General features: G+C 38.9%; 20 protein-coding genes, 2 long non-coding RNA genes, 2 other non-coding genes and 4 pseudogenes across 25 annotated transcripts; 24 read left to right on the top strand and 4 right to left on the bottom strand.

The window, feature by feature from the left end:
* The first annotated feature begins 11,231 nt into the window (after nt 1-11,231).
* LOC112086661 lies at nt 11,232-12,146 on the top strand. The gene has a single exon (XM_024155633.1). The coding sequence runs from the start codon at nt 11,232-11,234 to the stop codon at nt 12,144-12,146; it is 915 nt and encodes a 304-aa protein (XP_024011401.1).
* A 431-nt stretch (nt 12,147-12,577) lies between these two features.
* On the bottom strand, nt 12,578-17,007 carry LOC18016390 (exocyst complex component EXO84B). Of its 2 annotated transcripts, none has more exons than XM_024155839.1 (7): nt 16,629-17,007; nt 15,966-16,063; nt 14,714-15,734; nt 13,777-14,295; nt 13,369-13,557; nt 13,139-13,275; nt 12,578-13,055 (listed from the first exon to the last, which is right to left on the bottom strand). In XM_024155839.1, exons 1-7 carry the CDS (start codon nt 16,767-16,769, stop codon nt 12,899-12,901), a joined length of 2,262 nt encoding a protein of 753 aa, XP_024011607.1. In that variant the 5' UTR covers nt 16,770-17,007; the 3' UTR covers nt 12,578-12,898. The 2 variants fall into 2 exon arrangements, with proteins under 2 accessions (XP_024011607.1, XP_024011608.1); XM_024155840.1 differs by lacking the exon at nt 16,629-17,007 and adding an exon at nt 16,154-16,198.
* Nucleotides 17,008-37,288: 20,281 nt separating this feature from the next.
* LOC112086928 lies at nt 37,289-37,399 on the top strand. The gene has a single exon (XR_002899782.1). It is a non-coding gene; the product is annotated as a small nucleolar RNA R71 (small nucleolar RNA).
* An 11,941-nt stretch (nt 37,400-49,340) lies between these two features.
* On the bottom strand, nt 49,341-49,447 carry LOC112086923. The gene has a single exon (XR_002899777.1). It is a non-coding gene; the product is annotated as a small nucleolar RNA R71 (small nucleolar RNA).
* Nucleotides 49,448-63,586: 14,139 nt separating this feature from the next.
* LOC112086660 lies at nt 63,587-71,574 on the top strand. Its single transcript, XM_024155632.1, has 15 exons — nt 63,587-63,607; nt 63,712-63,838; nt 64,074-64,167; nt 64,249-64,373; nt 64,477-64,561; nt 64,637-64,772; nt 64,882-65,063; nt 65,140-65,263; nt 65,347-65,543; nt 67,378-67,909; nt 68,008-68,278; nt 68,414-68,969; nt 69,077-69,732; nt 69,813-70,787; nt 70,979-71,574. The coding sequence occupies exons 1-15, from the start codon at nt 63,587-63,589 to the stop codon at nt 71,572-71,574; spliced, it is 4,677 nt and encodes a 1,558-aa protein (XP_024011400.1).
* Nucleotides 71,575-72,256: 682 nt separating this feature from the next.
* On the top strand, nt 72,257-73,231 carry LOC18016389. The gene is made up of 3 exons (XR_002899699.1): nt 72,257-72,347; nt 72,698-72,891; nt 72,970-73,231. It is a non-coding gene; the product is annotated as an uncharacterized LOC18016389 (long non-coding RNA).
* Nucleotides 73,232-73,474: 243 nt separating this feature from the next.
* LOC112081426 (monodehydroascorbate reductase 2-like) lies at nt 73,475-74,251 on the top strand. Its single transcript, XM_024156905.1, has 2 exons — nt 73,475-73,599; nt 73,667-74,251. The coding sequence occupies exons 1-2, from the start codon at nt 73,525-73,527 to the stop codon at nt 73,988-73,990; spliced, it is 399 nt and encodes a 132-aa protein (XP_024012673.1). The 5' UTR covers nt 73,475-73,524; the 3' UTR covers nt 73,991-74,251.
* Nucleotides 74,252-74,795: 544 nt separating this feature from the next.
* On the top strand, nt 74,796-75,463 carry LOC112086659 (monodehydroascorbate reductase 2-like). The gene is made up of 3 exons (XM_024155631.1): nt 74,796-74,852; nt 75,073-75,213; nt 75,290-75,463. Exons 1-3 carry the CDS (start codon nt 74,796-74,798, stop codon nt 75,461-75,463), a joined length of 372 nt encoding a protein of 123 aa, XP_024011399.1.
* A 2,574-nt stretch (nt 75,464-78,037) lies between these two features.
* On the top strand, nt 78,038-78,893 carry LOC112086658 (monodehydroascorbate reductase 2-like). Its single transcript, XM_024155630.1, has 3 exons — nt 78,038-78,094; nt 78,315-78,455; nt 78,523-78,893. The coding sequence occupies exons 1-3, from the start codon at nt 78,038-78,040 to the stop codon at nt 78,844-78,846; spliced, it is 522 nt and encodes a 173-aa protein (XP_024011398.1). The 3' UTR covers nt 78,847-78,893.
* Nucleotides 78,894-79,659: 766 nt separating this feature from the next.
* LOC112086657 (monodehydroascorbate reductase 2-like) lies at nt 79,660-80,730 on the top strand. The gene is made up of 3 exons (XM_024155629.1): nt 79,660-79,716; nt 79,938-80,078; nt 80,146-80,730. Exons 1-3 carry the CDS (start codon nt 79,660-79,662, stop codon nt 80,467-80,469), a joined length of 522 nt encoding a protein of 173 aa, XP_024011397.1. The 3' UTR covers nt 80,470-80,730.
* A 552-nt stretch (nt 80,731-81,282) lies between these two features.
* On the top strand, nt 81,283-82,138 carry LOC112086656 (monodehydroascorbate reductase 2-like). Its single transcript, XM_024155628.1, has 3 exons — nt 81,283-81,339; nt 81,560-81,700; nt 81,768-82,138. Exons 1-3 carry the CDS (start codon nt 81,283-81,285, stop codon nt 82,089-82,091), a joined length of 522 nt encoding a protein of 173 aa, XP_024011396.1. The 3' UTR covers nt 82,092-82,138.
* Nucleotides 82,139-82,904: 766 nt separating this feature from the next.
* On the top strand, nt 82,905-83,760 carry LOC112086655 (monodehydroascorbate reductase 2-like). The gene is made up of 3 exons (XM_024155627.1): nt 82,905-82,961; nt 83,182-83,322; nt 83,390-83,760. Exons 1-3 carry the CDS (start codon nt 82,905-82,907, stop codon nt 83,711-83,713), a joined length of 522 nt encoding a protein of 173 aa, XP_024011395.1. The 3' UTR covers nt 83,714-83,760.
* Nucleotides 83,761-84,886: 1,126 nt separating this feature from the next.
* On the top strand, nt 84,887-85,381 carry LOC112086654 (monodehydroascorbate reductase 2-like). The gene is made up of 2 exons (XM_024155626.1): nt 84,887-84,943; nt 85,011-85,381. Exons 1-2 carry the CDS (start codon nt 84,887-84,889, stop codon nt 85,332-85,334), a joined length of 381 nt encoding a protein of 126 aa, XP_024011394.1. The 3' UTR covers nt 85,335-85,381.
* A 766-nt stretch (nt 85,382-86,147) lies between these two features.
* On the top strand, nt 86,148-87,113 carry LOC112086653 (monodehydroascorbate reductase 2-like). Its single transcript, XM_024155625.1, has 3 exons — nt 86,148-86,204; nt 86,425-86,565; nt 86,633-87,113. The coding sequence occupies exons 1-3, from the start codon at nt 86,148-86,150 to the stop codon at nt 86,954-86,956; spliced, it is 522 nt and encodes a 173-aa protein (XP_024011393.1). The 3' UTR covers nt 86,957-87,113.
* A 651-nt stretch (nt 87,114-87,764) lies between these two features.
* On the top strand, nt 87,765-88,620 carry LOC112086652 (annotated as a pseudogene).
* A 765-nt stretch (nt 88,621-89,385) lies between these two features.
* Nucleotides 89,386-90,241, top strand: LOC112086651 (monodehydroascorbate reductase 2-like). Its single transcript, XM_024155624.1, has 3 exons — nt 89,386-89,442; nt 89,663-89,803; nt 89,871-90,241. Exons 1-3 carry the CDS (start codon nt 89,386-89,388, stop codon nt 90,192-90,194), a joined length of 522 nt encoding a protein of 173 aa, XP_024011392.1. The 3' UTR covers nt 90,195-90,241.
* Nucleotides 90,242-91,368: 1,127 nt separating this feature from the next.
* Nucleotides 91,369-92,727, top strand: LOC18016388 (monodehydroascorbate reductase 2). The gene is made up of 3 exons (XM_024155623.1): nt 91,369-91,425; nt 91,493-91,775; nt 92,618-92,727. Exons 1-3 carry the CDS (start codon nt 91,369-91,371, stop codon nt 92,725-92,727), a joined length of 450 nt encoding a protein of 149 aa, XP_024011391.1.
* LOC112086816 lies at nt 92,628-93,623 on the top strand (annotated as a pseudogene).
* Nucleotides 93,624-94,244: 621 nt separating this feature from the next.
* Nucleotides 94,245-95,101, top strand: LOC112086650 (monodehydroascorbate reductase 2-like). Its single transcript, XM_024155622.1, has 3 exons — nt 94,245-94,301; nt 94,523-94,663; nt 94,731-95,101. Exons 1-3 carry the CDS (start codon nt 94,245-94,247, stop codon nt 95,052-95,054), a joined length of 522 nt encoding a protein of 173 aa, XP_024011390.1. The 3' UTR covers nt 95,055-95,101.
* A 764-nt stretch (nt 95,102-95,865) lies between these two features.
* LOC112086824 (monodehydroascorbate reductase 2-like) lies at nt 95,866-96,723 on the top strand. Its single transcript, XM_024156769.1, has 3 exons — nt 95,866-96,047; nt 96,145-96,285; nt 96,353-96,723. The coding sequence occupies exons 2-3, from the start codon at nt 96,211-96,213 to the stop codon at nt 96,674-96,676; spliced, it is 399 nt and encodes a 132-aa protein (XP_024012537.1). The 5' UTR covers nt 95,866-96,047; nt 96,145-96,210; the 3' UTR covers nt 96,677-96,723.
* A 765-nt stretch (nt 96,724-97,488) lies between these two features.
* LOC112086649 (monodehydroascorbate reductase 2-like) lies at nt 97,489-98,558 on the top strand. The gene is made up of 3 exons (XM_024155621.1): nt 97,489-97,545; nt 97,766-97,906; nt 97,974-98,558. The coding sequence occupies exons 1-3, from the start codon at nt 97,489-97,491 to the stop codon at nt 98,295-98,297; spliced, it is 522 nt and encodes a 173-aa protein (XP_024011389.1). The 3' UTR covers nt 98,298-98,558.
* A 913-nt stretch (nt 98,559-99,471) lies between these two features.
* On the top strand, nt 99,472-99,921 carry LOC18016387 (monodehydroascorbate reductase 2). The gene is made up of 2 exons (XM_024155620.1): nt 99,472-99,528; nt 99,596-99,921. The coding sequence occupies exons 1-2, from the start codon at nt 99,472-99,474 to the stop codon at nt 99,917-99,919; spliced, it is 381 nt and encodes a 126-aa protein (XP_024011388.1). The 3' UTR covers nt 99,920-99,921.
* An 807-nt stretch (nt 99,922-100,728) lies between these two features.
* LOC112086840 lies at nt 100,729-101,540 on the top strand (annotated as a pseudogene).
* Nucleotides 101,541-105,426: 3,886 nt separating this feature from the next.
* Nucleotides 105,427-106,012, top strand: LOC112086806. Its single transcript, XM_024156681.1, has one exon. It carries the CDS (start codon nt 105,446-105,448, stop codon nt 105,980-105,982), a length of 537 nt encoding a protein of 178 aa, XP_024012449.1. The 5' UTR covers nt 105,427-105,445; the 3' UTR covers nt 105,983-106,012.
* A 4,531-nt stretch (nt 106,013-110,543) lies between these two features.
* On the bottom strand, nt 110,544-112,419 carry LOC18016386 (protein BCCIP homolog). Its single transcript, XM_024156680.1, has 7 exons — nt 112,276-112,419; nt 111,974-112,121; nt 111,812-111,888; nt 111,488-111,712; nt 111,048-111,185; nt 110,855-110,941; nt 110,544-110,764 (listed from the first exon to the last, which is right to left on the bottom strand). Exons 2-5 carry the CDS (start codon nt 112,119-112,121, stop codon nt 111,048-111,050), a joined length of 588 nt encoding a protein of 195 aa, XP_024012448.1. The 5' UTR covers nt 112,276-112,419; the 3' UTR covers nt 110,544-110,764; nt 110,855-110,941.
* Nucleotides 112,420-113,926: 1,507 nt separating this feature from the next.
* LOC18016385 lies at nt 113,927-116,174 on the top strand. The gene is made up of 3 exons (XR_002899606.1): nt 113,927-114,316; nt 114,494-114,769; nt 115,915-116,174. It is a non-coding gene; the product is annotated as an uncharacterized LOC18016385 (long non-coding RNA).
* A 3,942-nt stretch (nt 116,175-120,116) lies between these two features.
* LOC18016384 (pentatricopeptide repeat-containing protein At5g03800) lies at nt 120,117-123,031 on the top strand. The gene is given in 2 exon segments (XM_024155682.1): nt 120,117-120,786; nt 120,788-123,031. Coding segments are annotated over 2 exon segments (2,688 nt in total). The 5' UTR covers nt 120,117-120,156; the 3' UTR covers nt 122,846-123,031.
* A 35-nt stretch (nt 123,032-123,066) lies between these two features.
* LOC18017953 lies at nt 123,067-129,496 on the bottom strand (annotated as a pseudogene).
* Between the last annotated feature and the right edge of the window lie 8,288 nt (nt 129,497-137,784).

Below are 137,784 nucleotides of genomic sequence, written 5' to 3'. Positions count from 1 at the left end.
ATAGGTAGGTTTCCACTCCTATGTTTGTTTTGCTCTCCCAAACTAGATCTGACACCGGATGAACACTTTCGTGTCACCAAGCATCTGGATCAGATTGTAGTTCATGACGCTACTCTCATGCAGTAAAAACGAATTCAGAAGAAAAAGTTCTAAGATTCGGCTCAAAAGCTCATGGAATCCTCACCGAACATATAAATCCCCATCGAAAATCCCTTAGACCCAACAATAAAACTACTCAGACATAATAAACGAAATCAAAAACATAGTATTAAAAAGTAGAATAGAAACCAAAATTGAAAAAGGAAGAACAAGGGTTCAAGAGACAGATCTCTCTCTCCCTAAAACCTAAAAACAAAGCTTAAAGTAAAATTTATGTAAAGTATTTCGTCTCTCTTCTTCTCTCCTTAAAAACGACCTAAATGACATGTATTTATAGTCTCCAATACTCTCTGGTGTCTAGGGTTCCGGAATTGAGGCTAGGAAAATGATACGGGCTTTATAAATAGGCTTTCAAAGTCGGAGTTAGCTGGCCGCGGTCGGGATGTGCGTGACCGCGGGGAATGGGTGGCTGGACGCGGTCGCGGTGGTTGTGACCGCGGGTGGAAACGCTTGCCGGTTGGTTTACGGGATATCTTGCTCTTCGCGTATCTTTTGATTGAACCGTTGGATTGCCAAGCTGTAAAGTGTGCTGGAAAGCTGGTACTTCCATCTTTAAGATCTCCAAATTTGAGCTGGATCAGGCAGTGAGAAGGCCTTCAATCGGGGGTGAACTTCTGACGGTTTGACTCTGAGCTGAAATCTGGTTTTCTATCCATTTTGTTAAGCTTTTCCCTAAGTTACCTGAAAAGAGTCTTGGAACTACAAATACTAGAAAAACGTAATAAAAGTACTTAAAAGCAATTAAAAACATAGAAACAGTAATTCAAAACGATCCATAAAAGTGGTCAAAATACGGTGTTATCACACGTCACTTACAGAACCACCTATTCCGGTGACTATCGCGGCTAATCCACCGCCTGAAACAGTTCCAATGCCATCGTTCGTAGCTCCTGACCTTGTTCAATCAACGATATCTCAGGGAAGCTTTGATCTAAATGGTATTCAGTATTCTCCATACTTCTTAACCAGTGGTGATAATCCCGGTACATCTCTTATCTCTAAGACTCTTGTTGAAACCAATTTCAACACCTGGAATCTAGCCATTACGATAGCTTTAGATGCTAAGAATAAACTAGCATTTGTTGATGGTTCTTTACCTCGTCCACCGGAATCTCATCCACACTATCAAATTTGGTCAAGATGCAACTCTATGGTCAAGTCTTAGATATTGAACTCGGTCACAAAATAGATATATGGAAGTATTCTCTGATTCAATTATGCTTCTGAAATCTGGAATGACTTAAAGACTCGATTTCATGTTACAAACTTACTGAAATCATATCAACTTACTCAACAAATTTGGTCTCTCCAACAAGCTTCAACAGATCTCTCTACGTATTACACTAAGTTAAAGACACTATGGGATGATCTAGATGGAGAAGACTGTGCAAAGACTTGCCAAAACTGTGACTAGGCAGTCAAATCAGAACATAAGAAGGTGATAAAGTTTCTTGCTGGTCTAAATGAATCTTACACTCACGCTTGCAGCCCAATCATCATGAAAAAATATGTTCCTGCTCTAACTGAAGCGTACAATCTCTTAGACCAAGAGTATAATCAAAGAAACATCAATCCTCTTCTGAATGCCTCTGCATTCAACATCTCAGCTTCTGAGTCTGTCTCGGTCAACGCAGCTCATTCAGCATATAATGGTCAAAAGACTAGACCTATATGCAGTCACTGTGGATACAATGGCCATACAGTGGATAAGTGCTACAAAATTCACGAATATCCTCCTGGTTTTAAGCACAAGCAGAAGAATGCAGCGGACAAGATTACTACTGTACAACCTAAACCAGTCGTAGCTCAAGTGGCTCTTAACTCTCCGCAATCTACAGAAGGCCTGATAAATAACCTCTCAAAGGATCAGATTCACGAAGTCATTGCGTATTTCAACTTGCAGCTTCAATCTCCTATTGATTGATGTGCAACTTCAACTTCTTGTTTGAATATTACGAGCTACTGGCAATGTTTTATCTCCTACTTCATGGATTGTGGATAGTGGTGCAACTCACCATTTTACACATGGAAAAGTTTGTTTCTGAGCCTCACTGAATCTGTGACTAGTTCGGTTACTCTTCTCACTGGATTAGACATTAAAATTGCAGGCATTGAAAGTATTCGACTGAATAGATACTTGATGTTGAACAATTTTCTCTACATTCCGGACTTCAGACTAAGTCTCTTAAGCATGAGCCAGTTAACAAAGGGCTTGAAGTGTCGTGTTATACTTGACAAAGCTACTTGTCTGATACAGGATCATATCAAGGGGTTGACGATTGGTCAGGGTGAACAGATTTCTAATCTCTACAATCTGGATACTGATTTCTTTGGTACATCTACCCTGCATCATCTTCCATTCTCTGCAAATATCATTGTGGATTCAAATTTATGGCACAATCGATTAAGACATTTGTCTGTATCGAGTGTTGAATTGATTACAGATGTAATGGGAATAAAGCAAAAAAATAAAGACTCATTTCATTGTTCCATATGTCCTCTTTCCAAACAAAAGCATCTTTCATACAATGCTCAAAACAACATGTGTGAAAATGCATTTGAACTGTTTATATTGACACATGGGGACTATTTTCTGTTCCTACGACTGAAAGATATACATATTTTCTCTCTATTGTTGATGATCACACCAGAGTAACTTGGGTTTATTTGTTGAGAACAAAATCTGAAGTCTTAACAGTTTTCTTAGAGTACTTGCAAATGGTGGAGACACAATACAAAACTGTGGTCAAGGGATTTCGGTATGATAATGCTCCTGAGTTGAAATTTGCTGAGTTATTCAAGGCCAAAGTTATTGTTTCTTATCACTCTTGCCCGGAAACACCAGAGCAAAACTCTGTTGCAGAACGTAAGCATCAGCACATTCTAAATGTTGCTAGATCTCCAATGTTTTAAGCAAAAATACCTTTAGAATACTTGGGAGACTGTGTTCTTACTGCAGTATTCTTAATCAACGGAATTCCTACACCACTCTTGAAGGATAAATCTCCATATCAGGTTTTAACCTCTAAAACTCCTGAATATAAAGGCTTACGTGTGTTTGGATGTCTAGCTTATAGTTCTACTTCTACCAAGAATAGAACTAAGTTCCAGCCACATGCAAAGGTTTGTGTCTTCCTTGGTTATCCTGCAGGATATAAAGGTTATAAACTCTTGGATTTGGAGACTAACATGATCCATGTATCTCGTAATGTGGTTTTCCATGAAGATATCTTTCCTTTTGCAATGGTGTCTTCAGGTCATGATCTAGATTGTTTCAACATTTCAACCGAATCAATAGAGTCTACCAGTAAAGAGAGTGAATGTATTGAGCGTACGGTGAGCTCAGATCTCAATCCTATAGACGACAACGTTCATCTCTCTTCTACTGCTAAAGACAATGTTTCTCAGTCTGCTAACAACAAAACACCTTCAAAGACTCCTGCATATCTTCAGGACTACTACTGCAACATTACTAAAATAAATATTTCATATACTATGGCAAATTATATGTCATACAATCAGCTATCTGATGCATATAAAGTGTACATGTGTTCAGTTACACTTCATTCAGAACCATCTACATTCCAAGAGGCCAAGAAATTTGATGAATGGTTACACGCTATGAATGAAGAACTTATAGCCCTTGAAAGATCTCAAACTCGGACTATTTGTTCTTTGCCACAAGGAAAACATGCTATTGGTTGCAAATGGGTGTATAAGGTGAAACTGAATGCAGATGAGAGCCTTGAACGCTACAAAGCAAGACTCGTAGTCAAAGGCTACACGCAGGAGGAAAGAGTAGATTTTGCAGATACTTTCTCTCCTGTTGCCAAAATGACAACGGTAAAAAGCTTGTTGTCAGTCGTTGCTGCAAAGAAATGGAGTCTGAATCAATTAGACATCTCAAATGCCTTTCTTAATGGTGACTTAGATGAGGAGATTTATATGACTCTTCCTCCGGGATGTACACCAAGGCAGGGGGCATGTTTTCCTCCGAATGCAGTCTGCAAACTGCAGAAATCTCTTTATGGCTTGAAACAATTTATGGCTTGAAACAAGCCTCCAGACAATGGTTTCTCAAATTCAGCTCGACTCTCTTAACATTGGGATTTAAAGTCTCATACTGATCATACATTGTTTATGAGGAATGTTTCAGGTCGATATACTGCAGTTCTTGTATATGTGGATGACATTATCATCGCCATCAACAATGACGATGATGTCTCTCAACTCAAAGTGGATCTTCAGTCTTACTTCAAGCTTCGAGACCTCAGTCCTCTGAAATACTTTCTCGGCCTTGAGATTGCAAGATCTGCATCAGGTATTTCTGTCTCTCATAGGAAATACACTCTGGAATTGCTAGAAGAAACTGATCTTCTTTTTTGTAAGCCGTCAACTATCCCTATGGAACCAAACATTAAACTCTGTTTGGATAATGATGAGCCTCTTCTAGCTAATCCTGAATCATACCGCCACTTAGTGGGCAAAATGATGTATCTTACTATCACCAGGCCAGACATTACTTATGCAGTGAATCGTCTGTACCAATATACTTCTGCTCCTAAGCAATCTCATCTCAAGGCAGTTCATAAGGTGTTGCATTACTTGAAAGGCACAGTTGGCCTTGGCTTATTCCATTCTGCTGATTCCGATCTGGTTTTGAAAGCTTTTACTGAAGCAGACTGGACATCCTACACTGATACGAGGCGATCAACATCAGGATATTGTATGTTTCTTGGACATTCCCTCATCTATTGGAAGACAAAGAAACAGCCAACAGCATCTCATTCTTCAACAGAATCGGAATACAGAGCCATGAACTTTTCCGATAGAGAGGTCCAATGATTGGTTAATCTCTTGACTGAATTGCAGGTTTCACAACTGAAACCAATTGCATTCTATTGTGCTTCAACATCGGCTATCAACATTGCCAATAATCTAGTATATTATGAGAGGACTAAATATGTCGAATTAGATTGTCATCAAGTCAGAGGTTGTATTGAACGGGGACTGATCAAGATTCTCCATGTTTGTTCTGATCTCCAGCTTGCAGACGTGTTTACAAAACCTCTGCATCCGGTTCAACAAATTCATTGGAAATATGTCAATTCTTTCTATATATGCACCATCTTGAGAGGCTTAATAGAATTATTGGTTTATGTAAACCGATTTATTTTGGTTCATTGTAAATCAGATTGTATCCTCTGATATGTAAGAGCATTCTTAATGGTGAATCCCTTATGGGGTTCATCCCAAATTTTTTTTTTTAATAAATTTTGAGAAGAGAGAAGGTCGAAGTAGAGAGAAAGTCGAAGAAGAGAAGAAGAGAAAAGAGAGAAAGAAAGAGAAAAGAAGAATATATGGAGAAAAAAGACCAACAAATAAAAAATGTCATTATAAACCCCATGAAAAAACGTCTCTAAAAATCTTTAAATTAGAACCAAATTGGACTTTATTCTTTTACTTTAAATGGAAAGACCCATGAACTCCACCTAAAAACCCTCTAAGAGCCACTACTAGCCACCATTATTGATGCTCTAAGGGCATCTCCAACCCTACCCCATTTCTTCCTCCAAATGCTATTTTGGAGGAAATTCTTCTCCAACCCTACCCTATTTTCACCTGCAAAATGGAGAAATGCCATTTTTTTCTCCAAATATAGAGTAACCCCATTTTCAATTCCATTTTGCAGGTGAACTTTTTTATTTACAAGATAATCCTTTACTTTTCATTAATTCTTAAAACTATATTTTTAAATTATAATTTAATCCTTTATATTATATATATTTAATTTAAAATTAAAGATAGATAGATTTTAAAATTTGAGAATAGAAAATAAAAAATATAAGAAAATTAACTGAAACTAGAAATAATATAAAATTAAAAATACATAAGAAGTACTGAAATTACAAATAACATAAAATAAATTTATTACAACAACTGATTAATAAAAATCTGGTAAACTGCTTCCAGATCCACCAAGATCATTAAAATATTGTCCAAATGAACCAGATTGAGGCGGATTTTGCTGAGTTGATAACAGCTGATGTTCAACATTGATTTTTCTTTTCATTATAGATTTTTTTATGCCACTTGGTGATATTTAAATTAAAATGGTGATATTTAAATTAAAATGTACTTTGTTTTCTTATTTTAAATGGTGTGTAATGTTATTTTTATATTATAGTAGTTGAATTTAGAATAATATTATAATTTATGAAAGTTTTAAGAGAAAAAAAATAAATTGATTCATTTGTAGTTTTTATAAATAGAGTGCATTATTAGTAATTAACAATAAAATAAAAAGAAAGAATATACCCAGAATACTTTTTTGGAGTTGAAAATAGAGAAATACATTGAAGAGAAATCCAACTCCATTTTGCAATTTCCCCATTTTGAAGATAAAAATGGAGGAATACATTGGAGATGCTCTAAGGAAACCAATGTAATCATCACTTTCAAGTTTCAACCATCAATAACAGAATCATTTTTTCTCTCTCTTCTTCTCTCTTCTTCTCTCCTAACATAGTAGGTCTTTGACTTCGATTTCAGTATTTTTTAGAGTAAATATTTGTCATATAAGAATCTCCTTTATTTTCTCTCTCTTGTAAGGCGATTTAGGGTTTCCTTCCTAGCCGCCGCCGTCGGTCGGACTCACTCCGTCGGCGAGAACTTCTCACCTCCCCTCTTCTTCATCGTGGCTTCTTCGGTTTCTCCCTATTCTCTTCCTTCCCATGGGAAAGCATCGGCACCGTCTCCAGCCCCCCATCTCTGGATCTATGCGTCTCTCCCGCGTTGCAATTGCGGCGGCTGTTGCAGCTCAGAACAAATCTCTCGCGGCGGCTGGAAGCTCTCTTCCCACCGCTCCCTCTGCTCTGACTCCGCCTCCTTCTGAAGTTTCGGAGTCGGAGCCCCAGATCCCACCCTCTGTTCTTGTGTTGAGCGCAGATCCGTCATCTGTGGTTTCTCAACCAAGCGAGTCTCAGGTTCTCGATGCTCCACCGACTGTTGAGGTTCTCATCTCCGGTCCTGGTTCGATTACAACGGAAATTTCTGCAGGCTGTCTACCGGGTGAGACGCCTGTTGCTACGGTGGCGGCTCCACCTCGTAATTCGTCAGAGCTGTTTAAAGAGTCATCCTTATTAGACGAAATAGGAACCCCGAGCGAGCATGTATCTGGGGTGCCATTTGTTTTGATTCCGGATGAGAATGTGGAGTCTGCGAAGGAGGAGTTTAAGGATTTTATCTTTGCCAGATTCCACGGTGACGCTCCGGAAATGGGAAGGATAATCGGCGTTGTTAACGCTATTTGGGCTCGTTCAGGTCCTCGTATTTTCGTTCATAATATTGGGCAGGGTTCTTATCTCTTGAAGGTGATCAACCCTCGAGTGAAGGAAGTAGTGCTAAGCAGAAGTATGTGGCATATTGCTGGTTACCCCATGTTCGTTGCCCCATGGTCATCTGATTTTGATCCAGAACAGCCGCCGCTGACATCCGCCGTGGTGCCCGTTGAGTTCTGAGATGTCCCGTATTTACTCTTCAACAGACAAAGTTTAGCCAGGATTGCTACTGCGGTTGGAAAACCAGTCTCACTTGCACCGGAAACTGAGAGGAAGGATAATTTTCATGTGGCTAAGGTCTACGTGCGTGTTGATTTACGGAAGGAGCTACCAAAGAAGATCCTTTCTGGGTTCTCCAATGGCAAGGAGGTGGAGATAGCTGTGTCCTACCCTTGGCTTCCTTCAAAGTGTGCTTCGTGTGGAAAGCTTGGGCATGATAGAAATAAGTGCCGCTCAAGGTTTTCCCTTCCCACTACTGATCGCGAGAGTAACAGACGATCTCTCAGTTCTGCTCGTAGTAGTGTACAGCGGGAACGGCCACGAGTGAGGCGATCTAGACCTGGACGCTCTCGCAATAGACGCCTAAAGAAGCGCCTATTATCTGATCATTCCGCTTCGACAGATGGAAAGAGTGATAAAGAGGGCGGTGTGGAGAAGATGTACACATCCTCGGATGTTCTCACAAGTAAGATGAGTACGCCTGATCTGCCCTCCGATCAAGGATCAGATGGTGATACATTGCCAGCCAAGGGCATCTTGGAGGTGTCTCATTCGACACCAAATGGTCATGAGCAGGCACTACAAAAGACGAGTGAGCTATTAAGTTGTTCAGAGGTGGTGTCGACTACCATTTATAAGGATCAGTCTCATGTTTTGGAGGAGGTAGAAGCTCCGTTTCTTTTGGTCTCGCGCCGAAAGAGTGGCCGCAAGGCTACATCAAATCACTAGTATATAATCATCATGTTTTTTGTGTGGAACGTAAGAGGTCTGAACAGTGCAAGACGCCACAGTATGACTAAAGGCTGGATTAATATTCACAAGCTGCTTTTTGGAGCTTTTGCTGAAACTCATATACAACAAGCATATAGTAGTAGAATATCTCAAGCTATTCCTCGGGGGTGGAGGTTTTTTGGTAATTTTGATCATCACAGCACGGCAAGGATTGTAGTAGTATGGGATCCACGTGTTTCTGTGATGGTTTATCAGGCGTCGGCTCAAGCTGTCACCTGCGGTATTTTTATTGGGGACTTGGAGGTTAGTCTTACGGTCACCTTTATTTACTGTTTCAACCATGTGGACGAGAGGGTTTCTTTATGGGAGGAGCTTCATCAGATTGCTACTTCTACCCTTGTCTCATCGCATCCTTGGGCTGTCCTTGGAGATTTTAACCAAATCTTAAGAATCTCGCAGCATTCTAATCATTTGGACGTGGAAGTTGACACATCTGGGATCGATGACATGAACCTAGCTTTGCAAGATGCAGAGCTCTTTGAAGCCCAAACAAAAGGGTTATCTTTTACTTGGTGGAATAGTCAAGACGAGAATCCGACATCAAAGAAAATTGACCATGCCTTAATTAATCACCATTGGGCTATTCAGTACCCGGAAGCATATGCTGAGTTCCTAGAGCCTCAGCAATCTGATCACTCGCCATGTTTGTTTCATGTTCCGACATTGAGGAGGCATGTTCGCAAGTCTTTTAAGTTCTTCCATCATATTATTGATCACCCAGAGTATCACCCCTCGGTCAGCGAGGCTTGGAATTGTGGCAGCATTCAAGGAACTCTGCAGTTTAAGATTGTCAGATCCATGAAGCTTCTTAAAAAGGTCTTGCGTGGGATAAATAAGCGTCATTATAGTGGTATCTCCTTGCGAGTGAGGGAACAGGCAGAAATTGTCAAAGAGCTCCAACGAGCAGTCCTAACTAACCCCACAGTGGCGATTGCAAGAGAGGAGCATGCCCAGCGAGCACGATGGCAAACTCTGCTAACAGCAGAAGAAAAATTTTTCCGCCAGAAGTCTAGAGTTCAGTGGTTAAACGAGGGAGACAGAGGTACTGCTTTCTTTCACAGAACGGCTAACCAGAGGGCTACAAGGAATCATATTCACCTTCTAAAGGATACTTCGGGCAGAATCTTCAGCTCCATAGAGGATATAAAGGAGCATGCGGTCGAATACTTTCAGCAGATTCTTGGGAATACTGACCTCCAAACCTCTCCTTGTTCGGTGGAGGACCTGGAAAACCTACTACCATTTAGATGCTCCCAAGATCACAATGCGGCGTTGCAAAAGGAGGTTACCGATGAGGAAATCCGAGCAACCGTCTACTCGATGCCTCTGAATAAGAGCCCTGGTCCAGATGGATACTCAGTGGAGTTCCTCCGTGCTTCATGGGAAACAGTGGGCCTTGATATATGTGCTGCGGTGAAGGAGTTCTTCAGGAATGGGAGACTTCTGAAGGATCTCAACACCACCGCTATTGCCCTCATCCCGAAACATCCGGAAGCTTGTAGTCTTGGGGATTTCCGTCCAATAAGCTGCTGTAATGTGGTCTACAAGCTGATCTCCAAAATCATTGCCAACAGGCTTAAACCGGTGCTGCAGGAATGTATTAGTAAGAACCAAGCGGCTTTTCTTAAGGGGAGGAGTCTCGGAGAAAATGTGTTGCTCGCTTCTGAACTTATTAGGAATTATGAAAAAACATCATCTCCTAAGAGCTGTATGGTTAAGATTGACATCAGGAAAGCATTTGATACTATTTGTTGGGATTTTGTGCTTAAACTTCTGCAGGCTCAGGGCTTTCCTCCGATATTTATTACCTGGGTTAAGGAGTGCATCTCTTCTCCGCGGTTTTCTATTGCGGTGAACGGGGAACTTGCCGGTTTTTTTCCGGGTCGGAAGGGCCTTCGCCAAGGGGACTCAATTTCGCTTTATCTATTCATTATGGTGATGGAGTGTCTAACAAAGCTTTTGGACAAAAAGGTGGATCAGGATGGGATGCGGTTACACCCACAATGCGCGAATCCAAGGCTAACGCACTTGTTGTTCGCTGATGACCTGCTCGTCTTCTGTGATGGTTCTAGGCACTCTCTTTCTGGCCTCAAGGATGTCATGGGTGAATTCAAGAGGATCAGTGGGCTTGATATGAATGCCAGCAAATCAGAGATATTCTTTGGAGGCTATGATGATATTCAGAGAGCTGTGTTAGCGGGTATTTCGGGTTTTCAGCAGGGAAAATTTCCAACCAGATACTTGGGTCTTCCTCTAAATCCCCGCAGGATTAGTATGGCCACTCTCCAACCATTCATAGAGAGGATCACAAGTAAGTTGCACTCTTGGACTTCAAAGTTTCTTTCCTTCGCGGGTAAGATACGACTAATCTCCTCGGTCATCTATGGCATGGTAAACTTCTGGAGCACTGTGTTTGTCCTGCCTAAGACCTTTTACGCTAAGATTGACTCGTTATGTGCGGCGTTTTTGTGGAAAAACAAAGCATCTTCTTCCCGCGGTGCTCGGGTTGCTTGGGCGGATGTGTGTAAGCCCAAGTCAGAAGGAGGATTGGGTATTCGTCGGTTGGAGGATTTTGAGTTGGTTTTCAGGCTGAAGCAAATTTGGAATATGTTCTCCAATGCGGGCTCTTTATGGGTCGCGTGGCTTAATATGCATGTCTTCGGCAGGAAAAACTTCTGGCTTGCAGAAGATTCGAGTCGTTTCTCTCGTACTGTTCGGAGCATGCTACAGTTGAAGCCCAGGCTTGCAGAGTTCCTGCGATGTGAGGTTGGCGATGGTGAGACTGCCTCTTTTTGGTTTGATACTTGGATGGATCTGGGGCCTCTCATACATTTCATCGGGGAGAGAGGTCCTCGGGAGTTACGGATTCGTTTGGAAGCACGAGTTATCCACGCCACCAGAAATGGCGAGTGGAATTTGCCGGCAGCTAGATCGGAAGAAACAGAGTTACTTCAGATTGCCATCTCTGCAATCTCTCCTCCTATTCTCTCGCGGGGGAGTGATTGCTTTCTCTGGCGCAATTCTGCAGGTCTATTCGCGCCTCGGTTTTCATCTAAGGCGACATGGGAGCAAATTCGGGACCATTATCCGGCGGTCCCTTGGCATCGTGTTCTTTGGTTTAAAGAAAATGTTCCTCGATGGTCGTTCACCACTTGGTTGGCGTTCCTTGCAAGGTTACCGACCAAAGATAGACTCAGGCAATGGGGATTGAATGTTAGTGCTGAGTGTGTCCTCTGCTCTAGGGGTAATGAATCACATGGTCATCTCTTTTTTGACTGTCAGTTCTCGGCTACAGTTTGGAAGCGCTTCGTCGAACCTATCAGGATTAACCCTCCGTTGGATATCTCTTCTGCTGCTTCGTGGATCTCCAACCACCTTCACGGCAGCAACCGCTCTCACGCCACTCTTGTTAAAGTTATACTGCAGGCGCTTGTGTATTCAATCTGGAAAGAGCGCAACTCACGGATCTTCAAGTCGGTATTCTCCTCTCCGGCTGATTTCTGCTCCGCCCTCGACCGCCTAATTCGAGACAGGCTCTTCTCCTTCCCTGCCTCGAACGTTAACTCATCTTCCCTTCTCCAAGTTTATTTCAGTTTTATTGCTCCCCCTTTTAGCTTTTCTATTTGCTTGTTGTAATAAGCTTTTCAGCATATACAGTGTAAAATTCAGAAAATTGGAATAAATCTTAACATTTAGACAAAAAAAAAAAAATAGTAGGTCTTTGACTTTCAGATGCATCAGGTTGATCGTGGCTACAGGTGGAGATTTGAAGAAAAAGTGGCCAAGATAAGTTCGTCCGATAATTTGGCCAAGTCAGCCCTGAGGTTACTCAACTTAATACTTTATTACGAAATATCAAATTTGACCATCGTTACTTGTTACAAAATATCAAATTTGTTAACTTTGAAGTTTTTTCGTCAAGTTTGCGCAACTTCAAATATTTTCCTTTTATTCCGTCTAATTATCGATCTTATTTTATTTTCAATATTATTTGCAACTTTTCTTACTAACCACATCACTCGAACACTGCGATAACTCGGTATTTACGACCGCAAGAAAATGAGATATTTTCACAACAGAGCTGAGTACAGTCACTTGATTTGTTGAATCTACAGAGCTTACAACTTTGCTACATCAAATCCATTACCAAAAGAGAAAGAGTGTAACATAGAGAGTAAAGATCGATCAACATTCTCTTCACTTCTTAACCCAAAAAGAATGCATCAATAGAGATATAAGAGAACATATTCAACTCAACCACATTTACAAACCCCAGAATCATCATCCCATCAGTAATTGGAGACTCTACAAAAGAAATTCAGAGCTGAGTAGAGACGATCAAAAGTTATTACCACTCACCTTCTTTACAAATGCAAGACGCGGTTGGTTCAATAGCTGCCATGAGATCTCGCTGATGAAACAGATTGAGCTGAAACCGAAGCAGTCGGGCTGTGGACTTCCCCATTGTTGCCTTTTGCCTTACCGCTGAGTCTTTCCATCCCATCGATACATATTTCATTGAACCAGTCGTCTTCTGGCAGCTCACTGCACATTCGAAACCATGTTTATTCATTTATACTACAAGAAAAAGGTAGAACGTAGCAAGAAATCCCCCAAAACCGACATACCTATACGGATCCAGTCCTGTTGCAGCGAAAGCTGCTAAGGCTTTAGATATTATCTCATTAGTGCCCCTGTGCAAATTCCTTGATAGGTAGCGACCTTGGGATGCAAAGCATATGACAAACTTCATGTCTAAATACAGCTGTAACAGAATGCAGGTTTGTTAAAAAAGGTACATAACAGTTTCGATGCTCGCAAAATCTACTTATACAGAAGCGAGAACGAGTTTACAAACCTGCCGTAGGCCAAGAGGTCCCAAAGGTTTAGGACCTTCCTCAATGTCATCCCAAAAGCTCTGGTCTCCAGAAAGCCATAAGATCACAGTCTCTGTTAATCGCATCAGCAAAGAAGTGGCAAATCTTTCTCTTCCTATAAACATATCTGCTGCTAGACTTGCCATCCTGTTAAGTTTGGCAAAAAGTTCCTGTTTTCCAGCGATGCAACACCCTAAGTATAAGAATATGCTAAAAACAAAAATGGAAAAAAAAAGAGCATGTTCTTGAAGCGGTCAGATAGACCATGATAAATCATAGATTAACCTAGACAACACTGAAGCAGCCAATAAGAGTTCGCAAGTGACTACAACAACCTAGGCGCGTTTTATATAGGCTAACTGGACTGATGGATATAAAACCACAATCACCTGGAATATAAGAGATGGAAACCAATCCACATCATCGCCATTTCCATCCATGCTTATATACATATCTGCAGACAAATGACTATCTCCTTCCTCGGTAAAAATGAGATCCAAGGCATGCTGGCGACAAAACGCATCTTTTAACTTGTCAACAGTACTAAGTAAACGCCTCTTCCATTCTCGTTGTTCTGGATTACGATTCTGTCTGTCAGCAGGTCTCCTTAGGTCGTCTGTCCTGTGACTAGTCTGATCAAGAGGGGCGAGTTTCATGGCAGCACGTGGGAGTAACTCATCCGCTAGCAATGATGCATTTGCAAGTAATGCAAGTTGATTTGCCTCGGTCTCAGCCATTTGGACAATCTTATTACCAAAACCTTCAAAATTTGCCTCTTCTTCTTCTATCGAACCAGGAAGTGCTCTTATCAGCACATCTACATATGAGTTGAACACTCGAAACAGACCTTCCAGCGCTTTACTTCCCAACTGCATACTTAGAAGAGGTCCTACGTCCTCAAAGAAGTCCTGCACCAAAATACCAGTATCAAAAGGCTCTCCAAAATCCATTAAAATCGACTAGGCAGTGCATTGCCTATGAGTAGCTAAGACGGAATTAGTACTGCATAGAGTTCATAAATAATTTTCCAATGGGGATGCATATGCAGTTAAGCAACAGTTTCAGGCCTTGCCATACTCTAGAGCGAGTTCTAATCAATCGTCATCCACAAGGCTATTCAATTTCGCAGCTGCTTTGTAAACTCATATTATAAGCAATTTTCTTGGGATACTGGCATATCGAGGAGTGACAAACATGACGTCTATGAGTGAAAGATAATCCAACTTCTAGTATGTCTGTAATTTCTAAGAACTTTATTTTGTCTAACACAAGTTGAAAACAAAGGCTGAAATTTTCTGAGAAAAGCGTTTGACCAAGATTGCCTACCTGGACCATCAGATTAAAGCGGTGGGCACTGGATGAAAGCTTATTCTGAAATGCTGTACTAGCATGACGACTACCAGCAGGAGGATAAGTCAGCACCCAATCATCTGCAGCAGCCATAGCTGCAGTGTTTTCTTCAATTCGTTTGAGATTTGCCTCCAATGCCTGTTCCACAATAGGCTTAAAGTGCTTTAGAAGCACTGGGCAGAGGGACAAACCACGAGCTTCCAACAAAGAACAATGCCCAAGAGCTATCTGTGCACACTCTGCAGCGGCTCTTAGTCCTCCTGCTGCTGCAGAAGAAGCTAATGCATGCCTTTTAACAAGAAGGGAAAACGCCTCTGTTTGCTTAGTAGCCCAAGTCACAAGCTCAGAACTATATGCTGGCTCTTTCCCAAAAATTCCCAGCGAGTCACTCGAAGCTTGAGAGATAGCTGAGAACACAAGCTGAGAGAGTGCAGCAGTGTAAGCCCCTCCATATGAGGTGCTAGATGGACGAAGAGTTTGCATGTTGTACTGATATCTCTGGTAATGGGCATCAAGAAGAACGGTATGGGCTCGAGGACCATCGCCAAGCCTTTTGAGAGCTGCTATTGCTGACCGAAGTTCCCCGCCTCGAGTTGAAGGTTGACAAGCAGCTTTGGCAAGTTGGTCAGCCAATTTTTGCTTGCGTTCAGCGATAGAATACTGAAGAGATGAAAGTACAGAAGAGCTTAAAGTGTGCTTTTCGTTAGCCTGAGATATTAGAATTTCTCCCTCATCAAAAGCTGCCAGAGCTTCATCTACCCTTCTTTCAGCTAATAAAGCATCAAGCTGGTCAGGATATTCTGTAGCCCATTTCTCCAGATCAGAGAGGCCGTTCTCGTCAAAATTCAATGAACCATTTGCGAGAGACCCATCAGATACTTTATCGTCGTCAACGTTAACTCCATTTGCTAAGCCATGAATTAGAGTGGCTTGAGTGGAGAGAAGATTTCTGATAGATGATAGCTCCCCCTCCAAGTCCGATATCTCTTTCGATGTGCTGCACAGAACATAAGATTTTTCAATGCTCAAATTAACTCACCACTAAGAAAAGCCAATCAGGTATTGTCAGGAAAATAAGTTACATACAAAATTCACATTTATTCACCAAAACCCTTAAGAAACGAAATTACATTTGAAAAAGTAGAGCTCTTTAATCATATTAACTTAAAACAAAATTCATTAGGTAGTAATCAACCAACCACTTAAAATAGCCAGGATAATAACTAACCGTATAAAGGCTGGATAATTAGCATAAACACTTCGCCGCATTTCTTCAGCAGAAGCTCTCTTCAAATCCAATAGATAAGAGCATAACTGCTTTATATCCTGCAAACAGAACAGAGCTATGTCACCATCCCAACATAAGTCGGGAAGAAAAAAAACTCCAGCTTAGTAATCTAAAAATCTATGTTCAACCTTATGGAATACGACTCATTTGTAGTGAACTAGACACCATTCCCTCAGAACTGTAAAACCATCACAGAAAGAGACCTTAACATACGAGAAATCCTTTCTGTCCAATACTGTGATGAAATACTCTCTTTTCTGAAAAACAGTAAACGAGCACAACAGATTCTGTACTACACTGATCATCATTTGACAAGCTAAAATCTATCAGCATTTTTAGATAATCATAATTCGCAGACTGCCTTCAAATTCCCAACAGATCATAAGCAAATAGATACAAGCAAGAGTAGATTACGCTGATCATCATCTTCTCGAGCTAACACAATCTACTACAAATTATTTATTGTACTATTACGATTTCCTAAAATCACCTCCAAAACAAGAATCATGCGACATAATCCGAAATCTACAGAAATTCTCACTAGTGAATACAGAAAATTAACGGGGGAAAAACATGAAATGATTAAAGAACAAAAGAAAAAACCTTCTCGTTGATAGAACATTTGGATTGCACATAAGCATCAGCATCGAACTTATCAGACTTGAACAGACTCAAGCCTTCCTCGACTCTAACACCGTTTTCCTTCGTCGGTGTAGCTTTTGATCTGGCCGTCTTCGCCGCCATCGAAACCCTTCCTGTCCTCAGAGAAAAGAGAAAACCTAAAAATGAAAGAGTATTGGTTCAGATCACCAGCCCAGAAGGGCAGCTATGCGATTATGTTAGGGAGAATTAAGCATAGATCTGAGGTAGAGGCTAGAGATCGGAGTCTGAGAGAGCAGAGGATGATAAGATTAGTGGCGGTGGGTAGAAGATGATCGAGTTGGCAACCAGCAATTAAGCAAACGACGGCAGCTTAGCCTTTTCGTCTGCTATACAACGATTTTCTCTAAAAATAAAAAAATATATATATATATATTTAAGAGCTATTTTGAAAAATGAAGTTTATTTTATACACACTATTAGAGATAAGGATTAATCAAATGAATAACCAATTAATAACGAATAAAAAACATATTATTTTATGTATATTCGATAATTAAGTAATTAATATTGTCTATAATTTTTGGATGATTTTATCTTTAGTAGAAAAAATAAATAATTATTAATATTTATTCTGACACATATATTTTTAATCAAAATATTTTAATTTTTTGCATAACTCACATACCATTAACTGTTTCAACCATATATTGGTACAAAAAGATACTTATTTTATTTCATATCTAACATAACTTTAATTTTGAAAAACAAACCCAATTTTTTTTTTCATATGTCAATAATAACACTAATAACATAGAAAATCTATTTTTAATCAACATATAGCAGATTTATTTAAAAATATATAATCAACAAAGACATATTTAACCACTTACAACAATAGATTATCTATTTTTTATTGTTGCCAGTCTAGATACCTAGAACAGTTTGATAATCTAAAACGGTGGTACCGAATTTACATATATAACAACTTGGGATAAATCCATGCACTATACAAAATAGATTGTCTATACAAAACTGAATATTTGGACTCCACAAAACCAGTTGATCTATTTTTATGTATTTTGTATTACTCTTTTTCTCTCTATCACATCTTCAATGGTTCAAACTTCAAAGGAGAAAAAATTGTGTCGCAGATAGAACATGTGTAAGTTAATATAAACAATCTATGTGTTTTATATATAAACCGACTTTTTCAATACATTATATATCAAGATTTGAATTAAAAATTATAAATATTTACATTAATCACAATGAAAAAAATTCTAAAATAATATGGATTTGATAAGTATAATAGACTAGAAGAAGAGATGAATATAATAAGAGAGGAAGAGTAATATATATATAATATTTTTTATAGACATGAAAATTAATCACTAAATTAATTATTTTTAGAAGAAAATAAAACATTCTATTATACACATGAAAATTAGCAAATAGAAAATAACAAAGAATTTGCTCATCCATATATATAGACATTTTATACAAAAAATAGAATTATTAATTAATATACAGAATTTAATTTGACAGTTACAAATATTCACATAAATATGAATAACATTTTTGTAAAATAGTATAGACTACACTAACATTAAAAAATAGTCATATTACATCATTTAAACCAGTGTACAATCCATTATATATACAAATCATATAAACAAGAGTTTGAATATATCATAGCTCTAATTGGAGGCAATTAGATAGCCTCCATTTGAGTGTGTACGAAGCATTAAACGAGAGGCTCTATGAGATAAACAGCGGATAAGATCGACAGAGAAGGAAAAGATCACATGTGGCAGAAGAAAAGGTCAACCTTAATTTGGGTTCCAATGGCCTGAAGTCTTTTGGCTTTGTAAGAAGCTTCGTTGGCGGGAGAGCACTGATTAGCAATGGTGCATCAATGAAAGAAGTATTGGGTGTTTTAGTAGATTGGAGAGATTTGTGATGCGACAAATCCGGTCGATATCGCCTTAAAAAAAGAGATGGAAAAAAGTAAGCAGTTGAAGAGAAAGTGGTGGCCGAGAAACCAAAAAATAAAAAGAAGATATGAAAGAAAAGACAAAAAGAAAGAGAAAAATATTAATTAAAAAGATAAAAAGGTATTCATAAATATAATATAGAAAATATCAAGTTAAGTTTTTTATTTGTTATTAACTTGATTATAGATTGTTTGATGGTTACACACTGCAATTTTCTTGGAATAATTAGTTCAATAACCAATTTTCAATAAATTAAGAATAAAGCTATCGATTTCATGAAGTTAAACAAGTAACATTTGACATGTTATATGGATGTTTTTATCCTTAATAGGAAAAAATAGACAGTATATAGTATTTATTCTGACAAACATATGTTTACCCCAAAGATTATATTTTTGCATAATTCACATATTGTTAACTGTTTAAATCATATATTAGTAAAAATACTGAATTTATTTCACGTCTAACATAATTTTAATTTAAAAATTAAACTCAATTTTTTCCATACGTCAATAATGATACTAGTAACTTAGAAAGTCTATTTTTTATTAATATAGTAGGTCTATTTTTTTTTAAAAAAAAAAGATATAACAAATCTAGCAACTTATGGAGATAATCAGCTTAACAACCAAATTTCAATAAGTTGTAAACAAAATAGTTATGGATTGATGAAATTAAGCAAGTAACATTTGCCATATTTTTTGGATTATTTTAACCTAAGTAGGAAAAATATAGACAGTAGATAGTATTTATTATAAGGTATTAGTCTGGATACAGCAAAATATTTCTATTAGGTAACAAACATATGTTTACTCCAAAGATTTTATTTTTTCCATAACTCACAAACTGTTACCTGCTTAAATCATATAGATTTTATTTCACGTCTACCATGAATTTATTTTTAAAAAATAAACTCAATTTTTTCGTACGTCAATAATGACACTAATAACATAGAGAGATTATTTTTTATCAATAATATAGAAGATTTTTTTAAAAAATAAAAGACATAACAAATCTAGCAACTTAACAATATATAGATTGTCTTCAAAAAATATATATATACAGAAGCATTTGTGCACATTTCTCATCTATATATTAAATCATCTTTTACAATGTGTCTGTATATTCGTCTCCAACTGAGAAACATAGGCCTTACATACAAAAAAACAAAATGAAGCTCACTTGACACAAAAATCATATAAGTTAAGGATTCAAAGGAAATATAGACATTTCATACTAACGAAAAATAGATTCAGATCATCTCAAGAAAATAGCAAAATAGTGTCCCTTAAGTTCATGTAATAGTAAATAGCAATAGTCTCAATAATAAAGGAAAACATGTTCAAGAAAACTGAAAAAAATCTCTATACGTAGAAATTAGTCTCCAATATTGAAAAATAGATGTTCTATAAATAGACGTTCTACACAAATATACAAATAGACATTATACAAATAGAGAGTTTTTTATTTCCAGTTTAGCAAGGTTTGAATTTTGAAAAATATCATGACTTTATACTATAAACATGAATAATATTACCGATAACGAAACAAGACTATTTTTTTGTTTATAACAAAGAAAGACAATTTTGTAATAAAAAATATAGTAAATCTAGTTTGTCAATACTTTGTCGATGGAATATTTTCTCTCCAAAACCAGTTGATCTTCTTCTCTGTATTTTATATTACTCTTTTCTTTTTCTTTCATCATCTTTAGTGGTGCAAAATAGAGAGCATTTTGTTGCATAGAACATGCGTAAGTTAGTATAGACAATCTATGTATTATATATATATATATATATATATCAACTTTTTTAACTACTTTACATATCAAGATTTGAATTAAAAATTACAAATATTAACATTGATTACAATAAAAAAATTATAAATCATATAGAATTGATAAGTATGGTAGACTAGGAAAGGAGAGAAGTACAATAAGGGAGGAAAATGAATATAACTAGGAAATAACCTGGAGTAAATTTGTTTTTAATTTTTAAAAATTATTTTAAAATTTTAGTTAAATTAAAATTATTTGGCAATAGATAACTATGTATATATAAACATTAATTAATATCTTCTTATATAAAACTGAATCTTTCAATGTGGACTTGACACATAAAATAATTATAATTCACCATATCGTGAGATGTGTCATCAACTTTCATACATGTTAATATAATAATATAAATTTTCCTTATTTCTTTCACATAAGAATTTTTTTCAGAAAGAAAAACTGAATTATATTTATTTAAATGGACATTACAAAAATAGAAAAAAGTATGGTCACAGAACAAACATAAACTACAATATAATAAAAATATGCTGTTGAACCTTATCATTTATTTAGAGGAATTATTTATTAGATTTCTGAATAGTATGGATTAATTTCTATTATTTAATTGTGAATAATAAAATATTATGTTTGGATAACTTAACGAATCTTAATTTCGGGTCTTATAACGTTCATAGGTATACAAACTATTACTTTTAAAATCAGGATATTTTATTATTTTTTGTGTATAACCAATCTAGTGAAAAATTAGATGTTTATATAGATCACATAGGACCTCTATATATAGCTAAACCCCAATCAGAAAATAGAAAATATTCAAAGTAATTAATGATGTACTATATCAAAGCCAAGGATATCGCAACTGTACAAGTTTATTCGTACACAGTGACATGGATTATTACAGTTCATAGTTGAGTCAGCCATTATAGTATTCAGAACACATAGAAGAGAAAGGAAAAATAGTCTCAGATAGTTTTGATAAAATTACTAACCGTACATAGTGGCTTGCCTTTCGTTTGGACAGTTTCAAATTAATGTCTTGTTTGCATTCGTCTGGCTTCCCATTATGCAAAGAAAATCAGTGACAATATGCAAAGAAAAATGGGTGGCTCAGTTAGAGGTGAAACAGCACACCATGTTGAGCCTTTCCCAAACCAGTTTGGATCAACGATGATAGTTTAAATTTTTTTAATTTGGAAAACCTAAACCTAAACCTAAACCTAAACCTTTCAGACTCTGAGTTTAATAATAAGAGTAATCGACATTTTAAAACGTATATAGTAGACGCAAAACCTCAGCTGAAATTCTCATAAACCTTTCTCTCGTTGCTCCAAACTTACTATAGTTCTTCTTGAAGCCTCATACGATCATTCTCTCTTCTTCATTTCCCCCCCCCCCTCAACCTTTTTGCACACTTAAGTTTATAGTTAGTTCATAGTTATTTCAGATGAATCGATAACCTTAAGCGTCGTAGGCAAATTGTAATTGCTAAATGCAAAAGTGGATTTAAAATAGTTTAACGCAGAAAATCATTCGTACATAGAGAGAAACTACACAATCAAAACAACTCTGATCTCACCTTCGACGAAGAATTCAGCACAATGAACTGATTGCAAAAAGCCTAAACCATGTATGAGAGATCCGACGCCTTTTTCGATCTGTACAAGGTGGAAAATTTGGCGACCATGTATTTATTACAAGAAAAAGGAGATGCAAAGCTTAGAGAGAATATTACCATCAAAGACACTTATTTGTGTATTTATGTCCACAATAGACACTTGTGTATTTTGGAGCACTTATTTGTACTTTACTCTCATTTTTGACAATTCTACCCTTTATTTTAGTATTTTTTTATTTCATTTTTAAAAAGAAAAATATTAAAATACACAGAATCCACTTGATTTACTCATCGACTTCCACACACTAAATCGCACGAGACCCACCTTAACTCATCTGCTTCGATTTTCTCTTTCTCTCTCTCTTTTTCTATGCCTCTTACATAAAAAAATAAATAATATCTGCCTCTTACATTCTATGGAACTTATACAAGCCTTATTACAGATTATAGAGTGAATTGTTCAGCACAAAAAATTTTTGTGGATGGTTCACCACAAAGCCAAAAAAAAAAAACTCAAAACGTCTATCCATGTAAATATGTATGTGTATCCATATGGATATATTCATACATGCCAAATCTACGTGGATCCATATAGATATCCATATATATATGTGTTCATATATACGCTACTATATAGATACACATGTGTTCTATCACTAAACGACAAAACAATTTAGGTCAAAAAATATAAAATGGATATCAAAATTTGAGAAAAAAATTATATAATTTATAGTGTCAAAATAATTATTCGATTCTTTTTTAAATAACAGATAAATAACAACAAAAAATTATGAGGAACGTGTAATATTAATATAATATTAAATAAAAAGAGAATATAGATAAGTAATTGTATGTTAATGAGAGGGGTTTTTTAGTCATTTTCCTATCCAAACAGTGCCCAAATAGTAAAATAAGTGTGTCTACAAAAAAGTATCTTTTATGGATATTAATAACTCAAAAGTGCCCCAAATGGTAACACACTCAAAGCTTAGAATACACAATGATTTACTTGGAAAACATTACGATCAGTGCTCCACATCCGTTGGGTTTCTTAAAACTCGATATAGGTGATAACGGGAGAGATTAATACAGAAAGTTGACATAAATAATTATGAGATGCGAGAAAGAGAAGGGATGTGAAGGTGAAGCGTTTTGGTTTGTAAATTCTTAAGAATTATGCGTTGAGTTGTTTTTCTTTTCATGTTCATTTGTTGAGCAATAATAAGTTTGGTTTTTTTTTTAAGGTAGACAGGTGTTACTTTCTCTAATGCTGACGTGGAAAGCAGCTGGAGAGAGTTAGCCTTATTTTATAGTATAGATGTTTTTATTTTTTCCTTTTTCTTTAATTTTAGGATTTGAAATCGGTTATCAATTTTGTCTTTTTATTGTTAAAAAGACGGATCAATATCTAATTGAAAATTTATTAAACAAGTATCGAAATTGTTGGGGTCGGTTTTAACCCCAAAAGACAAAGTGTCAAAATTGGGTTTTGGAAAGCCCAATTCTGCGATTTACTGAAGGATCAAACCAGAACGCAACCAACACAGTAAACCAAGCCGAACCAAACACCATTCCGGACCGAGCCGAACCAACTGTTGGTTCGGCCAAACCAAGCCAAATTAAAGGCTCGGTTTGACCGAGCCGAACCAAGGAGGGTGAAGAACCGAACCGAGCCGGTCTCGGTTCGAGAGGTTTCTTGCGTACCTGAGCCAAGGAATCTCCCGTAAACGAGAAATGGATTGGGCCGAAGGAGAAAGAGAATGGGCCAAGCCGGAGGGTCGAAAGTGCTAATGGGCCGAACCGAATAGTCGCAAAGGTCCGATGAACGAGCCCAAGAGATTTTACCCTAAGAGAGATCGGAGTCGTTAGCCGCACAAAAGAAAAGGAAAATTTCCGAGAATCTCGGCTATGCAGTTTGTAGACTTAGTATAATTAGTCAATGTAATTCTTCCATTATGTAACTTTGACGTAATCACAGAAACCCTAAGTTATAAGACTACTTTTCGATCTCTGTCCTTATGATTTTCACTTAGAATCTTTGGATCCCTCTTTTTCCTTAACAAATTTTGATTGTGCGAGTTTCGACTCACACAATTTGGCGCCGTCTGTGGGAACATAAAGCTTTCTTACACCAAAAACTTTCTTTAACGAGATCCAAAAAGATGTCAGGAGACGAACGGAGAGACGACCAGATCAACAGCGGAGATCCTATCGGAAGCAAGGAGAATCCTCCTGCGACAGATGCGGGCGTGACAGCCGAGCCCTTGGACGAGGTGAAGAAGATGCTCGCAGCAATGATGAAAAAGTTTAACATGCAGGAAAAGTAGAACAGCTCTTTCGCGGAGAGACTCGAAGCGTTGACAATGGAGAACCAAATCAGGAACCGACGCCTCGGAGTGACGGGAACTTCCAGAGACGTCCTGCGAAAGTTTGGCCTGCGACCAACCACTCTCGACTTTGCGACTAACGCAAACAGGCTCGGAGGGGCGCAGCAAAATCCGTCCGGCTTGGTGACACCCGCGGTGAAGAAGTCCACACCGACCAAACAACCTCTGCTAGCTCGGAGAGGAAGAGTGAGCAGCGACAAGCATGACCAGCAGAATGATGGTAATGCCGCAGGAGATATCGCTAAGGAGACGATCACTGTCGATGATGAAGACGACCAGGAAGAGGAGCTTGCCCTTCAACCGAGCCGCGCTTCAGGACGTATCACCCGAGCCGAACTTGAAGAGGCGTTGGAAGGGGCAAGTATGAACGAAGAAGATGGTGCCGCGCTCCGAAATCAAAACCTGACGGAGGAAGAGGAAAATATGCTCTAGCTGGGTCGAGCAGATGGAAACTTGGTAGCTTGGCACGAAAAAGAAATCAACGCGGTAGTGTACGCCGAGCCGCTCTAAGCATTGGCAGTATCGAAGATGAAGTCGATGAGTCACGAAAGAACAACTAGATGAAGGAGATGAACAAGCTTCGGGCTACTATAGCTCGGACATCTGCCGAGATGAACGTGTCCGATCCCAAGTTCATCATGCAATCAGTTCGGCACCGGAGATAGATCGTATGTTAGAAGAAACGCAGCGAACGCCATTTACGGCGCGAATCACCGAAGCTAGGATCCCTGAACCAGGAAAGATAAGAATTCCTTTCTATGAAGGGCCAACCGACCCGAAGGCACACATCACAGCTTTTCGGATCGAAATGGGACGAGCCTTCTCGAGAAACACCCCCAATCTCAGCGAAGACGAAAGAGATGCCGGTTTCTGCCTCCTCTTTGTCGAACACCTGACGGGCGCGGTATAAGAATGGTTCTCGAGGCTCGAGCATAACTCTATCAATAATTTTCAGCAGCTGTCTGCCGTTTTTCTGAAACAGTACTCCATGTTCATGGACCGAGGAACCTCTGATGCCGATCTATGGATTTTGTCTCAAGGACCAAACGAGCCATTGAGAGCTTACATGGCTCGGTTTAAAGCGGTGGTGTCGAAGGTAGAAAGAGTGAGTGACAAGGCAGCTCTCGAAGCCCTAAAAAGATCATTGTGATATAAGTCCAAGTTTCGGAGGGAAATAGCGTTGAACACGCCCCTCACGATCCAAAATGCATCGCTCTACCGACTTTTTCGTCAATGAAGAAGAGATGAAGAATCTAGATGAGCAGTACTAGATGGCTAAAGTGGCAATCCAAAATTCTCTGACGACGCGTCAAAGGAATATGAGAAGCAATGACTATGTGCATCATGAAGGGCCGAAGCTACAAGGAGCCCACAACTATCAAGTGGAAGTAGGACGAGGCAAAGGACCATGGAAAACTTGGACTCGGAACCCCCGGACATACGACGAAAAAGCATTCTGCGAACACCACCAGTGCTACGAGCACTCAACAGCAAACTATCGGTTCTTGGCCGCCAGACTCGCTGCAAAGCGAACAGCAGGAGAGCCCGAAGAAACCACAGCCACCAAGGAACCCGAAGACGAGAAGCGAGAAGGTGATGAAGTCAACTCCCTGAACCGGGAGCAAAGAAACCGAGGCGAAGCCCAAAAGCGAGGAAGGAGGAATAACGAGGATCCGTGAGATAGTCCCAGAAGAAGGATCAATATGATAGTGGGTGGATCGCAATACTTTTTCGACACTGTATCGTCGATTAAAGTTTTCCAGCGGAGAGCCGATGCAAGTGTTAACTAGGCGGAGCCTCCGAGCTATCCCGCTACAACAATCTCGTTTTTGGAAGACGAAACATTGGGAATTGACACGCCACATAGTGATCCCCTCGTGATCGAGCTTACTATTAGGGATCACGATGTCGCCAGAATATTAATTGATATGGGAAGCTCTGTAGACGTTATCTTCCGCGAAACTCTTAGGAGGATGGAATTCGATTTGTATGAAGTAACATCCGTCTCGAAGCCATTAACGGGATTCTTAGGGGAAACAACGATGACAATCGGACAATCAGGCTTCCCGTGCAAGCAGGATGAGTAACAAAAGTTGTGGAGTTTTCCGTAGCTGATCATCCAGCAATTTACAACGTAATCATGTGAACGCTGTGGTTGAACTCGATGCGAGCCGTTCCGTCAACATATCATTTATGCGTCAAGTTTCCGACTCCTGCAGAATCAAGACGATATGGGGAAACCAAAAGGAGTCGCGTATGTGTTTTTTGGCCGAGCATAAGATGAAGAAGCCCGTGGTAGACTTGGTCGCAGACGAAAACAGGAAAAACCTAAAGACGAACCGAGAACCTGCAAACGAGCTCGCCAAGCTCTTATAGCAATTACAGATCGGCGAGGCGCGTGAGGAGAAGAGCGCGCCGAGCTATGATCTGGTGATCTCGGTATGCATAGACGAATTACATCCAGAGCGGTGCGTAGAGATCGGAGCGACACTTGATGAGGCAATTAAGGCGGAGCTCTTCGCTTTCTTAAAACAGAAAGTTGGAACGTTTGCATGGACTGCGGAAGACATACCATGAATTAGCATCGATGTGACGTGCCATGAGCTCAACGTAGACCTGACGTTCAAACCGGTGAAGCAAAAGAGAAGAAAGCTAGGTCTCGACCAAGCCAAGGCAGTGAACGACGAAGTATAACGACTCTTAAAGGTGGGTTCGATTGCCGAAGCTAAATACCTAGATTGGCTCGCCAATCCCGTAGTGGTGAAGAAGAAAAACAGTAAATGGCGTGTGTGCGTAGATTTTACCGACCTCAACAAGGCGTGCCCGAAGGATAGTTTCGCGCTACCTCATATCGATCGACTAGTCGAAGCCACAGCGGGGAATAAACTGCTCACATTCATGGACGCTTTTTCGAGGTACAACCAGATATTCATGAACCCCGACGATAGAGAAAAAACGGCATTCATAACAGATCGGGGAATTTACTGCCACAAGGTGATGCCTTTTGGACTCAAAAACGCTGGCGTAACTTACCAGAGGCTCGTCAACAAAATATTTGCAGAACAGCTCGGCAAGACGATGGAGGTTTATATAGATGACATGCTGGTAAAATCGCTCGAGGAGAAGGATCACATGAAGCATTTGCGAGACTGTTTCGAGCAGCTGAACCTGCATAACATGAAGCTGAACTCAGCGAAGTGTTGATTCGCGGTGATGTCTGGAAAATTCCTTGGGTACCTCGTAACCCATCGAGGGATCGAAGCAAATCCAAAGCAAATTAACGCTTTGATAGAAATGGCATCTCCGAGAACGAAACAAGAAGTCCAGATTGACGGGTCGCGTAGCAGCTCTCAACCGGTTTATTTCCAGGTCGACCGACAAATGTCTATCTTTCTATGATACCTTTAGGGGCAATAAGAAATTCAAATGGGACGACCGGTGCAAAAAGGCATTCCAAGATCTGAAAGTCTACTTAGCGAATCCTCTAGTCTTTGTGAAGCCACTAGAAGGAGAACCGCTGTTCCTGTATATCGCCGTAGCAGCAACTGCAGTAAGTGGAGTACTAGTCAGAGAAGAGCGGGGAGAGAAAAACCTGTCTTCTATGTGAGCTGCAGTTTAACCGAGGCGATAACACGTTATCTGCAAGTGGAGAAGATTGCCCTAGCTGTCGTAATTGATGTGCTCAGGTTTTAACCATAGTTTTCTGCCAGCGCACAGATGTACGTTGTAGTACTTAGGGGTCGATCCACTGAAGACCAGGTAACTGCAATACGAGTTTACTTGAGATGAGAACTGAGCTAAGATGAAAATATGGGTGTTTGTTTGGGAGTTGTGAACAGTGACGAAAATAGCAAATAATTAATTTAAAAACAAGTAAACAATAAGATCAAATCAATACGAGAAGGTGTTGGGCGTTAGAGAATTCTCCGGGAAATCATAGACTAGCTAACAAGAGAATTAAACATAGAGTTTTCTATAGATATGTTCCTGAAATCAAACCCAGACTAACCTACTCTCGTAGTATTAATCACAAATCAATTCACTCAGATTTACTAAACTCCCATTCAGTTCTCTAAGTGTCTAGACAAATTAGTTTGATAATTTTACAAAACTCTTTAGATCGACTCACGCCGTCTAAGAGAATTTGTTCATCTAAATAGGGTTAATCGATTAGACAACACTTTCGGTGAGTAAATCAACCTAATCGCAGTAGCTAGAAGGTCGATCCAAGCCACATAAACAAAACGCAAATTTAAACGAAGAAATCTAAAGATAAACCCTAATCTAACAAACCAGAAATCAATCCATCAATCCCTTTGAAAAATCCCTTAAAACCCAACAAGGGAATTACTCAATCATAGTATATAATAACATCACAGAAGTATTGTAGTTTGCTGAAAATTAAACATTTGTTTGTCCTCAAACAAAACATAGTTCAGGCTAGGAAAGAATCTTTAAAAACCTGCAGGAACTAAACAATATCTCAGTGACCGTCCTTCTAAACCATAACCTATCTTAAAACATCTATTTGGATCTAGTCTAGAAAATTCTCACCAAAAGACAAACATAACTAGTCCATTGATCCGTCATGCGAAAATCTACACACTTAGATCTAACTTCCAATAAACTAGCTCTTTACATTCATTAAGTGCATAGTGAATTCTCATTAAAGACATCATTTAGGGTAGACAGCGTTTGGCAATTAAGGGCTATTTAAGTGGTGGAGTTAAAGTGTTTTGGTAACCTGAAGATCTGGAGGATGCAAGATATTATGCAAAACCGCAAGAGAGAGTGGACCTGTTGATGTCCGCAATTTTCAGTCACTTCTCCTTGCCAAATGTTGCTGCATAGTCTTTCCTCCTTGGTTGTAAATAGTTGTTTCCCTAGACTTAGATCTTTTCCGGAAATCAGAAAAATAATTTCCAAAACTCCATATAATCGAACTCTAGCTTGCCTCAAGGTTAAAATCGATCCTCCTAGACTCATTTAAGGTTTTTATTTCATTTTCTTTCTTATTTTTTTTGTTTCCTTTAATTCTATTTTCGATTTTTTTTTTTGAAAGGGGAAACAACCTTTTATAGAGAGAAAGAGTCTAAGGGACGAAATTGTACCAAGATTTTGAAGTTTTTCCAAGGCAAACTGAGTTTTCTCCTTTTGTTGAATCATTCCAATGAAATCGCAGGTCTCTGTCTTTAGTGACTGAAAACCGCGTTGATCCTGTTTCTCTCCGATGCTTTTGCACATATCTGCATATAGGACAATGAAAAACAAGAGTGCATGTGGTTTGAAAGAGGCTGGGTTACGGTGGGAACTAGCTAAAGGTGAACTAGCCTTTCAGGATCAACAAAGAGTGGTAAAAGGGTAAAGGAGTCCTGAATGTATGATTCGTTTCCCTGATCTAATGCTTTAATGAGAAAGTTAAATCAAGATTAAGTCCAAATAAAATGAGCTAGTATATCCTGTCAGAAAGAATCTCCATGAATAGAAGTCCTCTGGTGGGAGTTCGTAGTGTAAGTACTCTAGCTACCGCATAATGTAGGCCTAAATCACAAAAAGAGCAAAAAACAAGGAAATAGCGTAGAAGCACACTGGTCTAAATCATCATAGTATTGTTTATTTATGTTCCTGGTTTGAAAACGTTCTGAAACATTTTTGAAAAATTTTCGAAAACTTTTTGAAATTTTTTTTTTATGCCCAAAACATACTCAAAACAAATCAAATTTCCTTAGTAACGGATGAACATCCTCCCCCAAACTTATTTCACACTGTCCTCATTGTGATAAAATCTAAGAAAGGATGGATAAGGAAATAGAAATTTGAAGTGTTTAGATGTACTTACCTTGCCGGAAGAATGAGTCGCGGTTGGAATGATGGCATCGCAAGTCGGAGTTTCAACAGGGTCGGATTGATTGCCGAATTCCGGTTAATAATTTCTTCTCGTCTTTTATTCGTTCTTCTTTGTAAAAACCTGAAATTAAATGAAACAAAAAACAAAGCAACAAAATAGAAAATAAAATATCAAAGGAAAATAAATAAAATACAGAGTGGGTTGCCTCCCACTAAGCGCTTGTTTTAAGTCGTTAGCTTGACTTGGTCGTCTTTTAGGCATTAGGTGCATCTGCTAATGAGATCGGATCTTCCTTTTCTTCTTGAATGTCTGCAATATATGGCTTAAGATGTTGTCCATTGACAGTGAAATTACCTCCTTGACGGTTCCATAGAACCACAGCACCATAAGGTAAAACTTCTTTGATCTTGAAAGGCCCAGACCATCGTGATCTAAGCTTCCCGGGAAATAGTTTTAACCGTGAGTTATAAAGTAGAACCTGGTCATTAGGTGAGAACGTCTTAGGAGCTATTTTCTTGTCATGAAACGCCTTCTTCTTCTTCTTATGAATCTTAGAATTCTCATAGGCGTTTTGGCGAATCTTGTCTAACTCATTTAACTGAATCAAACATTTTGCACCTGCTGTCTGGATGTCCTAATTCAGCTTTCTTATTGCCCATTCTGCCCTGAGCTCTAACTCCCATGGAAGATGACAAGGCTTACCATAAACAAGATGAAAAGGTGTAGTACCCAATGGGGTTTTGAACGCAGTTCTATATGCCTAAAGAGCATCATCCAGTTTTGCTGACCAATCTTTTTTTGTTGGTCCTATTATCTTTTCCAGAATTCTTTTGAGTTCTCTGTTTGATACCTCCAGTTGGCCACTCGTCTGTGGGTGATAAGGTGTAGCTACTTTATGTTTCACTCCATTTTTCTTCAAGAGATTCTCAAATACTTTGTTGATAAAGTGAGAACTACCATCACTGATGACAATTCGCGGAACACCAAATCCTGGAAATATGATCGACTTGAACATCTTCATTACCATCACTGATAAAATCGTCACTTGTGGGGCTGGCTATGGCTTCTACCCACTTAGACACGTAGTTAACAGAAACAAGGATGTATTTGTTTCCAAAAGACGAAGGAAAAGGACCCATAAAGTCGATTTCCCAAACATCAAAAACTTCGACTTCTTGAATGAAGTTTTGTGGCATCTCATGTCGTTTGCTGATGTTCCCTTGTCTTTGGCAAGCTTCACACTTAGATATGAATTTATGGGCGTCTTTAAACATGGTAGGCCACCAATAACCAGCTTGAAAACCTTCACTACAGTCTTGTCGGTAGCAAAGTGTCCAGCAAAGTTAGATCCATGACAATGAAAAAGGATTTCTGGAACTTCTTCGTCAGAGATGCACCTTCGAAACAAGATATCTGGACACTGCTTACAAAGATATGGTTCATCCCAAAAGTACCTTCACTACAAGAAAACAGAGATTTAGCGACTGCACATCACGACTAAAACAGCAGTTGCAAAATGTACCGACTGATTCACAACTGAACTGCAACTACGATACTACTAAACGCCTGATATCGTTTAACAGTCGTTTATTTGTGACCAATAAATAAAGTCGTTAATTTGTCGCGATTTAACGACTACTTTGCGACTGTTTTTGCTGGTCGGAGAAAAAAAAACATGTGTCCTACATATTCAGGTAGGTTTACTTTTTTTTGCGACTAATAAAGTGCCGTCGCATCGCATGTTGGTCGCTATGTAGTCGCATATATATATATATATATATATATATATATATATTCAGAGCTTGCAACTTTTTCCATTCATTCACATACATTATCAATTGAATATAAGATATTTTTGAAAGTGTTTTTTAGTTAAGAAACTAACATATGTGCATTTTAAAAAAATAACAAATGTACATTTTAAGTAAGTTACATAAAATCATTTAAAATAACTAAGTTACATACTAAGTTATTTACATAAACTTTTTAAAATTAGTAAGTTACATAAAGTTTATCCAAATAATTAACAATTTCTAAATAAATAAGTTATGATGTCTGAGAAAAGTATACTTATGTTGCTTGTTTAAAAAAAAAATTAAGTTACTTATGTTGTGACTGAATTGCGACAGAATACCTTCTACTAGTCCAAAAATTAAGCCGCCAATTAACCCTGCCATAAACCCAAAATCAGGCCCAATTATTTTCACAAGCCCGCTTAACAAACAGAGAAATTTGGCTAAGTGTTGATCGATCCCTAATTCCTAAATTTTAGAAACCCTAACTACGCCAAATCCTCTCTTCGATTCTGCATTGAATCGTGGATTCTTGCTTGAATCTTCGATCCCGGATGTTTCTAACCTCCCTTTCGATCCCAAATCCCAAATTCTCTCTTCGATTCTCACCCAAATCTAACCCAAATCTCTGTTCAAACCTCTATTTTGAACCCAAATCGTAAGCCGAGTTTCTGTAATTTCCAATGGCAGGCGGTGGAAGGAAGAAAGGACGAGGGGGAGCTTCGACGTCAAAGAAGAGGGCAGCCAACAGTTCAGCTTCTGAGGTCAGAACTCCATCGCCGCTACCGAGTAGGTATGATTTCATTCCGGCATCATCTCCACCACCGATTGTCTCCAATTTCTCACCGCCGTTGGACGTACGTGATTATCCACCTCCGATGGAGCTTTTCCAGAATTCGCAACAAGGAACCTTTGACTCTCAACCACCACCTCAACAACGAAGGTCAGAGCAGTCTCAACTTCGTTTCTCTGCTTCTCCTCACCAGCGTTTCTCAGACCAATCTCCTCGTCACTCTGCATCACCTCAACCACACTCTCAACCAGGGGCTTCTCCACGATCTCAGCAAGGAGCCTCTCCACACTCTCAGCGAGGAGCCTCTCCACAGTCTCAGCAACAAGCCTCTCCACATTCTCAGCGAGGATTCTTGCCACTCTCTCAAGAAGCTCGCAGTGATGGCGAAGAAGCTTCATCGGAGGATGATTCAGAAGGAGAAAACGGTATTCCCAATCTCGCAGAAGACCAGCTGCAAGTTCTTAATGCTTTGCTCACAAAGCCTGGGAGGGAAACTTACACCACAGTACTCTCCCCCATAGAGAAGCCGGGTACAACATGGTAAGAACTTAATTCTTAATTCCTAATGGTACATGTTTGTGTCTTAATGCTTAATTTTTGTGTCTTAATGCTTTGCTTAATGTTAGTGCTTTGCTTGATGTTTGTGTCTTAATGCTTTGCTTAATGTTAGTGCTTTCCTTGATGTTTGTGTCTTAATGCTTTGTTTGTCTCCAAATTGTTTAATGTTTGTAGGTTTGGTCGTGACAAGTCTGCACTGACCCAGAAAATTACCAAAGTCTTCACCAACAAATTTGATGGTCCCTTTTATAGCTGGAGACGAGTGCCTCGTGAAAGATAAGAGAGATACTTTGTTGAATTCACGGTAATGTTATAGTGTTTCATTTACAACAGTTTTTTGATGACTAATATCTTCTTCTCTCTAAGTATAGTGTTTTACTTACTAACATCATATCCTTCTCTATTGTTATTGTATAAAACTCACACCTGGGATCCATTAATTACCAGTGTAGTTCAGGCAAATTTTGAGAGAATATGTAAAAGCAGGATGAAAGATATGGTCAGCAGAGCAAGAACTTCACGCGAGCAACCACACTGGATTGGAGATACCCTGTGGAGAAAGATGGCTGCGTTTTGGGACACAGAGGAAGCAAAAGAAAAGAGTTCAACCACATCAGCAGCTCGGATGTCTGAACGTGGCGGTCTAGGTCCTCATGTTCACTATTCAGGTCAAAATTCCTATCTACAAATCCAACAGGAAATGGCATGTGTATCTTTTTCTCTTAGTACATAATTGTTTGCGTCTTGGGAAGAAGATTTTTGCTTATTCATTAACCTTTTTCTTATCATCAGGAAGATGAATTGGGAAGACCTGTGAGTCTTGGTGAAGTTTTCATCAAGACTCATACAAAAAAAGATGGTACTTATATTGATGGAAAGGCGCAGATAGTTGTTGAAACATATAAGAAGAACCTGCAAGAGAAGTTGTCTGCACTCGGGTCTTCAGAGCTATCCGTAGAAGAGGAGAATGACCTACTTCTTCAGGTATATTATGGTTTTTTTCTCTCCAATAAGTGTTTTTTTCTATGAGTTTTGGTGAAGTTTGAATGATGTGTTTGAATGATCTGTTTCTTTGCAGTCCACTATCATGAAAGAGGAGTTCCGTATGGAGTTGGAAGCCTCTCACAACCACATGTTAATGGAAAGCGGAAGTATCCGGGAAGCTCCTCAGCATACAACAGCCTTCACGAACAGCTACAACAATCTCAGCGAGAGATAGAAGTACAAGCGGCTGAAAATGCAAGACGTGAAGCAGAGTTTTTGGTTACACAAGCTGCACAACAAGCGAAGATCGATCAACTCACACTGGTTGAAAGGTATTTAACTCAAACTGATCCTAGGTTTGCAGACGTTTTGGCTACACAATCTGCATCGAATACACAAACTACTACTGCTGATCCAAACTCAAACTGATCCTAGGTTCCTCTCTTATCTCTTTTTAGTCTGTCGACTGATGTTGGTTGTAGACTGTTATCTTTTGTAGCCCTTTTTTGAATTTATCTCCAATGGTTGTATATGGTACCATTGGAGATTGTATGGGTTATATTATCTTTTGTTTACAAAGACAATGTATGGGTTATGTAATATAATTTAATTTGGTTTCATATGCTTTTACAATTTTTGAATATTGTTTTTACGTGTTTCTGAATTCAGATCAGTATTGTTTTAGGATAGGTCATATAAGCAATACCAAATTGTAATTCTGATGTTAACAATTGTCACAAAACAGTCGGTATTCAGTCGTTATTTAGTCGCAATGTAGTTACAATTCAGTCGTAAAATGGTAACAATTAACGACTGATTTACTACTACTCGGTGACAGACCATTACGACTAATATAAAGTCGCACAATAGTTGTAAATTCAGTCGTTAATCAGTCGTAACATTTACTGACTATTTTGCGACTGTTTCCCATCGACGACAGATTAGTCGGTCATCAGTCGCAAAATTGCGACGAAATTACGACTGCAGTAATTTGCGACGAAGAATTACCTACAAACAAATTCAGTCGCAAATTAGTCGCATATATAGGGTTAACGACTGATATGCAACTGTATTTGTTGTCGCTAAATCTATGTTTTCTTGTAGTGCTTCTAACGTCACGCAAGAACTTCTTTTTGTTGTAGCCGAAGAATCGTGGCGCTTCGACCTCTGCTGCTAGGTAATTCGCGATATGCATAAACCAAGGAAGCTCGGAAGGTTTTGCTTTTGGAGGTGGGGTTGGACATTTCTCTGGGGTGACTACTTTAGCATTACATTCCTTCTCCACGTCTCCAATAGGGTTTTGAGAAGTCAATGCCGAGCTTTCATCAGGTGAGATAGTTTTGCCCTTAGATTTCTTTGATTTGCGCTTAGATTTTCTCTCTTTGTGCTTTGATTTTCTCGATTCAACAACTCCCTTAGGCTCGACTGAAAGGGCTTGTATAGAAACGTGTTGACACCTTTCCTTGTTATCTCCAGGCTTTAAAATCAACTTGTCTTCCTTGTAGATGGTTATACAGTACGAGCTTCTACCACTACAGACTGCAGGATAGAAGATTCTCTTTTTGACTTTAGAAAAACAAACTCTTCGGTTGGAATAATCAACAACTGCCCCCACTGTCGCAAGGAATGAACTTCCAAATATTAACGTCCTGGGAGAGTTATTTTTCATCTCAAGAATGTGAAAATCAACAGGAACAAGACACCCTCCTACTTACACCATCAAATTCGTTACGAAACCGTATGGAATCGTACTTGAATTGTCTCCAAACTTAACAGAACCGTGAGGAGGTTTGATACCACACATCCCCAGCTCTGTTGCAATTGATTTAGACATCACATTCACATTTGCTCCTGTGTCACATAGAGAGTCAAAAAATTTCACATCTTCAATTATGCAGGGGAAGACAAACTTCACCGAATTATTTATCTTATGAAGCTTCTTTTGGTGTGGAACTTTGCCTATTGCATCATACTCTTCAGGACATCCTGGAGATTCAACTTCAGTGTCCTGATTGCTAGAAATAGGTGTGACTTCCCTCTCACCATTAGTGTCTATGACATTGCAACGCCACATTGGATTGTCTATGGTTTTTCCCGGAAGATGACCATCTTGTCTCTTCACACTTTCTCCAATTTGTCCGATTTGTTTCTCGAGCATCTTGACATGAGTAGAGAGGTTAGTGATCTTCTCAAATGACTCCCCATTGTTCTTGTTGAGGTAATCATACATGATGTCTAACTTGTACCTAAGATAATTCATGTTGTCTAACTTAAGCTTAAGGTTGTGGGTGTCTTGGGCGATTTTTTCATGTACCTCAGCGATTCGTCTCTTGATAACTTCGGTGTTTTTTGAACTATCTATGGTTTGTGATAGCTGCACGTCCATGCTATCACATGAGTGGAAAGAACTTCAAATTTACCATTAAGGTAATTGTATAAACAGTCCACTCTTATACCCACATCGTTTGCTAATCTTTGCAGCTTCATAAGAAGTGGTTGCACCATACGCTCGAGCTTGTTGTCTTGAGAGGTTGGGGATGATTTTGGAGCAGATTGGAGATTCATATGGGTGTGATCTTGTGCTTCAAGTCGATGATTAATCTCAGCTGCATTAGCTGCTTCACAGGAATTAACAGAACACTGCTGATTTTTGAGAAACATTTTCACCATGGCTTTAAGTTCATCAATCTCCTTATGATCATGGGAAGAAGAACGTGATGTTCTTCCTTGATCAGGAAAATTGTTTCTGCTGCTTGCAGCAAGATTATTAATCAAGATGTAAGCTTCTTCCACAGTCCTTGTCATGAAGTTTCCATCGCTTGCTACATTTAGAGGTGCCTTAGATGTCCATTCAAGACCTTCGTAGAAGGTGTTCAAGATGCATGTCTCTGTAAAACCGTGGTGAGGACATTCCCTCATGTAGCCTTTATAACGATCCCAAGCTTCATGAAAAGGTTCGCTTCCGTTTTGTTGGAACCTATAAATCTTGTCTCTAAAGAAGTTTGATCTAGAGGTGGTGTAGAAATGGTTAAGGAAGGCAGCTTTGCATTCGTCCCATGATCCGAGTGAACCAGGAGACAAAGACTTAAACCAAGCACGTGCCTTATCACAAAGAGAAAAGGAAACAACTTGCACTTTATGTAATCTGCAGGAACTTCGATCGATTGCTTGGTGCTGCAGATTTCTTCAAAATCTTCGAGATGGTCCATGGGGTTCTCCAATGCATTGCCATGGAACCGGTTCTGCTTGACCAATTTTATGAGCTTTGGACTTATCTCATAGTCTATGTTGATGGGTTGTAGACTAATGGAAGAATGGTTCTCATAGAAAGCATACGGAGTGTTATAAAATCTTAGAGTTAAGCGAGGAGCGTTTTGGAATCTAACATGCTCATCAACGTTTTGCTGGACGTGGTGGTTATCTCTAAGCCTATCTAAACCTTGCAAGTGTCTATTGTTATCGCCAATTTCTAATTTTTGTGTGTTTGTTTTTTTTTTAAAAAAAATTAATGAATTAATTAATTTATATATATATATATATATTTATATATTTTTCGTTTTTTAGTTTATATATATATATATAATTTTTTAATATTTTTCATGTTAATATATAGATATATTTTATATAATAATAAATATTTTTTTATTTAAATAAATATATAGATTTATATTTTTTTGTTTTTTTAATATTAATTTATATATGTATATATATATATATTTTTATATAAAATAATAAATATATTTTTTTTTCAAAAATGAACAAAAGAACGTATCTTAGACTCGACTCTGACCTGAAACTCGTAGGAAACATTAAAGGTTTCCGGCAACGGCTCCAAAAACTTGATGTGCTCAGGTTTTAACCCTAGTTTTCGCAAGCGCACAGATGTACGTTGTAGTACTTAGGGGTCGATCCACTGAAGACTAAGTAACCCTTGTTTGATGAGAACTGAGCTAAGATGAAAATATGGCTGTTTGTTTGGGGGTTGTGAACAGTGACAAAAATAGCAAATAATAAATTTAAAAACAAGTAAACAATAAGAACAAATAAATACGAGAAGGTGTTGGGTGTTGGGGTCGGTTTTCACCCCAAGCGGATAAAACCATCTCGAAATGACTAACTATGGAAGAAAGACAAATTAGTCGAGCTGCGCTCACCAAGACAAGTGGGAGAGCCGTGGAGAAAGACAAGTGGGAGAGCCGTGGAGAAAGGCAGATGGGCCGAGCCGTGGAGAAAGGCAGATGGGCCGAGCCGTGAATAAGAAAAGATGGGCCACGCCGTGCAAAGATGGGCCGAGCCATGAAGAGGAACAAGTAGGCCGAGCCGCGGGAAGGATGTCCAGTGGGCCGAGCTGTGCAAGAAAGCAGGTGGACCGAGCTGTATCGTGAGAAATGGGCCGAGCCGCATTTCAACATGCTTGGGCCGAGCCGCGCCTCGGTGAGGTGGACCAAATCACGTCGCGATTCGAATGGCAAGTGGGCCGAGCCGTGGAGAAGTTTTGATGGGCCGAACCTAGGCCTTGAAAGACGAAGCCCATAGAAACCCTAGGTGAAATACAAAGGCGGTGAGCCGCACGAGGCGATAAGGAAAATATTCCGAAAATCTCTCCCAAAATTCTCGGCTAGGCGGTTCAGAGAATTAGTATAAATAGACGATGTATACAATTCATTCTGTAACTTTTGCAACCCTAAGCAATAAGAGCTAAACACTTTTACAGCAAGAAAAACTTTCTTTCGATCTTACTGTTCTTGACGATAAACCCTAGAAATTTCTGATCCCTTAGTTTTCCTTAAACAAATTTCTGGTTGTGCGAGTTTTGGCTCACACAATTTGGCGCCGTCTGTGGGGAATCAAAACTTTCTGACTCTAAATCGACAAGACTTTAAGATCCGAAGAACATGGCAAGCAACATCCACGATGATAACAACAACAATGGTAACGGCGCGGAGAAGGACGCTCCGGCATCGGGCACAACGACGGCAAACTGAAACCCAAGAGGAGATGCGAAACATGATGGCTGCGTTGATGAAGAAAATCGACGAACAGGATTAAAGAAACGAGGCGATTACGGAGAGGCTCGACGCGATGGCAGCTGAGCGACTACACCCAACTTGGAGAGCAGGAATTCCCGACCCGATGGATGGAATCCAGAGACGCTTCGATTTCTCAACACCTCCAGAAGCCTCAGGGAGTGGCGCAAGAAACCCCTTGGCTCCTCCAATGTTTCGTCCCCTCGACGAACAGACTCCCGCGGCGACCTGAGTCAACATGACTGAGCCGCCCCCTCTCCGCCGGAACTCAAGGCGACGAGCCGGCAAAGAAGAGAACGATGCGATCGACGTGGACGCCCAGCAGAACGACGGAACCACGAATCCGCAACAAACCGGCTCGGCTCGGCGAATAAGTCAAGAAGAGCTCGCCTCGACACTAAACCGCGTTCGAATTGACGAAGTCTCCGATCCGACTCGCGACGACAACCCAACCGAGGAAGAAGAAAACCTCCAGTGGATCGGGTAGGCAGAGCGCGAAGACGAGCCGAGGAGAGAGGAGCGAGAGCGACCCCCCCCCCAATCAAAGGGAATGACTCACGCACAAACTCTCGAACTCAAAGAGCTGCGAGCCTCGATGGCTCGGACTGTAGCTGAAATACGCGTCATGCCATGGCCCAGACAACGCAACAAGCGCCGCGCCCGAAATCGACCGAATGCTTGAAGAAACTCAGAGAACTCCATTCACGGCAAGAATCACGGAGGCAAGGATTCCTGAGCCCGGGAAAGTGAGAATCCCGTTCTACGAAGGAACAACCGACCCGAAAGCACACATCACAGCGTTTCGGATAGCAATGGGACGGGCCTTCACAAAGAACGCCGCTAAACTGACCGAACGGGAAGTAGATGCCGGATACTGCCTGCTCTTCATGGAGCATCTTAAGGGCGCCACGCTCGAGTGGTTTTCAAGACAGGAACGCAATTCAATCGGCAGTTTTCAACAGCTCTCCGCCTTATTCCTTAAACAATACTCGATGTTTATGGACAGAGGAACATCCGATGCCGACCTGTGGACACTATCCCAAGGACCGAACGAACCTCTTCGGGATTACATGGCAAGATTCAAGGCAGTCGTATCCAAAATAGAAGGGATAAGCGACAAGGCTGCGCTCGAGGCTCTGAAACGATCTTTGTGGTACAAATCCGAGTTCCGAAGGGAGATGGTTCTCAACACGCCGCAAACAATTCAAGACGTTTTGCACCGATCATCAGACTTCGTCGTAAATGAGGAGGAAATGAAAAACTTGGACGAGCAGTACGAAGCAACGAAAGCAGCAATCTGAAGCTCAATTTTGCCGCGCCCCGCGAAGAAGGGCAACCCATCGAACAACACAACAACGCAGAGCTCGGATGAACCTAGAAGCGGAGGTGCCCATAACTATCAGGTAGGCAAAGGACGCGGAAAATGAGAACCCCGCAACAACACTTGGGTGAGAAAGTCCGCCAACTACGACGAGAAGGCTTTCTGTGAGTATCATCAGACCTACGGGCACTCAACGGCACAATGCCGAACTCTAGGAGCGAAACTCGCGGCTAAGATGGCAGCGGGAGAACTCCAAAACGCGGTAAATCTCAAAGACCTCGTCTCTAATGAACCACAAGAAAGAGCCGAGCCGAGCGGCACGGCGGAATCCGCGAATCCTCCCCGACGAGGCGATAACTCCAAGCGCGACAGGAGAAGCAAACCCGAAGAGCGACCCGAGCCGAGGCAAAGGATCAATATGATCATGGGTGGATCTCAATACTACCAAGATACCGTGTCCTCCATCAATGCCTATCAGCGCCGAGCCGAAGCAAAGGAGAATTTGACAGAACCGACCGACATCCCAAACACAGTGATCTCCTTCACCGAGGAGGAAACGGCAGGAATCGATCGACCTCACAACAATCCGTTGGTGATTGAGTTAACGATCAGGGATCATGACGTAGCAAGGGTGCTCATCGATACTGGAAGCTCAGTAAACGTCATCTTCAGGGAAACACTCAGAAGGATGGGAATCGACCTCTCCGAGGTGGAAGCAATCCCCAAACCTCTAACCAGATTTTCAGGAGAAACAACGATGACTATGGGAACGATCAGACTTCCTGTGGTAACTGGCGGAGTCACTAAGATCGTCGAATTCTGCGTCACTCATCACCCAACAATCTACAATGTGATCATGGGAACTCCATGGATCAACGGGATGAAGGCGTTACCCTCCACCTATCATCTCTGCCTCAAATTCCCAACTCCAGCGGGTGTCAAAACGATCTGGGGGAATCAGAAGGAGTCACGAATGTGCTGCCTGGCCGAACACAAGCTGAGGAACCCCGTCACCGACGCACGAGCAGACATAGACCGCAAAAAGATAAAGACAGACCGAGAGCCCGCGAACGAGCTCTCGAAACTCTTATAGCAATTACAGATCGCGGAGAGCCGCGAAACACGTGCTGAGCTGGTATGTGACGCAGCGATGCGTCGAAATTGGAATAAAACTAGAAGAGCCTCTGAGAAGCGAACTCCTTTCCCTCCTCAAGGAGAATATCAACACTTTTGCCTGAACAGCGGAAGATATGCCAGGCATAAGCATCGACGTAACCTGTCACGAGCTGAATGTGGATCCGTCCTTTAAGCCAGTCAAGCAGAAAAGAAGGAAGCTCGGCCCCGAACGAGCTAAAGCAGTTAACGACGAAGTCGAGAGGTTACTCAAAGTAGGATCAATCGCCGAGGCCAAATATCCGGACTGGCTCGCAAATCCGGTGGTCGTGAAGAAGAAGAACGGCAAGTGCCGGGTCTGTGTGGATTTCACTGACCTCAACAAGGCGTGCCCAAAACACAGCTTTCCCTTGCCGCACTTCGACCGGCTCGTCGAAGCCACTGCAGGAAATAGACTGTTAACATTTATGGACGCGTTCTCTGGCTACAATCAGATTCTGATGCACCCCGATGATCGCGGGATATACTGCTACAAAGTCATGCGATTTGGGCTCAAGAACGCAGGAGCAACGTATCAACGGCTCGTCAATAAAATGTTCGCGGCTCAGCTCGGAAAAACCATGGAAGTGTACATCGACGACATGTTAGTCAAATCACTTAAGGAGGAAGACCACGTCGCGCATCTACGGGAGTGCTTCGAGCAATTGAACAAGCACAACATGAAACTAAACCCGGCGAAGTGCAGATTTGCGGTCACCTCGGGAGAATTCCTCGGCTATCTGGTAACTCACCGAGGCATAGAAGCAAACCCCAAGCAGATCAAGGCATTAATTGAGATGCCCTCTCCAAGGACGAAGTGCGAAGTGCAAAGGCTCACAGGAAGAGTCGCCGCGCTAAACAGGTTTATTTCCCGCTCCACAGACAAGTGCCTGCCCTTCTACGACACCCTCCGAGGAAACAAGAAATTTGAGTGGGACGAGCGATGCGAAGCAGCTTTCCAGGAATTGAAGATTTATCTGGCGAGCCCACCGATCTTAGCAAAACCAGTCGAAGGAGAGCCGCTCTTCCTCTACATCGTAGTGTCTGCTACAGCTGTAAGCGGAGTGCTTATCAGAGAAAAACGATCCGAGCAAAAACCCATTTTCTACATCAGCCAGACACTGACCGACGCCGAGACCCGCTACCCCCAGATCGAGAAGGTCGCCCTAGCCGTCGTAGTCTAGGCTCGCAAACTGCGCCCGTATTTTCAATCACATTGGATTGTTGTGCTCGCTACACTTCCGCTGCGCTCGATCCTACACAGCCCGAGCCAATCCGGTCGGCTCGCCAAGTGGGCCATAGAGCTGAGCGAATACGACATCGAGTATTGGAACAGGTCGTCTGCAAAGTCACAGGTGCTCGCAGATTTTCTCATTGAACTTCCAGCCGAAGCAACAAACGAGCCGACTCTAGACGAAGTATGGACGCTGCACGTCGACGGCTCGTCGTCTAAACACGGCTCGGAATAGGAATCCGTCTCACCTCTCCCACCGGAGAAATATTGGAGCAGTCTTTTCGCCTGAACTTCCACGCCTCGAACAACGAAGCAGAATACGAAGCACTGATTGCCGGCATACGACTAGCGCAGGGAATCGGAATTCGAAAGATAAGAACCTTTTGCGATTCACAGCTTGTAGCATGTCAATTCAACGGAGAATACGAGGCAAAGGATGGACGAATGGGAGCCTACCTCAAGGTGGTCCGAGAGTTGGTACAAAAGTTCGACGAGTTCGAACTCACGCGAATTCCCCGAGGAGAAAACACCTCGGCCGACGCCTTGGCAGCACTCGCTTCGACCTCAGACCCGGACTTCCGACGGACGATCCCGGTTGAATTCATCGAACGTCCTAGCATCGAAGAGGTAGAAGGAGTTCGGCTGATAAATCCTCCTCAACAAGAACCAGAGGACGACGAAGCCATTCCTATGGATGAAGACGCCTTGCCAGCCGAGCCGGAGTACGGCTGCAACAAAGAATGGCTTGGAGCTATCCGAGTGTATATCGCCGATGGAGAGGTGCCAACCAACAAATGGGAAGCCCGCAAACTAAAAGCTCAGGCCGCACGGTATGTCCTCGTCGATGGCGAGGTGTTTAAATGGAGATTTTCAGGGCCTCTCATGACATGCGTCGAAGGACTGGAGGCAAGAAAGATCATGCACGAAGTGCACAGCGGCGCGTGTGGGAACCATTCTAGCGGAAGGTCGCTCGCTATCAAGATAAAACAGCACGGTTACTTCTGGCCTACAATGGTCAAGGACTGCGAACAAAATTAACGGCGAAGTGCGAGAAGTGTCAGCGGCACGCTCCAACAATTCATCAACCTACCGAGTTGCTCTCGTCAATTCCATCACCTTATCCGTTCATGAGATGGTCGATGGACATCGTCGGATCTCTACATCGCTCGAAGTAGAGGCGTTTTCTGCTCGTCCTCACGGATTACTTCTCCAAGTGGGTCGAAGCCGATTCCTACGCAAGCATAAAGGATGTTCAAGTCGAACACTTCGACTGGAAAAATATCATCTGCAGACACGGGGTCCCCTAAGAGATAGTCACCGACAATGGATCCCAGTTAATCTCAACACGCTTTGAAGCCTTCTGCGAGAAGTGGAAAATCCGTCTAAGTAAATCTACCCCAAGATACCCTCAAGGGAACGGGCAAGCCGAAGCAGCCAACAAGACGATCCTCGACGGTCTGAAAAAGAGGCTCGACGCCAAGAAAGGACGGTGGACAGACGAACTCAAAGGAGTCCTTTGGTCTCATCGGACAACTCCGCGCCGAGCCACCGGGGAAACTCCATTCGCCTTGGTCTACGAAACAGAGTGCATAATCCCCTCGGATGTGGATTTCCCAGGTATTCGACGAAGACTTCTACCAGGACAGGAGGGCTTGAACCACTTCATGATGCTAGATGAGCTCGATCTAATCAACGAAAAGCGCGACCAAGCCTTAATCCGAATCCAGAACTATCAACAAGCAACGGCGAGATACTACAACAAAAACGTTCGTAGTCGAAGATTCAAAGAAGGGGAGCTTGTCCTCCGAAAGGTCTTCCAAAACACTGCCGAGAAGAATGCAGGAAAGCTCAGGGAAAACTGGGAAGGCCCTTACAAGATTACAAAAGTTATTCGCCCAGGAGTCTACGAACTCGCGACGCTAGCTGACGAAGCGATTCCAAGATCATGGAACGCAATGCATCTAAAGAAATATTATCACTAAAGGCACAGCACGGTCAACATGAGCTACGGGACGGCTTGATCCCTGCAAAGGGTACGCAGGCAGCCCGTCCTCGGACGGGTTCAGCTGTCCCCCCTCCTAAAAAGAAATTAATTCGAATTAAATTTAGGGTTATTAATGCCTAGTATTCATTTGAAAATGACAATTGCGAGGCTTGTATACTTGGTAAACATTGCAAGTCTGTTTTTCCTAGATCATCTACAATTTATGAAAAATGCTTTGATTTAATTCATTCGGATGTTTGGACCTCTCCATGTCTGTCTAGAGAAAATCAGAAATATTTTGTTACTTTTATTGATGAGAAATCGAAATATACTTGGATCACTCTACTCCCTTCTAAGGATAGAGTTCTTGAGGCTTTCATTAACTTTCAAAGCTATGTAACTAACCATTATAATGTCAAGATTAAAATTTTAAGGTCAGATAATGGTGGTGAATACACAAGTCAAGTTTTCAAACAGTTCCTTACCAAGGAAGGCATTGTCCATCAAACGAGCTGCCCTTATACACCCCAACAAAATGGAGTAGCTGAACGGAAGAATCGACATCTTATGGAGGTGGCAAGATCCATGATGTTCCACACTAATGTGCCTAAACGTTTTAGGGGAGATGCCATGGTCACAGCATGTTACTTAATCAATCGGCTTCCAACTAAGATTCTTCATGATCTTTCACCCTTTGAGGTACTTAATAACTCTAAACCACCGATTGATTTTTACGTGTATTCGGCTGTGTTTGCTTTGTCTTGATACCAGGAGAACAAAGAAATAAGCTGGACGCTAAGAGCATCAAAGGCATGTTCATTGGCTACTCGATTAATCAAAAGGGGTACAAGTGCTATATCCCCGAGACAAGAAGGGTTATGGTCTCAAGAGACGTCAAGTTCATTGAGAGTAAGGGGTACTATGAAGAGAAGAACTGGGAAAGCCTTCGTGATCTCTCCCATTCCCCATCAGACCGTGCCGCTACATTACATATATTACTGGAAAATCTGAGAGGAGGAAATTCACAAGTTCCCGTAGCTCGTAATGAACCTCACGATCAAGGGGGAGCTGAGTCAGGGGACGGGGAAACTCTAGCTAATGCTCAAGAGACTGAGGCAGTCCAGGCAGAGCCTCACGCCACCACAGAAAGTCCAGCTGAAGCTCCTCCTGAGTCATCAACGACTACTGATCAACCAGCCCTTCGACGAAGTCAGAGGATCCGGAAAGATCCCTCAAACTGGATTAACACCAGAGTTTATTACAATAGTCAAGCTGTTGCACATCCAATCCAGGCCGTCTGTTCCTTCGCTCAGTTCCCAAGAGAACATCAAGTGTTCATCAGCTCACTGGATCAAGACGAGATTCCAAGGACATACGACGAAGCCATGCAGCATAAGGTTTGGAGAGATGCAGTGGACGCAGAAACTGATGCAATGGAGAAGAATCATACATGGGATGAAGCTGAGTTACCCAAGAAGAAGAAACCTGTTAGTTCTCGGTGGGTCTTCACTATTAAGCGCAACAGCAATGGCGAGATCGAGAGATATAAAGCTAGACTTGTAGCTCGAGGTTTCACTCAAACTCAGGGAGAAGACTATGATGATACTTTTGCTCTGGTGGCTAAACTTCATACTGTTCGCGTAGTCCTCTCCCTTGCTACCAACTTGGAGTGGGATCTTTGGCAAATGGATGTCAAAAATGCTTTTCTTCAAGGAGAACTCGAAGACGAGGTCTATATGACACCACCTCCAGGTCTTGAAACGTCTGTTGCTCCGGGAAAGGTTTTGCGACTGAGAAAAGCTATATATGGTCTTAAACAATCACCTAGAGCTTGGTATAGGAAACTCAGTGTTACTCTTCTTGATCGTGGGTTTCGCAGATCAGAAGCTGACCATACCTTATTTACCTTTCAGAGCCAAGCAGGTATTATAGTCATTCTCGTCTATGTAGATGATATTATCATCTCTGGGAATGACAAGGTAGGAATTCAGTCTACTAAATCATATCTGAAATCGGTATTTGATATTAAAGATCTCGGTGAACTAAAGTACTTCCTTGGGATCGAAGTATGTCGATCAAAAGAGGGTCTCTTCTTATCTCAAAGGAAGTACATTCTCGATCTCTTGACTGAAACAGGTACATTGGATGCTAAAGCAGCAAAGACACCTTTGGAAGAGGCATATAAGGTTCACCAACAGGGGGAGAATGTGACCACTGATGATCTGTTCGAGGACCCCAAGAAATATAGACGCCTGGTTGGTAAACTTATATACCTCACTATAACACGCCCTGACTTATGCTTTGCTGTGAATCAGGTGAGCCAGCATATGCAAGCTCCCAAGAAATCTCATTGGAAAATGGTGGATCGGATACTTAGATATCTCAAAGGAACTTCAGAACAAGGAATCTGGATGGGATGCAATGGCAACTCAGAGATTGTAGGTTACTGTGATGCAGATTGGGCTGGTGACCGAGAAGATAGAAGATCAACCACTGGCTATTGTACCTTCATTGGGGGAAATCTTGTCACCTGGAAGAGCAAGAAGCAAAAAGTTGTTTCATGTTCAAGCGCTGAAGCTGAATATAGGGCAATGAGAAGGCTTACTACTGAGTTAATGTGGCTCAAGATGCTACTCAAAGACTTGGGAATTGATACACCAGAACCTATTACTATGCATTGTGACAATCAATCAGCGATTCATATCGCTTCAAACTCGGTGTTTCATGAGAGGACAAAGCATATTGAGGTAGATTGTCACAAAGTAAGGGAACAGATGCAGCTAGGAGTGATTCTGCCATGTTATACGAAGAGATCGGATCAATTAGCTGATATCTTCACTAAGGCGGCGAGCTTGAAGACGTGTGAGTTCGTTCATGAGAAGTTGGGGGTTGTTAGTGTGGTGAGATCATAGTCCTCTAAGTGAAAGGACTCATACTCTTTTTCCCTGAGTATGTTTTATCCCATGAGGTTTTCATACTCAGGTTTTTAATGAGGTGAGTCTCGAAGCTTCCAAGCTAAACCTTCAGCTATCTTACGGTTTTGCTTGAGGGGGAGTGTGAAATAAATCGAGACTTAACAAGCATAGAACGAGGATCGCTTGTCCACCAAGAAAGATCAAGGCAAAGTCAAACCTTCTAGAAGTCATTTGAATCAACGAAGGGAAGCAAGAGTCACGTGTAGTCCTTAAGCCAATATGACCGTTGTGGAGATGTCTCTTTCAACATAGGTTGCTGTAGAAAATATCTAGCAATTGTTTATTCTTTCTGTATGTCCATATATAGCTTGTAAAGAGAAACCATTTTAGGTTAAGAAATGAGAAGTATCTCTTTCTCTATACTTTTCTATTCTCTCGCCGCCTCTCTCACTTATTCTCACATCTACTCTCTAAACTCGTCACTAATCTCTTAATACTCTTATTCCGCAATCTATTCTTCATATTCTTACACTTTTGTCTTTCTCTGAATTGCATGAATACCAGGCGTAGACCTGCAGGAGACATTCCAATTCTAGACGAGATAGACAGACACGAAAGAGAACTTCGAAGACTTAGACGAACGCAAGGAATGGCCAACGACGACCAGCCTGGAGATCCTATTAATCGAAATTTAAATATGGACCAAGACGGGTCCGAACATGGAGAAAACGAAGAGAATGACCACATAGAAGGTGATCATGCTCGACAAGATGGAGAGGAGGACGAGGTTCTTCCAAGAAACCACCAGAACCGAGAGAGAGAAGGACGTGAAGACCTTGATCCACCCATCAATGTAGCCGATGGTGACCACCCAGCAATGCAGCCGAATGAACGCATTCACCGCCCCATTCCGCCGGCAAATCAACACCGAAGACAAGCCAGGAACCATCGCATAGCTGATTTTGATGCAACTACTCAAAATTTTCAGAATCGATCTGCGATTCAAGTACCATTTCCAAACCGGAATGAGTTTGAAGTCAAGCCTCAAATCATCTCATTGGTGAAGCAAAACCAGTTCCATGGAGTTCCTTCTGAGCATCCAATGGACCATATCGAGCTCTTTGAAGAAATTTGCAGCATGATGAGAACAAACCAAGTTCCACCTGACTATTTAAAGTGTAAGTTGTTCCCTTTTTCATTAGCAGATAAAGCTCACCGTTGGTTGAAGTCTTTGCCTGCAGGATCGATTACTAATTGGGAAGAATGTAGAACTGCTTTCCTGAACCACTTCTACACTAAGTCAAGGTCGAACAATTTGAGAACGAAGATCTTAATCTTTCAACAAGGGTCAACTGAATCTTTCTATGAAGCTTGAGTACGTTTTAAGGAGTATGAACGTGATTGCCCTCATCATGGATTTCATGGATCAAGCCTGCTGAGCACATTTTACCGAGGTTTGCAACCAAAATACAAACTTTCACTTGATACAGCTAGCAATGGAGATTTTGGGCAAAAGACGATAACCCAAGGAAGAGCTCTCATCGAAAATTTGGCCCAAGCCAATAGCAATGATTGTCCTGAATATGATCGATCAATGAAGCAAGCTGGAACAGACAACAAGGAGATAACCGAATTGAAGAACATGGTGAGCCAGCTTCTGAAGAGCAACAATCGCCCGATCCATGCTTGTGAGACCAACAATGGCGCAGAAGATGAAGGACCTAGTGATATCGATCACATTAATCAAGCATTTCAAGAAGAAGATATGAACTACGTAGGAGCACTGGTGCCATACCAAAATCGCTCCAACAACAACTTCAACAACATCTTCCGGAATGCAAATTACAACAATCTCTCTTACCGCAATCCAAATGTGGAGAATCCTCAAGATCAGTACTATCCACCTCAGCAAAAATCATTCCAAAACAAGTTTCAAGGCGGAAACTTTGGAGGAATAGTACCATATCAACCGCGACAGCCATATAACTACCAAGGTACGAATTTTAATAATCAATTTGTACAACAGCAGGGAGTCACGACGAACCAGCTAGCTTCACAAATTGGTAGACTTGAACAGTCAATCCAACAACTCGTTATGACGAACGAAAAGGCATCTAAAGACATGAACGTGAAAGTGGACTGCATGTACAATGATCTGAATGGTAAGTTTGAATCCTTATCTTCGCACGTAAAAAAGTTAGATGTGCAAGTCGCCCAGACAGCCGACTCTATGAAGAGGCAAAGTGGAGTTCTTCCAGGAAGAGTTGAAGATAACCCTAAGAAGTTTTGCAACGCCATAACCACATTGCCCGAAGAAGAGTCTGGAACCGATGGAAAGAAAGAAGAAACCCCAATCTTTGTACCTCTGTACAAGGATATCGATCCCAAGCAGCCACCGTTTAAGGTACCCGAACGATCACCGTTTCAAAGGCTTACCAAAGCCGATGATCCGGGACGTTTTGTTTTCCAGTGTTTCATTTCAGGAATAAGTTTACAGACTGCTTGTGCGATTCCGGAGCCAATGTCAACATCATGTCTAAGACATTTGCCAAAAAATTGGGCATAAAAACCTTAAGGACATCGACGGTTAAGGTTATCTTTGGAGATTCATCTCAAAAAGATACTGAAGGGGCGATTCATGATCTACAAATTCTAGTGGGAGATAAGATTGTTCCAGCAGATTTCCAAGTCTTGGAGATGGATAAAGACAAGGAGAGGCCACTCATTTTCGGGAGGCCATTCCTAGCTACAGTAGGAGCAATAATCGATCACGAAAACCGGCGTGCTGTTTTCCTCAATGTGGACAGAAAAAGGTACTATCCTACTATCTTAGATGAATTTCCAAGCAAAGGAAACAGGCCAAAAGAGAAAGAAAAGGAGAAACCGAAAGCTTTTGCAAAGATCAAAATCATCATTCCACCAGATGCAACAGAAACTAGTGAGGACCAAATCCAGGAGCTGATCGAAAACACAAAAAAGGGTTCTGAACAACATTAAGGTCCGAAAGAAGATTAAAGGTAAGAAGACTTCTCTTCAAGGGGAAGAAGTAAGACCTCCACCAACCGGAAGTGATAAAGGAACATCAAGTGGAGTGCCATTCAAATCAGCCTGATTCCTCATGCTTACGTCGAGCTAAACAACTTAAAACAAAAGCGCTTAATGGGAGGCAACCCATTTAGGTACTCTTTCTTTTAGTTTTCTTTTCCATTTTAGAATTTATGCTTTCTTTTTCTTTTTAAGTTTTAGGTATTTTATAAAACAAAAACACAAAAAAAAACAGAAAATTAGAAAAACCAAAGAGAAAAAGGTAGGTCTTTAGCTGCTCGGCCCGGCAAAGACGAGAAGATTGGACAATAGGCCGCAGGAGGAAGACCCGCGGTCGCAACTGACGGGACCGCGGCAAACCGTGCATCGACCACGGCACCGTGAATGCGACCGCGGCCGAGCCTTCATCAACCGCGGTCGCGCGTCTCCTGACCACGGCCGTTAGTCGTTGAGGTGGTGTCGCGGATTTGTGACGTTTTTCGGTGATTCTCGATGTTTCCCGAAATGTTCCCGGTAAAACCGAAAAGATCCTCTGTAAGTTTTAAACTTTCCTAATGTGTAAACAAGAAAAGGTAAGTTCCCATAAACTTAAAAATTTCCAGAAATTTTCCTTTTTTGCTTCAAAAACGCTTTTTAAAGAAAAGAAACAAACTTTTTGGAGCAAAACTCTTTCTTCTCTTCTTCTCCAAAAGACTTAGAGATTTAGGAGAAAGAACACATTTTTCAATTCTTAAGCTTTTTAAGAGATTTTTGGCTCAAACCTCACTCTTTTTCGAAGCTGATTTCAATTCTGCCATTAATTCTCTCTTTCCAGCAAGGTATGAACCTCAAACTCACCATTTTTACTCGATTTTGAACTTAGGGTTTTCTTTGAAAACCCAAAATCTTGGTCTATTGATGGTGGAAATAGTTTAAGGATGATAGATTATCCATTTAGGTTATCTAAAAATTGATTTTAGCACCTAGCTTAAGAGGAATTGAGATTTTTGAAATTTGGGTTCTTCATGCTTCATAAAAATCGAATTTGGAACAGCAAAATTGATGAATTTGATTTAGTCTTGTGTGATTAGTGATTAGTATTGGGTAATCTTTAGAATTCACATGGAAATTGATCATAAAAACCGATTTTTAGAAGATTTCTATGTTGAGGACATAAAAAATCCGAATTTAGTCATGAACTACTATATTTCTCTGATTTAATATCAATTTTGTTTACTTCTAGTTTTAATTAATCTCTTTATACTGGTATTAGTATAACAGATCTTAATGTGTTAAAATTAGCATCCCAAATTCACTCTTTTTCCAAGAATCATTTCATTTTGCAGAAAATGGATGAAACCAGATCCCGAAGGAGTCGTCGAACTGGTAGCAGCTCCGATGACATTCCCGACGATGCTACTCTAGGAGAGTACATGCTGAACAAGGCCAGACCGAGAAGAAGAAGCTATGTGATGAGATTGCTCCAGCACTCAAGAGAAACACGAGCACCTCCTGAACCACAACAGATTCGATACATTGGGAGGGAGACAAACCCGAGAGTGGACTATGCAAGGCGTTTCAAGAAGCTGAACATCAAACCCACGCCTTGCATTGATTATCATACACTCGAGATGCTTGGAATCAGAGAGGATGTGATCTGGTACATCGATGCACTTAAGCTGAGACCCTACTTGGAGCTGAACCTTCCGACTTATCCTGAGCTAGTCCGTGAGCTTTTAGCGACCGTTACACTCCACCACACGAAGAGGAGGAACCCCAGAGCATCAGATGGCATCTTGTCATTCTCTATCCACGGATAGCCTTATTCTCTCACCATTTCTGAGGTTTGTGAAGCTCTTAAGCTTCCATACACTGATGGCATTCATCTTGAAGATGAACCTGATCTTAACCTGTGGAGAGAGATGGGTCATGGAGCCTATGATAGTGGGAGATCTAAGTCAGCCCTTCTTAGCCACCCAGCAGTGAGAGTTGTGCACAAACTCTTAGCACACACGATTTTCTCTAGAGCTAACATGGGAGGTGTTTTGAAGACTGAGCTCATTACACTTCAGATTCCGTTTATGGATGATCCACGACTTGCTTGCTTTGCCTGGATCATAGCGCAGAATATGGTAAAGGTGAAGCATGATTTACATGGTTGCGACGACGCTACTCCAGCCTTCGGGAGTGCTATTACAGCGATACTACAGGCTGTAGGATTCGATTTCTCATCTGATGATCCACTCCTCGATGTCTGGTATGATCTACTTTATCTCTCTTGCGATCACACTATCTCTCGTGCCGCTTTCGATCCAGACAGGTTTGGTTACAAGTATTGCACTGGCACTGAGGAGCATCGAGTCCGCTTACCTTCAGCATCTATCTCGAGATTGAGTACCGGAGGACGCCCTCGATGGACTCCGGAATCCGATGATTTTCTGCCATCCGTACCTCGTCTACCATTCACCATTGGCCAATACATAGTGGCCAAGGCGAGGCGTGATGCAGCTGCGGCCCGTGCTCATTTTCAGCCATCCATTCCGACCGGCCACACCTCATCATCTACATCATCTCACACTCATTCCGATCTAGAGCGCAGAGTTGAGAGACAGGGACGACGCTTTGAGCGCGTTGTCACCTTCCTACAGGAGCAGCACCAGTTCGCAGACGACACTTCAGAGGATGAGTGATTGATCAGCACTTCACTACCATCACGGTTCTATCATAATTTTCTTTTTATTTTATCTTATTTTGATTTTATTCACCATCTTCTCACCAACTTTTTCACACTGGGGACATTGTGATTTAAGTCTGGGGGAGGATGTCTATCCGTACTAATCATTTTCCTGCTTTGCTTTTAATTTTCAAGTACTTTTTAAATTTAAGTATGTAACCTATTCGACATTAAGTATTTTTCAGGAATGTTTGACGCAAAACTATGATGATTTAGGCCTGCACACTTCTACACTATGCATGATAGCTCATTTGTGGTTAGCACTAGACTAGGCGGTAGCTAGAGTACTTGCACCACGAACTCCCACCAGAGGACTTCTATTCATGGAGATTCTTTCTGACAGGATATACTAGCTCATTTTATTTGAACTTAATATTGATATCTAATTTTCTCATCATTGATTTTAGGCAGGCATCAACATACACATCTAGGACGTCTTTTACCATCACTTTTACCACTCTTTGTCGTCCTAGATGACCTGTTTATCTTTATCTGGTACCATACCCTAAACCCAAAACCTTTGTTTTCAATCCTCATACATTCTCTCTTTAGTTTATATCAGCAGATATGTGCAAAAACGTCGGAGAGAAGAGGAGCGACGCAGTTTTCAGTCACTCACAAAGGAGACTGAATGGAATTGGGAAGGAAAAGTATCAGAAATATAATAAAGCTTTACAAGACAGATATTAACTGGTAAATTCGTGCTCTCTAAGACTCTATATCTAAAGGTGTTCCTATCTCTTTTTTAAAAAAAAAAAAAAAAAAAAAAAAAAACGTGAAAAGAGAAAAATGAACAAAAAGCCTAATGAGTCTTAGATTGTCGAAATTTGTGGGGAAATAAGCAACCACTATTCATTTAAGGAGCTATTGTTTTGAAAGATTTACAAAAATCTAAGTCTGGGGGAGTTTGGAGAGAACCTGAGGAAGAAGACCATGAATCTATGTCAAGAAAAAGTGACTGAAAACTGTGGATACCAACAGCTTCACTCTCTCTTGCGGTTTTGCATAATGTCTTGCACCCTCCAGATCTTCAGGTAACCCTTAAACACTTTAAGCCACACCCCCGAAATAATCCTTCCTTACACCTAGCCTAGATTGCCTTGCCTAGAATTTTCTATGATGAGAACCACCGAGATTTTTAATGAATGTTAAGAGCTAGTTGACTGGAAGTTAGATCTTAGTGCATAGATTTCTGCATGACGGATTAACAGACTAGTTATGCATGTATTGCTAGTGAGAATTTTCTAGGCTATTCCCGATTGATGCATACGAATTGATATTGGTCTAGAAGTTTGGTCTCTGAGATTTTGTTTAGTTCCTGCGTTTTCAAACCTCTCGCCGAGATTTAGCCTTTGTTTTGTTTGAGGACAAACAAAAGACTAAGTCTGGGGGAGTTGATAACACCGGATTTTGACCATTTTTATGGATCACTTTAATATCTTTTACAGGTGTTTTTACTCCATTTTCAAAGGTTTTCAAAGGATTTCTATGTTTCCGGATTTTAAAAGACTTTTCAGGTAATTTGGGATAAAGAGGCACAAAATGGAACAAAAAGACTCTTTTGGATAAATGCATACTGTCAGAACTCTCATAGAGAGACGAAGACCTTCTCACCGTCTGATCACCCTCAAAATTGGACAACTTATAGAAGAATCAACCAGCTTTCAAATGCACTTGGTTTGGAGACATTCCAACGGTTGGATCTCAAGATAATCCATTAGCCCCGAAGCCACGCGGAGTCGGCCAGCAACTCACACGACCGCGGCCAACAAGCTATTTGCCGCGGTCAGAAGCTTCCCGACCGCGGGAAACAAGCCAATTGCCGCGGTCACAGCACTCTCGACCGTGGCATTCAAGCTCCGACTTAAAGCCCACTTATCTGAAGCCCAAAGTCATTCCCAGCCTCAATTCCGGAACCCTAGAGACCATGGAGCATTGGAGACTATAAATACATGTCATTTAGGTCGTTTTTAGGGAGAACCCTTCATACTTTACAGAAACCCTTTTCCTTTAGCCGTTTTTATGAGATTTTTGTAGAAGATTGTTCAAGTCCGAGTTCTTCAATAGAGAAGCTTTCTTTATCTCTTTTCTTTACTGTTTTTCATTACTTTTATTAAAACCAATGATGATGTCGAACTCAGCCATGTCTGAGTAGATCCCGAGTTGGGCTTAGGGTTCCCGAAAGGGGCTCTCATAATCGATTAAGACATCTAGGTTTATAGATCTGGGATTTCGACCTGTTCTCTGTTTATTCTTGTTCTTATTGCATGTATGCTTGATTGATCACCTAGTATCTGATCTAGATAGTTAGTGTTGCGAAAGTTTTCATTAAGTATCAGCCCTAGAATGAAACAGGCAATTTTTCCGTAGGAGTGGAAACCTACCTGCGGCGAGATCGTGAGTATTGACGAGTCTTATGCAGCTCTTGCGTTCTCTCCCTTCCAGGGCCAGAGTGGAAACCTACTGGTCAGGCTTGCGAGAAACAGTTGGTTATGATCACGACAGTGACGTAGTCATACCGCCGTACTCTAGCTCTAGAACCCATATATTGTTATCCATCAATCCCAATCTATCTACCTTAATGTTAAAACCGATTATGATCCCTTAGAGTTCCCAAAAGCTCAGCGTTTTTAGCCATAGTTTACAATTTCCATCGATTTTTTTTTGCTTTCTTAGACCTGCATTTTAATTTCCTTAGTTCGTTATTTACTTGCTTTATTTACCTTTCATGCGATATTTTACTTGCCTTATCTTTGTTTAGTTCGATATTTTACTTGTTCTACTGCCTTTCATTCGATTTCTTTACTTGCCTTTTTAGGATAGATTTATTTGCTTTATTTTGCTTTAGTTTAATTCAAGAAAAACAACCCACCTTTAAAACCAATTTAGTCTAGACATAAAGTTAAAAACCGTAGAAGAATACTAGGCACACAAATCTCTGTGGATTCGATCCCTAAATACTGCAACAGATTAGCTGTGCACTTGCGGCTTTCTTTTGTTTTGTTAAGGGTAAAACTTGTTCCCTCACGTAGCTGACACACTCAGCACCGCATCACAGATCCAAACCAGCATACAGATCAAAATGTCAGTGAAAAATCTTCTCCATGGATGGTGGTGAAGGATTTGGATCTAGATTTACACTTGAATCTCGTGGTCGCGAATCCGCCATTTCTACAACTAGAATTGCTTGTGGTTATTTCGGTTGTGTATGAAGATGAGGAAGATAATAAACAGTACATGAAACAAGTTATGTGGACAAGTACACAAAGCTAATTAGTGGACACGTACATATAATGCGCTTTCCCTGTAGATATTTTTTACTGGATATATCCTGACTGTAGTATCATGTATGTGTTGTAGTTTCTTTCACCAACGAATGCTTGAATATGGTTGCTTTGAATTCAATTGGTGTGGACCTTTCATATGGACATATTATCATGTACATGTCATATTATTTATGTTGAATATCTTCGCTTAGAATCAAAGTTTGTATGTCATGTACATGTCCACAAATCATATTAACTATATAGTCTATGTTCCATATGGTTATAGTTATATGGATAAGTACACAAAGTTTGCTAGTGGATACATACACATAACTCACTTCCGTATAGATATCTAAATTTGCTTCATATTTTGTATGTGTTTCCATTGGCTGTAATCGGTAGTTGTACATGTCCATGACAATACATAACAATAAGATAATAACTTATCCATAGGAACATGTCCGTTGATAGTTTAATAAAGAATCAATAAAAATATCCATGTGGACATGTCTTAATGGATAAGATAATATGGATATGATTTGAACATCACAATATCATCTGCCTAGATAAATTCAGAGATGAATAAAGAAGAGAGAAGCTACGATAATGATATGGTGTAAAGCAGAGGAGCGATGGAAAGTTTTGTGTCCATGTCCACATAGATACACTTCGGTTGATATAAACGTTTAAAATACATTGCATTTATCCGTGTGGATAAGCCTATAAAATTTGCGTTCATTAGTGGTGAAAGTAGACGTGGTTGCGGTGATCATCACTTTTTTGCATTCACAACGTCGGAGACGACGGAGAGGCTTGGACTACGACATAGAGGACGACATGAATAACAGCAGATACGACGACATATACAATAGGAGATATGGTGTAAGAAGGATGAGCGATGCAAAGCTTTGTGTCCATGTCCACGTGGATACACCCATATTGATATGAAGCTTAAAATGCATTGTGTTTATCTGTGTGGATACGTCCATAAACTTTACGTCCATCATTGGAGAAAGCAGAATTGGTCGAGGGGGTCATCACTTATGGACAGATAGAGAGCGATGCAAACCTTTGTGTCCATGTCCACATGGATACACACATATTGATTGAAGTGCAAATTCGAACAAACCTTTGGCTGTGGCAGTCGGGAGACCAACATATGATGGTGGAAAGTAGCTGCAAGCTCACCGAGATCTATAAAAATGAAGATGCAAATAGAGAACGTCCACAACGCTGTGTCCACACCACTGCGTTCACACTGCTATGTCCACACCGCTGCATTCACACTAAAATATAGTCCATTGAATTAAGTACATATAGAGGTGAACAAATAGAGATTGTATACGTGTACAAGTGGACATGGACATGTAGCTAGCCAAAAAAAAAACAGAGAAACAGATCTAAGAAAGAACAATCTAGATTCAACAAAAAAAAAAACAGAAAATGGGTATAGATTAGATCCATGTGTAGACTTGTTTTAATCATGGTACCTGTAAACATACACACACAAAAAATATATTGTTTGCTCATATTAATCATAAAAAGAAATGAAGATCCAACTTAAGGAAGAGAACAAGGTGGAGAAGAGAAAGAAAAGGGAACAAAGAGAGAAGAAGAAGAAGGAAGTAGCATAGATTGGTGAAGAACAGATTCTGACCAAGAAATACAGTTGAATTTTCTGGTGGCTCTGCAATTCAAATCTGGTTTTTATTTTTCCTGAGTTGCAGATGTTGGTGAAAAAAGATGACAGAAAATTGAAAGTAACAGAGAAAAGAAGAAAATAAGAAGAAAAAAAGGAACGAAAAAAGAAGAAGACCAATGTTAATTTAGAATCAGGGTTAAAGAAATTATATCATAATCGGTTAAGGTGGTCAAATGATTTTCTGAAAAGGAGCATGTTGTATTTTCACAAGAAAAAATAAAAGAAAGTGCTACTTAAATGCAAAGTGTCATAAACTGTAAATATTAACTAAATAATGTTATTTTTTTTATATATAAATGAAAATTAATTCTTCCAAATAATTGTAGTAACTAATATTTATTAAACAAATTAATTAAAGATAAATATAAATTTAAATTGCATATAGTTATGTGCTAATGATTTCTGTAAAACCCGGTAATTATCTTTAAAAAATTATCTCTTAAATTAGTTGTACTTCTAGGAATGCCCGTGTAAATTGAGAAAATTTGCATTTTAATAATAGTCATTTTACTTCATCAATTTTGTAGTTCTTGGTAGTTATTCATAAATAAAGAAAACTTTCCTAAATAAATTTTATTGATTTAGAACACTTCTTCTTAATCGCTGATATGTATATACTCAAATAAGAAAATATACATATTTGAAAATAAAATAATTTAACATAAAATCGTGATCTATACATTTTAGTTATTCTAGGATTTATCTTTAATAGGAATTATTATTATTTACTAATAAAAAGGAAAAAATATGTGCATCATAGATATAATCGTTTAAAACCCTAAAAACCACGGCTTTATATACGATCGTAAGCTTACGATAATTCTCTCACCCTTCTAGGCAACTAATAAAAAAGAAGAAACCATTCTATTAGCTTATAATTATAACTCGATTTCTCATTAGGGTTAAATCACAATGGGTACACATAACGCGAAGATCTCATGTGACATCTTGCTTGATTCATCCTCTATTGCTGATAACAATGGTAACTTAATGGTTTTCGTTTTTATTTTGCTTATTTTTAATATAATAAACTGAAGTTTATGCTTATACGTGAAAATTTATCTTAATTTTTAAGCCATTAAAAAATTGTCGTTAATCTTTTGTTATACTATAAATTCTTGCAAAGAGACATGTTCGTTTTTGTTATGATGTTTGGAATAAAAATCTAAATTCAATTTTTTCTTATCTTACAGTTCTTCATAATACTGTTGATCGAACTTCATCACTTGAAACGGCATTCAAGAGATTACGTCTCTATCAATCCTATGATCGTCTCCCTAAACATCCTTCAATATTGTATAATATTCCACATATTCACGGTATGAGTGTTATATTAAAAAAATAAATAAAAAACTCATTGAATGATAAATAAATTATATATGTCTTATTATTTATAGATATGTCCAAAATACCTTGTGGTTTAAGAAAGAGGAGTGGGCCACGCGAATTGGGTTCTAAGGTGTTTGGGTTTGGAATATTGTATTCTGAATCAGCTCATGGAGATCGCACAGATGTTCAGTCGGGTTTGTGGGATGTGCCCTGTCATCTAATCAATGAAATTGGTAAAAAATTCCTATAGTAATATCTTTTTCTGTTAGACGTTACAAATATATTCATAATTTGGTTTGATATAGGACCAGATAATGAATTCGAACACGACATCATTAGCGACTCAGCTAATAGAAGCATTGGTGTTTGTAATGAACATGAGCAAAACGGTAAGTCTCTTGATCAGAACAGTCTTCAAGTTGATAATTTATTAAACATCTATATAGAGGGACGACTAATATATCAAAAATGTATATATATATATATATACGAAGGTCCTACTGGTGCTGACCCTGACGAATCAAATTACCAAAAAGATGATCCAACTGATGGTGATCGAACTGACGACATTGGTGATGGCGACATTGTAACCGATAACAAAGGTGATGGCAATGATGGTGATGATAGTGGTAGTGACCAACCGGATACTGATAAAAATGATGATGATGACGACTGGTATGATGGTTGCGATGACGAAGAAGAAGACGAAGACAGTGATGATAACGATGGCGACGAATATGATGGCGAGGAAGATGACGAAGATAGTACTGATAGTGATGATAGTGATGGAATTGACGAAGAAGACGAGGACGAAGAAAGTGATGATTGTGAGGAAACCGATGAAGAAAATGAAGACGATGACTATGATGAGACGAACGAATTGTCTGATGGTTGTGATGAAGAAGGAGACGAGGACGAGAGTCATGATGATGTTGATGAGAAAAATGAAGAATACATGAGTGATGATGTTGATGATATTCGGAATGATGCATCGGCAGTGAAAAACGAATGTTCTGCTGATCATCAGCCCAAACGTCCATTGGGAAAAAGACTATATCTCAACTATGATTTCCATGGAACATCACAAAATATTGTGGATGGTATCTTTGTTAAAGCTCCCCCTAAACGCATTTGCGTGCGACGTAGGCTCTTTACTTCAGATTCTGAAATTGATAATGGTGATGAATGTTCCAACGACTCCTCTTCAAATACAGCTATGGTGTCTCAAGAGATTCAAGCGTTTCCAATAAAAGTCATACATCTAACTGATGGTCCGTGTGAGTTTGAGATTAATGTTAAAGTTTTGAGAGTTTGGACTCATAGTTTGCACCCATCTGAAAAGCGTCTCGAGGCTGTGCTATGTGATGACCTGGTTTGTTTACTATATAGTCCAGTTTTATATTATTACATTTATAATATTTTTTTAACATATTACTATTGTGATAATTAGACTTTAACAATTTATATCATATGCTAGGGTGATAAAATACATGCCACTGTACCAACCGCATGCTATGCTTTGTTTGAAGACCAGTTTCCTGTTGGAAATTGGATTAAGATTCGCCGTTTCCAGGTTGCTCATGTCTATGGTGTTTTTAGGAAAACTTCGCGTCGTTTTAAAATAGTTTTGGGTTCACATACTGTCGTAGATGGTGATAGTTTTCATTGCGAACAGAATTTTTTCGATTTTATCGACTTCCGTGTAATCTTGAATCGCACATACAGTGACGACTTTTTAGTTGGTAAGTATGTTGATATATGATTTATATTTTTTTTAAGTATAAGAAACAATAATGAGCTTACTATTGTCTTTCGTTTCAGAAATAATTGGCCGTGTTATAAACGTTGGCAAGTTTCATTCCTGGGAAGGTTATACTTTGGACCAACTGGAGGAAAAGTGCATTGATAGCGAATACCAGTTTATCACTTTCTACTTGGAGGATTTAAGGTTTGTATTCTCTGTTCAATGTTTTCTCGAATTTAACTATGTGAACAATTATAAGAATACAAGCATTTATAATTTTGTGCTAATTATTTTAATCATGTAGACACGTTCGTCTCTTTTGCAAATTGACTGGCATAAGAGCTTTAAAGTTTTATAAGGACTGGCGTAGTTGTCATAGCCAAAATGCTGTTTGTGTAATCAAATGGGGAAATATTGATTATCTTTGGAGGTATGTCAGTTGCATATATAAATTAATGTTTGAATATGCGTGGTATAAATTTAGTATTTTACTTCTTATTTCAGGAAAGGTAACGATCTCGGCTATTCAACCAACATTGGTAGTACTGAACCCACATGTTGCAGAAGTCGAAGAATTCAGAGAAAAGTATGGCATGTACATATCTTCCTATGTATAGTATATATAATATTATACATAACCTTTTTTATTTATGTTGTTTTATTTTTATTACGCAGGATGATTAGCAGTCGAAGCTATCGTCTAGAGAATATTCACCATCGAGATTAGATAGATACAATATTACCCATATTCACTATTCGTATTTTAAATTTATGTTTTAGGATACATTTCATAAGGTTTTTGGTTTTTAAAAGTGTTCTTCGAATTCTTCATCTTCATTATATGTGAAGTTAGTATTTCATAATTATAATTACTGTTTTCGAATCATTTATTATCAATTGTTTCTCGACTATTACCTATACATGTTCCATATATATATTAAGTTAAAGTATCTTTCATAAACATGCGTATACAGTATATATATTTATATCCGAGTTGAAATTCTCAATGAAATTCATATATATCGCTATTGTTACATATATTAAAATTGCCAATAATTGTACTCATCATACTCGAGTGTCTTTTCCTTCTTCGTAGTATTTACAAAAAAAAAAACTTATGAATTATGGAAATTATGATTTTTTTAATAAAATTACAAAAGTATAATATACGGTTATAGTTCGAAATATATTTCTAAAAAAACAATTAAAATTGAAAAAATGATTTTATAAAAAAAAAAGGAAAATGTACAAAAGATGCTAATTTCATTATCATTATAATGTTTATTTTATGTTTATGTTAAAATGACTGAAAACATAATTTCACGCAACTGATTTTTGGATAAAAATAACAAATATACTTATATGAGAAATGGAATAAGTAAAATTTACATTTAAATTATGTTAGGTCTTAAAATTGAACTTGATATATAGAAATCAATAAAAGATACGATACTCTATTTATTTGCATCGATCCAAAAGACCTAGGGTTTTTATCAATTCCTATATATATATTTATGTACGACTGATTAATCTTCCTCATTAAATCGGTTCAAGAATTTTCGGGAAAAAGAAGAAGATGGAGTCGTCAATAGATAATAGTGTTGACACTAAGAAAGTTGTGAAGTCCTATCTCATGCGGAAAACAATCGTCTCTGCTCTGATAGACGAAATTGATAGAACGAGTGATCGTTACAAGATAAAGGTTCAGATAATCAATCTCTGGAAATTATATCATAAAAATAAGGTTACATCCATAGAGATGGTATTAGCAGATGAAGTGGTAAGCAATGTTAATGTTTTATATCTATATATATGAACATGCATCGTATAGTAAAATTATGATATGAATAACTTAAATATTAATTAAGTTTTTGACTATATCAGGGTTCTAAGATTCATGCAACTGTTGATGGAGATTCGGTGGAGCAATTTAATTCAGAATTGACGGAAGGCCGTACTATATTCTTAAGCAACTTCACGTTCAAAGATTACACTACTGCATATAGGACAAGTCCTTTATCTTTTAAAATAAGTTTCTACAGGACTACTGTTATAACACCTTGTGATGACTTTCCTAGGGAACTTTCTTATAGATATTTTAAGGAATTTTCAACTATAAGTAATGGGGATTATGACAACAGTGTTTTAATAGGTATGCTAGATATATGTTGTTTACTATATTTATCGAGTTATATTGTGATATAATACATCTTATCTGTACTAATTCTTTATAAATATTAATGTAGATGTCATAGGGCAGGTTGTTAGTCTAGAAACTTCTGACGTTATCGCTCAAGGAAAACCTATAAGAAAGTTGGACGTTGTTCTACGTAATGCCAGGTGAGTTCATAATGATATAATTTATGAAATAATATTTAGTCAAATCATATATAATTTAGTTAGTTTGTTGATTACGTATAGTGATAATCGCTTGACTTGTACGCTGTGGGGAAATTTCGGAAAGAAAGTAATCGACTACGTGACGAAAAATATTGCGTCTGTGATCGTGTGTGTTGTTAGATTTGCTTCAGTAACAGAATGGAAAGGTATATTTGAACTTAATTGTATTGATAATAGTTGTGATATAAATAAGTTTATCATATACGCTTTTTTAGAAATTTCAAATACTTTACTTTTAATTTCTTGTAGGAGTTTACAGTATTTCAAACTCTTTCAACGCAACACAGATATTTCTCGATCCACATTCTAAACAAATTGAAGATTTTCGAGCCTTGTAAGTAATGAAATCTGTTTGTTTGTGTATACTTTTAGAGCTGTCATGAATACTAAAAGGAATGTCTTTTGTTAGATTGCCAACCAATACATTTGTGATATCCAATGAACATAAGGTGCAATCATCATCCACTAAGTCTGTTTCATGGAAAGATGAATTCTTTGATAGAAATGAAAGAAAGACAATTCAGGGTATTGTTTATGCCGATACGGTACGTGTTCATTAAGTTTATTTTAAATTTATACATAATAATTATTTGTTTTATATATTTTAGAATGATCTGTTTTTTAATATTTAAATCAAATTCTTTTCGAGTGTAGGAAATGAAATGTGTTACTGCTGCGACAGTTGTTCGAGTTGAATATAATCCTATATGGCATTATATTGCATGCAGAACTTGCGATAAAACAGTTCATCCAATAGAATCTGATTCTACCGATGACGATTCTTTGCTATTTGATTGTAGAGAATGTGGCGAGGCTGTCTCAGATGTTATAGCCAGGTAAATGGTTCATTGATTCAAAGTAGTTATTAGAAAAAAATTATTTTTGGCTTTACAAATATTCATATTTTCGTAGGTATAAGTTAGTGTTGATTGTTTCCGACAAGTCTGGCGAAGAGATAAGATTCTTACTGTTTGATAAAATCGCTAGCGCATTTCTCCGTGTTCAAGCACATACTTTAGCTGAGGAGGTTGCTGAGGTATATCATTTTATAATACTTTGTGCACATTATCATATAACCTTCTGTTATTTATGTGTAATGTCTTTTTATATTTTGAACAGGACGGAACTTTGGTGCTTCCACGAGCTCTTTCTGATTTGGTTGGGAAGAAGCTCCTTATCAAAATCGGAATAGGAACGGAGAATCTGACTAACAGACGTCAAACTTATAAAGTTGAGATCGTTGTCGATGATGCAGATATGTTGAATAAGTTTGAAAATCATGGAATTCGATCCCTCGAACATGATTTAGAACTTAGGTACTCAGGTAGAGTTGCATCACTGACACCATCGCCAGTATCAAAACGAGTTTCAGAAACAGCCGTTCAAACGCCTAATGTTGACGAAAAAAGTAATAGCAAGAAGAGAGGAAGACGGCAATGAACAAACACATACGTTTTGAAATCTTCGAACTGATATTCTTATAATTCTCGATGTTTTTTTTTTTTGGTTTTTCATATACTTTAGTACTGATATTTATGCATATTCGAATTTATGGTTTGTTTTTTTAGGATGCATTATTGATTCAAAGAACGAAAAATTCAAAACAAGTACTTAACTCTCTATATAAATTGCGTAGTAACACAACTTACTTTATTGTGGAATATTACAGTTTGTGCATATATGCAATTTTATATTTTAATATTATCATAGTTTCATAAATTAACACATGAAATCGTTAAAGTATATAAGATATCGATTATTCTATTAGTATTAAATATTTTATGAAATTAAACTAAAAAAAAGGATAAAAATAAAATGTTAAATTAGGTTGTTTCAATAAAGAAAAAATGAAAACCCTACAAATTATAGGAAAACCCTACATATGTTTAAATAGTGTTTCTCATGCACGTATTGTAATATCGTACAAAAAAGAAAAAGAAAACCTAATCAGAAAATATGGGGCCGAAGAAAAAGAGAATAACGAAACCTAGGGTCGTTAAGATACCTGTTGCAAATCGTCGTAAGTGTTTCTGTTTCTTTGAAAAAAATGCATGTATTGTTACTTTTGATATTCATCCTTAATACAGAAATCGTTTCAAGGGCTGAAACGTATGCACCAACGTTACCAAAATCAGTTTATCATCAATACATTGATATAGAATCTATTGGACGTGTTAGTATGGCTAAAATAGCCAGACAAAACAGACTGAATATCATTCGATCGAAGCGTGGTTTACCAACAATAAATAATTCAAAAGGTTATGTTGATTAAATACAATTTTATATTGATTTATATTAAATATATGTAACTAACTTCATCTGATTGTGTAAATTTATAGATATATTGACAGAGTCCGTTGATGTCGATGATGTTCTATGTTTTGTCGCTACTGATTCGGACACGGATGATGATAAAGATTCAGATGCTGTTCCGCCAAGTAATTCGAACAAACGACGACCAAGACAAAAAAAACCTATACCACCGAATTATCCTGAATACAATTCATTCGCGAGTTTTGGCTTGATGGAAAGTGGTACAAATCCAAACAAATTCCCTTTTATTAGTATATATACAAGTTATTATATTTTAAAATTTTAAAATCAATTATAGGTTATTATGATGATGGTGATCAATCTTACATGTGTGACTATTGCCATGCTTTAATGTGGTTTGGAGAACGTATAAACAAGCACTCTCTATCTTCTACTCCAGTTTTCACGATGTGCTGTCTAAGTGGCAAAGTTCAGCTACCTTTATTGAAAGCTCCCCCAAATACGTTGTTAAAGCTATTGTATAATCGCGATAACACGAGAAAACACTTCCGTGAATTCATAAGAGCATACAATATGATGTTTTCGTTTACGTCACTTGGTGGAAAGGTTGATAATACTATAAACAACGGTAATGGTCTGTATCTATTCCAAATGTGTGGTGAAAATTATCATTTGATCGGAGATATGTTACCAGCACCTGGAAAACAACCAAACTTCCTACAATTATATATCCATGATACCATCAACGAAGTTAAAAATAGGATGAATGCTTATGGGTAATCTTCGATTTTTATTATAATATAATATTATTATTTATCTATATCAATATAGTGTTTCATTTTTATAAATAATAATAGTTTCAAAATAACTGTTCAGGGATGTTGGTAATTCGAGGAAGCTGAGAGCAGATATCGTGGAGCTTCTGAAGAAGATGTTAGATGATCATAATCCTCATGTTAAAGCCTTAAGAACTGCACGCGAACGATTTGTTGGGAATCAAAATTCTAAAGGTTTTAAGTTGGTTCTTGCAAGTGGCCGAACTACTGATGGTCGAACGCATAACTTACCTACTGAGAACGATGTGGCGGCTTTGATACCTGGTGATTTCAATATGTTAACAGAAAAAAGAGACATCGTTATTCAAAGCAAGTCTGGAGGTTTATACCGTATAAGTGAGTTGCATCCGGCTTATTTACTTTTGCAGTATCCGTTATTGTTTCCGTATGGTGAAGATGGTTTTAGATTACGTATTGATATTGGCTATGTTGATACATCTGGAAGGAAACGCACAACCGTGACAATGCGCGAGTTTTTCGCATTTCGCATTCAAGACAGGCATGGAGAATCCCCAATCATTATGATGTCTGGGAGATTGTATCAGCAGTTTCTGGTTGACGCATATACGATGGTAGAATCAAATAGGCTTCGTTATATATGGCATAATCAAAAGAAGCTACGGTGTGACAGCTTTGATAAGTTATTGATCTTTCTGAACAAGGAAAAAAGGTGCTTATACCTGCTTCATTCACGGGAAGTAAGAGATTCATGAGGAAACATTATCTAGACGCGATGGCAACATGCAAGTACTACGGATACCCGGATTTTTTCATAACAATTACTTGCAATCCAAAATGGCCTGAGATAACGAGGTTTTTGGAAAAACATGATCTAAAGATCGAGGATCGACCAGATATTTGTTGCAGGATTTTTAAAATGAAGCTCGATAATTTAGTGAATTATCTAACGAAAGACCACGTTATGGGCCACATTAACTCAGGTATGTCAAAAAGATTAAATATAAGTAAAGAGTCATAATATATAAATCAAGCCAACTTATACTTAAAGTATAGGTACTAATTCGATTTATTACATGTATTTTTAACTTTTTCTAATTGTTTTACTTTTATTTCAGCGATGTATACCATTGAATTCCAAAACAGAGGATTGCCACATGCCCACATGGTTGTTTTCTTGAAACCCGAATCCAAACTACCAACAGGCGAGGACATAGATAGATTTATATCAGCAGAGATACCGGACAAGGACTTGGATCCAATTTTGTACGAAATTGTTGGAGACTTGATGATACATGGACCATGCGGTGATGACAATCCAAAAAATGTTTGTATGCATGAGAAAAGGTGTACAAAATTCTTTCCTAAGCCTACTGGATCAGTTACTAAAATCGATGATGCTGGCTTCCCCATCTATAGACGTCGTATGGATCAAAGAACCATTCTGAAGAGGGGTGTTTTGTGTGATAACCGATATGTTGTCCCATATAATCCAGATCTCTTAAAGCGTTTTCGGGCACATGTTAACGTTGAGTGGTGCAACCAAACCAGGTCTATAAAGTACCTATTCAAATATATAAACAAGGGTCCAGATTACATTAGAGCAGCAATCGAGGATGAAGACGGTAACCCCGTTATATCCCAAGATGAGGTTGAGCAACATTACAATTGCAGGTAACTTTGCGAAACTAATTTTTAAGATTAGATCGCTTGAATAATTACTTAAGTATGATTTAAAAAAAACAAGATTATTTATTTCTGTTTGATTTGCTCATTCTTAGATACATTTCACCGTATGAATCTTCATGGAGGCTTCTAAAGATTCCTACACAGTACCGAACCACGGCAGTAATGCAACTTTCGTTTCATTTGCCTCGTAAACAAATGTGTATATATCACGAAAGAGAGAGCGTTGACCAAGTCTTAAACAACGCATCGGTAGGTCAGTCACAATTTCTAGCGTGGATGGAGGCAAACAAGGAACATGCCTTGGCAAAGGAGCTAACATATGCTGATTTCCCAACAAAATTCGTCTGGGTCTCAAAGCAGCGGCAATGGAGAATACGAAAACAAGGTTTTGCCATATGCAGACTGGTGTATGTCTCACCTTCCGCTGAAGACGCATATCATTTGAGGATTCTTCTCAATATAGTCAAGGGCCCTGAGAGTTTTGATGACTTAAAAAAGGTTAATGGTGTTATATACTCTTCTTTCCGAAAAGCATGCTTTGCGCTTGGTTTGTTAGACGATGAAAAAGAATACATCGAAGGAATTAAAGAGGCCAGTTTTTGGGGAACTGGAAAGTTTCTTCGTAAACTTTTTGCTATAATGCTTCTTTCGAGTAGTGTAGCAGTTCCGATCAACGTCTGGAATGCTACTTGGAAAATATTAACTGAGGATTTATTATATCAGAAAAGGCGTGAAGAGAATGACCCAGGTAAGATGGATTTGAAATTTTAAACTATTTTACAAGATTCACATTATCTTAGTTGCTAACAGACTTATTTGTATATCTAGGTTTGGTGTTGACTGAAGCCCAATATAAGAATCTTGGTTTGTCAGATATAGAGAAGTATATGCGCAGAAACGGTCATTCATTATCCGACTATAAAGGAGAGATGCCAGTCCCTGATGATATTGGAAAGTATAAGAAATCAAATCATCTAATCCGGGATGAGAAATCATACGATCGTGCAAAACTTGCAAACAATCATGTCAAGTTGTTTTCAACAATAACCAATGAACAGAAGGATATCTACAATGAGATAATGGATGCAGTTACAAGAGGTATCGGTGGAATGTTTTTTGTTTATGGATATGGTGGGACAGGTAAAACGTACCTATGGAGGCTTTTAGGCGCTGCTCTTCGTTCTCAAGGAAAAATAGTTCTCAATGTTGCATCAAGTGGCACTGCAGCATTGTTATTAGAGGGAGGAAGAACAGCGCATTCTCGGTTTGGAATACCCATAGTTGTGAACGAGTATACATTCTGTAATGTGAGTTCTGGATCACACCAAGCAGAGCTGATTGAAGCAGCCGATCTTATTATATGGGATCAGGCTCCGATGATGAGCAAGCATTGTTTTGAGACATTGGATCGGACTATGCGTGATATACTAAAGTGTGATAAGGTCTTTGGTGGAAAGGTCGTTGTTTTGGGTGGTGACTTTCGACAAATACTCCCTGTTATTGTCGGAGGCAATAGCTCAGAGACTATATTGGCAACTGTGAATTCTTCTCATATTTGGTCTGATTGCAAAGTTCTGCAGCTAAAGACAAATATGAGACTGCTTCGTGGCGATAATGATTTTAATAATCAAGAAATTGAAGAATTCGCCAAGTGGATCTTGGATATTGGTGATGGAAAACTAAATATTCATGATACCATAGAAGATGAATTAGAAATTCCAGCGGATTTGCTGATAAGTGGAGAAGGTGATCCTGTTAAGAGAATAGTCTCGGAGATTTATGGTCAATCTTACACAACCACTCGTGAACCAGTTTTTTTTTCAGGAAAGGGCAATACTCAGTCCACGGAATCAGGATGTCGACGTTATCAATGAATTCATGCTATCAGAACTCAAAGGTCTTCGTTATATGATTTATCACAATTCCTTTTAATACGTATTTATATTATAATTAAAATATATCAGTACTAACATAGTTTGAATTGTTTTTATTAGGTGAGGAACATGAATACCTTAGTGCTGATAGCATTGATACTTCAGACACAAGCAAAATAGACGAAGTCGTCTATACACAGGAGTATCTTAATAGTATAAAGGTATCAGGGCTGCCAAATCATTCTCTCAAGTTAAAGATAGGAGCTCCAATAATGTTGCTTAGAAATATTGATCCTAAGGGTGGTTTGTGTAATGGTACGAGGTTGCTTATTACTTGGTTAGCTAGGCATGTAATCGAGGCAAGCTATATAACCGGGAAGAAAATAGGAAAAAAGGTTATCATACCTAGAATGTTTGTGTCACCACCAGAAGCAAGGTTTCCTTTTAGAATGCGCCGGAGGCAGTTTCCTATTACCATAGCTTTTGCTATGACTATAAACAAAAGTCAGGGTCAGACTCTACAAAAGGTGGGATTATATTTGCCAAAACCAGTGTTCTCGCATGGTCAACTTTATGTCGGCGTGTCTAGAGTTACATCACGCCAAGGGTTGAAGATTCTTATTACAGATAAGAATGGCAAAGCACAAAAGAAGACAATGAATGTTGTTTACAAAGACGTGTTTGAAAACATTTATAGAAATTTGCGGTTGGTTTGAATAAATTGTTTTGTTTGCTACTAAAAGTATGTTTAGATTACATTGGATATTAGTTATAATATTTTGGTGGTCATTGGTATTTTTAAACTGTTTTATCTTTTAAATTTTGTTATATTTAACTGATTTATCTTTTGGATCTTCTTATATTATGAATTAGTGTTCACTATGATAACGTTTTGAATAGCTCTGTTTGTTTGAATTAAATAATTAGTAAATGATCAGTTTTTATAATATATTTTTTTAAGTATATATATTAAATATTATACAAATCAATTTATAAGCTTCCAATTATGGTTTAAATATTACATTTTTAACTCAACAAACTTTCGAAATATGGATCGAATATTAAATTTAAAACACAAAAAACTGTTTAGGTATTATATTCAAAACTAACTTCAGCCCGCGCAAGCCAGCCACTTAGTTAAGTGATTAAAACATTTTTTTTTAAAGCAAAAACACATCTAGAACCTCTCCTAATACTACCATTGGAGCTGCTCAAGTGTCAAGAATGTTTAGACGCCTAACTTGATTTTGATTTCTCCATAAAGCGGGACATCTAACGGCTTAAATTTTTGAGCGACGTGAGAAGATTACTTCTAGACCGGACCAGGTTCCCTATATAAACCCCTGACCCAATCACAATTTTCGGATCCGAAGGAAAAAAGGCAAAAAAAAAAAAAGAAGACGACATAAGTCGAAAGAAATTAAAAGACGATTCCATGGCGGAAGAGAAGAGCTTCAAGTATGTGATCGTCGGAGGTGGTGTTGCCGCCGTAAGTCTCTGTTCCTCTCGTTTCGCTTTTGATTGGATTTGTGTTCTCTCTCCCTCTGTTTGCTTACGAATCATCACTCTGTACTGCTCACTGTTTCGCTTTGGATTCCGCACGATTGGTTCTTGTTGTTGAATCATTGATTTGTTTTCATTTCTTACGAAGTAGTTTCTGGGGATGATAGTATCTCTAGATCTATTGATTTTTTTCTTCTGATTCAGAAGAATTAGGAAGTAGATGAATATTGTGCTACTACTATTCGAGAACTTTCCCAATATAAGCACTTCTTTCTTTCTTAACAAAGTTTTAAATTCAGTTTTCTTTTTGTTTGTTTGGATGTTCTGGAATCACAGGGATATGCGGCGAGAGAGTTCTCTAAGCAAGGTCTCCAACCTCGGCCTTGAAAGTTATTTAGGCTAGCTCTGGCGATTCATATTATGTATTCTTGTTTTGTTTCTATGTGATTGATAGTTTTGGTAGTTCTGTGTTAAACAGGTTCCTCCATATGAGCGTCCTGCACTTAGCAAGGGATATATCAACCTCGAGAGTAATAACAATAGATCGATTGGTTTTAGTTGAGTCCTTGCTCGGTTCTTAACTAGATTATTGTTCTCATGGTACACAGATAAAGGTACACTTCCCGGTTTTTATGTCTGTGCTGGAAGTGGGGGAGAGAAACAGTTCCCTCAATGGTACAAAGAGAACGGTGGGTTTGGGTACTATCCACGAGACGCGGATGCGGTGGCCGGCGAAATAGGCAAGCTCCAGCAATGGTGAGAAAGTTGACTTGTAGTCTTGAGGAATTGTTTCAGGAGTTGTTCCCGAAGGTTTTGGGTTAGTTGCTCTCTCTCTCTCTCTCTCTCTCTCTCTCTCTCTCTCTCTCTCTCTCTCTCTCTCTCTCTCTCTCTCTCTCTCTCTCTCTCTCTCTCTCTCTCTCTCTCTCTCTCTCTCTCTCTCTCTCTCTCTCTCTCTCTCTCTCTCTCTCTCTCTCTCTCTCTCTCTCTCTCTCTCTCTCTCTCTCTCTCTCTCTCTCTCTCTCTCTCTCTCTCTCTCTCTCTCTCTCTCTCTCTCTCTCTCTCTCTCTCTCTCTCTCTCTCTCTCTCTCTCAATCCTCGGGTATTGTCATTAGACCGGGAGGTTAATCGATTTAAAATCGTTCCCCGATCTAGCCACATTCCCAATGAAACTCTACAATCAAATGAGACGTGTTGAACACATTGACCATGCTCGCAAGTCCGCTGAACAGGCCGTTAAGGTAATAAAGGGATAACACGAATGAGATTTATAGAATCCAAATTGAATCAATTGTATGGCTTTTGAAGGCAATCAAGGCCGCAGAAGAAGGGAAATCGATTCCTGAATATGACTATCTTCCATACTTTTACTCTCGAACCTTTGATCTCTCATGGCAATTCTATGGTGACAACGTTGGAGAAACCGTTTTGTTTGGAGATAATGACCCAAAATCGCCGAAGCCGAAATTCGGAAGCTATTGGATTAAAGAAAGGAAATTGATTGGAGCGTTTTTGGAAGGTGGAACTTTTGAAGAGAACAAGGCAATTGCTAAGGTCGCGCGAACGCAGCCTTCTGTTGAGAGCCTTGACGTGTTGTCTAAGGAAGGACTTTCCTTCGCCAGCAAAATTTAGAAAAGAAAACCAAATTGCTTCTAGGTTCTGACTTCTGTTGTGTGTTTGTGTGAGCTGTCTTGAGATTGAATGGCTTTATGCCATTTCGCTACTTAAAAAAAAAATCTACATTTTGGTTTTGGTTGTATTGGTTGCTTGGATTGTTTGGCTTAGAAATAAGAAAGGAGAAATTTGTTGTGTAAATTGTCCCACATCGACAATTACTAGGAAAGAAGAATGTGAGAACCCAATATAAATAGGGTGGTGTGCTCCTCAGTATTTATCGAGTATAGCCACACTGATAGGCCCACTAAGAATTTAACTTGGTGAGTTTCAAATAAGCCCGATGTAACCAGCGTATCCTCGGGTATTGTCATTAGACCGGGAGGTTAATCGCCGATCTATCTGACCGATTCAGTTCAAATTGCAGCCGTCGGTCACCGCCTAACGTTTAACCGTTTAACCGACCGGCCGGTTAATCTGTTAGGTTCCCGATTTATAGAGCATGGCTCATGCTATATGGTCCTTGTCTAGAGGCATCTTGATACCACTTAAATCAAGAGTGGTCGATAATTAAAAATGAAGTAAAGTGGAAGGAAAAAATGGAAGGAAACTCCTCCATTATTCAAACTTGTTATATCATCTTCTTCAAGTAAAATTTTTTCGAATTGAGCCGATGATAATATAAAATATATAGCATATAGCTTAGAAAAAATAGCATAGATGATTTTGATTTTCTAATTTTCAATTGATTATCTAAATCCTCAAATTTTTTTATATAAATTGGTCTAAAATATTATTGTTTTTTGTTACAGTTCTCACGACAATGACGACAAAAGACGTTGCATCAACTTCTGTTAATGCCAATCCTGTGAAAGTTACTGTAGCATGGGATTACCAGAACATGAAGAACGCTAGAAGCTGATATAGTGATCGTAGGTGTTGGTGCTAGACCTATTATATCACTCTTTAAAGGGCAAGTTGAAGAGGAAAAGGGCGGTTTGAAGGTTTGCGATTTAAAATACTTCATTTGTTGCACTATCTGAGATAGTTTGTGAAGTTTTTTTTTTGCGTTAACTCATGAGATATTTCTTCGAATGCAGACTGATGCATTCTTCAAAACGAACGTAGGTGATAGGTCACTCTGGTGTAGCAATGTTGCCTCTTCTCTTCGCGTCTACAATCAAATGAGACGTGTTGAACACGTTGACCGTGCTCGCAAGTCCGCTGAACAGGCCGTTAAGGTAATAAAGCGATAACATGAATGAGATTTATAGAATCCAAATTGAATCAATTGTATGGCTTTTGTGGGCAATCAAGGCCGCAGAAGAAGGGAAATCGATTCCTGAATATGACTATCTTCCATACTTTTACTCTCGAGCCTTTGATCTCTCATGGCAATTCTATGGTGACAACGTTGGAGAAACCGTTTTGTTTGGAGATAATGACCCAAAATCGCTGAAGCCGAAATTCGGAAGCTATTGGATTAAATAAGGGAAATTGATTGGAGCGTTTTTGGAAGGTGGAACTTTTGAAGAGAACAAGGCAATTGCTAAGGTCGCGCGAACGCAGCCTTCTGTTGAGAGCCTTGACGTGTTGTCTAAGGAAGGACTTTCCTTCGCCAGCAAAATTTAGAAAAGAAAACCAAATTGCTTCTAGGTTCTGACTTCTGTTGTGTGTTTGTGTGAGCTGTCTTGAGATTGAATGGCTTTATGCCATTTCGCTACTTAAAAAAAAAATCTACATTTTGGTTTTAGTTGTATTGGTTGCTTGGATTGTTTGGCTTAGAAATAAGAAAGGAGAAATTTGTTGTGTAAATTGTCCCACATCGACAATTACTAGGAAAGAAGAATGTGAGAACCCAATATAAATAGGGTGGTGTGCTCCTCAGTATTTATCGAGTATAGCCACACTGATAGGCCCACTAAGAATTTAACTTGGTGAGTTTCAAATAAGCCCGATGTAACCAGCGTATCCTCGGGTATTGTCATTAGACCGGGAGGTTAATCGATTTAAAATCGTTCCCCGATCTATCTGACCGATTCAGTTCAAATTGCAGCCGTCGGTCACCGCCTAACGTTTAACCGACCGGCCGGTTAATCTGTTAGGTTCCCGATTTATAGAGCATGGCTCATGCTATATGGTCCTTGTCTAGAGGCATCTTGATACCACTTAAATCAAGAGTGGTCGATAATTAAAAATGAAGTAAAGTGGAAGGAAAAAATGGAAGGAAACTCCTCCATTATTCAAACTTGTTATATCATCTTCTTCAAGTAGAATTTTTTCGAATTGAGCCGATGATAATATAAAATATATAGCATATAGCTTAGAAAAAATAGCATAGATGATTTTGATTTTCTAATTTTCAATTGATTATCTAAATCCTCAAATTTTTTTATATAAATTGGTCTAAAATATTATTGTTTTTTGTTACAGTTCTCACGACAATGACGACAAAAGACGTTGCATCAACTTCTGTTAATGCCAATGCTGTGAAAGTTACTGTAGCATGGGATTACCAGAACATGAAGAACGCTAGAAGCTGATATAGTGATCGTAGGTGTTGGTGCTAGACCTATTATATCACTCTTTAAAGGGCAAGTTGAAGAGGAAAAGGGCGGTTTGAAGGTTTGCGATTTAAAATACTTCATTTGTTGCACTATCTGAGATAGTTTGTGAAGTTTTTTTTTTGCGTTAACTCATGAGATATTTCTTCGAATGCAGACTGATGCATTCTTCAAAACGAACGTTCCGGATGTATACGCCATTGGTGATATAGCCACATTCCCAATGAAACTCTACAATCAAATGAGACGTGTTGAACACGTTGACCATGCTCGCAAGTCCGCTGAACAGGCCGTTAAGGTAATAAAGCGATAACACGAATGAGATTTATAGAATCCAAATTGAATCAATTGTATGGCTTTTGTAGGCAATCAAGGCCGCAGAAGAAGGGAAATCGATTCCTGAATATGACTATCTTCCATACTTTTACTCTCGAGCCTTTGATCTCTCATGGCAATTCTATGGTGACAACGTTGGAGAAACCGTTTGTTTGGAGATAATGACCCAAAATCGCCGAAGCCGAAATTCGGAAGCTATTGGATTAAAGAAAGGAAATTGATTGGAGCGTTTTTGGAAGGTGGAACTTTTGAAGAGAACAAGGCAATTGCTAAGGTCGCGCGAACGCAGCCTTCTGTTGAGAGCCTTGACGTGTTGTCTAAGGAAGGACTTTCCTTCGCCAGCAAAATTTAGAAAAGAAAACCAAATTGCTTCTAGGTTCTGACTTCTGTTGTGTGTTTGTGTGAGCTGTCTTGAGATTGAATGGCTTTATGCCATTTCGCTACTTAAAAAAAAAATCTACATTTTGGTTTTGGTTGTATTGGTTGCTTGGATTGTTTGGCTTAGAAATAAGAAAGGAGAAATTTGTTGTGTAAATTGTCCCACATCGACAATTACTAGGAAAGAAGAATGTGAGAACCCAATATAAATAGGGTGGTGTGCTCCTCAGTATTTATCGAGTATAGCCACACTGATAGGCCCACTAAGAATTTAACTTGGTGAGTTTCAAATAAGCCCGATGTAACCAGCGTATCCTCGGGTATTGTAATTAGACCGGGAGGTTAATCGATTTAAAATCGTTCCTCGATCTATCTGACCGATTCAGTTCAAATTGCAGCCGTCGGTCACCGCCTAACGTTTAACCGACCGGCCGGTTAATCTGTTAGGTTCCCGATTTATAGAGCATGGCTCATGCTATATGGTCCTTGTCTAGAGGCATCTTGATACCACTTAAATCAAGAGTGGTCGATAATTAAAAATGAAGTAAAGTGGAAGGAAAAAATGGAAGGAAACTCCTCCATTATTCAAACTTGTTATATCATCTTCTTCAAGTAGAATTTTTTCGAATTGAGCCGATGATAATATAAAATATATAGCATATAGCTTAGAAAAAATAGCATAGATGATTTTGATTTTCTAATTTTCAATTGATTATCTAAATCCTCAAATTTTTTTATATAAATTGGTCTAAAATATTATTGTTTTTTTGTTACAGTTCTCACGACAATGACGACAAAAGACGTTGCATCAACTTCTGTTAATGCCAATGCTGTGAAAGTTACTGTAGCATGGGATTACCAGAACATGAAGAACGCTAGAAGCTGATATAGTGATCGTAGGTGTTGGTGCTAGACCTATTATATCACTCTTTAAAGGGCAAGTTGAAGAGGAAAAGGGCAGTTTGAAGGTTTGCGATTTAAAATACTTCATTTGTTGCACTATCTGAGATAGTTTGTGAAGTTTTTTTTTTGCGTTAACTCATGAGATATTTCTTCGAATGCAGACTGATGCATTCTTCAAAACGAACGTTCCGGATGTATACGCCATTGGTGATATAGCCACATTCCCAATGAAACTCTACAATCAAATGAGACGTGTTGAACACGTTGACCATGCTCGCAAGTCCGCTGAACAGGCCGTTAAGGTAATAAAGCGATAACACGAATGAGATTTATAGAATCCAAATTGAATCAATTGTATGGCTTTTGTAGGCAATCAAGGCCGCAGAAGAAGGGAAATCGATTCCTGAATATGACTATCTTCCATACTTTTACTCTCGAGCCTTTGATCTCTCATGGCAATTCTATGGTGACAACGTTGGAGAAACCGTTTTGTTTGGAGATAATGACCCAAAATCGCCGAAGCCAAAATTCGGAAGCTATTGGATTAAAGAAAGGAAATTGATTGGAGCGTTTTTGGAAGGTGGAACTTTTGAAGAGAACAAGGCAATTGCTAAGGTCGCGCGAACGCAGCCTTCTGTTGAGAGCCTTGACGTGTTGTCTAAGGAAGGACTTTCCTTCGCCAGCAAAATTTAGAAAAGAAAACCAAATTGCTTCTAGGTTCTGACTTCTGTTGTGTGTTTGTGTGAGCTGTCTTGAGATTGAATGGCTTTATGCCATTTCGCTACTTAAAAAAAAAATCTACATTTTGGTTTTAGTTGTATTGGTTGCTTGGATTGTTTGGCTTAGAAATAAGAAAGGAGAAATTTGTTGTGTAAATTGTCCCACATCGACAATTACTAGGAAAGAAGAATGTGAGAACCCAATATAAATAGGGTGGTGTGCTCCTCAGTATTTATCGAGTATAGCCACACTGATAGGCCCACTAAGAATTTAACTTGGTGAGTTTCAAATAAGCCCGATGTAACCAGCGTATCCTCGGGTATTGTCATTAGACCGGGAGGTTAATCGATTTAAAATAGTTCCCCGATCTATCTGACCGATTCAGTTCAAATTGCAGCCGTCGGTCACCGCCTAACGTTTAACCGACCGGCCGGTTAATCTGTTAGGTTCCCGATTTATAGAGCATGGCTCATGCTATATGGTCCTTGTCTAGAGGCATCTTGATACCACTTAAATCAAGAGTGGTCGATAATTAAAAATGAAGTAAAGTGGAAGGAAAAAATGGAAGGAAACTCCTCCATTATTCAAACTTGTTATATCATCTTCTTCAAGTAGAATTTTTTCGAATTGAGCCGATGATAATATAAAATATATAGCACATAGCTTAGAAAAAATAACATAGATGATTTTGATTTTCTAATTTTCAATTGATTATCTAAATCCTCAAATTTTTTTATATAAATTCGTCTAAAATATTATTGTTTTTTTGTTACAGTTCTCACGACAATGACGACAAAAGACGTTGCATCAACTTCTGTTAATGCCAATCCTGTGAAAGTTACTGTAGCATGGGATTACCAGAACATGAAGAACGCTAGAAGCTGATATAGTGATCGTAGGTGTTGGTGCTAGACCTATTATATCACTCTTTAAAGGGCAAGTTGAAGAGGAAAAGGGCAGTTTGAAGGTTTGCGATTTAAAATACTTCATTTGTTGCACTATCTGAGATAGTTTGTGAAGTTTTTTTTTTTGCGTTAACTCATGAGATATTTCTTCGAATGCAGACTGATGCATTCTTCAAAACGAACGTTCCGGATGTATACGCCATTGGTGATATAGCCACATTCCCAATGAAACTCTACAATCAAATGAGACGTGTTGAACACATTGACCATGCTCGCAAGTCCGCTGAACAGGCCGTTAAGGTAATAAAGCGATAACACGAATGAGATTTATAGAATCCAAATTGAATCAATTGTATGGCTTTTGTAGGCAATCAAGGCCGCAGAAGAAGGGAAATCGATTCCTGAATATGACTATCTTCCATACTTTTACTCTCGAGCCTTTGATCTCTCATGGCAATTCTATGGTGACAACGTTGGAGAAACCGTTTTGTTTGGAGATAATGAACCAAAATCGCCGAAGCCGAAATTCGGAAGCTATTGGATTAAAGAAAGGAAATTGATTGGAGCGTTTTTGGAAGGTGGAACTTTTGAAGAGAACAAGGCAATTGCTAAGGTCGCGCGAACGCAGCCTTCTGTTGAGAGCCTTGACGTGTTGTCTAAGGAAGGACTTTCCTTCGCCAGCAAAATTTAGAAAAGAAAACCAAATTGCTTCTAGGTTCTGACTTCTGTTGTGTGTTTGTGTGAGCTGTCTTGAGATTGAATGGCTTTATGCCATTTCGCTACTTAAAAAAAAAATCTACATTTTGGTTTTGGTTGTATTGGTTGCTTGGATTGTTTGGCTTAGAAATAAGAAAGGAGAAATTTGTTGTGTAAATTGTCCCACATCGACAATTACTAGGAAAGAAGAATGTGAGAACCCAATATAAATAGGGTGGTGTGCTCCTCAGTATTTATCGAGTATAGCCACACTGATAGGCCCACTAAGAATTTAACTTGGTGAGTTTCAAATAAGCCCGATGTAACCAGCGTATCCTCGGGTATTGTCATTAGACCGGGAGGTTAATCGATTTAAAATAGTTCCCCGATCTATCTGACCGATTCAGTTCAAATTGCAGCCGTCGGTCACCGCCTAACGTTTAACCGACCGGCCGGTTAATCTGTTAGGTTCCCGATTTATAGAGCATGGCTCATGCTATATGGTCCTTGTCTAGAGGCATCTTGATACCACTTAAATCAAGAGTGGTCGATAATTAAAAATGAAGTAAAGTGGAAGGAAAAAATGGAAGGAAACTCCTCCATTATTCAAACTTGTTATATCATCTTCTTCAAGTAGAATTTTTTCGAATTGAGCCGATGATAATATAAAATATATAGCATATAGCTTAGAAAAAATAGCATAGATGATTTTGATTTTCTAATTTTCAATTGATTATCTAAATCCTCAAATTTTTTTATATAAATTGGTCTAAAATATTATTGTTTTTTTGTTACAGTTCTCACGACAATGACGACAAAAGACGTTGCATCAACTTCTGTTAATGCCAATCCTGTGAAAGTTACTGTAGCATGGGATTACCAGAACATGAAGAACGCTAGAAGCTGATATAGTGATCGTAGGTGTTGGTGCTAGACCTATTATATCACTCTTTAAAGGGCAAGTTGAAGAGGAAAAGGGCAGTTTGAAGGTTTGCGATTTAAAATACTTCATTTGTTGCACTATCTGAGATAGTTTGTGAAGTTTTTTTTTTGCGTTAACTCATGAGATATTTCTTCGAATGCAGACTGATGCATTCTTCAAAACGAACGTTCCGGATGTATACGCCATTGGTGATATAGCCACATTCCCAATGAAACTCTACAATCAAATGAGACGTGTTGAACACGTTGACCATGCTCGCAAGTCCGCTGAACAGGCCGTTAAGGTAATAAAGCGATAACACGAATAAGATTTATAGAATCCAAATTGAATCAATTGTATGGCTTTTGTAGGCAATCAAGGCCGCAGAAGAAGGGAAATCGATTCCTGAATATGACTATCTTCCATACTTTTACTCTCGAGCCTTTGATCTCTCATGGCAATTCTATGGTGACAACGTTGGAGAAACCGTTTTGTTTGGAGATAATGACCCAAAATCGCCGAAGCCGAAATTCGGAAGCTATTGGATTAAAGAAAGGAAATTGATTGGAGCGTTTTTGGAAGGTGGAACTTTTGAAGAGAACAAGGCAATTGCTAAGGTCGCGCGAACGCAGCCTTCTGTTGAGAGCCTTGACGTGTTGTCTAAGGAAGGACTTTCCTTCGCCAGCAAAATTTAGAAAAGAAAACCAAATTGCTTCTAGGTTCTGACTTCTGTTGTGTGTTTGTGTGAGCTGTCTTGAGATTGAATGGCTTTATGCCATTTCGCTACTTAAAAAAAAAATCTACATTTTGGTTTTAGTTGTATTGGTTGCTTGGATTGTTTGGCTTAGAAATAAGAAAGGAGAAATTTGTTGTGTAAATTGTCCCACATCGACAATTACTAGGAAAGAAGAATGTGAGAACCCAATATAAATAGGGTGGTGTGCTCCTCAGTATTTATCGAGTATAGCCACACTGATAGGCCCACTAAGAATTTAACTTGGTGAGTTTCAAATAAGCCCGATGTAACCAGCGTATCCTCGGGTATTGTCATTAGACCGGGAGGTTAATCGATTTAAAATAGTTCCCCGATCTATCTGACCGATTCAGTTCAAATTGCAGCCGTCGGTCACCGCCTAACGTTTAACCGACCGGCCGGTTAATCTGTTAGGTTCCCGATTTATAGAGCATGGCTCATGCTATATGGTCCTTGTCTAGAGGCATCTTGATACCACTTAAATCAAGAGTGGTCGATAATTAAAAATGAAGTAAAGTGGAAGGAAAAAATGGAAGGAAACTCCTCCATTATTCAAACTTGTTATATCATCTTCTTCAAGTAGAATTTTTTCGAATTGAGCCGATGATAATATAAAATATATAGCATATAGCTTAGAAAAAATAGCATAGATGATTTTGATTTTCTAATTTTCAATTGATTATCTAAATCCTCAAATTTTTTTATATAAATTGGTCTAAAATATTATTGTTTTTTTGTTACAGTTCTCACGACAATGACGACAAAAGACGTTGCATCAACTTCTGTTAATGCCAATGCTGTGAAAGTTACTGTAGCATGGGATTACCAGAACATGAAGAACGCTAGAAGCTGATATAGTGATCGTAGGTGTTGGTGCTAGACCTATTATATCACTCTTTAAAGGGCAAGTTGAAGAGGAAAAGGGCAGTTTGAAGGTTTGCGATTTAAAATACTTCATTTGTTGCACTATCTGAGATAGTTTGTGAAGTTTTTTTTTTGCGTTAACTCATGAGATATTTCTTCGAATGCAGACTGATGCATTCTTCAAAACGAACGTTCCGGATGTATACGCCATTGGTGATATAGCCACATTCCCAATGAAACTCTACAATCAAATGAGACGTGTTGTACACGTTGACCATGCTCGCAAGTCTGCTGAACAGGCCGTTAAGGTAATAAAGCGATAACACGAATAAGATTTATAGAATCCAAATTGAATCAATTGTATGGCTTTTGTAGGCAATCAAGGCCGCAGAAGAAGGGAAATCGATTCCTGAATATGACTATCTTCCATACTTTTACTCTCGAGCCTTTGATCTCTCATGGCAATTCTATGGTGACAACGTTGGAGAAACCGTTTTGTTTGGAGAAAATGACCCAAAATCGCCGAAGCCGAAATTCGGAAGCTATTGGATTAAAGAAGGGAAATTGATTGGAGCGTTTTTGGAAGGTGGAACTTTTGAAGAGAACAAGGCAATTGCTAAGGTCGCGCGAACGCAGCCTTCTGTTGAGAGCCTTGACGTGTTGTCTAAGGAAGGACTTTCCTTCGCCAGCAAAATTTAGAAAAGAAAACCAAATTGCTTCTAGGTTCTGACTTCTGTTGTGTGTTTGTGTGAGCTGTCTTGAGATTGAATGGCTTTATGCCATTTCGCTACTTAAAAAAAAATCTACATTTTGGTTTTAGTTGTATTGGTTGTTTGGATTGTTTGGCTTAGAAATAAGAAAGGAGAAATTTGTTGTGTAAATTGTCCCACATCGACAATTACTAGGAAAGAAGAATGTGAGAACCCAATATAAATAGGGTGGTGTGCTCCTCAGTATTTATCGAGTATAGCCACACTGATAGGCCCACTAAGAATTTAACTTGGTGAGTTTCAAATAAGCCCGATGTAACCAGCGTATCCTCGGGTATTGTCATTAGACCGGGAGGTTAATCGATTTAAAATCGTTCCCCGATCTATCTGACCGATTCAGTTCAAATTGCAGCCGTCGGTCACCGCCTAACGTTTAACCGACCGGCCGGTTAATCTGTTAGGTTCCCGATTTATAGAGCATGGCTCATGCTATATGGTCCTTGTCTAGAGGCATCTTGATACCACTTAAATCAAGAGTGGTCGATAATTAAAAATGAAGTAAAGTGGAAGGAAAAAATGGAAGGAAACTCCTCCATTATTCAAACTTGTTATATCATCTTCTTCAAGTAGAATTTTTTCGAATTGAGCCGATGATAATATAAAATATATAGCATATAGCTTAGAAAAAATAGCATAGATGATTTTGATTTTCTAATTTTCAATTGATTATCTAAATCCTCAAATTTTTTTATATAAATTGGTCTAAAATATTATTGTTTTTTTGTTACAGTTCTCACGACAATGACGACAAAAGACGTTGCATCAACTTCTGTTAATGCCAATGCTGTGAAAGTTACTGTAGCATGGGATTACCAGAACATGAAGAACGCTAGAAGCTGATATAGTGATCGTAGGTGTTGGTGCTAGACCTATTATATCACTCTTTAAAGGGCAAGTTGAAGAGGAAAAGGGCGGTTTGAAGGTTTGCGATTTAAAATACTTCATTTGTTGCACTATCTGAGATAGTTTGTGAAGTTTTTTTTTTGCGTTAACTCATGAGATATTTCTTCGAATGCAGACTGATGCATTCTTCAAAACGAACGTTCCGGATGTATACGCCATTGGTGATATAGCCACATTCCCAATGAAACTCTACAATCAAATGAGACGTGTTGAACACGTTGACCATGCTCGCAAGTCCGCTGAACAGGCCGTTAAGGTAATAAAGCGATAACACGAATGAGATTTATAGAATCCAAATTGAATCAATTGTATGGCTTTTGTAGGCAATCAAGGCCGCAGAAGAAGGGAAATCGATTCCTGAATATGACTATCTTCCATACTTTTACTCTCGAGCCTTTGATCTCTCATGGCAATTCTATGGTGACAACGTTGGAGAAACCGTTTTGTTTGGAGAAAATGACCCAAAATCGCCGAAGCCGAAATTCGGAAGCTATTGGATTAAAGAAGGGAAATTGATTGGAGCGTTTTTGGAAGGTGGAACTTTTGAAGAGAACAAGGCAATTGCTAAGGTCGCGCGAACGCAGCCTTCTGTTGAGAGCCTTGACGTGTTGTCTAAGGAAGGACTTTCCTTCGCCAGCAAAATTTAGAAAAGAAAACCAAATTGCTTCTAGGTTCTGACTTCTGTTGTGTGTTTGTGTGAGCTGTCTTGAGATTGAATGGCTTTATGTCATTTCGCTACTTAAAAAAAAAATCTACATTTTGGTTTTAGTTGTATTGGTTGCTTGGATTGTTTGGCTTAGAAATAAGAAAGGAGAAATTTGTTGTGTAAATTGTCCCACATCGACAATTACTAGGAAAGAAGAATGTGAGAACCCAATATAAATAGGGTGGTGTGCTCCTCAGTATTTATCGAGTATAGCCACACTGATAGGCCCACTAAGAATTTAACTTGGTGAGTTTCAAATAAGCCCGATGTAACCAGCGTATCCTCGGGTATTGTCATTAGACCGGGAGGTTAATCGATTTAAAATAGTTCCCCGATCTATCTGACCGATTCAGTTCAAATTGCAGCCGTCGGTCACCGCCTAACGTTTAACCGACCGGCCGGTTAATCTGTTAGGTTCCCGATTTATAGAGCATGGCTCATGCTATATGGTCCTTGTCTAGAGGCATCTTGATACCACTTAAATCAAGAGTGGTCGATAATTAAAAATGAAGTAAAGTGGAAGGAAAAAATGGAAGGAAACTCCTCCATTATTCAAACTTGTTATATCATCTTCTTCAAGTAGAATTTTTTCGAATTGAGCCGATGATAATATAAAATATATAGCATATAGCTTAGAAAAAATAGCATAGATGATTTTGATTTTCTAATTTTCAATTGATTATCTAAATCCTCAAATTTTTTTATATAAATTGGTCTAAAATATTATTGTTTTTTTGTTACAGTTCTCACGACAATGACGACAAAAGACGTTGCATCAACTTCTGTTAATGCCAATGCTGTGAATGTTACTGTAGCATGGGATTACCAGAACATGAAGAACGCTAGAAGATGATATAGTGATCGTAGGTGTTGGTGCTAGACCTATTATATCACTCTTTAAAGGGCAAGTTGAAGAGGAAAAGGGCAGTTTGAAGGTTTGCGATTTAAAATACTTCATTTGTTGCACTATCTGAGATAGTTTGTGAAGTTTTTTTTTTGCGTTAACTCATGAGATATTTCTTCGAATGCAGACTGATGCATTCTTCAAAACGAACGTTCCGGATGTATACGCCATTGGTGATATAGCCACATTCCCAATGAAACTCTACAATCAAATGAGACGTGTTGAACACGTTGACCATGCTCGCAAGTCCGCTGAACAGGCCGTTAAGGTAATAAAGCGATAACACGAATAAGATTTATAGAATCCAAATTGAATCAATTGTATGGCTTTTGTAGGCAATCAAGGCCGCAGAAGAAGGGAAATCGATTCCTGAATATGACTATCTTCCATACTTTTACTCTCGAGCCTTTGATCTCTCATGGCAATTCTATGGTGACAACGTTGGAGAAACCGTTTTGTTTGGAGATAATGACCCAAAATCGCCGAAGCCGAAATTCGGAAGCTATTGGATTAAAGAAAGGAAATTGATTGGAGCGTTTTTGGAAGGTGGAACTTTTGAAGAGAACAAGGCAATTGCTAAGGTCGCGCGAACGCAGCCTTCTGTTGAGAGCCTTGACGTGTTGTCTAAGGAAGGACTTTCCTTCGCCAGCAAAATTTAGAAAAGAAAACCAAATTGCTTCTAGGTTCTGACTTCTGTTGTGTGTTTGTGTGAGCTGTCTTGAGATTGAATGGCTTTATGCCATTTCGCTACTTAAAAAAAAATCTACATTTTGGTTTTGGTTGTATTGGTTGCTTGGATTGTTTGGCTTAGAAATAAGAAAGGAGAAATTTGTTGTGTAAATTGTCCCACATCGATAATTACTAGGAAAGAAGAATGTGAGAACCCAATATAAATAGGGTGGTGTGCTCCTCAGTATTTATCGAGTATAGCCACACTGATAGGCCCACTAAGAATTTAACTTGGTGAGTTTCAAATAAGCCCGATGTAACCAGCGTATCCTCGGGTATTGTCATTAGACCGGGAGGTTAATCGATTTAAAATCGTTCCCCGATCTATCTGACCGATTCAGTTCAAATTGCAGCCGTCGGTCACCGCCTAACGTTTAACCGACCGGCCGGTTAATCTGTTAGGTTCCCGATTTATAGAGCATGGCTCATGCTATATGGTCCTTGTCTAGAGGCATCTTGATACCACTTAAATCAAGAGTGGTCGATAATTAAAAATGAAGTAAAGTGGAAGGAAAAACCTCCATTATTCAAACTTGTTATATCATCTTCTTCAAGTAGAATTTTTTCGAATTGAGCCGATGATAATATAAAATATATAGCATATAGCTTAGAAAAAATAGCATAGATGATTTTGATTTTCTAATTTTCAATTGATTATCTAAATCCTCAAATTTTTTTATATAAATTGATATAAATTGGTCTAAAATATTATTGTTTTTTGTTACAGTTCTCACGACAATGACGACAAAAGACGTTGCATCAACTTCTGTTAATGCCAATGCTGTGAAAGTTACTGTAGCATGGGATTACCAGAACATGAAGAACGCTAGAAGCTGATATAGTGATCGTAGTTGTTGGTGCTAGACCTATTATATCACTCTTTAAAGGGCAAGTTGAAGAGGAAAAGGGCGGTTTGAAGGTTTGCGATTTAAAATACTTCATTTGTTGCACTATCTGAGATAGTTTGTGAAGTTTTTTTTTTGCGTTAACTCATGAGATATTTCTTCGAATGCAGACTGATGCATTCTTCAAAACGAACGTTCCGGATGTATACGCCATTGGTGATATAGCCACATTCCCAATGAAACTCTACAATCAAATGAGACGTGTTGAACACGTTGACCATGCTCGCAAGTCCGCTGAACAGGCCGTTAAGGTAATAAAGCGATAACACGAATGAGATTTATAGAATCCAAATTGAATCAATTGTATGGCTTTTGTAGGCAATCAAGGCCGCAGAAGAAGGGAAATCGATTCCTGAATATGACTATCTTCCATACTTTTACTCTCGAGCCTTTGATCTCTCATGGCAATTCTATGGTGACAACGTTGGAGAAACCTTTTTGTTTGGAGATAATGACCCAAAATCGCCGAAGCCGAAATTCGGAAGCTATTGGATTAAATAAGGGAAATTGATTGGAGCGTTTTTGGAAGGTGGAACTTTTGAAGAGAACAAGGCAATTGCTAAGGTCGCGCGAACGCAGCCTTCTGTTGAGAGCCTTGACGTGTTGTCTAAGGAAGGACTTTCCTTCGCCAGCAAAATTTAGAAAAGAAAACCAAATTGCTTCTAGGTTCTGACTTCTGTTGTGTGTTTGTGTGAGCTGTCTTGAGATTGAATGGCTTTATGCCATTTCGCTACTTAAAAAAAAAATCTACATTTTGGTTTTAGTTGTATTGGTTGCTTGGATTGTTTGGCTTAGAAATAAGAAAGGAGAAATTTGTTGTGTAAATTGTCCCACATCGACAATTACTAGGAAAGAAGAATGTGAGAACCCAATATAAATAGGGTGGTGTGCTCCTCAGTATTTATCGAGTATAGCCACACTGATAGGCCCACTAAGAATTTAACTTGGTGAGTTTCAAATAAGCCCGATGTAACCAGCGTATCCTCGGGTATTGTCATTAGACCGGGAGGTTAATCGATTTAAAATCGTTCCCCGATCTATCTGACCGATTCAGTTCAAATTGCAGCCGTCGGTCACCGCCTAACGTTTAACCGACCGGCCGGTTAATCTGTTAGGTTCCCGATTTATAGAGCATGGCTCATGCTATATGGTCCTTGTCTAGAGGCATCTTGATACCACTTAAATCAAGAGTGGTCGATAATTAAAAGTGAAGTAAAGTGGAAGGAAAAAATGGAAGGAAACTCCTCCATTATTCAAACTTGTTATATCATCTTCTTCCAGTAGAATTTTTTCGAATTGAGACGATGATAATATAAAATATATAGCATATAGCTTAGAAAAAATAGCATAGATGATTTTGATTTTCTAATTTTCAATTGATTATCTAAATCCTCAAATTTTTTTATATAAATTGGTCTAAAATATTATTGTTTTTTGTTACAGTTCTCACGACAATGACGACAAAAGACGTTGCATCAACTTCTGTTAATGCCAATGCTGTGAAAGTTACTGTAGCATGGGATTACCAGAACATGAAGAACGCTAGAAGCTGATATAGTGATCGTAGGTGTTGGTGCTAGACCTATTATATCACTCTTTAAAGGGCAAGTTGAAGAGGAAAAGGGCAGTTTGAAGGTTTGCGATTTAAAATACTTCATTTGTTGCACTATCTGAGATAGTTTGTGAAGTTTTTTTTTTGCGTTAACTCATGAGATATTTCTTCGAATGCAGACTGATGCATTCTTCAAAACGAACGTTCCGGATGTATACGCCATTGGTGATATAGCCACATTCCCAATGAAACTCTACAATCAAATGAGACGTGTTGAACACGTTGACCATGCTCGCAAGTCCGCTGAACAGGCCGTTAAGGTAATAAAGCGATAACACGAATGAGATTTATAGAATCCAAATTGAATCAATTGTATGGCTTTTGTAGGCAATCAAGGCCGCAGAAGAAGGGAAATCGATTCCTGAATATGACTATCTTCCATACTTTTACTCTCGAGCCTTTGATCTCTCATGGCAATTCTATGGTGACAACGTTGGAGAAACCGTTTTGTTTGGAGATAATGACCCAAAATCGCCGAAGCCGAAATTCGGAAGCTATTGGATTAAAGAAGGGAAATTGATTGGAGCGTTTTTGGAAGGTGGAACTTTTGAAGAGAACAAGGCAATTGCTAAGGTCGCGCGAACGCAGCCTTCTGTTGAGAGCCTTGACGTGTTGTCTAAGGAAGGACTTTCCTTCGCCAGCAAAATTTAGAAAAGAAAACCAAATTGCTTCTAGGTTCTGACTTCTGTTGTGTGTTTGTGTGAGCTGTCTTGAGATTGAATGGCTTTATGCCATTTCGCTACTTAAAAAAAAAATCTACATTTTGGTTTTAGTTGTATTGGTTGCTTGGATTGTTTGGCTTAGAAATAAGAAAGGAGAAATTTGTTGTGTAAATTGTCCCACATCGACAATTACTAGGAAAGAAGAATGTGAGAACCCAATATAAATAGGGTGGTGTGCTCCTCAGTATTTATCGAGTATAGCCACACTGATAGGCCCACTAAGAATTTAACTTGGTGAGTTTCAAATAAGCCCGATGTAACCAGCGTATCCTCGGGTATTGTCATTAGACCGGGAGGTTAATCGATTTAAAATAGTTCCCCGATCTATCTGACCGATTCAGTTCAAATTGCAGCCGTCGGTCACCGCCTAACGTTTAACCGACCGGCCGGTTAATCTGTTAGGTTCCCGATTTATAGAGCATGGCTCATGCTATATGGTCCTTGTCTAGAGGCATCTTGATACCACTTAAATCAAGAGTGGTCGATAATTAAAAATGAAGTAAAGTGGAAGGAAAAAATGGAAGGAAACTCCTCCATTATTCAAACTTGTTATATCATCTTCTTCAAGTAGAATTTTTTCGAATTGAGCCGATGATAATATAAAATATATAGCATATAGCTTAGAAAAAATAGCATAGATGATTTTGATTTTCTAATTTTCAATTGATTATCTAAATCCTCAAATTTTTTTATATAAATTGGTCTAAAATATTATTGTTTTTTTGTTACAGTTCTCACGACAATGACGACAAAAGACGTTGCATCAACTTCTGTTAATGCCAATGCTATGAAAGTTACTGTAGCATGGGATTACCAGAACATGAAGAACGCTAGAAGCTGATATAGTGATCGTAGGTGTTGGTGCTAGACCTATTATATCACTCTTTAAAGGGCAAGTTGAAGAGGAAAAGGGCGGTTTGAAGGTTTGCGATTTAAAATACTTCATTTGTTGCACTATCTGAGATAGTTTGTGAAGTTTTTTTTTTGCGTTAACTCATGAGATATTTCTTCGAATGCAGACTGATGCATTCTTCAAAACGAACGTTCCGGATGTATACGCCATTGGTGATATAGCCACATTCCCAATGAAACTCTACAATCAAATGAGACGTGTTGTACACGTTGACCATGCTCGCAAGTCTGCTGAACAGGCCGTTAAGGTAATAAAGCGATAACACGAATGAGATTTATATAATCCAAATTGAATCAATTGTATGGCTTTTGTAGGCAATCAAGGCCGCAGAAGAATGGAAATCAATTCCTGAATATGACTATCTTCCATACTTTTACTCTCGAGCCTTTGATCTCTCATGGCAATTCTATGGTGACAACGTTGGAGAAACCGTTTTGTTTGGAGATAATGACCCAAAATCGCCGAAGCCAAAATTCGGAAGCTATTGGATTAAAGAAGGGAAATTGATTGGAGCGTTTTTGGAAGGTGGAACTTTTGAAGAGAACAAGGCAATTGCTAAGGTCGCGCGAACGCAGCCTTCTGTTGAGAGCTTGACGTGTTGTCTAAGGAAGGACTTTCCTTCGCCAGCAAAATTTAGAAAAGAAAACCAAATTGCTTCTAGGTTCTGACTTCTGTTGTGTGTTTGTGTGAGCTGTCTTGAGATTGAATGGCTTTATGCCATTTCGCTACTTAAAAAAAAAATCTACATTTTGGTTTTAGTTGTATTGGTTGCTTGGATTGTTTGGCTTAGAAATAAGAAAGGAGAAATTTGTTGTGTAAATTGTCCCACATCGACAATTACTAGGAAAGAAGAATGTGAGAACCCAATATAAATAGGGTGGTGTGCTCCTCAGTATTTATCGAGTATAGCCACACTGATAGGCCCACTAAGAATTTAACTTGGTGAGTTTCAAATAAGCCCGATGTAACCAGCGTATCCTCGGGTATTGTCATTAGACCGGGAGGTTAATCGATTTAAAATCGTTCCCCGATCTATCTGACCGATTCAGTTCAAATTGCAGCCGTCGGTCACCGCCTAACGTTTAACCGACCGGCCGGTTAATCTGTTAGGTTCCCGATTTATAGAGCATGGCTCATGCTATATGGTCCTTGTCTAGAGGCATCTTGATACCACTTAAATCAAGAGTGGTCGATAATTAAAAATGAAGTAAAGTGGAAGGAAAAAATGGAAGGAAACTCCTCCATTATTCAAACTTGTTATATCATCTTCTTCAAGTAGAATTTTTTCGAATTGAGCCGATGATAATATAAAATATATAGCATATAGCTTAGAAAAAATAGCATAGATGATTTTGATTTTCTAATTTTCAATTGATTATCTAAATCCTCAAATTTTTTTATATAAATTGGTCTAAAATATTATTGTTTTTTTGTTACAGTTCTCACGACAATGACGACAAAAGACGTTGCATCAACTTCTGTTAATGCCAATGCTGTGAAAGTTACTGTAGCATGGGATTACCAGAACATGAAGAACGCTAGAAGCTGATATAGTGATCGTAGGTGTTGGTGCTAGACCTATTATATCACTCTTTAAAGGGCAAGTTGAAGAGGAAAAGGGCGGTTTGAAGGTTTGCGATTTAAAATACTTCATTTGTTGCACTATCTGAGATAGTTTGTGAAGTTTTTTTTTTGCGTTAACTCATGAGATATTTCTTCGAATGCAGACTGATGCATTCTTCAAAACGAACGTTCCGGATGTATACGCCATTGGTGATATAGCCACATTCCCAATGAAACTCTACAATCAAATGAGACGTGTTGTACACGTTGACCATGCTCGCAAGTCTGCTGAACAGGCCGTTAAGGTAATAAAGCGATAACACGAATGAGATTTATAGAATCCAAATTGAATCAATTGTATGGCTTTTGTAGGCAATCAAGGCCGCAGAAGAAGGGAAATCGATTCCTGAATATGACTATCTTCCATACTTTTACTCTCGAGCCTTTGATCTCTCATGGCAATTCTATGGTGACAACGTTGGAGAAACCGTTTTGTTTGGAGATAATGACCCAAAATCGCCGAAGCCGAAATTCGGAAGCTATTGGATTAAATAAGGGAAATTGATTGGAGCGTTTTTGGAAGGTGGAACTTTTGAAGAGAACAAGGCAATTGCTAAGGTCGCGCGAACGCAGCCTTCTGTTGAGAGCCTTGACGTGTTGTCTAAGGAAGGACTTTCCTTCGCCAGCAAAATTTAGAAAAGAAAACCAAATTGCTTCTAGGTTCTGACTTCTGTTGTGTGTTTGTGTGAGCTGTCTTGAGATTGAATGGCTTTATGCCATTTCGCTACTTAAAAAAAAAATCTACATTTTGGTTTTGGTTGTATTGGTTGCTTGGATTGTTTGGCTTAGAAATAAGAAAGGAGAAATTTGTTGTGTAAATTGTCCCACATCGACAATTACTAGGAAAGAAGAATGTGAGAACCCAATATAAATAGGGTGGTGTGCTCCTCAGTATTAGTAAGCCACACTGATAGGCCCACTAAGAATTTAACTTGGTGAGTTTCAAATAAGCCCGATGTAACCAGCGTATCCTCGGGTATTTTCATTAGACCGGGAGGTTAATCGATTTAAAATCGTTCCCCGATCTATCTGACCGATTCAGTTCAAATTGCAGCCGTCGGTTACCGCCTAACGTTTAACCGACCGGCCGGTTAATCTGTTAGGTTCCCGATTTATAGAGCATGGCTCATGCTATATGGTCCTTGTCTGGAGGCATCTTGATACCACTTAAATCAAGAGTGGTCGATAATTAAAAATGAAGTAAAGTGGAAGGAAAAAATGGAAGGAAACTCCTCCATTATTCAAACTTGTTATATCATCTTCTTCAAGTAGAATTTTTTCGAATTGAGCCGATGATAATATAAAATATATAGCATATAGCTTAGAAAAAATAGCATAGATGATTTTGATTTTCTAATTTTCAATTGATTATCTAAATCCTCAAATTTTTTTATATAAATTGGTCTAAAATATTATTGTTTTTTTGTTACAGTTCTCACGACAATGACGACAAAAGACGTTGCATCAACTTCTGTTAATGCCAATGCTGTGAATGTTACTGTAGCATGGGATTACCAGAACATGAAGAACGCTAGAAGATGATATAGTGATCGTAGGTGTTGGTGCTAGACCTATTATATCACTCTTTAAAGGGCAAGTTGAAGAGGAAAAGGGCAGTTTGAAGGTTTGCGATTTAAAATACTTCATTTGTTGCACTATCTGAGATAGTTTGTGAAGTTTTTTTTTTTGCGTTAACTCATGAGATATTTCTTCGAATGCAGACTGATGCATTCTTCAAAACGAACGTTCCGGATGTATACACCATTGGTGATATAGCAACATTCCCAATGAAACTCTACAATCAAATGAGACGTGTTGAACACATTGACCATGCTCGCAAGTCCGCTGAACAGGCCGTTAAGGTAATAAAGCGATAACACGAATGAGATTTATAGAATCCAAATTGAATCAATTGTATGGCTTTTGTAGGCAATCAAGGCCGCAGAAGAAGGGAAATCGATTCCTGAATATGACTATCTTCCATACTTTTACTCTCGAGCCTTTGATCTCTCATGGCAATTCTATGGTGACAACGTTGGAGAAACCGTTTTGTTTGGAGATAATGAACCAAAATCGCCGAAGCCAAAATTCGGAAGCTATTGGATTAAAGAAAGGAAATTGATTGGAGCGTTTTTGGAAGGTGGAACTTTTGAAGAGAACAAGGCAATTGCTAAGGTCGCGCGAACGCAGCCTTCTGTTGAGAGCCTTGACGTGTTGTCTAAGGAAGGACTTTCCTTCGCCAGCAAAATTTAGAAAAGAAAACCAAATTGCTTCTAGGTTCTGACTTCTGTTGTGTGTTTGTGTGAGCTGTCTTGAGATTGAATGGCTTTATGCCATTTCGCTACTTAAAAAAAAAATCTACATTTTGGTTTTAGTTGTATTGGTTGCTTGGATTGTTTGGCTTAGAAATAAGAAAGGAGAAATTTGTTGTGTAAATTGTCCCACATCGACAATTACTAGGAAAGAAGAATGTGAGAACCCAATATAAATAGGGTGGTGTGCTCCTCAGTATTTATCGAGTATAGCCACACTGATAGGCCCACTAAGAATTTAACTTGGTGAGTTTCAAATAAGCCCGATGTAACCAGCGTATCCTCGGGTATTGTCATTAGACCGGGAGGTTAATCGATTTAAAATCGTTCCCCGATCTATCTGACCGATTCAGTTCAAATTGCAGCCGTCGGTCACCGCCTAACGTTTAACCGACCGGCCGGTTAATCTGTTAGGTTCCCGATTTATAGAGCATGGCTCATGCTATATGGTCCTTGTCTAGAGGCATCTTGATACCACTTAAATCAAGAGTGGTCGATAATTAAAAATGCAGTAAAGTGGAAGGAAAAAATGGAAGGAAACTCCTCCATTATTCAAACTTGTTATATCATCTTCTTCCAGTAGAATTTTTTCGAATTGAGACGATGATAATATAAAATATATAGCATATAGCTTAGAAAAAATAGTATAGATGATTTTGATTTTCTAATTTTCAATTGATTATCTAAATCCTCAAATTTTTTTATATAAATTGGTCTAAAATATTATTGTTTTTTGTTACAGTTCTCACGACAATGACGACAAAAGACGTTGCATCAACTTCTGTTAATGCCAATGCTGTGAAAGTTACTGTAGCATGGGATTACCAGAACATGAAGAACGCTAGAAGCTGATATAGTGATCGTAGGTGTTGGTGCTAGACCTATTATATCACTCTTTAAAGGGCAAGTTGAAGAGGAAAACGGCGGTTTGAAGGTTTGCGATTTAAAATACTTCATTTGTTGCAGTATCTGAGATAGTTTGTGAAGTTTTTTTTTTTGCGTTAACTCATGAGATATTTCTTCGAATGCAGACTGATGCATTCTTCAAAACAAACGTTCCGGATGTATACGCCATTGGTGATATAGCCACATTCCCAATGAAACTCTACAATCAAATGAGACGTGTTGAACACGTTGACCATGCTCGCAAGTCCGCTGAACAGGCCGTTAAGGTAATAAAGCGATAACACGAATGAGATTTATAGAATCCAAATTGAATCAATTGTATGGCTTTTGTGGGCAATCAAGGCCGCAGAAGAAGGGAAATCGATTCCTGAATATGACTATCTTCCATACTTTTACTCTCGAGCCTTTGATCTCTCATGGCAATTCTATGGTGACAACGTTGGAGAAACCGTTTTGTTTGGAGATAATGACCCAAAATCGCCGAAGCCGAAATTCGGAAGCTATTGGATTAAAGAAAGGAAATTGATTGGAGCGTTTTTGGAAGGTGGAACTTTTGAAGAGAACAAGGCAATTGCTAAGGTCGCGCGAACGCAGCCTTCTGTTGAGAGCCTTGACGTGTTGTCTAAGGAAGGACTTTCCTTCGCCAGCAAAATTTAGAAAAGAAAACCAAATTGCTTCTAGGTTCTGACTTCTGTTGTGTGTTTGTGTGAGCTGTCTTGAGATTGAATGGCTTTATGCCATTTCGCTACTTAAAAAAAAAATCTACATTTTGGTTTTAGTTGTATTGGTTGCTTGGATTGTTTGGCTTAGAAATAAGAAAGGAGAAATTTGTTGTGTAAATTGTCCCACATCGACAATTACTAGGAAAGAAGAATGTGAGAACCCAATATAAATAGGGTGGTGTGCTCCTCAGTATTTATCGAGTATAGCCACACTGATAGGCCCACTAAGAATTTAACTTGGTGAGTTTCAAATAAGCCCGATGTAACCAGCGTATCCTCGGGTATTGTCATTAGACCGAGAGGTTAATCGATTTAAAATAGTTCCCCGATCTATCTGACCGATTCAGTTCAAATTGCAGCCGTCGGTCACCGCCTAACGTTTAACCGACCGGCCGGTTAATCTGTTAGGTTCCCGATTTATAGAGCATGGCTCATGCTATATGGTCCTTGTCTAGAGGCATCTTGATACCACTTAAATCAAGAGTGGTCGATAATTAAAAATGAAGTAAAGTGGAAGGAAAAAATGGAAGGAAACTCCTCCATTATTCAAACTTGTTATATCATCTTCTTCAAGTAGAATTTTTTCGAATTGAGCCGATGATAATATAAAATATATAGCATATAGCTTAGAAAAAATAGCATAGATGATTTTGATTTTCTAATTTTCAATTGATTATCTAAATCCTCAAATTTTTTTATATAAATTGGTCTAAAATATTATTGTTTTTTGTTACAGTTCTCACGACAATGACGACAAAAGACGTTGCATCAACTTCTGTTAATGCCAATGCTGTGAAAGTTACTGTAGCATGGGATTACCAGAACATGAAGAACGCTAGAAGCTGATATAGTGATCGTAGGTGTTGGTGCTAGACCTATTATATCACTCTTTAAAGGGCAAGTTGAAGAGGAAAAGGGCAGTTTGAAGGTTTGCGATTTAAAATACTTCATTTGTTGCACTATCTGAGATAGTTTGTGAAGTTTTTTTTTTGCGTTAACTCATGAGATATTTCTTCGAATGCAGACTGATGCATTCTTCAAAACGAACGTTCCGGATGTATACGCCATTGGTGATATAGCCACATTCCCAATGAAACTCTACAATCAAATGAGACGTGTTGAACACGTTGACCATGCTCGCAAGTCCGCTGAACAGGCCGTTAAGGTAATAAAGCGATAACACGAATGAGATTTATAGAATCCAAATTGAATCAATTATATGGCTTTTGTAGGCAATCAAGGCCGCAGAAGAAGGGAAATCGATTCCTGAATATGACTATCTTCCATACTTTTACTCTCGAGCCTTTGATCTCTCATGGCAATTCTATGGTGACAACGTTGGAGAAACCGTTTTGTTTGGAGATAATGACCCAAAATCGCCGAAGCCAAAATTCGGAAGCTATTGGATTAAAGAAAGGAAATTGATTGGAGCGTTTTTGGAAGGTGGAACTTTTGAAGAGAACAAGGCAATTGCTAAGGTCGCGCGAACGCAGCCTTCTGTTGAGAGCCTTGACGTGTTGTCTAAGGAAGGACTTTCCTTCGCCAGCAAAATTTAGAAAAGAAAACCAAATTGCTTCTAGGTTCTGACTTCTGTTGTGTGTTTGTGTGAGCTGTCTTGAGATTGAATGGCTTTATGCCATTTCGCTACTTAAAAAAAAAATCTACATTTTGGTTTTGGTTGTATTGGTTGCTTGGATTGTTTGGCTTAGAAATAAGAAAGGAGAAATTTGTTGTGTAAATTGTCCCACATCGACAATTACTAGGAAAGAAGAATGTGAGAACCCAATATAAATAGGGTGGTGTGCTCCTCAGTATTTATCGAGTATAGCCACACTGATAGGCCCACTAAGAATTTAACTTGGTGAGTTTCAAATAAGCCCGATGTAACCAGCGTATCCTCGGGTATTGTCATTAGACCGGGAGGTTAATCGATTTAAAATAGTTCCCCGATCTATCTGACCGATTCAGTTCAAATTGCAGCCGTCGGTCACCGCCTAACGTTTAACCGACCGGCCGGTTAATCTGTTAGGTTCCCGATTTATAGAGCATGGCTCATGCTATATGGTCCTTGTCTAGAGGCATCTTGATACCACTTAAATCAAGAGTGGTCGATAATTAAAAATGAAGTAAAGTGGAAGGAAAAAATGGAAGGAAACTCCTCCATTATTCAAACTTGTTATATCATCTTCTTCAAGTAGAATTTTTTCGAATTGAGCCGATGATAATATAAAATATATAGCATATAGCTTAGAAAAAATAGCATAGATGATTTTGATTTTCTAATTTTCAATTGATTATCTAAATCCTCAAATTTTTTTATATAAATTGGTCTAAAATATTATTGTTTTTTTGTTACAGTTCTCACGACAATGACGACAAAAGACGTTGCATCAACTTCTGTTAATGCCAATCCTGTGAAAGTTACTGTAGCATGGGATTACCAGAACATGAAGAACGCTAGAAGCTGATATAGTGATCGTAGGTGTTGGTGCTAGACCTATTATATCACTCTTTAAAGGGCAAGTTGAAGAGGAAAAGGGCGGTTTGAAGGTTTGCGATTTAAAATACTTCATTTGTTGCAGTATCTGAGATAGTTTGTGAAGTTTTTTTTTTGCGTTAACTCATGAGATATTTCTTCGAATGCAGACTGATGCATTCTTCAAAACGAACGTTCCGGATGTATACGCCATTGGTGATATAGCCACATTCCCAATGAAACTCTACAATCAAATGAGACGTGTTGAACACGTTGACCATGCTCGCAAGTCCGCTGAACAGGCCGTTAAGGTAATAAAGCGATAACACGAATGAGATTTATAGAATCCAAATTGAATCAATTATATGGCTTTTGTAGGCAATCAAGGCCGCAGAAGAAGGGAAATCGATTCCTGAATATGACTATCTTCCATACTTTTACTCTCGAGCCTTTGATCTCTCATGGCAATTCTATGGTGACAACGTTGGAGAAACCGTTTTGTTTGGAGATAATGACCCAAAATCGCCGAAGCCGAAATTCGGAAGCTATTGGATTAAAGAAGGGAAATTGATTGGAGCGTTTTTGGAAGGTGGAACTTTTGAAGAGAACAAGGCAATTGCTAAGGTCGCGCGAACGCAGCCTTCTGTTGAGAGCCTTGACGTGTTGTCTAAGGAAGGACTTTCCTTCGCCAGCAAAATTTAGAAAAGAAAACCAAATTGCTTCTAGGTTCTGACTTATGTTGTGTGTTTGTGTGAGCTGTCTTGAGATTGAATGGCTTTATGCCATTTCGCTACTTAAAAAAAAAATCTACATTTTGGTTTTGGTTGTATTGGTTGCTTGGATTGTTTGGCTTAGAAATAAGAAAGGAGAAATTTGTTGTGTAAATTGTCCCACATCGACAATTACTAGGAAAGAAGAATGTGAGAACCCAATATAAATAGGGTGGTGTGCTCCTCAGTATTTATCGAGTAAGCCACACTGATAGGCCCACTAAGAATTTAACTTGGTGAGTTTCAAATAAGCCCGATGTAACCAGCGTATCCTCGGGTATTGTCATTAGACCGGGAGGTTAATCGATTTAAAATCGTTCCCCGATCTATCTGACCGATTCAGTTCAAATTGCAGCCGTCGGTCACCGCCTAACGTTTAACCGACCGGCCGGTTAATCTGTTAGGTTCCCGATTTATAGAGCATGGCTCATGCTATATGGTCCTTGTCTGGAGGCATCTTGATACCACTTAAATCAAGAGTGGTTGATAATTAAAAATGAAGTAAAGTGGAAGGAAAAATGGAAGGAAACTCCTCCATTATTCAAACTTGTTATATCATCTTCTTCAAGTAGAATTTTTTCGAATTGAGCCGATGATAATATAAAATATATAGCATATAGCTTAGAAAAAATAGCATAGATGATTTTGATTTTCTAATTTTCAATTGATTATCTAAATCCTCAAATTTTTTTATATAAATTGGTCTAAAATATTATTGTTTTTTGTTACAGTTCTCACGACAATGACGACAAAAGACGTTGCATCAACTTCTGTTAATGCCAATGCTGTGAAAGTTACTGTAGCATGGGATTACCAGAACATGAAGAACGCTAGAAGCTGATATAGTGATCGTAGGTGTTGGTGCTAGACCTATTATATCACTCTTTAAAGGGCAAGTTGAAGAGGAAAAGGGCGGTTTGAAGGTTTGCGATTTAAAATACTTCATTTGTTGCACTATCTGAGATAGTTTGTGAAGTTTTTTTTTTGCGTTAACTCATGAGATATTTCTTCGAATGCAGACTGATGCATTCTTCAAAACGAACGTTCCGGATGTATACGCCATTGGTGATATAGCCACATTCCCAATGAAACTCTACAATCAAATGAGACGTGTTGTACACGTTGACCATGCTCGCAAGTCTGCTGAACAGGCCGTTAAGGTAATAAAGCGATAACACGAATGAGATTTATAGAATCCAAATTGAATCAATTGTATGGCTTTTGTAGGCAATCAAGGCCGCAGAAGAAGGGAAATCGATTCCTGAATATGACTATCTTCCATACTTTTACTCTTGAGCCTTTGATCTCTCATGGCAATTCTATGGTGACAACGTTGGAGAAACCGTTTTGTTTGGAGATAATGACCCAAAATCGCCGAAGCCGAAATTCGGAAGCTATTGGATTAAAGAAGGGAAATTGATTGGAGCGTTTTTGGAAGGTGGAACTTTTGAAGAGAACAAGGCAATTGCTAAGGTCGCGCGAACGCAGCCTTCTGTTGAGAGCCTTGACGTGTTGTCTAAGGAAGGACTTTCCTTCGCCAGCAAAATTTAGAAAAGAAAACCAAATTGCTTCTAGGTTCTGACTTATGTTGTGTGTTTGTGTGAGCTGTCTTGAGATTGAATGGCTTTATGCCATTTCGCTACTTAAAAAAAAAATCTACATTTTGGTTTTAGTTGTATTGGTTGCTTGGATTGTTTGGCTTAGAAATAAGAAAGGAGAAATTTGTTGTGTAAATTGTCCCACATCGACAATTACTAGGAAAGAAGAATGTGAGAACCCAATATAAATAGGGTGGTGTGCTCCTCAGTATTTATCGAGTATAGCCACACTGATAGGCCCACTAAGAATTTAACTTGGTGAGTTTCAAATAAGCCCGATGTAACCAGCGTATCCTCGTTTATTGTCATTAGACCGGGAGGTTAATCGATTTAAAATAGTTCCCCGATCTATCTGACCGATTCAGTTCAAATTGCAGCCGTCGGTCACCGCCTAACGTTTAACCGACCGGCCGGTTAATCTGTTAGGTTCCCGATTTATAGAGCATGGCTCATGCTATATGGTCCTTGTCTGGAGGCATCTTGATACCACTTAAATCAAGAGTGGTCGATAATAAAAATGAAGTAAAGTGGAAGGAAAAAATGGAAGGAAACTCCTCCATTATTCAAACTTGTTATATCATCTTCTTCAAGTAGAATTTTTTCGAATTGAGCCGATGATAATATAAAATATATAGCATATAGCTTAGAAAAAATAGCATAGATGATTTTGATTTTCTAATTTTCAATTGATTATCTAAATCCTCAAATTTTTTTATATAAATTGGTCTAAAATATTATTGTTTTTTTGTTACAGTTCTCACGACAATGACGACAAAAGACGTTGCATCAACTTCTGTTAATGCCAATGCTGTGAAAGTTACTGTAGCATGGGATTACCAGAACATGGAGATACCTTTTAATACTTGTTCCATAGTGCATCTAAGAAGGCAGATCGAAATTGCCCTGAAACATCTGAATCCCAATTTTGTTATTGAAAACATGTTTGCATATGGACCGGGTGATGGACGACAAGCTCAATACATTCTAACGGCTGGAGATCACACTTAAACCTATCCCAGCTATAAACAGATCGTGTGAAGTTAAAGAAGCAACATATTGTGATGGTATCGCTATACGTAATCAGCCTGGCAATCAAGGTAAAAAAAAATTCTTAATAACTTTTTTTATATACTATTTGTTTTCTGTACTAGTTAATATTGGATATTTTCCTAGGATTAACATGTTTGAATTCTTATTTTTGTTTTCTTTCACAGTGCAAACTGCGCGAAACAACAGATGTTGCTGACCTGTTTATGTCTAAGGATATGTTACTGAAAACACTGGAGGATGAACCTAACCAGTACATACTGGTCATTACTGACGATATTGATTTTTTTTGGTGTGATTTTGGATATACATCAATATACATATGTAATGTTAGCCGTAAGTGGTCCTGGAATTAATCTCCATACGACGACAAGGGATATGGTAATTGGAACTTGGCTTTGGAGGGATATGACAAATGGAGGTGATCGCCTGCCGCCTCAGAACTAGTCCTCCTGAAAACTAGTCCTCCTTGAAAGAACTTTCGGTTATTTTCTTGGATTGTAACCGTTTATCTTATCGTTATTATGTTTTGTATTTTAATTATGTTTTGTATTTTAATTATGTTGAAAGTTTGGACTCTTTGGCAACTGAGTTCTGGGCTAATTTGGATTGTAAGCCTCATCTAAGATTAATATAAATATGAGTTGAATCAGAATCGCTGATCGGCTCGATGTCACTCTTCTTCAAATGAGGTTTATTGTTGGAGATTAGATTCGTAAATAATGTTTTGAATGTGAGAAAATTCTTCCTCGGTTTAGATTTTTCCAGGTGAAGATTTTCTTCCGACTTTCTTCCTATTCGGTATCTCTATCTCCGTCTCCTTCGTTGTCGACTCGATCGGACCCGAATATAACCCGCTTTCAGTCTGATATGACCCAGATTGTAGCGATTGGGCCTGTGTTGGGCTTAGTCATTAGTTCATGGTTTATGTCCATGATCTTATCTTAGTAGCTTCTAGTATATAGCTTGAGGTTTTCTCTGTAAAACGAATCATCAAATTAAGATCAATATCAAACAAACTCTATTCCTTCTCTCGTTTATTCTCTTCTTCTTCTCCCTCATTTCTTCAGATAAGTCACCGGCTTATCACCTTCTCCCCTTTCTTTTTTCTATCTCTTCTCCTCTAATCCTATTCTTCCGATAACCCCATCTCCGGGCTTATCGCAGTCGGACCCGATAAGAATCGCTGCTCAAACGGAGCCAACCAGTGACCCGATTCGTTGGCAATCGGACCTGATTGCCACGTGGCGCCACGCGGCTGGAGAGGAAGAGAGGCGAGATAACCGGAGCTCTCGAATGCAGAGGCGGTGACGGCGGGGCTGTACGGAAGATCGGCCTCCGACAATAGAGCTCCGGAGAGAGCGGTGGATGGATTTTCGCTGACCGATGCGCCGGAGATTGAACCGAAAGGGTGGTGGTGGTTTCTCAGATAGGTTCTGGTCGGAGAGGAATCCCCGGCATAGAAGAAGGTAATGCTACTCCGGTGAGATTCGGTCGTATATAGCAGATTGACTGGCCAAGTCCTTCGAGAACCAGAGATACATCGTATCGCCGGGTAATTACGCCGGCGACAGTTCCGGTACAACAGACGCTCAAAGTGGTGACTCCATTTCCCATTTGTCAAAATAAAAGAAAGGAAAGAGAATCGAGAAATTATACAATCTTAACGATGTGGATTGTAGTCACCTGAACTGGTGTCGTTCTAAAAAGGCAATTGGTCTCTTGAGATTCTATGATATTGAGTTTGGTTGATTTATGTTGGAACCAAATAAAGAAGAAGAGACGAGTCACAGAGATGTGTGCGAGAGAGACAACAAAGAAAGAGTTGAGAGAGCTTTATTCTTTAGGGATTGGTTGATTTTAATGGTAAGTGGAATTCGTAAAGATTATACTACAAAATACTTTTGATGAAAAGCTTTCAATTATTTTAATAACTGATGAGGATAGCATAATTATTTTATAGAGGTTAGGGCCAGGAGGTGTATAATTTGCTAACTTTGGTCTTTGACAAACAGTTGATGGTGTGGTACAAGAGTTCCTGTCAACCAACATTTTGAATCAGGGATGTTATATACGATTTGCTTTAAGTAAACCAACGAACAAGGAGTTGACTTTCTGATGAAGAGTATGTAAAGTATAATAGCAAAAACTCAATTGAGAAAATTAATGGCTGAAGCATAATCAAAATATTAAATATCATATAAAACCATTTTGAAAAGAAATTAATCTATGCAGTACATGCCCATATTTTAACCATTAGATTACTCTAAATGATGCGCTCCTTCTCTATGACTGTATTTTGAGCCATAGCCCTTGCACTCAGTACCTGCATTGCATTAATTTAAAGGCGTCATTTTACAATTCCCAAGTTACAAGAAAAAACATGGCTCTTTATTACATTTACCAAAATAAACATCTCCCTAGATTTATATAACTACCGACGTGCCTACCTTACGCCTTAGTGCGATATTGATATAGTGTGGACGGTCAAGTAGGAGACACGTGCACAGCTGAGATGAGCGGAGCCAGCTCAGAAGAACGGCCTAATAAAATAAACAGAACATTTTTCATTTGGAGATTATCGAAAAAGTTGTTGCTTGTTTTCTTCTTCTTTTCTCTCTTTTGGACTCTATTCTCGTTGTTGTGAATTTGCATTTGAACTCAGAAATCTTTCTACCATAGATTTCTGAATCAGGTGTGTGAGGATCTTTGTTTCATGCATATTGATTCTCCTTCTATCTTAATCGGTGTTCTTAAGTATTTTCCCAAATAAATTGTATCAAAGGTATCAGCAGCTACTTCGAACCTCGGAAATGGCAGAAACTCGTTCGCAAGCTCAACGGAAGGAAGCTACGGTTCGAGATCTCGAGGAGATGATGGGATCGTTCAAAGCTCAGATGCTTGAGCGAACTCAAGCTCTGGAATCAACGGTCGCGACGCAACAGGAGAAGATGGCGAGCACAGTCGCTGAGCTGTTCGAATCGGTACGTTTGTTTACCGGGATGGATCCAAAGACGGTGGCATCTACTCGTCCGCCCGATCGACCACCACCGCCGGTTCCGCCGTTACAGACTCCAATCACAGATCTGACGACTCATACTCCACAGAATCCACCGACAAATTACGCTGGGGTCACGACGTTAGCTAAAATCGATTTTCCTCGCTTCGATGGTACTGGGTTTAAAGACTGGTTGTTTAAGGTTGAGCAGTTTTTTGTGATTGATCGTACTCCTTCTGAGTATATGGTGGGTTTGGCTTCGATCCACATGGATGGGGAGGCTGGGAACTGGCATCGTTCGGTGATAGAATCTGAAATCCCGGTGGTTGGATGGCAGGAGTGGGCTGTGTAAAAATCCTTGTTGTTGGAGCGATTTGATGAGCTGCTGGATGATCCTATCGCAGAGTTGAAGCAGCTGCATGAGACAGATGGGATTCGGGAGTATAATAGGAAATTTGAGCTGATTCGCACTCGAGTTAAGCTTTCAGAAGCATATTTGGTGAGTGCCTTTCTTGCGGGTTTACGATTGGATACTCAGATGCATGTGAGGATGTTTCAGCCAAAAACGGTGCGTCACTGCTTAATGCTGGGACGTCTTTATGAACTGGCACATCCTAAGGCGAAGACTCAGGGTTCCTCATGGTCATCGTCCAAAGCCTTTGACGGATCGAGGCAACTGTCAACAGGAGGAAAATGGTTCACTACGGTGAAGAAACCATGGGATACAGGTCAGGTGAAACCAGCGTTGCTCCCAACCCCGGTTGACGACGCACCAAAAAAGGTTTTGACAACAGAGGAGATGAATGATCGCCGGGCCAAAGGCCTCTGTTATTTTTGTGACGAAAAATATACACCAGGACATTATCTCAAACACAAGAAGACGAAGTTGTATATGCTGGAGGGTGATGAAGGGCTCGATGATGACGCTGACGAGGAGTCGGAGGAGGACACTCTGGTGGTCACTGCGGACATAGCACATATATCCCTTAATGCTTTAGCGGGAGTTACAGATTACAATACCATGCGAGTCAAGGGTGTTCAGGGAAAGAAGACGGTCTTCATACTAATTGATTCCGGTTCCACACATAATTTCATATCTCCAGAGTCAGCGGTTCGTTTGGGGTTATCTGTCACATCAGCCGGTTTAGCTCGTTGTAAGGTGGCTGATGGGAGTAAGTTGGCTGTTCAGGGAAGAATTACACAGTTAGAATGGAAGTTTCAAAATACAACTTTTGTCGCAGATTTTATGGTTATTCCTTTGGGCGGTTGTCACATGGTATTGGGAATTCAATGGCTACGCACACTAGGTCCAATCACATGGGATTTCCTCAACTTGATAATGTCTTTTAAGTTGGGACAGCAGAAGGTGGTGTTGCATGGTATTCATGAAGATTCAGTACGGTCTATCAAAGCTTCCAAGCTTCAAAAATACAAGGACGACCATATTGAACTCTCTATGATCTACGCATATATACACGGCTCCGGTGGTGGAGGATGGTGAGAGAGACATTGCGTGGCAGTTCCCTTCCATGGAGCTCAGCAAGATTACAGGGGAAACTCCTACGGGTGCAATGGCACAAGGTCTCGACGGGTTACTGCAAAAGTATGCCTCTGTGTTTGAAGAACCCTCAGGTTTGCCGCCTTTCAGGACGAATCACGATCATAAGATTCTCTTGTTGGAAGGTTCCAATCCTATTAATCAAAGACCTTACCGCTATGCTCTACAACAGAAAACTGAGATTGATAATCAGGTTGATGCATTATTAACAAATGGAACCATTCAACCTAGCTCAAGCTCTTATGCTTCGCCGGTGGTGTTGGTTAAGAAAAAAGATGGAAGTTGGAGGTTGTGTGTGGACTATCGGGGATTGAACAATCTCACTGTGAAGAACAGGTTTCCTATTCCTCTAATTGAAGACTTATTGGATGAGTTGGGTGGTTCTTCTATCTACTCGATTGATTTACGTGCAGGTTACCACCAGGTGAGAATGAGTCCCCAGGACATTCATAAAACGGCCTTCAAGACCCACAGTGGGCACTATGAGTACATCGTCATGCCATTTGGCTTGACAAAAGCCCCAGCTACCTGTCAAGGCTTGATGAATGCCATTTTCAAGGAGTTTTTGCGGAAATTTGTCCTCATTTTTTTTGATGACATTTTGGTATATAGCAGTTCTTTGGATGCACATCTAATCCATTTGGAGGAGGTTTTCAAGCTGATGGTTCAACACCGTTTATATGCAAAGATGAGTAAGTGTGATTTTGGTACCGATCGCGTGGAGTATTTGGGGCACTTTATCCAATCTGCGGGTGTGTCCACTGATCCGGCAAAGGTCCAAGCCGTGGCTGATTGGCCAACACCGATGACTCTTAAACAATTACGGGGATTTTTAGGGCTTGCGGGGTACTACAGGCGTTTCGTGCAGAACTTTGGTACCATTGCAAGGGCATTGACTCTTCTTACGAAGAAAGACTATTTCGTCTGGTCCGAGGAAGCCCAAGTCGCTTTCGATAATCTGCAGAGAGCACTGACGACACCACCAGTCCTGGCTCTACCAGTTTTTGACAGACCTTTCTTGGTAGAGACTGATGCTTCGGGTCAAGGTATAGGGGGGTTCTCATGCAGGATGGTCATCCCTTGGGGTATATAAGTAGACATTTAAAGGGAAAGCAGCTGCACTTATCTATCTACGAAAAAGAGCTACTGACAGTAGTGTTTGCTGTACAAAAGTGGAGGCACTACTTGCTCACAGGTCATTTCATCATCAGAACTGACCAGCGCAGCTTGAAATATTTATTGGAGCAGCGTTTGAATACTCCAATCCAGCAGCAGTGGTTACCAAAACTCTTAGAGTTTGATTACGAAATACAATACAAGGAGGGCAAGGAGAATTTGGCAGCTGATGCACTCTCTCGAGTTGAGGGTGCCGAAGTTCTGAATATGGCTAAGTCCGTAGCGGATTGTGACATAATGCAGAAGATTCGAGATGGTTATACACAAGATCCGGTGACTACGATGCTAATTGATCAGTTGCGATCAAAACCAGGTTCTAAACCGTTTTACACTTGGTCTCAGGATGTACTTCGGCGCAAGAGTAAGTTGGTGGTTCCAAATGTTCCAGAGCTTCGGAAGTTTATTCTACAATGGATGTACAACGCCGGTGGTAGTGGACACTCCGGCAGAGATGCCACGTTCCAACGGGTAAAGGGTCTTTTCTTCTGGAAAGGTATGATCAAGGATATCCAGGGCTACATAAGGAGCTGTGATGTGTGCCAGAGGTGCAAATACGAGACTGCAGCCTCTCCTGGTTGGTTGCAACCCCTTCCCATTCCTGAATCTGTTTGGTCTGATGTGTCTATGAACTTTATTGACGGGTTACCATTGTCTTTCGGTAAATCGGTTATATTCGTTGTTGTGGATCGCTTAACAAAAGCTGCACACTTCATGGCACTAGCTCACCCTTACACGGCGATCACAGTGGCTCAGGCTTTCTTCGACACTGTCTTTAAGTTACATGGGTTGCCTAGTTCTATTGTTAGTGATCGGGATTCTATTTTCCTCAGTGCCTTTTGGAAGGAACTGTTCTCGTTACAAGGTGTAGCACTGCAATTTTCGTCGGCATATCATCCTCAAAGCGATGGGCAGACCGAGGTTGTAAACCGCTGCCTGGAAACATACTTACGCTGTATGTGTAGTGATCGTCCCTATCTATGGAGTAAGTGGTTATCTCTGGCAGAATACTGGTACAACACTACTTTCCACACGGCGACACAAATCACTCCGTTTGAAGCTGTTTATGGTAAGCCACCCCCAATTCACTTGCCTTACTTACCTGGCGAATCCAAAGTGGCAGTGGTGGCACAGAATTTACGTGACAGAGAAAACATGTTGATGTTGCTCAAATTCCATTTGATGAGGGCTCAGCACAGGATGTCTCAAGTGGCGAATAAGAGGCGTTCTGAAAGGACTTTTGTGGTTGGGGACTGGGTATTTGTGAAACTACAACCTTATCGTCAGAAGTCGGTGGTCTTGAGATCTAATCAGAAGCTAGCTCCTAAGTACTTCGGGCCAGACAAGGTTGTGGATAAATGCGGCAAGGTGGCATACAAACTGGAGCTCCCGGCTACTTCTTCAGTTCATCCAGTCTTTTATGTTTCCCAGCTAAAGTTGAGGGTAGGGGACCATTCTGTTTCGACTGACTTACCTAATGATGGGGTTGACGTGTTGAGGAAGGCACCCGAATCCATTATGGAAAGGAAAATGGTGAATCGTCAAGGCAAAGCTGTCACTAAGGTGTTGGTTAAGTAGATGCATCAGGCAGAAGATGAAGCTACTTGGGAATTTTACTACGACTTACTCCAGACGTACCCGGATTTCAGACCTTGAGGTCAAGGTCTTCGAGGAGGGGAAGATTTGATATAGTGTAGACAGTCAAGTAGGAGACACGTGCACATCTGAGATGAGCGGAGCCAGCTCAGAAGAACGGCCTAATAAATTAAACAGAACATTTTTCATTTGGGGATTATCAAAAAAGTTTGTTGCTTGTTTTCTTCTTCTTTTCTCTCTTTTGGACTCTATTCTCGTTGTTGTGAATTTGCATTTGAACTCAGAAATCTTTCTACCATAGATTTCTGAATCAGGTGTGTGAGGATCTTTGTTTCATGAATATTGATTCTCCTTCTATCTTAATCGGTGTTCTTAAGTATTTCCCCAAATAAATTGTATCAGATATCTGGAGGATTCAAGTGCTCGTGCAAATTGTAGCCCAGCTTTGTTTCTATTCTCTATCTAATCATTCTTTCTCTTGACCGAAAACCACCGAACCAAAGGGATGGCAAAGAAAGAACCTGCGTATACTTGCACAGTCATTCGTACAAGTCAATGAAAGACACCAACAGATATAGTTTAAAACGTTGCAAACAAAGACTGCTCATTTGAATTATAAAGAAAAAAATCCACAAGAAGGTTGTTTCTGTCAAGAAAGAACCTTGAGATCATGCTTAAAGCAAATAAGAAAAACCAGAAGCAGGCAAAGGAGTTTGCCATATGAACAGAAACTAAATCCATACCTGAAGTAGTGGATATATGTTCTTAACAAATGTAAGAAATCCACTTGGCGTGACAGCCATCTCCCTGGAAACGAAGACAATTACAAGGTTGCGTTATAGGTTCGTATAGGAGGGCTTTACTCCTAAATGGAGTGTAAGATACGAGGGTCCTTACTTTAGCATGGCGTTCAGAACAATAACACCAAAGAGATTAACCGCACCTAGCCCAACGACCATTGCTCTCTCAGATGAACTAGTTTTACTGTGAAGAAAGAAGATTCCATTATTAGGAACTGAACCACAAAAGCAATAAACACTTCTCATAATTTTAAAGATATTAAACATTCCAGGAGCAAACAATGATAAACCTAAATTGCCATTTTCTCTCCTTGAAGAACTTCTCCATATCTGCAACCCAGTCTGAACCATTTTCCTACTTGTTCCTTTTTTCTACTAGACACAGAAGCTGTGCGTTGCAGGGATGGAAGACGATACAGAATATTTCCCTAAGCAACAGCAAAAAAAATACATGTTAGTAAAAATGACTAAAGGAAATACTGCAGTTCATGCACCTTTGGGCATCACATCTCAAGCAACTAGAAAGATTTGCATATGTCACATACCGCAAATCACAGAAACAAATGCAAACAAACACCTTTGAACATTAAAATTACTTGAACAAGCTTAACAATCAAATCACCAAGGAAGCTTCACAAAAGATGAGATGGTCTACAGCGCATAATCAAGTCGATCATTATGCAGAGATAAAAGTAAGATAACTTAAAAAAGGTGAGTTTACATGACTTGCCTTGTATCTTGCCAAGTTAAGAGCAGTGAAAACAGAAAATAATGCGTCATCCTCATCATCTGCTACTTTGACCACAGTTCCTACCGTTGATTGATACAATATCAAATCAACAAAACCACTCAAATCCCACTCCTTGTCATCGAGATAATTTTGTAGGAGGATCTTGACTCCATGAAAGTCTGTAGCTTTAGGGTCAAAGAACTCAAAATCTGCTTGGACGTCTCCCTTCAAAGATCAAGCATAGAAACAGAACGGTGAATAAAGACCTAACAAAAAAAAAAAAAAGGTAAACGAAAAACAACAGAAGTGTAAATAATCGCTAACCTGAGAGTCTTCTTCATCAGAGGACTCCAACAATTGTTCTTCTTTCCCATATTTGGATAAATTAGCGATCTTTTCATCTACAAAAAATTAGATTGAGACATACTCATCAGGACATTACAATGTTCTGAAATACAGTGTCTCAAAACTAAAGTTTTGACTAACCATAAGACATCTCTTCAGAACATTGAGAATCTTTAGGATGAAGCAATCTACGCCTAGCCGTTGAAGAAAAGGCTAGTGAACGCATAAAAGGTGAAAACGCTAAAGGTTGATGCTTTGAAAATCGTCTCCCTGATGGCCTACGAGGCATCTATTCAAACCGACAAAATTTTCAGCCTAATTTACCAAAACCTATGCAAATTACTAATCAAGGAGCCGTAATTACTACATCATCAAAACAAAATAAAGCAAAACGGATTCTCTAGACTAGTATACGAGACATCGATGCCGACGAAATTACTTACCTTCAAACTCAGAAGCTGAAAAAGATGAGTAGAAATCAAAAAGCTCAAAAAGATGGTTTTAGTAGAAAACCTGAAAAAAAAACTGGGAAGGTATTGAAATTCTTTCAGTCGGAAGACTTCCGAAGGTTGAGCGAGATGAAACACACCGCGCGACAGACGAGCGAAGAACCTACTAAAGAAACGGCTTCATACAATTAGGAGTAATGACCCTAAACCGAATGGTTCATATTAGTCTGTACCGGATTATTTTTTATCTACCGTACCGGACCAGTTCGGGTATATATGTTCCAATTTTTTACTTTTTCTTTTGACACCATATGTGGTAATCCAAGAGCCCAATCTATGTTCCCTATTAACTCTTCTTTAGTTACCCCTTTGTTATGCAAACCGAAGACCAGTGCAATTCGGTTTAAAATGATGAATTTTTGAATTATTAAAAATCCAAAAAAAATTCCAAATCTATATAACTATATTCCATAATCTCATCATTAAATTTTCTATTTCTTTATGTAAATTTGTGCAGGCCGCAATATTTGGAAGAGTATTCCGTTCATTTATCTCTCTCATGTTTAAAAATTTTTCACCAAGGAAAGAAGGATGTTGAAAGGTGGTGCAGGCAACAGTAAGGAACAACAGCGAAGGTTTGGTGTAATTGGCAAATGGCAACATTGAGAAGTCAGTGAGTGACTGTAAAAATTGTTTATTTATTATATACTTGTAACAAAATGAAAAGCCAGCTTAGAAAATTAAAACTTTTGGTTTCTTTCGGTTAAATACATGACACTTTTTGGAAAAAAAAAAAATCCGAAATGACGGAGGAAAGCCAAGGAAGAAGACAAAAAAGGTTTCTTAAGAAGAAATTTAGGAAGTGGAAAAGGTTTCTTTCACATGCTAAATCATGTGATCTCTCTTCGTAGATCTTTTGACTAAGATCAACCAACTTTAAGTATTTACCAATTAAGTCCTCGAATATTAATATTTTTTTGTTTTTTCGTGATTGCATGAAAAATGTGAGAGGTATCGTATGCATTATAAGGCATAATTATGCCTACTGATTATGCATTGCGTGTTAAGGTTAAACATCCTTTTTTTTTTTCCCCGTACGGCGTTGCCGTCGAATCTATTGAAAATGCCGGAAAGCTAAACTAGTAGTTACTGTTTTTTTTTTCTTTACAGTAAATTTATTTTATATGGGAGCACTTTTTAACTTTTTTTGTTACCACCATAAGTGTTTTAGTGTATTTATCTCAATTTGTTATCTCATTTTTTCCAAATATACTCTATGATTTGATTTTCATGATTCTTATTATTTACCCATAACACTAACCAAAAAAAATTACCAATATCTGCTATTTTGCTTCTAAATTCTTTTTTGTGAAACAAAAACCTGCGAATCCTTCTCAGCCATCTCAGTTTATGTCCAATTTCATTCAGAAAGGAGAACCTTTGGTAATCTGTTAGCATACTGAGATCGAGAGGAAACGAGAGGAAGAAGACGATGAAAAGAGAGAAAATATTTTCTGTTATTCAACTGAATAGTTGTTACAAGATTCATATAGTTTTGTATATGAACACATTACATCCGGTTAACACCGGTTTACACGGTTTACTCTAATATAATCTTCTGATTACATTTCTGCAATTCGATTGATTTCTATTTCCTTCTTGCTGTAATCTCTCTTTCTCTCAAGCTTCTCTCATTTTGCGATTCATGGATGCGCCGAGGAAGAGTAAGGCAGATGGAGAACAGAAGGCTTCGCACAGAGTGACTCGGAGCATGGATCGCCAAAATCAAAGTACGACTCAGCAAAACGGTGCTAAACCGGCTGGAAAAATAGTCTGAGCGAGCTACATAGATTCGAGGGAGCGGCGTCGTTATCAGAGTAGAGAGAGGGATGAGAGAGATAGATGCCAGAGCTGGAGTTCTTCGCCGAGGAGGTAACGTAGGAGTAGCAAAGATGAGAGTAGAGCAAGGAGGAGAGAAGATGTTAAGGAGAAGAAGATTGATTACTCACGGTCAATCAAAGGCTACAATGATATGGTATACTGTTCTTTGCCTTTCTCTCATGATTCTTCAGCCTTTTGTTGTTACCAGATTTTGTTTCCCCTTGTTCATTCTTGCTATATTCGCCAGATTCAACTTCAGTTATTAAATTTTCGTAATGTTAGGTTCTCTTTGCTCCCTTTTGGAATTGTAATCGCAATCCTTATTGAATAGATGATATGGGAAACAGTGAGGTCGGTCACAATGCTCTCGGTGCTGGTCGTATTTATGCTCAAGGTGCTAAGCTTTGTGACATAGCTCTTGCTGCCAGCAAAATCTTCGACGGTGAAGGTTTCAAATACGTTTCTGAATCTTTCGAGAAATCTACTCTGCACTTCGCCGGAAGACGTCTCTTGCTCCGACGAGGCTTAAGGATTCTCTCAGGTCGCAGTGTCAATGGGCAGTTATCCTGATAGGACCTGCTACCCCGTTACTTCCACAAATACAAAGGTACATTGAGTGAAATATATAAAGTTCTTCATTTGTTGTTCTCAAGGATCTCAGCCTCTTTCTTTCTGTTATTGTTATTTAGATTTTGTCTGATCACATTCTTCAGTATCAATGGTAGGATTTTTACAATCTTTTCTGATCAAGTTTTACTCAGACACAGCCTTTTAATGCTGGATTAATACCCGTGGAAGGAAGTAAAGAGAAAGGTTCTGTGTTAACGGCAGAGCATCTCGGAAATCCTCTTCAAAACCAAATAAATTGGCAGAACCAAGCTATTCATTGAAAATCTAAATAGTTTTTTATGTTAGAGAAGATAAAGCTTATGAATTTTTGTGGCAAAACTTGGTGGAAGAGAAAGAACATAAGTTATTTCATGCTTTATGTTAGAGAAGATAAAGCATATCCATGTGAGCATAACTAAATGGACATAAAAAATGGAGGAAGAGAAAGAACATAATTTGTGGATAAGACTCCATATAAATCATTATGTCCATGTGAGCATAACTAAATGGACATAAGAAAGTTGCATGATTTTTTTTTCAGATGAATAGGCCTGAATTTGGCAATCTGATTAGTGAAAGCTGCTCTTATCAAAGATGCAACTGTTTATCTTAGTGTTAAGAGGAATAAGTTTGAAGTTTTGGCTGTACTTGAACATTGTCCATGAACTATTGTTCCTGGCAGCTTTTTAACATACGGATTATGCTGTTCAGGCGACATTGATTTCAGTTATTCTTATATTAGCATGATTGATTAAAAACAAAATAGTAATTACATGGTAATGTTTTTTTTTCAAATGTTGCATTTTGGATTCTATGCATAACTACAGTTTGAATTCAGGTTCTACGAAGTTTAGGCAACTTTGTCGCAAGTTAATGATTTATGTTTGTGGATTTAGCAATAAAACCGAGGATTAGGATTTGGGATCTAAACGATCTTTGATTTTATCTACATATTGTTTTTATGCTATCTTGATTGAGAGTATTGGATACTAGATCTTCATTCAATTTTAGATTAGGAAAAGACATGTGTTTGGTAAAATTTGTCCAAATTCGAGATGTGATTCAATACACATCGTTTTCTTCCGATTAATTATCATTTTCTGAGAATGAATTTGTTTTCGTGTGTGTGATCTGTTGTATCAGGAGGCTTCAGAGACTGCACAAAAGAGATGGACTTTGAATAAGCTCTTTAATAGGAAAGCCTCTTGGTAGAGGGAAATTTGGACGTGTCTATCTAGCAAGAGAAAAGAGGGTTAGTAACTTCACAATTTAGAGTCGTTGGAGAAGTAATTTTGATGTCTTTATAACAATTTGTAGCAACAAAGAACTTTTTTTGTTGACTTACGATATCTGTCTCTGTGAAATTTCTTGTTTGTTGCATAAATGAGTATACTTGATTCTAAAGTATGGGATTATGGACACTTTTGCAGTTTTTCAGTGTATCAATTCAATAGTTGTAAATAATTTAGTGTCCACGCAAACGTGAATACATGGATACCCCCACCCTCTTATGGATCTTCATGTTTTTAATGTCTCATTTCAATGGTTCAAAAATGAGTAGTGTCCATGCAAACATGAATATGTGGATATCCTGATATCCCATCCTCTTTTCCACATTTTTGCAGTTTTTCAATTCAATAGTTTCAAATTATTTAGTTTCCACCCAAACGTTAATACATGGATATACCCATCTCCTTTATCGATCTTCATATTTTTAGTGTATCATTTCAACGGTTCCAAAGTGAGTAGTGAGTAGTGTCCACGCAAACATGAACATGTGGATATCACATCTTTTTGGACAAAACCTTGATTAAAGTTGTACGAGAAGCTTGATTACCAAATTAAAAAACTTGATCCCTTTCACCATATTATTAGAGTTGTTCGAGAAGCTTTAGCTTTTCCTTGCCACAAGCTGACTCCAACTCTCCACAACATTCATAAATCAGGCTTTCTTCACCTTCACTTTGGTTGAAACCTAAAAAGTTTGCTGAGATGTCTCCCAACAGCACAATAATTGTCGTCCAGTATTTGTTGTTTCCAGCAACTTTCTATAGATGTAAAAATGTTTGTTAATGTAAAATTTTACAACAAATTGTAATATAGTTTACGGTACTAAAACAAAAGTTACTTATATTCACTCCTTAAAGCTACTCATTCAAATCCACCACAATGACCAACTACAATTGTAATTAAATCATTAGAATCCCAACATTTAGTTAAAATAAACAGATCACGTCCCATACTTTCCACCAAGAAAGTGGGGTACTTTATACTCTGCTAAATCATATTTATACACATCCAAAAAAGGTTTATACACATCCAATGCATCACATTGATCACTATTATATCCATTTAGTTATGCTTTCATGGACATGATGATCACTATTATATCCATTTAGTTATGCTTTCATGGACATGATGATCACTCTTATATCCATTTAGTTATGCTTTCATGGACATGATGATCATTCTTATATCCATTTAGTTAATGCTTTCATGGACATGATGATTTAAACAAAATCAAGACACAGATGAATTTGATCTTTGTGTTTCAGAGTTACAGTTACACCAGGGACAGCTCCCTCCAGACCTTCCTTCCCCTTAATCGCCCTTTTGATCATTCAAGTTCAATCTTTACCAAATCAAATTACTAAGAATCAACAACGAAGCTGAAATTGAAAGTGGCGTTTCCTCGAGATCATAACGAGAGAGAGAGAGAGAGAGAGAGAGAGAGAGAGAGAGAGAGAGAGAGAGAGAGAGAGAGAGAGAGAGAGAGAGAGAGAGAGAGAGAGAGAGAGAGAGAGCAACTAACCCAAAACCATCGGGAACAACTCCTGAAATTTGCATCGTCCTCCTCCCACCTTTATACAATTCCTCAAGACTACAAGCCAACTTTCTCACCATTGCTGGAGCTTGCCTATTCGCCGGCCACCGCATCCGCACGTCTATATCTGCTTCCTCCGTTCACACCGCTCCTCCTCCCGCCGCAGTGAAAATATCTTCGGCGTCTCGTGGATAGTACCCAAACCCGGCGTCGTTGTTAGAGTCCGCTGCGGAGCCACCGTCTCTTGATCGGAAGACTTGAGCCATCTTCACCGTATTGATCGTAGATCTGAGACTTGTGAGGATCGCTTAAGACGTGCTTAAATTTAGCCTCTAACACGAACAGTCTGCTGTTTTTTTTTTTATAACTCTAAGCTCGGTAAAAAATTCATTACTCACCCATCATATACAATATAACACAAGGTCTTTTGGTTCTTTCTACCAGTGAACAGTTTCTAAACAGTGCAAATAAGTCCACCAAACTAAAAAAGTACCTATAGAATCAATATATGGTTACTTCTACATTCAATAAATCAATAATCATGCTTTGAAAATAAAGTAGAGTTCCGTGAAGCTGAGCTTTTTCAATTAATGCATGCATATAATAGCCATAATGTATGTTTTTCTTCTACTCTATTCAAGGTTTTAACTCTACCGTTAGATGATTATTTTACAAAAATATGAATCAGAGACGACAAACCATATTGAGTGATTAACTAGTAACTACATCTTAATACTGGTCTATAATTTAATTGGTCTGAATGAAAATCAATGAAATGTAATACAGGATTCAAATTGGTGCATGCAGCTTCAAACAATATTAATTGAAAAAAAAAACTGTGTTTATACTTGGATATTTATCTAGTACTATATGACTTTGATTATCGTTTGTAATATGAACGGTAAAATAAGTCTAAAATAACATTAAATATCAATTATAGTTTATTTAGCTTTTTATGATTACAAAGTATTAACACAATCTAATTTGATTATGTTCATCATGATTTAATTAATCATGTGCTTCTAAGTTATAATAACATACACACATTATGGTTATAAGAACAAATACATACTGTACTTATCTTCCAAGAGTTACGTTTTATACTTGGGAACTGACAAAAAAAAAAAAAATCAATTTGCAAAGCAAAAGAAAAATATCTAACTATTTGGACTTTTGGTTCAGTTATGATTAGTAGTCTATATGATAAATAGTAGTAAAAAACTTTTTCATTTTAATAAACTTATTAAAGAAGTCACACCATGGTGAAAAACAAATGTTTGATCCCAAGTCAATTAACATGGATAATCCAATTGAACAAAGTAAAAAAAGTCGGTATCATTCTCCTCTTTTAATTTTGGTTTTAAACTTCACAAGGACTACTCTTGAGATTTAAGATATTAGAAACAAAAGAAACATAGTGATCCTGCACTATTGTGGCACACGTTATTTTTTTCATTTTTTACATTTTACTTAAGTATATAAACCAATAGATTGTATGTATGGCTTACCTGCATCTCTCCTCTATTTTCCTTAGTTGTTTTTTTGTATATTTAAAGAAAATGTACTAATGGCCTGTGTATATATCTAGTAGATACTGTTCCTGTGAAGATGTTTTGGAACACAGAGATCATGCCATCAACTGCGAAAGACGAAGAGCTCGTTCCCAAGCTGAACGCTGCATTGAAGAGACACGATGAGTGGTACTTCCTCAGTGAGATCATTGTCTGTGCCAGCGAGAACACAATCGACGCGAAGAGAAGAGGCAACATTGCTACACCAGAGTGACCTATCACCTACGTGGAAACTCCATAAAACACTTTGCAATGTGATGGATGCAAAGAGGACTTCCGATCAAGTTCTGCTGCTGCGGATTCGAAAGTGGCGATGGAAGTTTGTCTGTGATGTTTGTCGTAGCCTCTGATGATTTTTTTCCGTCAAACAGTACTCTAGTTCTTTTAATGAAAATGTTTTGTTTTTTCTAATAAAAGTTTTTTTAAATCAAGCAGAGCTTGTTGTGGAACTGGAACAATGAAAACTGTGCAATGCAAAGTTGATCGGTACATGTTTGAATACTAGAAATTACGTGTTTTGGGATGGTTTCCATCCATCCGACACAGCAAATCTCGTGTTATCGCAAATAATCTCCTTGTCCAAAGAATCGCCCTCATTTCCTAAACCTACGTTTATTTCAAATATTGATCCAATTAATTAGTATGCTATAAAATATATGATATATGTATGTGAAATATATTTACATCTGAATTAAGAGATATAAATGACAACGATCACAAAAAAAAAGTTGCAATATATTATCATCACCATTTTATTGCCATTCATGCAGTTTCATATGTATAATTACTGATTCGCTACAAAAAGTTACTTTGACGAACATCTTTGATCAGATCAATAATAAAAGAGAAGATGTACATGTTATCAGATAATATAGGGACCTTAGTTAAATTATTCCACTCCAAAATCGGACCAGTTGGTCTTCTAAATAAGACAAGTAGTGAAGGTTTATCCATGGCGATTTAGCGCCCGAGCGCTCTAAAAATTCATTCATGTCCACTGTTAATCATCACTGCCTCCTCAATTTTCCTCATATTGCACCGCCGGTTTATCGGCCGAAACTTCTTCTGCCTCCGTTATCTCTTTCTTCTCTCTCGCTCAATGGAAAACCTGAGCGCTTTTTTCCCCTCTCTGCGTCTCTGTCTCTTTCACCAGTAACCATCCATGAGCGTTCTTCCTCATCTTCTTCTTCGTTCGAAAGTGAAGAAGCGAAAGAGAGTGAATCTATTATTGATGGGTTTTTCTATCTGCTTCGCTTGTCCGCTCAGTACCACGACGTCGAGGTAACGAAAGCCGTGCACGCTTCGTTTCTAAAGCTTAGAGAAGAAACTATCGATCTTGGAAATTCCCTAATTTCAGCGTATCTCAAACTAGGTTTCCCTCGCGATGCTTTCCTCGTCTTCGTCTCGCTGTCTTCACCAACGGTGGTTTCTTATACAGCTCTCATCTCGGGATTCGCCAGATTAAACCTAGAAATCAAGGCCCTTAAGCTTTTCTTCAGGATGAGAAGCGAAGGTCAAATCCAGCCTAATGAGTTTACTTTTGTCGCGATTTTGACTGCCTGCGTCAGGATTTGTCGATTCTCGCTGGGTATTCAGATTCATGGTTTGATAGTCAAATCAGGGTTTTTTGAATTCTGTGTTTGTTGGTAATTCGGTGATGAACTTGTACGCTAAGCACCCTGGGTCGTCGATTGATGATGTGCTTCAGTTGTTTGATGAAATTCCTCACAGAGACGTGGCTTCGTAGAACACTGTGATTTCGAGTTTGGTGAAAGAGGGCATGTCTGATAAAGCTTTTGGTTTGTTTTATGAGATGAACAGAGTTGAAGGAGTGGGGGTTGATAGCTTTACCCTCTGAACGTTTTTGAGCTCTTGTACTGGTTCCAGTGACTTAACGAGAGGCGGAGAACTTCATGCTCGTGCAATTAGAGTCGGCCTGAAGCAAGAGTTGAGTGTGAATAACGCTCTAATTGGCTTTTATGCTAAATGCGGGGATATTAAAAAGGTAGAGAATTTGTACGAGATGATGAATGTGAGAGATGGCTTTACTTTGACGGAGATGATCATAGCTTACATGACATTTGGAATGGTGGATTCTGCTGTCGAGATGTTTGAGAAGATACCTGAAAAAGACGTTATTACCTATAATGCTCTAATGGCTGGGTTGTGTAGAAACGGCCATGGCTTGAAGGCATTAAAATTGTTCACTGAAATGCTGCAGAGAGGTGTGTTGACCGATTTCAGTCTAACAAGCGCCGTAGACGCTTGTAGTTTAGTTTCAGAGAAGGAAGTAAGCGAACAGATTCACGGGTCTTGCATAAAGTTTGGATGTGCTTCGAATCCTTGTATCCAGACCGCATTGCTTGATATGTGCACAAGGTGTGCAAGGATGTCAGATGTTGAGGAGATTTTTGAGCAGTGGCCTTCTAATCTGGATAGCTCCAAGGCAACGACGTCAATAATCGGTGGTTACGCTCGGAACGGCTTACCTGAAAAGGCTTTGTCTCTATTCCATCGCACTCTCTGTGAAGAGAAATTGGTGTTGGATGAAGTTTCGTTGACTTTGATTCTTGCGGTCTGCGGAACATTAGGGTTTCGAGAAATGGGTTATCAGATCCATGGCTATGCTCTTAAAGGCGGTTACTTTTCTGATGTTGCCTTGGGGAATACTTTGATTAGCATGTACTCGAAATGCTGCTGCTCTGATGATGCCATAAAGGTTTTCAACACTATGCGAGAACACGATGTTGTATCTTGGAACAGCTTGATTTCTAGCTACATCCTTCAAAGAAACGGTGACGAGGCACTGGCTCTATGGTTGAGGATGAATAAGGAAGGTATCAAGCCTGACACAATCACCCTTGCCCTTGTTATTTCCGCGTTTCGGTATAGTGAGTCAGATAAGCTTAGTAGCTGCCGCGATTTATTTCTCTCCATGAAGACTATTCATGACATTGAACCAACAACCGAACATTACACTGCTTTTGTTGGCGTTCTGGGTCACCGGGGCCTTCTTGAAGAAGCAGAAGACACAGTAAACTCGATGCCTTTTCAGCCGGAGGTCTCTGTTTTGAGATCTCTGCTCGATAGCTGCAGAGTGCATTCGAACACAAGCATTGCGAAACGCGTAGCAAAGCTTGTACTAGGCACAAAACCTGACAACCCGTCTGACTACATTCTCAAATCCAATATTTACTCAGCTTCGGGACTCTGGCATCGCTCTGAGATGATTAGAGAGGAAATGCGGGAAAGAGGCTACCGGAAACATCCTTCTAGAAGCTGGATAATCCATGAGAACCAAGTACATTCGTTTCACGCGCGTGACACATCCCACCCGCAGGAGAAAGACATATACAGCGGATTGGAGATACTGATAATGGAATGTCTGAGAGCTGGGTATGAACCAGACACAGAGTTTGTTCTTCAGGAGGTTGATGAGTTTATGAAGAAGAGTTTTTTGTTTCCCCACAGCGCGAAACTCGCCGTGACTTATTGCATTCTCACGAGCAATAATCGGGGAAAGCCGGTCAGGGTTGTGAAGAACGTGAGGCTTTGTGGTGATTGTCACGAGCTCTTCAAGTACGTTTCTGCTGTGGTCAAGAGAGAGATAGTTTTGAGAGACTCTTCAGGGTTTCATCGTTTTATGAATGGGAAGTGTTCTTGTAAAGATCTCTGGTGAATTACAACAATTGTTATCGCAGATTGGTTTGTAATGTTTCCGTTTACAGTTGTAATTGTAAGTTGTTAATATGTACGAGAGTTTTGATTGGGGCAGGGCGGAAATTGGTAGAGTAAAAAAGTATGGGTGTAAAAGGGGAAATAATGATAAGTTTGCTTGTGTGAAGTAAACAGAGAGTAAACAGAGAGTGGAAGGAAAGATGACGCTTGGCACGAGTGAGCAACCACTTAATACCAAATGTTATTCTTCAATTCACCCTTCCTTTTGCTACTAAAACCGAAAGCCAAAAAGCAAATTAAAGAACAAAAAACTATTTTCTTTAATTTGATTCTTCGTCTTCATCTCCTTTCTCTATAAACAACATTCTTCTCAAATAAGAGAATTAAGAGAGAGAAAAATATGGGAGATGAAAATGTCGATGGGAAGTGCAGAATTCTTGCTCGATTTTTCTTCCAAACCACCTTTTCCTTGCTCCACCTTTATGATATAAGTAACCATTAACTAAACTAATGGATACTCAGTTAGCATCAACTTACTACATTCATTTTATCTTCCACCTTGCTTCTGGGTACGGGAATGCCATTTGGTGATGGAATTGTGTTAATTACTTCGTTTTCTGTTCCTAGAAGCATAAGATAAGATGTTACAAATATAAAGCGTTGTAGAATCCCTAGTAAGCTCACAGTGATAAAAAAAAAAAAATATATATATATATATAGGAACTGAGAACATCAAACAGAGCAGAACTATGGCATAATTTGTTTCTAATGTAATAGTAACATCGCTTCAAGAAAATCAACCAAAACATTTGAGGATTTTGAAATTTAAAATAATCTAAAAGACTAAGACTGTGCTAAGACACCTCAAAGACATCAAAAACTAAGGCACGAGAAAGAAGAAGAAATCAATAAGGGATAATCAAGTTTCTTACCAGCATTTTTTCTACCAATGGGTCTTTTGTGAGGAAGTCGTTTCTTGATGTAACGCCAATGGTTGTGCTTAAGAATGTCAAACAGTCCCCACATGCTTTACATAATCTTCTTCTGTCCGAAGAAATGATTCATCTGCTATTCTTCCCAAGCCTGGCTGAGGCATTATCTTGGATCGGAGATCCGAACTTTGTGACACCATTATCTTGAATCCATGATGGTTCTGGATTGGGGAGCAGGTAACTTTGTGACACAGGTTCTTCCCCATTGGTAAGCTGTGATAATACCCACACTCCAGCTAATCGAGAATCAATTCGCGATTCTGGCAATTTACATAAAACTCAAATGTAAAATCCCAACCGGCCAAAATCAGAGATAAAATGGCGTTAACCTCGTCCTTATTAAAATCCGAATCAAAATATTTTCTCATCAGACTATCAAACTATATCATTAACACACACTATCCGAAAACAAAACAACCAAAATCTAAATTTCCAAGGCGTTACGAAGAATGTTGGAGAGGAATGCAGAATGTTGGCATACCACCAACCTGAAACGAAACGATCTTATAAGCATAGATCACAAGATAGCCCATAACTAAAAACAATCACCAAATTTTACCGTTTTAGTTGACATTGAATTAACTAATCTTCTACGTTGGGCTATCATTAATATGATAGACCCATACGTATAACTATAGCTCTGTAGAGCACTTTTTATTTTACAGAAATAGGTAACTGTATTTCGTCTGTTTTTTCTTTCTTTCTTTTTTTCTCTTTAAGAGGTCTCACTAAGAGCTTAAGAAGATAACACACTATCCAGTAGTATATTAGCATGGTAATTTTTTTTTTTTTCGTGCAAGTGATATGAAAACTCGAAATGATATGAACAAATTTTAAATTTGCAAGGGATGTCTTAGTTTGTCTTGTTAGAACACTTTTTCAAAAATTATATCAGATCGGTGAGGCATTAAAAAAACTTACATCTTCACCAACAGTAACCGCTTCAGGGTAGAGCCCATGAATCATATCATTTACCAGCATCAGATAAGTCACAGCATCCACATCAGTTTCCAATCCAAAGTACTCAGTGTAATTTCCAGTAAATCCAACCTATCCAAACCCATGAAAATAGAAGGCCAAGAAACCAATGTCAGGTAAACGTAAAATGCTGAAAAAAACTGGATAGGAACATGAAATAAAACTCAAATAGTTTCTACAGAGGTTAGCCATCCATTGTCGAAAAGGTTCAAGTACCGAGAGTCCATGATGAGTATACATCATTGAGGTAACGCCATCAAATCGAAATCCATCAAATTTTTATTCTTCTAGCCACCACCGTGCATTTGAAAGAAGATATTGTTTAGTTAAGTGAATGTTAACAAAAGGTGCTCAAGGAAATTGTGTGTTCACGATTAAAATCCGGGAAGAAGTTACATACTTCCCAGCTCCCATAATTGAAAAGACGTGAGTCCCACATCCAATGGTAACTTCGAGGACCAGAATGGAAGTAGTGAGCATCAGGTTCCATCAAACATGTTCAGTCCATCCAACGTCTTTTTGGAAGCATGGCTGCCGAGTTTATAGTCACAATATTCAATAACTTGTAAATGCTAACTATGAACGATCTGATGGTTTGTTTCCATCAAAACTTTTACTACCTATGAACGATATCCATCAGAACGAGCAGGCCCAACTCATGAGCCCTATCTATCAGTGATTTTAGTTCCTCTGGGGTCCCACAGCGGCTGCTAGGGGCAAAAAAGTTTGTGACATGGTACCTGAATTCATAATAGATACAGCCCACGTTATTCAGTAAAAAAAAGAAACAGAATTGAGATCACTATACAGCTTTACTACTAGTTGCCTGTGAAACATATAGCATTATGGCACAAAAGACATAGGTTTTTGCAGCTATAATTTTATTGTCAGCAAATATCTAGGATTCTACTAGAGCTCAAACAGGTAAGAAGAAAACCCAAAACTGGCATAATATGAATGCTCTTGTATAGCCATGATTTGAACAGCATTATAGCCAAGCCTTTTGATGCGTGGAAGCACATAATCTCTAAAGTTAGCATGAGTATTGATCATTGGTTCCTGTATTACAAGTATATTCATCATTCACATGATATAGAAAACATTCCAGAAAATGGAGTTGTTCAAAAACCGTCATCGCTGTGAAAAATATCCTACTTTTATGTAATTCTAATTAATGTCGTTATATAGCAACAGCCATACTGAACAAATAAACATTGTGGCTTATTGATACTTTATAAAAAATTTGGTACACAAGTGTTTAGGGCCAAAACATAATTATTTAAGAGAAGAGGAAGACACACACCGTGCTACTCATGCCAACATGTGCCTCATAAATCCTCAGTTACTTGGGTCTCTTTGGTTGAGAATGTTTGAATACATACTTCTCCTGAATATATATTTAGAGTCGTTACGAGGCAACCAAATTATCTGTTGATGTTTATAAGAACACCAACAAAATCATCTGCTGATGTTAGTAGGAACACCAACGAACAATTGTAAGCATACATTAAATTGGTTGTAGTAGATGCTCGTTCATATCATAAAGATGAGAATTTGTTGGTTAAATAATAACCATATGTGTTTGGAATCATCCAAGAAAGCAACCTGAGTTTTGCCTGACAATACCAACTTATCTATAAATCTGAATTTCCAGTAACTTCAGGCTAGCACTGGCTCTATCGCTTTCCACAAGATAATTATTCAAAGGACTACAGAATCTTACCTCTTGTAGAGGATCATAGTATATTCCATTGAAGGGGATTTCACCTGGAGCCTGCACCGAAAACTTGATCCAAGCAGGAATTGAGTCTTTAATGCCAGATGCTGTATCCATACGAATCTGGAGTTTTGTATATCAGAAATCACTTCATCATCATTACATAATCTTCTCAGAAACTTCCAGACAAATATGTATCGACGAGGTGTGATTTTATTCAAATGTATACACATGACAAGCAGAAAATTTAGTAAGGCAATGTCAATGCACTCCATACTTATCAGAATAACCAAATCGTTCACGCTTTTCTATATCTGATGTTGGATTGTTTTAAAAATACGCAACACAAAAACATCTTTTTATGTGCATAATTTTTCTGAAAAAGAATGCTTGTAACAGTGAGATGAAGACAGAAAATGAATAAATGAAGCGAGTTGTTAGTTACCTTTACACGTGAGCCATGGGGAATTGCAGGCGAACCATCAGTGTTGTTGGGCAAAAAGATCTCCCAAACACCAAATTTATTCTGTATAAGATTCGATGAGATAATCATCGATCCGAATTCACTACATTTTATATGATTTTTACAATTCAAAAGAAATTTAAGCAAGTTAGTCAATATGCCATACCCGAGTCATGATATCAGCATTAGGATTCCAGTTGTTAAAGTCCCCTATAAGTGATGCAGACTGAGATAGGCGAGGACAGAAAGTTTAGAAAAAAACGACCAAAGTAGTTATAAAATACTCAATAGCATAAGAAAACACATGCAATCGAGAAGTACAAGTTCTCATAGAGATGTGACTAACATGCTAAACCTCCTCGAATCAGTTTTGAATCAGAAAACCTAAATAGGTGTCGCCTTTTCTTAATTCCACATAATATACAATGAGAAACATGTAATTTAAACCACCTTCTCCTCTTCAGTATTATCGTCTAATCACTCCTCCGATTTTCTAAGATCTGGCAGCAAGATTTAATCCTCACATGACCAGCCATAACGTTTCTATCAGACAGCCTATAGGACAATATCCAACCCTTGTTCTCTGACTTATATTTTTCTTTGTTGGCGGAGATACAAATGCAAGGATTATTTCTACAGTCTTGAATGAAGAAATTAGTAAAGAAAAAAATCTATAATGATCTAGCAGAAAACTGAAAGAAACAAACCTTAGCTCCAGGCACCCATTCTCTATAAGTTATATCAGCATCACTGAAATTGAAATAAAAACAGTTAGAATCATGTTATGTGGCATTAAAATAATGCCAAATATCTCTAATAGCTTCAAGAAAGAGACAGGTCTTATAAACACCCATTTCCACTCTGCCAAAATCAACATTTTTTACTATAAATAGTTATGGATATCAAAAACGATAATTCAATGTACAGAACATTTGACGAGTTGCAAAATTAAGAAAACAAGTGATAAATATAAAAGTCGGCTAACAATCATTTCAAATCCAAAATATGGCCGAAAAAAATTAAATTCAAATCCAATATCTAATGACTCTTTCGTCATTGATGCAACACATTCAGCCTAAAACTTGAAAATTTACTTAAGAGCTATTGATGGTAGCAAACAGTTACCTGCGCGAAAAGCCTAACTTTTCATAGCCACGAGAGAATGCCTCCAGACCACCCTCATACATGTCTATTTCCTCACGTAATCTTCTATACTGTCCATAACTGTAGCAAACAAAAATGCAGGAGTTGAGCGATATAAAAGGTAACAACAACATCTAACCTTTCTATAAACTTCTACATCAAATGTACAAGCCATATTAATTCGATAGCAGGTATAGTACACTGAAAACTGGAAGCACGTCGGACAAAACATTTTTTACCGGTAATCAAGATGGTCCCTGTAACTCCGCAACATGGGGTCTATCTCATATATTCCCTGCCCATCACCGGGTGGTGGAACTGTTCCTGGTTTCACCTCTTTCTCCTTGACAAATTTCTCACTACTGTGAGCTTTACTTGCATAAAAATCAGACGTTGGGTCTTCTGTTCTGAGTGCCCCATTCTCTTCCATTGTTTGACTTTCTAGATTTAATATCTACAAAAGGAAATTTTCTGGGTTCATGTTGAAAATATCTACAAATTCGTAATGCAAAAAAGTTTCAATATATAACTCACAGATTAAAGAGCACAGATGACAAGATATCAACCTGTGATTCTTATGAAAAGCTGCTGGGACCTTGTAGCTCATCAGTGACCAATGAAGCACCATCATCAAGATTATCAGGTACAAAGACTTTCTTTGACGCAGAGATAGTTTGTGACTTAGAATCAAACTCGGCAGATTGATTCCCAGCAAAGATCTTCCCTACAGACATGGATCTAATCAAAGTATCTGGACAACGAAGGCCAGAAGCAGCAACTATGTTTGCATCAAAATAAAATAACTACACTTTCGATCTGAAAAAATGTTTCCGTTTCTACTCAATTTGATCATAGTAATCATCTTCCTAACCTATATTCAGAAACTAAACATAGGAAGCTTGATTAACAGTTAATGTCAACCGTATTAGGTTAATTAGAATATTTCCACACTAATTACAGTTGATGAAGCTAGTCGAAATCACGGATCTCGGTATTGATCCTATGAAATCAATTGTAACACTCAGAACAACAATGGCGTCGTAGAGGGAGGGGGAGAGAAAGAGGCTTACGAGTGAGAGGGCGCTTCTTCAGGAAGAAAGAGTTTCCATTAAAGCCGGTGTTGAGAGTTCGCGCAGAGGAGGAAGAAGAAGACAGAGGAAGAGGGAAGCGTGAGACGACAACACCTGGAGTCACAGATACTCCATGAACCACCACCATATCCCCTCACCTTCTTCGCTTTCTCCGGCGATTCCTAGAGAGAGAGATAACGCCCAAAATTCGGAAGAGAGAGTGAGAGTGAGAGTGAGAGAGAGCAGATCGCTTAAAGATCAATGTGGGTGGGTCCATCCACTGCTCACATTTCGCAATGCCCCATCGTCCATTTTCACTTTTCCTTCATCCAAAAATCTCTCTTTTATTTTTATTATATTATTAATATTTGTAAATTAAACGGTCCTAATTTTATGCTGAACAAATCTCGTGTCACAAATCCATCGAGAAGCAATCATATGTTTACCACGTGATATTTTTTTTTACACACCTCTCTTTAGCGAGACAAATGCATGTACCTTTACATTCACGAGATATGGCTGACTGGCTGTGGTTAGGTAATCATAGAATAATATTTTCCTTTAAATCGACAATTACTCTTAAGTTCAGTTAAAAATCCCGTTAAAAATCTATCAATCAGGTTAATTATTTGTTTTTGTATTTGCTTTAGTGCATATGTCGTGATTGGTTTACTTCTGGTACGCACTCAGAAAATCAATTGGCTTCTGGTTTCGACAAATTGATTTAAACCACAATTGAAGACCGGTTAGGTGTTTCGGTTATTATAGATTAAGGGAGTGAATCGTACACCGTCGTTTTCTCTCAAGCTGTAACGGTCATGTTGACTTTTACACAGCTGGTCAACTCAACCCGAAGAAAGTTGTTACGAGCTGTTGCAACGGAGATCTGGACAATGTTGTATTTGGTTTAGAGGAGAGTTCAATCTAATCTTGTAAAGAGAGAAATGAGATTGAATCTTGAGAGAAAGAGTGAGCTGAGAGAAAGAACTTGTAAGCTCTGTATTTTCCTACGAATTTATGCCAGAGATGATTCACTACTGTTCTTAGTGGATTCTAAGGAAAACTTCTGCCAAACGTAGGGTCGCATTTAAGCGTCTGAACTAGGGAAATTGTCTTGTATCTTTAGATTTCTTTTCGTTTCATAAATTGCTTAATCGGAGTAATTAAATACAAACAAGAGAAAGAGAGAGAAAGGAAAGAGTTATCAACAAGGTTTTACAGCAAGTGGTATCAGAGCCAGGTTCTGAGATTGTAAACCAAAGCTCGTTCGATCCAAGTCTCTTGCTCCGGATTTGTTGAATCGAGTCTCTAATCGAAGATGAGTTCCACAAAGATCGAGTTAGAGAAGTTTTACGGTGTAATTGATTACAATATGTGAAAGGAGCTCTGAAGTGAGCAATATAAAAGGTAACAACAATATCTAACCATTCATGGGATTAACGAATGCTCTGAAGTCTCAGGAGGAAGAACTAAAGGAGGAAAAGACTCTGGATCCGAAGCAGAGAGGAGTGAAACCTTCAAAAACAAAGGTTAGTGATCCTCAACTCGCTGAGAAGAAGAGGAAAGTACGAAACACTATTATAACTACTGTTACTGACAAGATATTGAGAAAGATCATAAAGGAATCAACAGCGGTTGGAATGTTAAGGATCTTGGATGCTCAATATATGTCATTGTCTTTGCCGAATAGAATGTATTTGTTGCTGATGTCACTGCCTAAACAGTTTGGTCAGCCACAAGATACTCTGAAATATTCAGAGGCTACAATGATTCTGGACGAAGTTATAAATTCCATTCATTCTAAACAGTTTGAGCTGACTACAGGTGAAAAGGTAAACAAGGCTCAGAGAGAAGTTTTGGATTGAATAGGAGACGAATGAATTAATAAACTTTGGATTAACTAATTGGAAAAGAAAAACAAAAAATGATCGGGTGCACAAAATAAAATTGAATGGGGGCAGTAACTATTGCATATATATTAGCATTAATCTTTAAAAATCAATGGGTGCACCCCTTTGAATCTCAATCTTGAGACAGAATGCTCATGTCTCTGATTCCCTTTGCAACAAGTACCAAAAATAGATGAGACTAACTAGTGTTTTAAGTGAAAAATGTGTCTCTAATCTGCATAATTCATCATGAAATTGTGTATACAAAAATCACGACCTCGGGTGGGAGACCAGGCTGGATCGCGAATAACCTGAACATAGGCCATCTTGATTACTTCTATTGGTTATTGGCTGTTTTTGAGTTTCTTGAATTTCTTCGTCTACCTTTGGAGTTACACTTACAAGAAAGCGACAATGCATGCACTCTGAAAGAATTTACAGGAATCGTCACAGAAGTCTGTTTGATAATCTTTCTAACTTTTCGCTTACTTTGAATGTTTTTTTTATATATAATATCATGTTGCTTTTATTTTTTTGTTATTCACATAATAGCAAGAACACATACAAGAACATAAACTATACGGATATTTTGCCCAGCCCTAAGTAACTATGTGTGAGCGCCAAAGCATATTGTTCACATTTACAATGTTCTAATCAAAGAAACTTATATATGGATGCTCGTCAAACAGTGCAAGTCAAATCTAAGTTTTTCCATCCATGTTCAGATTACCAAGAGTTTCTACAGAGAGATGCAACAAAATGAGTCGTAGTAACATATAAAGGCAATTAAACTGCACGTATAGATGCACTTAACAAACAACTTTGCTGCGTCTTTTTTGTCACTCTTTGTCTCCACTGCTGCTTTCTCGAAGAACATGTAATTGATTAATGGATTGACTTAAGAATCAGGAAAAAGGCCTAAACCAACAACACAACCGACATTTCTTAGCTGAACTTATGTTAGTTTAGTTATATGCACACCAAACGATAAACATCAAGATTCAGTTATAAATGGAAAGAGAGGAATAAACTACTTTGGTATCCTCTACACTGTCTTTGTCCTGAATGCTTCTGTTATTCTTGTAAAATAGATCTTCAGCATTGTTGGCCCGACTGCCACCTTCTATCTCTTTAAGAGCACCGATCAACCGGTCCTTCCACTTGCACAAAAAAATTGATTAGTCATAATAGGGTAATTAAGCCAAGTCAGCAAAACACTGATAATACATTACTTTAGAATGCATAAACTAACAATCTAGTGAAAACTTTTGGGAAGATCAAATATACTCATTGTGACTATGGTCGTTTAGTTGCAGTGACAATGTATACCAACACAATTTCATGATGAATGATGCAGATTACAAACACATTTTCACCTAAAACACTAGAAACTTTGTGTGAGCACTGAAAAGAGTCCAACAACTCAGTTATTGGGCTGTGATGAAACAAACCAAAAAAGCCCAATAGCTACAGGCCCAGTTCGCAGTCATCAAGAAAAGTTTGAAGAAGCATCTCTGTTTCAAAAATAGAGTTGTACCGTACAAAGCAGGAAGAAGACAGGCTGTAATGTGGTCCTGCACAACAAGTTTGAGAGTTTACTGATTTGTGGCTAGTGGTTCACAAAATGACACGTCTTTTGTCTGTGTATATGCGCTCTTAGGGTTTCTAGAATCATCTATGAGTCTCACACTATATAAACAATGTTTTCTCATTGATGTAAATACAAGTTGAAAGTTAATACAAAAATATTCAGCCTCCTTGTTCTATTATGGTATTGGAGCTAGCCTCTCTAAACCCTAACAGGTTGCTGTAATGGCAGAAGCTCAACCACCTTATCCCTTTCCCACCAACATTCATGTCTCAAGTTCAGTCATGATAAAGCTCAAAGAAAGTAACTACCTTCTTTGGAAAGTTTTGTTCGAAGCTCTTCTTTGCAGTCAGAAGCTGCTTGGCTTTGTCAATGGCCAAATACAAGCTCCAGCAACCACCATAACGGTTGTCAACAATGGTGTCACTGTCACAACACCGAATCCTGAGTATGAAGCCTGGACTTGTACCGACCAGCTCATTCAGTCTTGGCTCTTTGGAACCCTCATAGAAGAGGTCCTTGGTTATGTTCATGGTCTGTCTATGGCTCAAGAAGCGTGGCTCTCCCTCGCAGACAATTTCAACAAAAGCTCAGTTGCAAGGGAATTTGATCTTCGTCGTCGCCTTCAATGTCTCACCACTAAAGGAGGTGACTTTTTTCAGTATTGTCGAGATTTTAGAGCTATCTGCGACCAGATAAGCTCTGGTAAACCGGTTCAAGAATCCATGAAGATCTTCACCTTTATGAACGGGTTAACTTGTAAATATGACCCAATCATCACAGTTGTCCAGAGCTCGATATCTCGCCTCCCGACTCCTTCTTTTGGTGATGTTGTATCTGAAATCTCAGCTTTTCATGCTCGTCTCAAGTCCTATAAGACTCCAGCCGACATCACTCCATTCACCGCTTTCCAAACTCAGCAATCAGGCTACAACAACTCTTCTCAACGTGGCTGTGGGAACAACTATTCTCGATCAAACAACTATTGAAACCGTGGACGTGGAGGATATTCTACAAAGGGTCGGGGTTTCACTCAACACGCTAACAACTCTGGGAGGAACTCAAATCAGTCCAACACTCGTCCGGTCTGTCAGATCTGTGGCCGCATAGGTCACTCAGCTATTGACTGTTGGAACATGTTTGATCATGCGTACCAGAACACTGATGTTTCCCAAGCTCTCACTGCACTTTAAATGTGTGATGTTGCAGGAAAAAAATGGTATCCAGACTCAGGTGCAATAGCTCACATTACCTCCTCAGCATCTTCTCTGCAGAACACCACTCCATATAATGGTTCAGAGAGTGTTATGGTTTTTAATGGTCAGCAACTTCCTATCACTCACATCGGCTCCACAGTCATCACCACTCCACAAGGTAGTATTCCCTTATTAGATGCTCTGGTATGTCCTTAGATACAGAAGTCTTTATTATCCATCTCAAAACTATGTGATGACTATCCTTGTGGTGTGTTTTTTGATGCTAATTGGGTATATGTCATTGACTTACACACTCAGAGAGTGGTGACCAAAGACCTCGTCTTGATAAGCTGTATGTGTTGAGGAACTCGGAATTTGTTGCCTTCTACTCTAACAGGCAGGTGACCGTGAGTGATGATAACACCGTATTTTGACCACTTTTATGGATCTTTTTGAAATACTTTTTCTATGTTTTTAATTGCTTTTAAGTACTTTTATCACGTTTTTCTAGTATTTGTAGTTCCAAGACTCTTTTCAGGTAACTTAGGGAAAAGCTTAACAAAATGGATAGAAAACCAGATTTCAGCTCAGAGTCAAACCGTCAGAAGTTCACCCCTGATTGAAGGCCTTCTCACCGTCTGATCCAGCTCAAATTTGGAGACCTTAAATATGGAAGTATCAGCTTTCCAGTTCACTTTACAGCTTGGCAATCCAACGGTTCAATCAAAAGATACGCGAAGAGCAAGATGTTCCGTAAACCAGCTGGCCAACACTTCCACCCGCGGCCAACAAGCATTTTCCCGCGGTCAGGAGCATCCCGACCGCGGCAAACCACCCATTCCCCACGGTCAGAGCACTCCCGACCGCGGCCTTCAACCTCCAAGCCCATAAAGGCCATTTCTGAAGCCCACATTTGGAGAAACCCTAAGTGACGTCCAGAGAGGTCTTGAGCACTATAAATACATGTCTTAGGAACCCTAATCGACAATCTTCTATCAGCTATCTTTCTTATTGTTTTAGAATACTTGTTTTGCTTTAGTTTTTAGGGAGAGAGAGATTTGTTCTCTTGAACCCTTGTTCTTTCTTATTCAATTTCGGTTTCTATTCTACTTCTTAATATTATGTCTTTGATTTCGTTCATTATGTCTGAGTAGTTTTATTGTTGGGATTAAGGGATTTTTGATGGGGATTTATATGTTCGATGAGGATTCCATGAGCTTTTGAGCCGAATCTTAGAACTTTTTCTTCTGAATTCGTTTATACTGCATGAGAGTAGCGTCATGAACTACAATCTGATCCAGATGCTTGGTGACGCAAAAGTGTTCATCAGGTATCAGATCTAGTTTAGGAGAGCAAAACAAACATAGGAGTGGAAACCTACCTATGGGCGATTTGTGAATTAGGATGAGTCTTAAACATAATGCATCTCTTCTCTTCCAGGGCCAGAGTGGAAACCTAATGGTCAGGATTGAGAGAGATAGTTGTCTATGATCACGACAGTGGCGTATTCATACGTCCGTGACTCCAGTTCGAAAAGTTTAAGCTAAGATCTTACAAAATTTCCTCTCTAGCAATGTTTTGAATCGTTCGTACCCCTGAGAAAACTTCCCTGAAGCCCAACGCCTTTTTCTCCATTGATTTCCTGCGATTTTTCTTTAAGCTTTAGTTCAATATTGTCTTTCCTTTTTAGTTCATTTTCATTTAAGCATTAGAATATCCGTTTTTAGCATTTTTAGTTATTTTCGTTAAGTTTAGTTATTACGTCATTTAATTCTCGTATTCTCTTTTAATATTTCGTTTTTAGATTTTAAAGACACCACCAAACCCCCATTAAACCGTTTAGTTCTAGACTTCCTTACTTTAACTTATTTTCAAAGGCTTTTTGCAGCAAAAGATCATCCTTCCCTGTGGATTCGATCCCTAAGTACTACAATTGATCAGCTGTGCACTTGCGGCTATTGATTTCAATTAGGGTAAAACTTGACAACCCTCAGCACACCACATCAAGTTTTTGGCGCCGTTGCCGGGGAAGGCACGCGTTTTCTTTTCTGCAAAACCCCGAGAAAGGTTAGTAAATCGACTCTAGAACCCCTTTTCTGCAACTTTCCATTTTCGGTTATTTTGTTTCCATTTCAGAAGATATGGATCCTATAAATCGAAATATGCACTATGAGGAAGGTTTCTATAACACTCCTCAAGCCACAAGACGCAGAGAAGAACCCCAAGTCACCGGCGCAGAGAGACTGTTCGACGCCGGGAAGATCTTTATGACCCTGTGATGAGTGGAGATTTTGACTCATTCTAACTTGTGTTTACTGATTGTTTTAGGAGTTTTTGAAGTCTTTTCAGGAAGTTTCAGGTGACTTAGAGGCCTTATCAGAGGATTGGAGTGTTTAGGAGGCATTGGAGCAAAAGGAGATGAATTGGAGCAATTAGGAGCTATTTCACACGCTTTTGGGAGAAATCATCCGCGGAGCACCTGCTCCCGGTTTGAACCCTTCGTAGAGCACCTGCTCCAGACGGGAGAAAAATAAGGAAATCGACTTTTACCTAATTTTGGGAGGAGAAAGAGAATAAAAAGCCCACAGCCGCCTGTGTTTTATTATCACGTTTTTCTACAGACTTTTTACGCTTTCTTTTTACAATTTCCTGAACCATAGAGTTTTGACTTGTAAGCTTTTGGGAGAAGAAATCTGCTACACTTTGAGAAGAATTCTGAACCCTATTATCTCTTCTGCGATTTTAATTCATGAATTCCTTTCCATCTGTTTCTGTGTTTCTTTTCTCCATGTCTGAGTAGATCTCTTAGCTAGATTAAAGCGTTCAAAGGATTTCATGAGTTAGAGGATTAGATGCAAATAGGGCTTGATATCTATTGTCTTCACCATTGTTAGAGTTAATGCTTAGGTTGAATTGATCACTCAATCTGCGATTTTAGGTTAATCTATTCATCAAAAGTGTAATAGGTTGCTAGAATAAACATTGGTGAGCGATTTGTCCTTAGCCAACGATAGTTGAAGTTAAGGCAAATCGTGAACAGATCACACCTGCTAGCTAATGCTTGTCTGCAATTTTCTAGGTTCAAACGACAGTTTAGGATTTAGGTTGTCAGACAAAGTTATCGAGATCACAACAGTGGATCGATAAGCTTTTCTGTTTGAGTTCCAGACTTGCGTTACACTTGGGCCCTGAATAGTCATCTGATTCTTATCTCTGAAATTTCTGCGAATTGCTTTGGTCTAGTGCTTGTTTTAATTTGAATTTAAATCGTTGTTTGCCATTCTGTTTAATTTTTAGTTTTCGCAACAAACCATCTTTCGTCTTAGCTTTAATTCAATCCTCGCAAAGTCATAGAGTAACACTGGTCCTCTGGATTACGAATCCTTTATATTACAACTACATCACTGTTCTATTGCAGTAGAAACTAGGAGTACATCCAGTGTGAACCAAATTTTGGCGCCGTTGCGACGGGGACCAATTCGTTACCTTTGATTTTTGGTTTGAAATTCAGACTAAGGCTTTACTAATTTTTCTCTCTTGTTCTCTTGTTTGCATGTGTTTCAGGTGTATGTCAAACATATCCACAAGGAGCAACTGCACCGATCTTGTTTCTTTGTCGAACACTGAGATAGCAAGAGTCGAGCGAGAAAACAGACGTCAAAGGCCTATTCAAGCCAACATGGGCGATCAAGGCAACAATGAAAACATGGCTGTTGAGCTACAACAGCTTCGACAGCAATTGGAGCAGCTGCAAAAGGCGCAGCAAGACAGGGAGCAGCCACAGCCTGCTATTGGAGACAAGGACAGTCCGCATGCTTACTATCACAACAGGGCTGCGATTGCTCCTCCAACCATTCAGAGGCAAGACTTTGAGATCAAACCTCAGCTGATCTCATTGGTGAAG

Source organism: Eutrema salsugineum, unplaced genomic scaffold (genome assembly GCF_000478725.1).
Source record: "Eutrema salsugineum unplaced genomic scaffold, Eutsalg1_0 scaffold_2, whole genome shotgun sequence".
Classification (NCBI taxonomy): Eukaryota; Viridiplantae; Streptophyta; class Magnoliopsida; order Brassicales; family Brassicaceae; genus Eutrema; species Eutrema salsugineum.
This window is presented reverse-complemented; position numbering and strand designations above follow the sequence as displayed.

What these genes read in the sequence shown, in the direction of transcription:
- LOC112086654 (XM_024155626.1), top strand. Translation starts at nt 84,887, where the DNA reads ATGAGACGTGTTGAACACGTTGACCATGCTCGCAAGTCCGCTGAACAG. An exon ending in CCGCTGAACAGGCCGTTAAG is followed by an intron (nt 84,944 to 85,010) that starts GTAATAAAGCGA and finishes TGGCTTTTGTAG; the next exon opens with GCAATCAAGGCCGCAGAAGA.
- LOC112081426 (XM_024156905.1), top strand. Translation starts at nt 73,525, where the DNA reads ATGAAACTCTACAATCAAATGAGACGTGTTGAACACATTGACCATGCT. An exon ending in CCGCTGAACAGGCCGTTAAG is followed by an intron (nt 73,600 to 73,666) that starts GTAATAAAGGGA and finishes TGGCTTTTGAAG; the next exon opens with GCAATCAAGGCCGCAGAAGA.
- LOC112086824 (XM_024156769.1), top strand. Translation starts at nt 96,211, where the DNA reads ATGAAACTCTACAATCAAATGAGACGTGTTGAACACGTTGACCATGCT. An exon ending in CCGCTGAACAGGCCGTTAAG is followed by an intron (nt 96,286 to 96,352) that starts GTAATAAAGCGA and finishes TGGCTTTTGTGG; the next exon opens with GCAATCAAGGCCGCAGAAGA.
- LOC18016387 (XM_024155620.1), top strand. Translation starts at nt 99,472, where the DNA reads ATGAGACGTGTTGAACACGTTGACCATGCTCGCAAGTCCGCTGAACAG. An exon ending in CCGCTGAACAGGCCGTTAAG is followed by an intron (nt 99,529 to 99,595) that starts GTAATAAAGCGA and finishes TGGCTTTTGTAG; the next exon opens with GCAATCAAGGCCGCAGAAGA.
- LOC112086655 (XM_024155627.1), top strand. Translation starts at nt 82,905, where the DNA reads ATGACGACAAAAGACGTTGCATCAACTTCTGTTAATGCCAATGCTGTG. An exon ending in CCAATGCTGTGAAAGTTACT is followed by an intron (nt 82,962 to 83,181) that starts GTAGCATGGGAT and finishes CTTCGAATGCAG; the next exon opens with ACTGATGCATTCTTCAAAAC. An exon ending in CTGCTGAACAGGCCGTTAAG is followed by an intron (nt 83,323 to 83,389) that starts GTAATAAAGCGA and finishes TGGCTTTTGTAG; the next exon opens with GCAATCAAGGCCGCAGAAGA.
- LOC112086650 (XM_024155622.1), top strand. Translation starts at nt 94,245, where the DNA reads ATGACGACAAAAGACGTTGCATCAACTTCTGTTAATGCCAATGCTGTG. An exon ending in CCAATGCTGTGAATGTTACT is followed by an intron (nt 94,302 to 94,522) that starts GTAGCATGGGAT and finishes CTTCGAATGCAG; the next exon opens with ACTGATGCATTCTTCAAAAC. An exon ending in CCGCTGAACAGGCCGTTAAG is followed by an intron (nt 94,664 to 94,730) that starts GTAATAAAGCGA and finishes TGGCTTTTGTAG; the next exon opens with GCAATCAAGGCCGCAGAAGA.
- LOC112086806 (XM_024156681.1), top strand. Translation starts at nt 105,446, where the DNA reads ATGGCAGAAACTCGTTCGCAAGCTCAACGGAAGGAAGCTACGGTTCGA.
- LOC112086659 (XM_024155631.1), top strand. Translation starts at nt 74,796, where the DNA reads ATGACGACAAAAGACGTTGCATCAACTTCTGTTAATGCCAATCCTGTG. An exon ending in CCAATCCTGTGAAAGTTACT is followed by an intron (nt 74,853 to 75,072) that starts GTAGCATGGGAT and finishes CTTCGAATGCAG; the next exon opens with ACTGATGCATTCTTCAAAAC. An exon ending in CCGCTGAACAGGCCGTTAAG is followed by an intron (nt 75,214 to 75,289) that starts GTAATAAAGCGA and finishes TGGGCAATCAAG; the next exon opens with GCCGCAGAAGAAGGGAAATC.
- LOC112086661 (XM_024155633.1), top strand. Translation starts at nt 11,232, where the DNA reads ATGCTACAGTTGAAGCCCAGGCTTGCAGAGTTCCTGCGATGTGAGGTT.
- LOC112086658 (XM_024155630.1), top strand. Translation starts at nt 78,038, where the DNA reads ATGACGACAAAAGACGTTGCATCAACTTCTGTTAATGCCAATGCTGTG. An exon ending in CCAATGCTGTGAAAGTTACT is followed by an intron (nt 78,095 to 78,314) that starts GTAGCATGGGAT and finishes CTTCGAATGCAG; the next exon opens with ACTGATGCATTCTTCAAAAC. An exon ending in CCGCTGAACAGGCCGTTAAG is followed by an intron (nt 78,456 to 78,522) that starts GTAATAAAGCGA and finishes TGGCTTTTGTAG; the next exon opens with GCAATCAAGGCCGCAGAAGA.
- LOC112086656 (XM_024155628.1), top strand. Translation starts at nt 81,283, where the DNA reads ATGACGACAAAAGACGTTGCATCAACTTCTGTTAATGCCAATCCTGTG. An exon ending in CCAATCCTGTGAAAGTTACT is followed by an intron (nt 81,340 to 81,559) that starts GTAGCATGGGAT and finishes CTTCGAATGCAG; the next exon opens with ACTGATGCATTCTTCAAAAC. An exon ending in CCGCTGAACAGGCCGTTAAG is followed by an intron (nt 81,701 to 81,767) that starts GTAATAAAGCGA and finishes TGGCTTTTGTAG; the next exon opens with GCAATCAAGGCCGCAGAAGA.
- LOC112086660 (XM_024155632.1), top strand. Translation starts at nt 63,587, where the DNA reads ATGGTATTAGCAGATGAAGTG. An exon ending in GTTGTTCTACGTAATGCCAG is followed by an intron (nt 64,168 to 64,248) that starts GTGAGTTCATAA and finishes GATTACGTATAG; the next exon opens with TGATAATCGCTTGACTTGTA. An exon ending in GAACATGATTTAGAACTTAG is followed by an intron (nt 65,544 to 67,377) that starts GTACTCAGGTAG and finishes ATAACTGTTCAG; the next exon opens with GGATGTTGGTAATTCGAGGA.
- LOC112086649 (XM_024155621.1), top strand. Translation starts at nt 97,489, where the DNA reads ATGACGACAAAAGACGTTGCATCAACTTCTGTTAATGCCAATGCTGTG. An exon ending in CCAATGCTGTGAAAGTTACT is followed by an intron (nt 97,546 to 97,765) that starts GTAGCATGGGAT and finishes CTTCGAATGCAG; the next exon opens with ACTGATGCATTCTTCAAAAC. An exon ending in CCGCTGAACAGGCCGTTAAG is followed by an intron (nt 97,907 to 97,973) that starts GTAATAAAGCGA and finishes TGGCTTTTGTAG; the next exon opens with GCAATCAAGGCCGCAGAAGA.
- LOC112086657 (XM_024155629.1), top strand. Translation starts at nt 79,660, where the DNA reads ATGACGACAAAAGACGTTGCATCAACTTCTGTTAATGCCAATCCTGTG. An exon ending in CCAATCCTGTGAAAGTTACT is followed by an intron (nt 79,717 to 79,937) that starts GTAGCATGGGAT and finishes CTTCGAATGCAG; the next exon opens with ACTGATGCATTCTTCAAAAC. An exon ending in CCGCTGAACAGGCCGTTAAG is followed by an intron (nt 80,079 to 80,145) that starts GTAATAAAGCGA and finishes TGGCTTTTGTAG; the next exon opens with GCAATCAAGGCCGCAGAAGA.
- LOC112086653 (XM_024155625.1), top strand. Translation starts at nt 86,148, where the DNA reads ATGACGACAAAAGACGTTGCATCAACTTCTGTTAATGCCAATGCTGTG. An exon ending in CCAATGCTGTGAATGTTACT is followed by an intron (nt 86,205 to 86,424) that starts GTAGCATGGGAT and finishes CTTCGAATGCAG; the next exon opens with ACTGATGCATTCTTCAAAAC. An exon ending in CCGCTGAACAGGCCGTTAAG is followed by an intron (nt 86,566 to 86,632) that starts GTAATAAAGCGA and finishes TGGCTTTTGTAG; the next exon opens with GCAATCAAGGCCGCAGAAGA.
- LOC18016390 (XM_024155839.1), bottom strand. Translation starts at nt 16,769, where the DNA reads ATGGCGGCGAAGACGGCCAGATCAAAAGCTACACCGACGAAGGAAAAC. An exon ending in GCTTTAATCTGATGGTCCAG is followed by an intron (nt 14,296 to 14,713) that starts GTAGGCAATCTT and finishes ATTTTGGTGCAG; the next exon opens with GACTTCTTTGAGGACGTAGG. An exon ending in TTCCATCTCTTATATTCCAG is followed by an intron (nt 13,558 to 13,776) that starts GTGATTGTGGTT and finishes GCTGGAAAACAG; the next exon opens with GAACTTTTTGCCAAACTTAA.
- LOC18016388 (XM_024155623.1), top strand. Translation starts at nt 91,369, where the DNA reads ATGAGACGTGTTGTACACGTTGACCATGCTCGCAAGTCTGCTGAACAG. An exon ending in CTGCTGAACAGGCCGTTAAG is followed by an intron (nt 91,426 to 91,492) that starts GTAATAAAGCGA and finishes TGGCTTTTGTAG; the next exon opens with GCAATCAAGGCCGCAGAAGA. An exon ending in TTCTGTTGAGAGCTTGACGT is followed by an intron (nt 91,776 to 92,617) that starts GTTGTCTAAGGA and finishes TTTTTGTTACAG; the next exon opens with TTCTCACGACAATGACGACA.
- LOC112086651 (XM_024155624.1), top strand. Translation starts at nt 89,386, where the DNA reads ATGACGACAAAAGACGTTGCATCAACTTCTGTTAATGCCAATGCTGTG. An exon ending in CCAATGCTGTGAAAGTTACT is followed by an intron (nt 89,443 to 89,662) that starts GTAGCATGGGAT and finishes CTTCGAATGCAG; the next exon opens with ACTGATGCATTCTTCAAAAC. An exon ending in CCGCTGAACAGGCCGTTAAG is followed by an intron (nt 89,804 to 89,870) that starts GTAATAAAGCGA and finishes TGGCTTTTGTAG; the next exon opens with GCAATCAAGGCCGCAGAAGA.
- LOC18016386 (XM_024156680.1), bottom strand. Translation starts at nt 112,121, where the DNA reads ATGCCTCGTAGGCCATCAGGGAGACGATTTTCAAAGCATCAACCTTTA. An exon ending in CTGATGAAGAAGACTCTCAG is followed by an intron (nt 111,713 to 111,811) that starts GTTAGCGATTAT and finishes TGATCTTTGAAG; the next exon opens with GGAGACGTCCAAGCAGATTT. An exon ending in TTAACTTGGCAAGATACAAG is followed by an intron (nt 111,186 to 111,487) that starts GCAAGTCATGTA and finishes GCTGTTGCTTAG; the next exon opens with GGAAATATTCTGTATCGTCT.